This window comes from Mytilus galloprovincialis, chromosome 12, assembly GCF_965363235.1.
Source record: "Mytilus galloprovincialis chromosome 12, xbMytGall1.hap1.1, whole genome shotgun sequence".
Lineage (NCBI taxonomy): Eukaryota > Metazoa > Mollusca > Bivalvia > Mytilida > Mytilidae > Mytilus > Mytilus galloprovincialis.
In genome coordinates, this window is record NC_134849.1 from 5,419,746 (window position 1) to 5,563,924 (window position 144,179).

The following is a 144,179-nucleotide window of genomic DNA, read 5'->3' on the forward strand; positions in this document are numbered from 1 at the left end:
TTGACAATGCAATTTCCCATAGGAACTCCTTTTACGGCTTAAACTGTACCACTTTTACTATGAAGTTTTGAAAAAAAATCTTATCCTAGAATTGAAAGTTCATTTGCACCACAATTTTTTTCAAAGGTCAAAATATAGGGCTGTGTGGCATATTTTGAACGTTTATATGCCCTGAACTTCTTAGAGTTTAAACTAACACTAATTTTCTTAACTACCCCTACCTCGAATGAAAGGTTACCACAGATCTCAATGTAACAATATGCACATGTAAATGTACTGGTAACATTCCCAAGTTATGTCTCTGTGAGATGTAACACACAGAGCACAACTGGGAACCAGTATGTAAACAAAATTAATTTTCTATGAATATTCAAGATCTCCCCAAAAGAGGCGTGTTTTGAGAAACAGCTGTATTTACAAAGTGCAACCTATAGGGATGGTTTATAGATATAGGAAGATGTGGTGTGAGTTTTAGTTTATAAAATAAAGTTTACCTTAACAAAAAAGTAAATAAAAGCTGTCATTTTGTTCGATAAATTTTAATACCAATGACACTTTTTTATATCCAACAAGTACAACTCTATTCGATTTTGCAAACATGTACACTCCCACCTGAGTCAAATGTCAACAAAAACCTGTTACTCTCCTCTTGAAATCGCATTACCCAAAGATGACCATTCAATGTATTCAAGTTGTCTATTTCGGATAAAGGAATTATTCGCACGAGTTCTCCAGTAGAGGTTATCTGATGAATGTTTTTAGATTCTTGCCCAACAGCATACACATTTCCATCATAATCAATAGCCTGGATATATGTACCTATTAAACTTTCACTTTTGTAATCGAAACATTTTTCCGTGGTCGATTCTTGTCTGATAGAATTATTGCCATTTGTATAGATGTACTTAGTTGACTTGTAACAAGTAACAAATGGTGTATTTAGATCCTTATTACAACATTTACGTTTTGCACCGGTTTCAGAGTTTAACCAAGAAATTGTGTTACCTTGAGCGGTAATATATTCATCTCCTGTAAAACACAATCCCCATACATTAACACCAACGGTCAGTGTTTTCAATAATGTCATTGTTTCAACATTGATTTCAAAGATCGTGTGTGGGTACGACGACACAGCAATGGTTTTATCATTCACTTTAGTGATGTCAGTCGGTTTATCAACAATTTTTAGTTCTCTCTTCTTTTGTCCGTTGGGGTCATGGCTAACTATCGTCTTACTATTATAATGTGTTATGATAATATCATCATTAAAGAATGTTCCACTAATACACCCTCCGTTGATATCAATTTTAAATATAACTTTTATTTTTCCTTTGTGTAGATCTATGGTTTTTATTCCGGGGATAGTAGGTCTTCGTTCTTTAAGACTAAGAGTTCCAAGAGTGTCTACTTTTTCAATTATATTTCTAGCGTCGATTTTTACTGATATTACCCTTATTTTCTTCGCTTCTTTAGACATATCCTCTTCTAACTGCGGTAGTTTACTTAATATGTGTTCCATTGTAACCAAACATTGCAATTCAGATCCTTGGGATAAACACGCCTCAAAAATATTCTTCCAATTCTCAAAGGTGCTATTCAGTGTTGAAAGTACTGTTATTTCATCGTTCAGTTTTAAAACGTTAGATTTCCGTGTGTTTTTTATTTCGTCTTTTAATTGTTGTTCGATTTTATCTAAATGTCTATTCAACTTTTCCCGTAAGTTACCTATTTCTTTCTGAATATCTTCTATTTCGCTTTCAAATGTTGTTATGTTTTGTTTTCGATTTTGAATAACTTTGCATGACTTATCGCTCAAATTTTTCAACTTACTCATGAGATCACGTGCCTTTGTAGATTCTTTCACGCCAGATACAGCTTTATCTATGGTAACGACTTCTGTGCACTTTCTATGATGGACAGTGGCGCAAATAGTACAACATGGCTTTGAATGGTCTTTGCAGTATATCTTTATTCTCTCGTCTGGATGTTCGTCACAAGTGATAGCTCCAAAAAACTTTAAGGCAGAATTGTCAGAATTGATATCTTTAATAGGAAAGATCTTATGGTTTCGCGTTATTTTGTATGCTTTGTGATGTAACTCACAGCTTTCGCAATATGCCTCCTCACAAACTGTACAAAAAGACACGGCATTCTGAGATATATTTCTGAAACTGCAAACATCACAAAGCTTCTCTGATGTTTTCATTGCTTTTCTATCTATCATTGACATTATCAAATGGTTCAATGGTAACTGTTTTGCCCATGTTTCGGAGTTTTCTGCATTGTCAACAATTGAAACAATGCGTCTACATACAGGACATTTGAACCCTGTTGATTTCTCTTCATTATTAGTCGAATTAATGTATGTGTGAATACATGCCTCGCAGAATGTATGAAGACAGGGTAAATACTTGGGCTCTTTGAAAGTTTCAAGACAAATAGTGCACGTTAATAAATCATCAAAGTTGTCTTTAAAAGATTCCACCTTCACAACGTTCGAAGTCGCCATTTTGTATGTTATCAACCTTCCCTGTTCAAAGTTACACGATACGAAGATTATTTTTAGATATACCTGTAAACTATATTTAAGTTTCGGTGATCATACACTGATAATAGCCTGAATATTTTTTATTTTCAATTTGACCGCACAATTGAAAAATAGAAATAACTCAAATAAACGACAATAAAACAATGACTTTACTCGAAAAAAGCTTCATTTTAACACAATAACTGAATACCGTCAATCGCTCTCCCAAAACATGTGGAAACACATTATATTGAGTAGTGGAAGCCAAATTTCAAACATTAATGTTTTTTAATCCAGATCCCTGTAACGAGTAAATGTTAAATTAGGGTTACACATGTTACAGTAGTTTACCGATGTTCAAATCTCGCAAATCACTTAGGAAGAGACACATCAAATGATCAAGGGAGTAATAAAACCGAAAACGATGTCGCAAAAATAACAGGAAAAGTCGTATCCTGCGAAGCATTCATACCAAGTCAGCTAGGCGAATTAACGCTCAGTTAAAAAGTGTCATAATCGGGAATAGTTATCAAGGGTACCAGGATTATAATTTAGAACGCCAGACGCGCATAAGACTCATCAGTGACGCTCATATCAAAATATTTATAAAGCCAGAAAAGTACAAAGTTGAAGAGCAACATGAGCAATGAGGATTCAAAATTCCAAAAAGTTATGCCAAATACGACTAAGGTTATCTATTCCTGGAATAAGAAAATCCTTAGTTTTTCGAAAAATACAAAGACAGTCACTGAGCATAAAAATATAAATAAAAGTATCTTGAAATCTAAGACTGTTAAATGTGAGTTGAGACACCGACACGTCGCATCGGTCAACCAATTAATTCGTACTTATTTGGGGTCAATTCAAGTCGTTGACTCATAAATCTATTGGGGTAGTTTTTATATTTGAACATTGTTAATTCATTACCCCACGCCTCTTAATGACGTCCGTACAATATGAACACGAAAGAGCGTAACTTATTACTGATATGTAAACGCCATACGATGGTTTGCTACGGCTGAAAAGATGACAATGGGAAAGTTGAAATCATCACGTTTGTCATACAATTCTAGTTTAAAGTCGTCCATTCAAAAGTGTCAATATTGAGGAGCAGATCTTTTACCTTTTGTAGAACCCATAATTTCAAGTCTGTTGTGATAGATGAGATTTAAAATGTGGGTTATGAAGTGACAGAACACATCAATTTAAAAATCAAATATTGAAGTTGATTATCTTCAAAAGCGATGTGAAAGACACCACATAAATACATTTAAATAATCAGACTCGAAAGTCGAATATAAATTTACAACGCCATGGAAAATAAGAGACCAAAAACAACAATAAAAAATAAACCAAACACAACATAGAAAACTAATGACTAGGACTAACAAGCCCTCGAATTTCGTATCAAGTGGAATATCGATATAAACTCCATATACAGGCACTGCTGGAATTTTGCTATAAAGAAATAAAAAGTTCCCAATTGACAAACACGTAAATAAGTTATCAAAGGTACCAGGTTTATAATTTAATACGCCAGACGCACATTTTGGCTACAAATGAAAAGAGGGACGAAAGATACCAAATGGACAGTCAAACTCATAAATCGAAAATAAACTGACAGCGCCATGGCTCATCAGTAACGCTCAGATCAAAATAGTAATAAGGCCAAACAAGTACAAAGTTGTAGAGCATTGAGGACCAACAATTCCAAAAAAAATATGCCAAATACGGCTACGGTTATCTATGCCGGGGTTAAGAAAATCCTTAGTATTTCGAAAATTTTTGTAAAAATGAAATTTATAAATAATGGCCATATAATTGAAATTCATGTCAACACCGAAGTGCTGACTACTGGGCTGGTGATACCCTCGGGGACGAAACGTCCACCAGCAGTGTCTGTTTCGGAAATTGTGATTGTCATAATCAAAATTAATCGCTGAAATCAATTTTTAAGGTCCCATGCTAGCTTTTGTGGAACGTGCTAGTAAATTGTGCTGTAAATCCGATTGTATAAGTACAAGTATAGTTAATTATTTTCAACTGAACTTTATTTAAATTATTTCTCGAAGTTTGTACTTTTATGAGTATTGGTCTCAATAGTGTGAAAGTACTACTTACTGTTATCTATCAAAATCAATTGCAGATTAATTGATTGATTGTTGCTTAACGTCCTGTGACAAATATTTCATGCAAATTTAGGACGACTTGCAAGAATTCTATCAACTATTCTTCGGTGTGCCTCAGCATCTTTACTTGGCGTTAATGGTTAATTTTCTAGTGCAAACATAGTCTTAAAACTTTATCATCAATCCATGAAACAAGATCATGGTCACCTATAATCTGTACACCTTACAGGGGGTCTTTTCAATCAATCAATGCATTAAATGTAATATCTACGAAACAGACTAAACGTTGACCAATGAACCGTGAATTTGAAGTCAATGTCAGGTCAAATTTGCCAATAATTCAACACAAAATATAATTGACCTGGCATATACAAACTAAAATATAGACTTAGCCTTGAAACTAATCTATGAAATAAGGCCAAGGTCAGGGGAAGCCTATCTGATAGACACAGAGACCTTGCAAATATCACACATACTACAGTATGATACCAAATATAGCAATCATCTCACTCGAATGAGAAAAAATCATGTGACTAAACATAGTTTTTTTTATGTTGCCGCTGAATCATCAAATGAGGTCAAGGACAATGGACAGTCTTCATCTTTCTTAAAATTAAAATTTATTTTATACAAACAATAAACACTGATGTTGACACCATTGCATGATTAGTATCCATAGGACTGGCAGGAATGAGGTTAGAAGGACAAAAAAAGTTACAAAAGATGCCATAATATGAACCAACAATAACATTACAAGAAGGAAGTCACGTAACGTTTTATCAAGAATAAATAATTTCTCTTTTCAGAACGATAACATTATTGCTTCTTAATTGATTGCTGTTTGAAAACCTTCCACTGAACAATACCATTAGCATGAATACTGCTAACTAGCAAGAGTACATACAAGATTTTTTTGAGCTTTTGATTCTGCCATTCATAATTCATGATTTTAGTTTTTTGTTTTTTTTTTCACCTTTTTTGTAAAGTATTTTGAGACGAAACACAAAATCAAAATAAGCCTCTGAATTTACAGTATTCATAAATCACGGTCACTATAGCAATAAAGGCAAGCATTGCAAAACTCTTCCCATGAACATACTATATTTCTTTTTTTAAATCAATTTGTGAGTGAAAAATTAGTGACCAATTTCCAAGAAATACATTTGAATGCAGAATTATTAAAGAGAGAACAAAACCAGCGACACCAAGGATATGTCACTCTACCTGACACATTACTTTGACTTGGAGACAACAAGTCGTTGCTCTTACTCCTTACATTATTTGATTAGTGAAGAAGGAGAAAATACCTATTTTAAAGTCTATGGTAAAAAACGTCAAGTTTAAACCCCAAACCTCTCGCACTTACTACTAAAAGTTAAGGTGATGCATGATTATCAAATATTACAAAAAGAACAATGTTATTTTGCTATGGTTAATGTTTGTTAATATTTTTGTTTGTTTTTAGAGTGATTATGATAATAACACAATGTTGACTGATGTACCCCTTTTATTCACATTTTTAACTATTATGTCCGTTTGTTAAATTCACAAATCGTGGTCAATACAAGGTAATTCTATGTGACAGGCATACAGGTAAGAGGTTTAGCCAGCTATAAAACCAGGTTTAATCCACCATATTTACACCAGAAAATGTCTGTACCAGGTCAGTAATTTGATGTGTTTGAGCTTTTGATTTTGACATTTAAATAGGGACTTTCCTTTATGAATTTTCCTTGCGTTCAGTATTTTTTTAATTTTTTGATTTTACTTTTAATACTTCAATATTTATATAGAATGTGTGTTTAGATGGAAATATAAAAAATTCTGCTCACTTTTCCCATTTTATTTTCTTCACAATTTTATGATAACTTTCAACAAATACAACAAGCAAAAGTACAAATAATAATGTACATAACACTTTAAACATAAAAGTGTACACACAATTTTATACACATATTATGTGTACATATATTTCTGTACAATTCTGATAGTGAATGAAAATGTTACTGAATGAAATAGTTCTGTATTGAATTCTATTGTAAATAACACAAAGAATTACAATTATAAACATACAATTCTTATATTCTTACAGTACAAGCTACAGATTTTATGAAGCAAGTCAATGGGGGTAAAATGCAATAGTTGTCACATCGACGCAGACTGTTGCATTTCAAGACATGAATAAGTTTTTAATTAGATAACTTGTGTAATAAGTTATTTTGACTGATGAAAAAACAACAAAAATTAAACAAACTCACTGTGAGACTTAAGAAGGAAGTAAAAAAACAAACCAACAATACAACTGTCTAATATAAAGGCACATGAGAGTATAGATGTAAACAAAATAAGATTTAATGAGAAAAATTATTACAAATCATGAAAGTGAACATTTATTGTTTATTAATGATGGTTTGAAGGCATTTTTAAGTTAATGATTCAATAATTTATGAAATTAAAATCAGTATTGGTTGTATTTGTCCATTTGTCGCCCAAACAAACTATAAAATTCTTTCATGGTAACCAATCTCCTAACATTGCATGTCATTGCAAACTGGAACTATTGAAAAAATATTTTTTAATTTTAAACAACTTTAAAATGAGGTTTCCATTTGCTCAAAGTAAATTTCTGATATTTATTCTAAAACTGGAATCAGTCAACCGTGTTTGTTTGTATCTGATTTGCATGCTGGAAAATTGCAATTTTGAAAACTTCAGTTCATCTGAACATAAATTATAATTATAAAATAAAATAATCTAATACTACTCCATCTTCATAATTAGGCTTTTATTCTTAGAAATTTGAATACTAAACTTTACCTCCTGACAATATAAGTATACTCATTTAATGTCTTTTCTTGAATAGAAAAAGTTATGAAGCAGTTGAAATTTCAATTTAATGGTAATTTACAGTTTTGTAACAAAGAGTTTGATCTTTATTTAACAAGCATTCAGTTTAATATACTAATATGAATAATGTTTTTAGCACATTAAAGTTAATAATGTTAAAATGAAATAAAATGTCATTCAACTCACTCATAACAACCTATTTCTCATACAACAATGTAATATAGAATTCTACTTTTAAAACAAATCAATTATTCAATTATGCAAATGAAAATAGGTACAAAAATCTTGCATGTTTGTTTTCCATTCATACTTTACAATCCATACATGTTAATTTTCCTACAAAATACCTGTTATATTTCTTGTACTAAATATTGATATGTTTAATATGCCACTCACTATTAACCAGATCTCAAATCAATTTCAAAGTGAAATATTAAAATAGTACTTTTTCATTATTATGGGAAAATTATTAAACTCTGTGTTCTATCTGCATGATCTGTTCAAAGATGAGAAATATGTAAAATAGAAATTAAGCTAATAAAATATACCTGTTTCCCCTTCTACGAACAGTTTTAATATTTGACTACTCCCTTGACTTTATCAGCCAGATTTATAATAAATTTAGTGAAACTGTTTGAAAAATTATGTCTTGTGTGTGCAACTTACTGGTCATTTAATAAAATTCTGAATATGACTGAAAAAACTAATGATTTTGCTGATTATAAAATGCAGAAAATAAGTTGGAAAAGTTTTAGGGTGACAAGTTTCAGGAAGCAGACATATCTTTTTTATTTTATTTTTTCAACATGATTAGACAACATATACATTAAATGTATACATCAATATGGTGTCAAAAGTATCCTTTAACAAAACTGATTAACATAAAATCAATTAAAAACATCCAAAATATGTAACAGAATAAACAATGCATGATTTATGTGTGAAACATTTTGGGACATCACTATTTATATTAATTACATTATAACATAAAATCTCAACACATATGCCTGAGCCTCTACGAGCCTTTTTCATAGCATACATGTTTTTATTTTAAATTCTTATTTAGTTCTGCCTTGTTTTTATTAAAGATGCCTGAATTCTTTTAAGGCAAAATATGCGTTTTAAAAGATTTAACCTTTACAAATTTTCTTGCTCTCCACATAATTCTGAATATCTTCATACTTTTTTCTTACATTTTCTTTTAAATTTATTGCATCTATTTGCTATATATAACAAAATTTCATAACAATCGCCCAATCATAATACATCCCCGATGTTTGCAACAACTTCATGAAAACTACTCTTTAATTGATCAAAAAGATACCTAATATTGTATAAAATAGTATGTAATGATTTAAAGAGAATTCAAAGCCACTTCATTGACAATTTTTAACAGACAAAAATATTATATTTTAATATCACTAATCATTTGCTTCATTGTACCTCTCTTCTGTTATAATCAAGCTCACAACATGGAGAAATAATAAAAATTTTAAAAAACAGCATTGATGTGACACACTTACATGTAAATATTTCATGCAAATCAAATAGCAATGATGAGATTCAATGAAATATACACATACTTAACTAAGTTATAAGTTTTAGAGCTTTTATCTTTATGCTTGTAATTTAAAGGTTCAGTTGAGAGGCTTATTTTGTATAAATTTTTGATCAAGCATTGTATTTAAAATTAACATCTGCAAACAATAAATAGGCCACGATGAAGCCTGTATACATAGAGTTATTGGATGTTAAGTATAATGCAGAGTATATTTCATGTATAGAAGCTGAAGATTGCAGATGTCAACCTTAATTACACCAAACAAAGCCAGCAACCCCACCAAACCTTTAAACTACAAGTATAAGGAAATTAGCTCTAATTGTATTATAAAATAAACATGTATTTGTCCCTGCATTCCAGCAATACTATGACATTATTATGACTAATGATCTCTGCTAAAATTTACTTTTGTACATTGAAAAGCAATATCTTACTGTGAATTCTGAAATTTTTGTGTGCATTGATTATAGAATTGCAATATTAATTATTTCTATTTTAGGAGATGCTGCATATAGATAATTCTATGAAAACTTAGAATTCATTTTTGCAAAACCTATCCTGTCAAGATGTAAGCAATAAATAAAAACATCACAAAAATTTCTGAATTGACAGTAAATAAAACAAACAAGACAATAACACTACATCTCTATCATCAGAAAATATTGTCTTATTTAGTTCTAATTGACAATAAAAAGATATATAGGTTCATTTCTTAAAAACCAGATGTTTTACAATGGCAATATTCATACTCTAAAAAACTCACAATAACCATAAGTGTAATTAGATGTTTACAGGAATAGCGTTTAGTCACCATCTGTAGGTCAGGTTAAATATAACATCTTCCAAGTTCAAATTCTGAATAAAAATTTCACCAATCATCAATTCCTGGGGGAGGGGGTTGGACTCTTTTTGGCGGATTTACTGGAGTGGAAGGAGTGAATGGTTTGACTTCAATTCCAGGTGGCAATGGTGGTGGCTTTAGTGGAGGAACTTTTGGGGTACTTATCTCAGCTGCAGCTTTCTGTGCCAGAACTTGTGGCGGGGGAACTGGTACCTTATCTGATAATCTTGGTGCTTGTGGAACTTGCTTTTCTAATTTTGGACGCTGGTCTACATCTTCAGGCACATCTTCATCTTTATTATCTTTTCTTTGATCTTTATCCCGATGACGATGATCTCTATCATCGTGTCTTGAATGGTAACGGTCATCATCTCTTCTCCTCCTTTTGGATTTTCTATGTGAGGAGTCTTCATGTCTTCGTCTCCTACCTCGATCATGACCATCTGTCTCTCGGTCATGTGACCCCCTTCCTTGTCCACGTTTGTTCTGATTTACTCTAAAATCCTGGTCCTCAGCAGAACTAGAAAAATTGTCTTTGCCCATTTCATTTTGTGGCATATCTTTACGCCTATAGTCCTGATCTAATGGAGAGCAGAAATTTCTTAAATCACTATCTTCTGATGGGAACTGTAAATCAGAACCGAATACAGGATCTGGGGTAAAACGTCCTCCTTTTCTATGGTCAACATCCTCTGGCCATATCACTCTTGGGGGAATCACTGGGGGTTTATTTATTGTAGCCTGTCTCATATCGACATCCATGACACGTAAATCTTGATCTTGTCTTAAATCTAAGTCCTGAGGCTCATCAGCTCTCCAGTCATTATCAGCTAGATCAAGTAATTCACGATCTAATTCATTTCCAGGTTCATCTTTACGTATTTTCCCCATAATAAGACTTTTAGATGGTGTGACTTCAAGGTCAAATAAACTTGGGATTGCCTTTTGAACAATGGGTTGTTGTTGTACTGTTTGTGAAGGCTGTGGCATACCCATTGGTGGGCCTTGTGGCATCATGACTGGTGCCACAGGAGGATTTAGAAGAGGTGTTGGTAGTAATGCTGGTTTTGAACTAGGCATTGGACCCATTAAACCTTGCACTGCTGGACTCTGAAAAGGTGGACCTGCTCCAGAAATCGGGATTCCAGGTACAGTCATAGGAACCGCCTGTGGTGGTCCTACTACAGGAGACATTGGGACTGACATAGGAGGGACCATTGATTCTTGCTGCTTTTCCATTAATCGTCTGAACGAAGCATCAAGTATAGCTTTGCTTATAGGATCTTTGGCTTCAAGCATAATTTCTGGAGCAGGTTTTCCTTTTTTCCCCTTTTTCTTTTTCTTCTTTTTCTTTCTTCCTTTTTTACCTGTCTCTTCCTCCTCTTCTGAAACCTCCTCCTCCTCAGGAGCATGGTCTGGTGGAGGTGGTGGTGGCTCGTCAGGTAATGGCGGAGGAGCTTCTGGTTCAGCTGGTAAAGGAGGATATTGTAAAGGAGGAATATTGGCGGAGTCTTGTGACTCTTCACTAGATGATGACATGACAGATGACGGCCTTGTGTCGTCATCTTTTAGATCTTCACTTGGTGTTGTAGATGGAATTTCATCAGCCTCACTATCAGAGTCACCATAATCAAATTCAAGTAATGATACATTAAACATATTAGGTCCTTCTTTCAAACTATCCACTGCTGCAGCCTGTTTAGTTTTGTCAGCCATTTTTTGTTGGCGAGGATCTGTAGGTTTTAAAGTCTCGATTAATTTTCTATTTTCTTTTTCTTTTGCTGAATCTCTGATTTCTAATTGTTCCTGTTCAATTTCAATGTTATCAGCCTCTTTTTCATCATTGTCGTTCTTATCATCGATTGTGATTGGATCAGCTGCTTTAAATTTAGTCACATGACTATAACTTCCTGGAATACTTGAAAATAATGATTGCAAAGCCTCAGGCATAGATGACATTTTTTCTGATTGCGCTGCAACTTCATGTGGCAGAAGTCCAATTGTTTTTGATGCAAGTAACTGTACATCTGCCGCTCCTGCAGCAGTAGGAGCAGACATTTTGGAAGAGGTTGCTGAAGGAGAAAGTTCTGTGTCTGTCTCTATAGAAGATGTAGTACTGACTTCACTAGAAGATGCCAATGAATCAATTTTTGTAGATGAAACACCATCACTTTCAGACACTACAGTTTTTGCACTATGCTGTGAGGCTGATATTGCGACCCTTTTAGGCGCTGAGACTAGAGTTTTTGAAATCTGACTTATTGCTGTCATAGCATTTGCCACAGCAACCAATGGAAGAGCTGGATCTTGTACAGATTTCCCAGCATGCTTTAGTTCAATTAATTTCTTCTGTTCACACACTCGTTGAGTAAGTTCTAATAATATTTTTTGTTTGTCCGTGATGGTTGCCATTGGAGACAATCCACCAGTAATTGTTTCATTAGCCTCTAAGGCATTTGTTGCCAGTTTTAATTTGTCCATCATTAATGAAACAATACTGGCAGCTCCTGGCAATGTTTTTACTGATCCAGGACTCGATGACGGGGAGGAACGTTTCACTAATGGAGCTAGCGGTTTCTTGAACACAGCTTCATCACTAGATTTTGGAGGAACTGGATCCATTGTCGGCTTCTCTGGGTCATAAGGTTCTGGCTCCTCTGAAAATATAGGTCAAATTGCATATGCTGAACTATACAAATATAAAAATCTGATTTAAATATTTCAATAATATGTGATTGTAAACCTAAACATTCAGTTTGTGCATCACTGTTCCATGTTAGGAAGAGGGTTGATTGCTCATCATGATTAAACCTGCCATGTCATGTATGTGTTTGTCCTAAGTCAGGAGCTTATAATTTAGTAGCTGTCTGTCTTATTTTCTTTTATTGTGTTGTCATTTAGCTATTTTTTCTGATGATTAAGACATGAATTTGAAATCTACTTTGTACTAGACGTGTTAAGTTTTATAGCATACTATAGTCTGTTTCTCTTTGTTTGGGTTGTTGTCTCTTTGGCACATTCCCCATTTCCTTTTTCAATTCTATAGTCCACAAGACAACAGTATGCAGCCTGCCAGCATACATATTACCTGATCCCAAAAAGTATGCTGTCTCCTAAATGATAAGTGCATAAGTGAAATAGTAGCTAGTACCAAATTTTCCCGTCTTTGGCATAATCTGACAAGGTATTGAACCTATGACTACTAGCACTGATGACAACCATATTTATACAACATGCTTTCACATTTCAAACCATATATATACCATTTACACTATAATTTTGCCTAAGAGTTGTTCCAGAAATAAACACTCATGGAGTGTAGGTGGGGTGAGAATGGGGTCATTATTTTATTAAAACCCTAACCACCCATAAAATTATTTTTAACATCCAGTTCTTACAAAACTTCAAGGAAAATGCAACCACCTATATTAATATAAAATTAGTGTCTCCCAACTGATAAATTTGGAAACAGCCCTTCAGCAAAAACACATCTGAACTAGAGGCTCTAAAGAGCCTGTGTCGCTCACCTTGGTCTTGTGCATATTAAACAATGGACACGGATAAATTCATGACATAATTGTGTTTTGGTGATAGTGATGTGTTTGTAGATCTTACTTTACTGAACATTCTTGTTGCTACAATTATCTCTATCTATAATGAACTTGGCCCAGTAATTACAGTGGAAAATATTTTCTAAAAATTAACAAAAATTTATGAAAAATGTTAAAAATTAACTATAAAGGGCAATAACTCCTTAAGGGGTCAATTGACTATTTTGGTCATGTAAACTTATTTGTAGATCTTATTTTGCTGAACGTTATTGCTGTATACAGTTTATCTCTATCTATAATAATTTTCAAGATAATAACAAAAAACGGCAAAATTTCCTTAAAATTACCAATTCAGGACAGTAACCTAACAACGGGTTATCCGATCCATGTGAAAACATCAGGGCAGATAGATCTTGACCTGATAAACAATTAAACCCTGTCAGATTTTCTCTTAATGCTTCGGTTTTTGAGTTATAAGCCAAAAACTGCATTTTACCCCTATGTTCTATTATTAGCCGTGGCAGCCATTTCGGTTGATTGGCCAGGTCACGTCACACATTTTTTAAACAAGTTACCCCAATGATGACTGTGGTCAAGTTTAGTTTAATTTAGCCCAGTAGTTTCAGAGAAGAAGATTTTTGTAAAAGATTACTAAGATTTACGAAAAAATGGTTAAAAATTGACTATAAAGGGCAATAACTCCTTCAGGGGTCAACTGACCATTTTGGTCATGTTGACTTATTTGTAAATCTTACTTTGCTGAACATTATTGCTGTTTACAGTTTATCTCTATCTACAATAATATTCAAGATAACAGCAAAATGTCCTTAAAATTACCAATTCAGGGGCAGCAACCCAACAACAGGTTGTCCGATTCATCTGAAAATTTCAGGACAGATAGATCTTGACCTGATAAACACTTTTACAGCATGTCAGATTTGCTCTAAATGCTTTGGTTTTTGAGTTATAAGCCAAAAACTGCATTTTACCCCTATGTTCTATTTTTAGCCATGGCGGCCATCTTGGTTGGTTGACCGGGTCACGCCACACATTTTTTAAACTAGATATCCCAAATATGATTGTGGCCAACTTTGGATTAATTTGGCCCAGTAGTTTCAGAGGAGAAGATTTTTGTAAAAGATTACTAAGATTTAGGAAAAATGGTTAAAAATTTACTATAAAGGTCAATAACTCCTAAAGGGGTCAACTGACCATTTTGGTCATGTTGACTTATTTGTAAATCTTACTTTGCTGAACATTATTGCAGTTTACAGTTTATCTCTATCTATAATAATATTCAAGATAATAGCCAAAAACAGCAAAAATTACCTAAAATTACCAGTTCAAGGGCAGCAACCCAATAACCGGTTGTCGGATTCATCTGAAAATTTGAGGGCAGATAGATCTAGACCTGATAAACAATTTTACCCCATGTCAGATTTGCTCTAAATGCTTTGGTTTTTGAGTTATAAGCCAAAAACTGCATTTTACCCCTATGTTCTATTTTTAGCCATGGCGGCCATCTTGGTTGGTTGGCCGGGTCAAGCCACACATTTTTTAAACTAGATACCCCAATGATGATTGTGGCCAAGTTTGGTTTAATTTGGCCCAGTAGTTTCAGAGGAGAAGATTTTTGTAAAAGTTAACGACGACGGACGACAACGAAGGACGCCAAGTGATGGGAAAAGCTCACTTGGCCCTTCGGGCCAGGTGAGCTAAAAATGTTAAACCAATACAAAAAAAAATCATAAGGAAATTTAAAGGTAAATAGTGTGTTTATGCATGGAGTATCACTAGGTACCAACTTTGGACATGTTAGTGCTTACCTTCAAGTAAGTGTACGTTAAGATTGCATGCACTAATAGGTGAACTTTGATGCTCCTCACTATTCACAAATTGTTAATTGATTGTTACATATTTCTGTTTGGCTCTATAAAGTTTCTCTTTATTTTCATAATTTTCAAGATAACAGGCAAAAATATAACTAGAGGCTCTAAAGAGCCTGTGTCGCTCACCTTGGTCTATGTGAATATTAAACAATGGACACAGATGGATTCATGACAAAATTGTGTTTTGGTGATGGTGATGTGTTTGTAGATCTTACTTTACTAAACATTCTTGCTTCTTACAATTATCTCTATCTATAACAGTACTTTCTGTGGAAAATGTTATTGAAAATCTTCAAATTTTAAGAAAATTGTTAAAAATTGACTATGAAGGGCAATAACTCCTTCAGGGGTCAACTAACCATTTTGGTCATGCTGACTTATTTTTAGTTCTTACTTTGCTGTACATTATTGCTGTTTACAGTTTATCTGTATCTATAATAATATTCAAGATAATAACAAAAAAACAGCAAAATTTCCTCAAAATTACCAGTTCAGGGGCAGCAACCTAACAACCAATTATCCGATTCATCTGAAAATTCCAGGGCAGATAGATTGTGACCTGATCAACAATTTTACTTCAATCAGATTTGCTCTTAATGCTTTGGTTTTTGAGTTATAAGCCAAAAACTGCATTTTACCCCCATGTTCTATTTTTAGCCATGGCGGCCTTGGTTTGTTGGCCGAGTTATCGGACACATCTTTTTAACTAGATACCCCAATGATGATTATGGCTAAGTTTGGTTTAATTTGGCCCAGTAGTTTCAGAGGAGAAGATTTTTCTAAAAGATTACTAAGATTTACGAAAAATGGTTAAAAATTGACTATAAAGGGCAATAACTCCTAAAGTGGTCAACTGACCATTTTGGTCATGTTGACTTATTTGTATATCTTACTTTGCTGAACATTATTGCTGTTTACAGTTTATCTCTATCTATAATAATATTCAAGATAATAATCAAAAACAGCAAAATTTCCTTAAAATTACCATTTCAGGGGCAGCAACCCAACAACGGAATGTCCGATTCATCTGAAAATTTCAGGGCAGATAGATCTTGACCTGATGAACAATATTACCTCTGTCAGATTTGCTCTAAATGCTTTGGTTTTTGAGTTTTAAGCCAAAAACTGCATTTTACCCCTATGTTCTATTTTTAGCCAGTGCGGCCATCTTGGTTGGTTGGCCGGGTCACCGGACACATTTTTTAAACTAGACACCCCAATGATGATTATGGCTAAGTTTGGTTAAATTTGGCCCAGTAGTTTCAGAGGAGAAGATTTTTCTAAAAGATTACTGAGATTTACGAACTAGAGGCTCTAAAGAGCCTGTGTCGCTCACCTTGGTCTATGTGAATATTAAACAATGGAAACAGATGGATTCATGACAAAATTGTGTTTTGGTGATGGTGATGTGTTTGTAGATCTTACTATACTAAACATTCTTGCTGCTTACTATTACCTCTATCTATAATAATATTCAAGATAATAACCAAAAACAGCAAAATTTCCTTAAAATTATCAATTCAGGGGCAGCAACCCAACAACGGGTTGTTCGATTCATCTGAAAATTTCAGGGCAGATAGATCTTGACCTGATAATCAATTTTATCCCTGTCAGATTTGCTCTTAATGCTTTGGTTTTTGAGTTATAAGCCAAACACCCCATTTTACCCCTATGTTCTATTTTTAGCCATGGCGGCCATTTTGGTTGGTTGGCCGGTTCACGCCACACATTTTTTAAACGATTGTGGCCAAGTTTGGATTAATTTGTCCCAGTAGTTTCAGAGGAGAAGATTTTTGTGAAAGATAACTAAGATTTACGAAAAATGGTTAAAAATGGACTAAAAAGGGCAATAACTCCTAAAGGGGTCAACTGACCATTTCGGTCACGTTGACTGATTTGTAAATCTTACTTTGCTGAACATTATTGCTGTTTACAGTTTATCTCTATCTATAATAATATTCAAGATAATAACCAAAAACAGCAAAATTTCCTTAAAATTATCAATTCAGGGGCAGCAACCCAACAACGGGTTGTCCGATTCATCTGAAAATTTCAGGGCAGATAGATCTTGACCTGATAAACAATTTTACCCCATGTCAGATTTGCTCTAAATGCTTTGGTTTCAGAGATATGAGCCAAAATCTACATATTACCCCTATGTTCTATTTTTAGCCGTGGCGGCCATCTTGGTTGGTTGGCGGGGTCACGCCACACATTTTTTAAACTAGATACCCCAATGATGATTTTGGTCAAGTTTGGTTAAATTTGGCCCAGTAGTTTCAGAGGAGAAGATTTTTGTAAAAGTTAACGACGACGGACGACGGACGATGACGACGGACGACGGACGCAAAGTGATGGGAATAGCTCACTTGGCCCTTCGGGCCAGGTGAGCTAAAAAGTTGTCTGAATCATTCCAAACCTTTTTGCTCTTGTCATATTTTCTTTATCTATAATGGTTTTTATGATAAAAGACCAAACTTGCATTTATCCCAATGTTCTATTTTTAGCTATGTTTGCAATCTTGGTAGGCAGTCAGGGTCATCAAAGTTCATGAGTTCACAACATCAAAAAACAGTGAAATTAATGGCTCACAAAACCAAGGAACCGGAAAGATATGTAGTTCACAACACCAAGAAACAGTGAAGTTTATGGGTTCACAACTCAAAGGAAAAGTGTAATTAATGGGTTCACAACATTAATGAAAAGTAAGGTAAATTGGTTCACAACACATAGGAAAAGTAAAATTAATGGGTTCACAAAACAAAGGTACAGAGATGTTAATTAGTTCACAACACTAAGGAAAAGTGATGTTAATGGGTTCACAACACAAAGATACAGTGTAGTAAATGAGTTCACAACACTAAGGAAAATTGAAGTAAATGAGTTCACAACACCAACAACAGTGAAACCTTCCTATACCAGTTTGTCTTTCACTTTACAATATATGGTCCATAACCAAAATACATAAAATGAATACAGACTTTCTTTCATAATATTACACCATAACAATAGTTACAGTATCAAATTATAAACATATGAATATTAAGAAGCTTTTTTGGAATTTTAACTTTTTTAAATGTATTTATAATCAATTCATTAAAAATTCATAAAAAAAAAAAGAAAAAGAGAATCGTTTATAATATTGAAGCAAATCATTACTGTGTAGTAAATATATTTCATTTTAAATATCAATGATTTTTATCTTCCAAGTATTCAGTAGACAGAAGATAATTTCAAATAAAGACATCAATTGTTGTTACTTTGTTTCAATTTTTTCTATGGATTCATTATCATTCCTATGATACTAATTTGTGAGGATATATGTTAATCCCAAAGATAAATAATGAATGTAGTAAAACATTTAATGGCTGGTAAGCGGAGTTTTACAAAACCACAAAATCAAATATCCCCGAAAATGATCAATCTACAAGAATTGGTCTCCACTTAAAGAACTGAATTATCAGTATTGCATTTATCAATTCTAAATCACAAACAAAATGACAACAAACTGGTACCAAAAGATTTCCTGTTATATAATAACCCACCAACAACAGAACTATACACTTCCACAATGGGATCACTGCCACCAGAGGGCATTATAGAGGAAGTAGTAGTTGTCATGGTAACCATTGATGTCACAGTAGAACTAGATGGTATGGTACTAGATTTAGATTTGTATTTCAAACCTATACCTGGTTTGCTTATTTTAGGGATTTTTGGAAGTGGTCCATAAGATTTCTGCCCTGGTGGAGTATATGGTCGTTTCTCCTGCTGACGAACTTTGCCAACTTGACCTTGCCGATGTTTTTGTTTAGGGTCTGGTTCAGCACCATGTGGCTTTAATTTCTGCCTCACAATAACTGCTAGTAACATGTGAGGACGATTCAACTCCAAACCTAAAATAAAAAGAAATAAAAACTTTAGCATAAATGAGAAGATGTTGTATGAGTGCCAATGAAACAACTCTCCATCCAAGTCATAATGTATGAAAAGTTACCAATATTAGGTCGTCAGAGTATGACCTTCAACACAGAGTCTCAACTCACACCGAACAGCAACCTATAAAGGGCCTAAAATGACTTCATACAGGTTTTCATTCAAAAAGGAAAATCAACATCTAATTTACTTTTAATCTATATGGTAATATTTTGATGTTAGACAAGAGACATGTTTCAATCAGCTATTAAATGATGCTGCGTGTCCCTAGTGTACAAGTTTAACTAGTGTAAAACCCATTTTTTTTTCCATTTATTGCTGGGTTCCTGTTCTTTAATCTTAAGTTTTTTGTTGTTGTGTTTTTGTTAACTTGTTTGTCTTTAATTATTTTTTTTTTTTGCCAAGGCATTGTCAAGTTTATCTACGACCGAGTTTGAATGTGTCTTTTGTATCTTCACTTCTGTTTTTTGGTGTAAAGCTTTCTGAGCTGTTGTTTGAATATAGGATTTTTTTTTTATGCCATGGCATTGTCAATTTATTTTCTACAGAGTTTGGATGATCTTTTGGTATCTTTTTGCCTGTGGTTTTTGTTGTAAAGTTTTGTGAGCTGTTTTTCTTAGTTTTCCTTACATTATCATTCATCTGTTTTTCTACTAATTTTGGTTTTTGAGATTTCCCCCTTGTTACCTTCTCCCTCCTTGCCAATTTTGCCTTTTCAGAATCTAAAGGACTATGGGTAATCTCATTGTTCATACACCAAAATGAAAATAACAAATTGAATTTCAATTGTTTAGAATGTTTTTAACCAATCACAACGCTTTGTTGTACAATTTTAAAATATTACCCAAAATGCAGTAGATTCTGAATCGATCAGTTGTCTTTCACTTACCCCCTTCAACAAACGGTTTGATGACTGAAGGTATTTTACTGTGAGAAGCTAGAGGCAGGATATAGAAATCCTTTATGTATTTTGAGACACTCCCCACCACTCCACATCGTGATCGACTGTTGAGATATGAATACAAATTGATATAGGATGTCTTTTCTTCATTTGGTCCAGGGATGAATCGTAATACAATGATATCCTACAAAACACAAACTTTTATAAGCAGGGGTTGTAATTAGTGTGAGTCCAAGGTTTGGGTCCTGTCTTTTCTAGGAGAGGACTTTTCATCTTTAGATAACAAAAGTCAAGGACCTATCCATTCTTTACACTGAAGCTTTCTATGTGACCATTGGTTTCTTATAGAGGACATTTTGCTAAAAATTTCAAATGGTCCTTGACCTTTTATTAATAAAAGTAGATTGTAACCCCTATTATAAAAGTTGGTCTGAACCTCCAAACTGAATTATTCATTGGACTTCTTATCTTTTGCAAATATAACCAGAAAACTGTCAAATCACTTAGAGCCTCTTTTTCATATGTATGTGTAAGGCACAGAGACGAATAATTAATACCTATACCATCTATACAATACTTTTTCATGGAGTATCAATTTTGTAAATTTCGACAGAATTAATATTGATTAGAACAAGAATAATGATTGTGCAAGTGGTTGAAAAAAAATTATGCTATATTGCACGAAACATTCAACAAATTAAATTCTTATAATTGATCATCAGCACTGCTGTCATTCAGGAATACACCTTATCCCTATTTAGTCCAATCCGGGAAAAACAGTCATTTATACAACTTCCTGTTTGGGTCAGGCCGCCCATAATAGAGGTCATCAGTAGTGAGCTGAGGGAGGAAAAACTTTAGAAAGCGATCATTAAGAAACTTTGATACGAATATGATCTACTTTTTCGAAATTAAAATTGAAGTAAAAAAATATTTTGTTTGAAGTATTTACGGTAGTTTAAACAGGTCTCATCAAAAGTATCATGCATGGTGAATTGTTTAAACAGGGTCCCAGATAGCTTCAACTGAATGAAAAAGTTGTGTAATTTTAGATCTTATCCGGAATGGAATAAATAGCGATTAGGTGTATTCCAATTAAGTACCTACTGGAAAAACATAACTACTAGTTTATTCACATAATGAGGATCATGAAGAAGCTTGATAAACTTAAATAGGGCAGAATTACAGGCCAAGCCTCTCAGTATCTGGTAAATGATGTCGTAAAGGTGCACATAACTGATAAACTTTTCCAGTGAAGGAGATAACTTGAAAAAACTCTATTCTAATTCAATATCAGATGAGTTATATTACCTTTGTTCCAACTTTTCTCATCTTGGACAGATAATCATAAACTTGCTCTGGAGATATTCTACCACAAACATGAACAGTGTCTGGTATATTCTAAAAAAAAATACATAAATACAAAACTGTTTTTCTTTTAAATTATCCTTTTACAATAAGTGTGTCATTGTTAATGCACAAAAAAAATCATCGAAGAATTAATGTCCTTTAAACCCGGAAGAGTTTAGTAAGGAAAATTTTGTTTTAGAGAAGCTTGGTAAGCGAGTAAAATAATATCAAAGTTCAAAAGGTAAGAACATCCAGTGATACTAGCTTAGTAACAATCTGAAGATGTCTTTCTCTGTTAACAAGGGGAGATAATTGTTAACATAAGGTGGGACATGTTGCTTGTAAGGACTTTACATCTTCTGTAATTTTGTCATTTCCTTATTTTTACTTTTTTAATGTCAGACGTCTGACTACTTTCTTTTTGGGTCTATTTTAATGTTTATAAAATCAAGATCAAGATTTTGAAAATGCTCCCCTGAGTGGTTGTAATCTTTTATCAGATTATAATTTTTCTACACGTTTTCAGACCTACTAGTTTATCACATGGTCCTGAGATTCTGTATGCTGTAGTAACAAACTTAGACACATCCTGCATGGAAACAAAACCTTTCCACACTTGAGGTCCTTTGGGGGTAAAATCTGATTTTTGTTCTAAACCTGACTGCAGGGCTGAATCTGGTGACCTGGAATAAAAATAATATAGTATATATAGTTGGTGAATGATGGCAATAAAATTTGGGTAAAAAAATTACACAACTGTACACAACCTTAAAATTTATTATAAATACGTTACAGTAAAAGTAGAATTGATGACTGGTGACTGCATTATGTGGTTTGTGTTTGTTAATGCTCCCTTGCTCTCTATATCTCACCTTACAGTAGAATCAATGACAGGTGATTGTTTTTTGTTTTCACCGGTTTTGTTTTCATGACTTTTCTTATTCCTCGATCTCTATCACTCACCAAACAGTAGAATCAATGATTGATCATTGAAGACTGTATTATGTGTTTTTGCATTTCTTTTTGGTCCCTGGCTCTCTTAACACTCACCTAACAATAACAGTAGAATCAATGATTGGGGACTGTATTATGTGTTTTGGCATTTGTTTTTTATCCCTTGCTCTCAATCACTTACCTAACAATAACAGTAGAATCAGCAACAGGAGACTCTGGCATATTTTGCTCTGGTTCCTCTGGTTTTGTTGGTTTTTGTTCCTTTGCTCTCTTTGCCTCTTCCTCCATCTGTTCTTTCTTAGCTTTCTGAATTGCCTTCAATACTTCCTTCACAACGTCTTCTTCCTTCTTCTGTTCTTCTTCAGTTTTTATTTTCACTTTTTTGTCACTAGAGCTTGGTTCCTCTATCTTGACTTTTCTGGCAACACGAACCTTTTTAGGTGTTGTATCTTTTACAGCTCGAGGCGGGGCTTCTTTCCCTGTACATATCTTACAGTTCAGATCGAATAAATGATTTTTATGTTGCGGAGTTGTGTCCCCTATTAAACCTCCAACAAAATCCATGGCTTGTGTATCAGCTTTCGTCTTTTCCACTTTTTTCTGCTCCATCTTTTTTATACCATGATCCTACAAGTAAATAAAAATCAATGTTAAAAGTTTTAGAAAGCAATTTATTTACACAACTTTTCATGTTCATAAAAACAAGTATTGCCAGCTGAAATTATGAAGAAGGATGGACAGACAATGAGACAGGGGGTATTATAACTTGTCTGCAAAAAAACATGTCTAACTGATAATACAAAAAAATATAAGGATTGATCAATTATTTTGTGTAATTTGAAAGAAACTTATACATTTTCATTTCAGTAAGCGCCAATTTTTTCGGTTTTTTTTTTGAATGAGTTATGCTGGTTGATCAAAGGTCATTCTGTGTAATATGTAATCATTTAACAATATACTTTAACTATGATATAATAACATAACAGTGTGACATCATAAATTCAAAAGTTAGTGCACAAAAATTGGAAAGTTCAAAAAAGCAATTCAACTTATGGGTTTGTTTATTGCTAATTAACTACTTAATGTAACATTTATAATGTAATGAATTTATCAATTTGGTTAGTTTCTTTTGATATCTATTCAGATATCAGACTCAGACTTATCTTAAACTGAGTTTTACTGTGTATATTGTTGTGTGTTTGTTTTTTTCTACATTGGCTAGAGGTATAGGTGGAGGGTTGAGATCTCAAAAATCATTTTTAACCATGCTGCATTTTGGCACCTGTCCTAAGTCAGGAGCCTCTGGCCTTTGTTAGTCTTACATGATTTTTAATTTCAGTTTCTTGTGTATAATTCGGAGTTAGTTATGACGTCAATTATCACTGAACTAGTATACATATTTTAGGGGCCAGCTGAAGGACCCCTCCCGGTAAGGAGTTTCTCGCTGCATTGAAGACCCATGGGTGGCCTTTGACTGTTGTCTGTTCTATGATATGGTTGTTGTCTCTTTGACACATTCCCCATTTCCATCTCTTTGACACATTCCCCATTTCCATTCTTAATTTGATATACATACCTCTAATACAGTAAGATCCTCGTCCTCTGTAGCATTCACCACATCAATTTCTATTTCTCCTTTGTGAGTTTTCTTAACAAAATGTTCTCCTTCCTTCAGGAGTTCTTCCTCTTGTTGTACAATCATGTCAAGTTCCTGTAATGTAAGAAATTATCATCCATCATGGAAATCTTTAAAAAGTACACCTTAGAAAACATATTTTTGCTTCTGATATACGGCATAGACTTGTGGCTCAATTCTAAACTTAATTTAAAATATTCAAAAGAGAAATTAATGTGTTTCTCTCAATATTAGGATAATAATAGATTATCGTTGATCATCTCAACAAGATTAATTTTCTGGCTTGAGCCGGCAGCAAAAGTGGGAAAAACAATCGAGTTAATAAGACCAATTATAATCTGTTTATCGCTATTTTACCTATAACGATGGGTGTTAATTTCATTAACAATGGGTATGTGTGCACCTAGTTTCTAGCAATAATTTTTCAGAATATTCTGCTGTGCTGAGAAAGGAAAATATCAGTCAGAAAGATCAAAGTAAATTTCATAAAATAGCGATAGTAACACATTAAAAGAATTAAACTGTGCTTATTGCTTGCCATGACAGTTATTATCATATGCATGAAAATTAAAATCTATTTAGATGAATGGACGTTTAATGTTCTATGGCAAATTAAATTCAAATTCAAATTCAGAACAGGAACATGATAAATTTATTTGGAAGAAAATATGCCCAATCATTTGCATTATACCAAATAAATATTTCTTGAAATCTTGGGATTTAATGATAATTCCCTTAATGAATCAAACTGAGGGCTAATAATAAGTATGATGCCAATTTACAAGACTGATGGGGCATATTCTTTTTGTTTTTCACTACCAAGAGACCTAATATTCTCATGTAGTGTAATTTACACCTTTTCAAAAGTATTAAATCAGCTAAGTTTTGGAAGTCCAAATAATCATTGTAATGTCAGGAAAATCTGCATACAGATATATGTATCAGATATAAGAATGTTAGTTCTTATTATTGTGATACCAACTCAGTCACATTATTTGTATTAAAACCTGGGAATAATTTCTGAATTTACAGTAGATAATATTATTGAATAATACAAACATGTTTTGTTTCAAACTCTCTCCACTTTGCTAGTTCTCTAGAGGCCAGTTCATCTGGGGTCATCCGTATCAATTTATTTGGCTTCAACTCTCCATTCAAAATCTTTCTAAATAAGCCCTGCAAAAATATGTAGTCACATGTGATATCATAGAATGTTTAGGTAAATTGTGATTAGCTTGGCCATCATTTTTCTTTTTAAAAACAATTTCAGTATTGCTTGCTTTTATCCATATATCTTTTTGAGACTACTTTCTAGAACATTAAGAGCTTGGAATATTGTATAGATACATGTGGTGTTCAACTATTTTTTGCCCTCTAAATGTGTTTTAATAATTTGTCCTTTTTTAATTGTTTTTTAGGTATGCTCTATTGGTCTTAAATCAAAACGGAAAAATGTACCTTTTATCAGCTGTTCTTTTTTCTATTTTAGATTTAATGAAAATACTTGAAATGTTTTTCAGCAGTCCATATAATCAAATAACTTATATTGTCCTGATGATGCCGCATTAGCGGCGAAACATGTCGACTCAATAAAACCATCACCTTGCGGTAACCCAGATGTTGTTGTCTCTACATATTATATTATATTGTAATGGAATAATCTCACTTTTATAGAAGAGGGTTATTTATACAAGTGAGAGGTTTAGCCAGCTATAAAACTAGGTTTAATCCACCATTTTCTACATAAGGAGATGTCTGTACAAAGTCAGAAATATGACAATTGTGTTCTTTTGATGTTTGATATTTTGATTTTCACATTTGATAAAAGATTTTCTGTTTTGAGTTTTCCTTAAAGTTTAACATTTTTGTTATTTAACTTTTAAACAAACTGACTAAATACCACTAAACCTTGATGTGAGAGGTTTAGCCAGCTATAAAACTAGGTTTAACCTACCATTTTCTACATAAGGAGATGTCTGTACAAAGTCAGAAATATGACAATTGTGTTCTTTTGATGTTTGATATTTTGATTTTCACATTTGATAAAGGATTTTCTGTTTTGAGTTTTCCTTAGAGTTTAACATTTTTGTTATTTTACTTTTAAACAAACTGACTCAATACCACTAAACCTTGATGTGAGAGGTTTAGCCAGCTATAAAACTAGGTTTAATCTACCATTTTCTACATGTGAAATGCCTGTACAAGTCAGGAATATGTTTTCTGTTATTTTCTGTGTTTGATATTTTGATTTTCACATTTGATAAAGGATTTTCTGTATTGAATTTTCCTAAGAGTTTGACATTTTTGTTATCTTACTTTTGAACAAACCGACTAAATACCACTAAACTTTGATGTGGTGAACCAATAACATGAATAGGGAATTAAATTGCATACCTACCTTGTTTTTAATATCTTTAATGTTAAATATCAGACTACGATATTTATTTTTATATTTGTGACCAGTTTCTTTGAAGAAGCTGAACAGTTCATTTTCAATGTCAAGTGACAGTGACTTTATCTCACTGAGAGACAGCATTACATCGTCAGCTTTCTCTGCCCTGGAAAAAAAAACCAATAATATATTAACTTCTATATATGGAGGTTAGTTTCCAAGATTCAAATCCTTCCCTTATACATTATAAAACTTAAAAGAGCAAATACTGGAAATTCAGAAATCATTTTGTGCAGTTGTTATTGCAATTTTGTCATTTTAAGACTAAACTACGATTTAAATTTTTTGCAATATCATTGTTTCAGGTAAGGATGAAGGTGGGTACCTATTAAAACATTTAAACCCACTGCATTTGGTTGCACCTGTCCTTAGTCAGGAACCTGTTTTCTGGTCTCTAGTTTTTTTTTATATAGATTATACCGTTGGTTTTCCCATTTGAATGGTTTTACACTAGTAATTTTTTTTTACCCTTTAGCTTTCTGTTCAGTGTGTACAAAAGCTACATCTTGAAGACTGTACATTGAGCTATAATAGTTTACTTTAACAAATTGTGACTAGGATGGGGAGTTGTCTCATTGGCACTCATACCACATCTTCTTATATCTATCAACTAATATTTCAAATTTTTTTAACATATTTTTTTTTTTGAATAAAGATATATCAAACTCTATTTTATTTTTACAGCATATCAAATCAGTGTGTACCTTGTTGCTAAAGCATCTCTCAGTGACTTTCTAACGTTGAGTCTGATCGGATCTGGACCGTTATCGTCTGTCTTAGTGTCACTTTTCCCTTTGTCTGTCTTCTCATCTCTTGATTCCTTTTTACTTTTGTCTGTTTTTTCATCTTTTTTGCTTGACAGATTTTTACTGGAATGTTTGTCATCATATTTTTTATGAGAACTTTGTGATTTTTGGTCTTTGGATGAATCTGAATGGGACTTTTTTCGTTCTTTGGATGAATCACTCTTCCTATCCTTACTGCTGTCCTTTCTGTCTCTATTATGATCTTTGTTGCTATGGTGATGATGTTTACTGCCATTATGAGAGCCTTTTTCGTGCTGTTCAGAATGCTTGTGATGTGATTCTTTCTCCTGTTTACCTGCAACTATAAATAAAATCCTTTTTGAGAAGGTGGGAAAAACAACAAACTTCTTAGGTGGAAACAATTGTCAATTACCTCAATATGTTAGCAGAAAGAATATTGGGATTATATTTGAATAAGATACTTATGGACAGTAATCTTGACCTTTATAATGCTAGGAAGAAGGACAGAGTATAAAAATTTCTATCTAAATCCACTACTAATGCATATATTTTATTTGTCCAAGGGCAATAACTTCAACATATTTTTTTTCTTCATAAAAATCCTTCAAAAAATGTATACAAAAAATTGCTAACAAAGCAACAGTGGCTGATCCAGAAAGGGGGTTCCAGGGTTGGAACTCCCCCCTTTTATTGGACGATCAATGCATTTGAATAGGGACATATAATTTTACCCCCTGTTCCTTTGAAAAATGGCTGGATCCACCCCCTGAACAATTTTCATAAAAAATATATTTACAAGGGTCATATTAACTACTGTACAATTAAGTGATCAGTAACAATTAATAACATTGTCCAGACATTGTCTGATATAATCTTGATAAAATCTGAAAAGATATGGTTTTCTGATGGAGCTTACAAGTCATATTGATTGACAGATGCTTATATTTCTATGTGCCCAGCATTGCTTGTGAAGGATTTTTTTTTATAACCACACACAGAGATCAGACTATAATAGATACTTACTTTCGGAACCTTGAGCTTTTTAATACTAGGAAGGAGCACAGAGTATGAAGAATTTTTTTATAACCACACACAGAGCTCAGATACTATTTGATACTTACTTTCAGTACCCTTGAGCTTTTTAATACTCGGCAGGAGCACAGAGTATGAAGGATTTTTCTCTAGCCAGGCACACAGCTCGGCCTCCGTAGGAGCCTTGTCACCAGTGAGTATCTTGCCAGTTGTCTTTTCAATAACCACGATTCTTTTGTCACCAGTTAACTGGAAAATAAAAAAGCAAATATTTCTTAACATAAGTTGACTTAAGGATGTACTTAGGTAAGGTTTCAGAATTTGTGCCAAATGTTCGGACTTCTTGTTTTTTTTCCATACAATACAATGTAAAATATTTTGCCCCGTTTACTACTTCAAATGGAGGGTAGTGTACCTTACATAATAATGACTTGACAGTACAGCTAGCAAGCAAACTAACCAAAGAGGTTACCTTTTATACCTACCCACTCGGCTGTAAAAGTTTCAATTTTGGAATGGCTGTTGTCCTCGTTCATGGGGAATAATATAATTAATTACCATTAACGTTAATGAACTGTGATCATGCAAAATTAAGTGAATAAATCATTTTAATACATCCAAACAATCATACAGTTACTACTACTATTACCTTAAAGTCTATCATCATGATCATGATTACAAGTCACTACTACTACAGTGTATTACTTTAAGTCTATAATCATGATCATGATTACAATCTATACTCAATCATTTCCCATATTCTTTTAAGCATTTTATTGGATTACTATCAACTAGAGTACACATGTATAAATTTCATAGTCAAATAAACAGTTTTCTTCAAAAAGCATTTAAGAAGTACAGAACTCCCACGTCAAGTTGACAAACTATTTAAAGTAGATAAATTGTTTTCCCCTATCACTTAAAGAAAACTTCCACCTGCAAAAATGATGAACATGACAGTTTAAATCATTTTCCCCAGGGTAATCTATGTACATGTTGTTTAAAGGAAAATAAAGCAAAAGCTTGTCATATGAGCTCTGGTCAACCAGCAGTGTTTTTTTCATGATGAAATCAAAAATAAATTTGCCCATAGTTTCAAAGCAGAATTTAGCATCACTTTATGCACTTGCAGCCAAAATATTTTGCAAAAAATGATGGTTAAAATTGGTAATTTCCTCTTCACAACAATCCTATTGATGCTAATTGAAATTTTAATTTGTGAAAAGAGTACTGCATAATTTGAAAATAATTATATTTCATTGGTAACGCACAGTAGATATAATCCTGAAAATAATATACCAATTTCATAGTGCAACAATATTTAATACATTAAAACATACAAACTTAAACAATTATATTAAACTTATTTATTGTGATAGGGTCATTGTTTTTACTTCATAATGAAATTACAGATACATGTAAAAAAAGTTTAATGGTTAGAATGAACTTTTTCATAATACTCATTCTGTTAAAAAAAATATATTTCATGTAAGCATGGTAAGTTAGACTAAAGCAATTTAATAGACGTAACTAATTATAAACACTAAAGAACAGACGGTTCCCAAATTTTTTAAGAGAGTTAACCCAGAAAAGTAACAACATGCATGCACTCTTACCTTACTTGGCCTCTGATAGATTTAATTAAAATAAATAAAATGTGGTTAGTAATTCAAAATTGATGTATAAACCATGTTATAACACCTGAACACAGCTTTCTCCAGAAAAATAACATTTGATATTTAAAAATATAATATAAGAAATTACCAAAAGTTTGAGTGAAGAGATTTTGTAATAAATATAATACAGGAAAAATTTTTAAGTCAAGAAGTTATCATTTCCTCAAGTTTACTTGAGTGGATTCATTATAATTCATAGGAATAAAATTGAGAAAGGAAATGGGGAATGTGTCAAAGAGACAACAACCCGACCATAGAAAAAACAACAGCAGAAGGTCGCTAACAGGTCTTCAATGTAGCGAGAAATTCCCGCACCCAGAGGCGTCCTACAGCTTTTTAGTGGATTTAAAGGGTAAAGGTTAACCACTTATTTAAATGTTAATGGATGTACAAATTTAAAAAAAAAGCTTGCATAAAATTAAGAATGGAAATGGGGAATGTGCCAAAAGACAACAACCTGACAATAGAACAGACAACAGTAGAAGGCCACCCATAGGTCTTCAATGCAGCGAAAATTCCCGCACCCGGAGGCGTCCTTCAGCTGGCCCCTAAGCAAATATATACTAGTTCAGTGATAATGAACCCCATACTAAACTCCAAATTGTACACAAGAAACTAAAAGTTAAAATAATACAAGACTAACAAAGGCCAGAGGCTCCTGACTTGGGACAGGCACAAAAATGCAGCAAGGTTAAACATGTTTATGAGATCTCAACCCTCCCCTATACCTCTAGCCAATGCAGAAAAGTAAACGCATAACAATATGCAACCTTTGACAAAATAAGAATAAAATTTCTTCTCAATCCAGAAAAATTGGTACTTAGGAATATAAATGAATCCACAGTATTTGAGATGAAGCCAAAATTTTCATCCACAATTTTATACTGGCCATTTATTCATTTTCGAGGATACCAAATGTTATGGAATGCAGAATAATTTCATTTTCATGGATATTTAATTTCGTGGTTTTGTCAAAGTCTGCATTCTACATGTTCTAGCCAAAATAAAGTTTGTCATTAGTTCAACACTTAAATTTGTGGCTCACCTGGAGTCGGGTTTCACAATAAAACTTACGACTAAGATTGATCGTAAGTCATGAACAAAGCAGTAAACTTGCATTCAATCTAATTTTAATTTTTTTTGTGAAAACTGACTCCTTTATCCACGAAACCAAGAAAACTGATATCCACCGAATAATTACGAATCCACATGAATCCACAGTATTTGACAATACAGATAAACATGCAATTCCCCTACTCAGAATCTAAAGAATTATGGGTAATCTAATTGATCGTACACCAAAATGAAAATAACGTTACATCATTGATTGAATTTCAATTGTTAAAACCTTTTAAACCAATCAAAACATTTTCGTGTACGTTTTTCAAAAATATTACCCAGAATGCATTAGAATCTGAAAGGGCCTATTGAGTTACGACATTAAAGTTGTCTACCTTGACCGTTGTCTGTTCTTGCTGACTATGTATAATATTAAGTGAGTCTTGGGAATGATTGATGATACATTCGTTACTACAATACACTGAATCCCACCTCGACACTTTGCCACATTTAGGTCCGATACACCGTGGTAACTTTTCCTGTTAATTATATTCATTATCTTTATGATGATTCCACTGTATTGACAAGATCAAGACGGACTATACATAGCTAGTAATCAATTTTTAGAAAAAGAAAATTCTGATAAAATACCTTTAGTATGTGTACTAACACAGCTATATATTCATGATATTATAAGTTCTAACTTGAAAACTGTAATAGGAAAAACAATATAACCTTAGAGCTAATTTCCTAATGCATGCAGGGTAAGATTTTGGTTATCTTGCTCGCTATGTTTGTTTACTGAATGATATGAGTAAATCAGCCCTAATACCGATAAATCAGCATGTGCAATACTGAAGACGTTTCACTGTCAATATAAATCAACAGCTAATATTGCTCTTTGAAAAGGGTCAATACCGAAAAAAGCGGGAAAAAAGCCGTATTGGCCCTGTATTAGTCACCGATTTTTTAAGAAAAACAGGGCCAATACAGAAAAAGGTGGTAAAAAAGCTGTATTGGACCTGTATTGATTACGGTTTTTAATTTTCTTATAATCATTAAATAAAAGTGTTATGAACAGGCTGTTTCTGTATTGGCCCTCGGCCCTATGGGTCTCAAGGCCAATACAGCAAACCTTGAATCTATACCAGTGCCAAAACAGAAACAGCCAGTTAATAACACTATAATATTGTTCAATTGTAATTGGATTAACAATCAAATAAGATGTAATATATACAGGTTTAACTATGCCTATCTATATTGTTTGCAGATGTCAATCTTTCAGTATAATACATTAGCAAAGGTTTATACAAACAAAGCAAACAAGTCTACCAAAATCTTATTCTACAAGAATTAGGAAATTAGCTCTAACAGTTTATAATACCTGCAACTGAAAACAAAAACAATTAGTTTAAATTGGAAGTCAATAACTAACACAGAAACACAAACAAATAATTCAATCATCAACATACAAACAAACAAACAAAATCCTGCAATACATTTCCATATAATTACCTCGGATTTTTTCTGTTCTGTAGAAACTTTCTTGACAGGTGCCAATATTTTAGCTTTATCAGGAGTAAATATTTCCAGAAAATTCTCAGATTTTTCCGCTTTCTTGTCAAGTTTTCCAGGTGTAACTGAATGTTTATCAGATTTATCAGAGGTACTCGAGACCTCAAATTTTCCAGTTGTCCCACCTTTTTCAATTTTACTGGGTGTGTTTATTGTCTTCTCTGATTTTACAGTCTCCTTTTGAATTTTTCCAGGTAAGGTTGTTACCTTTACCTCTTGACCTTTCACTGTCCCTTTTTCAGTTTTTCCAGATGAGGTCACGACCTTCACCTCCTGTCCTTTAGCACCAATCACCTTTTCTACTTTTCCTCCGAGTAAGGAGACTTTTCCTACAGCTTCCTTAGAACCCTTTTTCACAATAGCAATTTCTCCAGTTTTTTGTGTTGTGACCTTTTTCTCACTCTTGGAAGATGATAATCCTGAAGCTAATTTTTGTTCCGTGACCTTTGTACCTGGCATTGTTTTCTTTTCGACTTTTCCCAAAGCTACAGGACTTTTGTCTTTATTTTCCTTTTTCTTACCTTCAAACATCTTTTTCTTGGACTGAAAAGAAGAAATACAGTCGACAACTTCCTTAATCAGTTTTGAAAAATTATTTAAGTATTGACTATTGCCCTTAATGATTGCCAATAAATGTTTTATTCTTTTGACATTATTTGCTGCTAATACAAGTCAATCAAGTCAATCTCCACCAACTGCTTAGCCCATTTCTTTTTTTTTTTTATTTCAAGTTTAGCCTTTAGGTCATTTTATTTATTATACCAATAATAATATACTTATGAATTCGTATAAAAATTTTCACTATCAATGAGAAGATATATATATATATATATATATATATATATATATATATATATATATATATATATATATATATATATATATATAAGTCTGAAAATTACACCAAACAGTGTTAGAGTTAGATTTTATACTGACAAATTTTTGTCCGTCCCTCAGCGGGATTCGAACTCACACCTTTGATACATATATATATATATACAGGGACTAAACTTAACTGTTTTTGTCTAGGGGCCAGCTGGGCCCCTAAGATATTTTTTTTCAGGGGCCCAGTTGAAATTTTAGGAGCCCAACCAATCTTTATACAAAAAGACTAAATGAAAATAAAACTGAAAATAACTTTTTATATACTTACTAACAATGTTCCAGCTTGAATCTCAGGGCAGAAGGGTGCTAGTGCTCCTAAGTAAGGAGTTTTATAAATAAAACAGGTGAGATGGGAGAAGATTATATTATTTTGATGCAACAATACATTGCATATATTGCAGAAGCTAAGAACTGTTACTTTTTTCTCCATAATTGTTAAAATTAAAAGCATTTTATAAGTGCCCCCATGTAAGGAGGATCATAAATACAAGAAGTAAAACAGGAAGTACAGTCTTGATTATGTTCAAGTACAAATTTCTCTGATTCTTCTTTAAATGTATGTTCATGGTATGAAACAAAACAGTTTTTTTAATAAAGCTGATAATATTTAAATTATTGCCACCAGAAATGTATTATAAGATTTGACAATAGTTATTTCCTGCCAAAATTGCCTCCCTTCAATTTTTTTCAACTTCCTGTTGACCTGACGATATGGCTGGTTTTTTTTAATAAATACTATTTCAATCCAAGCCATCCTCTAATAGTGTTGATCAAAATATATTTTGCAATAAGTTTAAATTGAAGATTGGATATAAACTTAATATTGGGATATTTTTTTACGAGACTTTGCGTTTCGTTTTTACATTAAGTATTTTTTGTAAATAGCGATTCAGGGACAAGTTTCCGTCTAACACAGGCTTGAAATGACTCCGAGGACAATTAGAAAACATCCCTTTTGCGATGCTTATTGAACAGTTTAGAAGAAAACACTATTCAATAATGAAATAATCGTAGAAAATTTAGCAGAGTTAAGAAAACATGCTGATTGAAGGAGGTATACGAAATATCGTCACTTCGGATTGAAAACATAGCTGTTCGACTGGGTTTAGGTTATTAGAAAGAACCTACTGGTTTTCGGAAATATTTTATATTACTATATCGCTTTGAAAAGACAAAACAGGTTTCCTTTTGGGAACAGTCTTCGTTAATATCTCGCGGGGGAAAGGGTACAAATGGGATTTACTTCAAATTTTTTACAGTCGCCAGCTGGGCGATCAGGATGACTAAATATATTCGCCCAGCCGAAAATCTGGTCGCCATGGGCGACTGGGCGAGCGTTAAGTTTATTCCCTGATATATATATATATATATATAATATATTAAATGTTGTAAATTTTGTGAAAAATCAACCACAATATAAATACTCTCAGGAAAGGAACGTTCTGCTGAAGAAATATAGATATAATTCATGAACAGACAAAGGTCGTTAGTTTTGTCTTGGTACTCTGGTTTCCCTTAACCCTTTCCTCCATAATGACGCTTTTTGACGCCACCCCCTTTTCTCCATAATGACGCCTTTTGACGCCTGTGTAGTACCTAAGTTGATATGCTTTAATTACAAAATGTCTGCATCAAACTTAAAAAAGTTTGTATCCAATATGAAAAGGATATTCATGAGAATATCTGACTTGAATTTCATTGATGAAATATTTGTTTTCACAATGCATTAATACTTTAAACCTCATGATTTATTTTGCATTGAAAAAATCCTATGTGAATCAAGTATGTGAAAGAAAAAATATCCATGGAGGAAAGGGTGAAGGTGGTACCTAACACTACAGGGAGATAACTCTGTAAAGTCAGCTAATCGTTTTAATTACGTTGTGTTGTAAAAGGAATATTAAGCCTCTCAATGATCAAAACTGGTGTTTGACAAATTGTTATATAACCAGTGTAATTTTTCTGACAAAACGGTTGGTTCAAAATTTTTAAAATTTTTATATTTTTGTTAAAGTGTCAAAGTAAATGCTTTGACAAAATTTTATGAAAATTAAACGAGCCCAATTAATTTTAGTGAAAGTGTTGGGTACCACCTTAATCAAAACTTGTCCCATTGACAAAGTTGATACTCTGACATATGGTCTACATGTTTTCAAATAAGAATTACATATACAAATATCTCTTTATCTTGAATATTCTGAAAATCTTTGCCAGCTGAAATCGTGTAAAAATATTAAATTAAATACAAAAGTCAAATTAACATTATGATCAAGTTATGTTGTTTCTTTGATCAGTTTGTTGTCTCTTTGGCACATTTCCATTCTCAATTTTATATGTGTAAACTTTATAGAAATTAATTTATTTATTGTGTGTCTTGCTTGCAAATGTATAATGTAATTGTAAATGTATAGTTGTTAATTAATTGTCTTGTCTTGTCAGAAAAGAAATGGCCATAGGGTGGGCAAATGACACTATATAAATGATTTGCCAAATTTGTGCAAAGTTTAAACTATGTCAGTACTTACTGATATTTCTATTTTACCAGTTTTAACAGGCTTATCTCCCTTTTTCAATCCAGGCATCTTAACAATCAGTGGTTTAGACCCTGTGCTGGTTTTACTGTCGTCCATTATGGATTTGCCTTTGATCTTTTCTATTTTTTCTTTCTCTATAAGATAAATGTGTAAATGTTTTACAGCAGCCTTGTCATAGGAACTCCAATAGTATGATAACTATGTATTTTTTCAAATAGTTTCAAGAACTGTAAAAGTGACGCAACCCATATTTACATTTGATCTGAATTTTTGAGGTAATAAGCATTGTGCACAAGTTTCATAACATTTGGTTGAGGCCAACTAAAGTTCGAAAATGGAAACCAAAAATTCAGCAAATTTTCCATTTGCAAAGGGGCATAACTCTAGAACGGTAAAAGTGACACCACCAAAATTCATTGGGCATGTTTCTTGACCATAATCAAAAGAGAAATAGCAACATCTACAAGACTGCAATGGTAAACAATGGATTTTTTTGGCCTGCCATCACAGAAAATATAGATTTTAAAACTGCAACAAGTGTGTTACCATATTTGTCGACTCAAGACAGATTTTAATATTTTATAAACCATGAGACTGTAAAACTGTTGGAGTGAAGAAATATCATAATAAAAGAGTTATAGTCATGATAGTGGTGAAATATGTTTCACTTATTATTTTTATCTTTCCTTTTCAAACATTTACAGAAATTTGTGTTCTTTATATGTGACGTCATCATGCATGGTTGCCCTTTTTCATTTGTACCTACCCTTACAACCATCACAGATATACTCCTCTTCCTTGTCGGCCATTTCTTTTCCTCTCTCACGAGTTATCCCGATACATTTACCATGGTACCAATTCTCACATCTATCACAGCAAATCATAAATCTGGAAATACCATGGCAACATTTAAACAGTATAAAAACAACTCTATAATAAAAACTAAAGGCAGAAAACCCACCAAAAACCAGTTGCCATTTTTAAAGTTTTGTGAAGGGTTTGCTGGATGAATCTAATTAGTTATGTTGTTTGGTTGCTGTCCCACCAACTTATACATTGTAAAAGCATATTTTTGAATTATTATTATTCATGGGATATATTTTCAGTGAATTTCTGCAATAAAGGTGAAGCATGAATTTAATGGTTCAACTAGGCACATAGGTGGCTTTCAGCTGTTGTTTGCTCTTTGGTCGGATCATTGTCTTTGACATAATCCTCATTTTCATTCTCAATTCTAAAATAAAAATATTGTATAACTTTGTATCAACGAAATCTTGAGAGCCGTGGTGTAGTGGTTAGTGCATCGGACTACTAACTCAGAGGTTCCTGGTTCGATTCCCAATCCAGGATGAAAATTTCAGGGACTGATTTTAGGCTCTCCCTTGACACCATTTGCAAGTATGGTCTTGACGAAACAATGATAGTCTGTCGGAAGGGGACAATAAATGGCTGACCCGTATTAAGAGAGAGCCATATCTCTTGTACGTAAAAGACACCCTTGTAGATTTCAAAAAAGAGTAAGTTAATGCCGCTACTGGGCAGCACTCGCACCCACAAAGTGGAAAGGGATTTAATATAAGTTACAAAACTTGTTTCCCAATCCACTATAAATAAATATGTTTAAACTAACGAAATCAGACATCCTTGAAATACAAATTTTGCTCAAACCACAATAAAGAGTATCCACAAAAACAAATAAATGGACAGTGAATTACATTGAATGTGGCTAACATTGTACGTACTTGTTACCATACGGTTTGTTACAGATACAGTATTTACGATCTGGAGGCTCATATTCTTCTTCACTGTCCATATCTTCATCATCATCCTCCTCATCCTCTGATTCTTCCGATTTTTCTTCTTCATCCTCTGAATCTTCTTTTGCTTTTTCCTTTACTTTTTCTATCACTTCTAATAGAAATAATTAACTTATCCTTTATTGTTCATACAAAAAAAAGTTAATGACAATGTAAATTAATATCATTGGTTGAATATCCAATGAGGGGGGATAGGAGGGGTCCTGTTCCCGCAATCCCGGGCTTTAAAACACGAAATCCCAAAATCCAGAGCTTAAAAAAACGAAATCCTGAGGTCCCGAAATTCAAAAAAAGAATTCCCGTATCCCGACAGGGTCAATACCGAAATCCCGAGCTTAAAAACACCCGATCCAGGAGTCCCGATAAAGGTCCTATCCCCCCTCTCCAATGTTTAGGACATTGAAAGTCAATCACAAGATTTTAGACCACATGTTGCACTTTAAATTTTTCTTTGTGTTGTAGGTTTGCTGTCTCATTGACATATACCCTGTAAAATCAATCTATTTAGGTAAAAAATTGTTTCCCCAAATTACTTTAAACCCTTGGTTGCTATCTGCCAATTTTGTTTGTTTATTTGTTTTGGTTTAAGCTGTAGGTTTTTTCTTTTGAATAGTTTCACACTTTGTTATCTCAGGATCTTTCATAGCTTACTATATGATATAGGTTTTGTTTATTGTTGAGGGCCATAAGATAAAGTGTTTTTCAGTTGTTAATATGCTAATTCCTTGGTCTCTGGTGGTCTTATTGACCATTACAAGTCATCTCCTTTTTTCAAATAGTACCCATTCAGAAGCCTCTATTAAACCTTACAATTGTCAATCACATGACAAACTTACCAGGTTCTTTTTTCTCTTTCTCTTTCACCTTTTCTTTTCCTTTTTTCTTTTTTTCCTCCACTTTTTCTACTTCTTTATCTGTACCTTCATCTTCAGACTTTGTTGTTTTCTTTCGCTGTTTTCTTGTTTCCTTTTTGAGAAATTCTTCAACAAGTGGATTTCTTACTCTTTTCCTCCGTAATACACGCCCATCGTCTTCCATTTCTGATCCAGTTATGTCAGATGTGTCTAAATCACTAGAACTCTTGACTTCAGCAACTTTTCCACGCTTTGGCACTGACTTTGGTGTTACTTTTTTCAACTGTTTTGTTTCTATCTTTGCCTTACTCACGGCAGTATCTTTTGGCAACCCTTTTTCGTCTTTATTTTTTGTTTCAATATTGTCTTTCAGAACCACATTTTCTTTCAAACTTGATAAATCTTCATCTTCTTTTTTTTTCTCTACCGGTTCACTTACTTGTACACTTAAAACATTTTCAGTACCCGGAACAATTTCAGCTTGAAACTCGACAGCCTCCTCAGGCAAAGAGACAAATTCAATATTTTCTATCGTAGCCTCAAACTGAATGGGTTCTTCTTCTTTGTCAGAATCTGACGTAACCATAGATACCGATACAATTCCAAAGTTAGAATCAACAGAAGAATTCAAATCATCTGATTTGTCAGCAACTCTTTTGTATAGTTCCTTAATTTTAATATTTTCATCGTTACCTCCCTTTGAAGGTGAAACTTTAGATTCACTTAGTTCCTTTATTTTAGTATAATCATTATTACCTCCCTTTGACGGTGAATCTTTTGATTCACTTTCTTGCAGTGGAATTTGTTTGACAGGCTTTAATTCATTAGGTTCATCAGATTCATTAGCTGAATTTTCATCAACTGCAGAACTATTTTCAATACCCTTTTCATCAGAATCAATTTTCTCTTCAACTTTTTCATCTGAATCAATTTTCTCTTCAACTTTTTCATCTGAATCAATTTTCACTTCAACTGTAACTACAACAGTTTCATCATTTAAAACATGTGTATGATCCTGATTATTTGAAACTAAGTCATTACTATGTTTATCACTCTCATCAGGTTTTGTAAGTTCCTGTTTTTGTTCATCATCTTTACGGACAACACCATCAGGTTTAAACAAATCAGTCATTGTAAGGTCTAAAAACTCTTCAGATTTTCTAAATTTCTTTTTCACAGATTTGGGAGTCTTCATTTCACCATTTTCCTCCTTTTTCTTAGAATCCTGAGAATCTTGCCGTGTTAAATGAGGGTCTTCCCCACTTTCGTGTTTTAATTTGACCATTTTCCCATCAACACTATCTGTCTCTGAATGTTTACGTTTTAAAGCACTTGATTCCATAATTTGCTTTGACAATGCCTCAAAAATATTTTTACCGGCAGACATATCTTTCTTGATTGAACTTTGAACCTTAGTAGTTTCTGATTTAATAGCACTTAAAGGCTCATCCTCTTCGTCACTACTAACTTTTTTGTCCTTTTTTGTCAGAGATTTTGTTTTTTCTTCCTTTCCCTCATTCTTTTTTGCACTTTTATTTTTCTGACGTGTATTATTTTCTTCTTCACTTGATAAATCTTCAGATTCATCCTTTTTTCCTTTTTTGCCCTTGGATGTTTTGCCTCCTTTTAGTTTTTTCCCTTTTCCTTTCTTTGGCGACTCTTCCTCGTCACTTGACTCCTCAGATTCTTCCTTCACTTTCCCTTTTTTTCCTTTCTTTTTAGGTGATTCATTTTCAAATGTTTGTTTCCCCTTACCTTTCTTCCCTTTTTTAATTTTAATATCACTTTCACTTTCAGTATCCTGTTTTTTCCCCTTGCCTTTCTTTTTCTTTTTATTATCATCATCACTTTGTTCGACTTTCTGTTTCCCTTTTCCTTTCTTTCCTTTTCCTTTCTTTGGTGATTCTTCTGCACTTTCACTTTCTGTGTATATTTCCTTCCCTTTATTTTTCTTTGGCCTACCTGGCTTTCTTTTCTCAGTTTTGGGTGAGTCCTCCTCACTTTCACTTTCAGAACTGTCTTCGTTCTTTCCTTTCTTTTTCAAATTGTCTTTTTTCTTCCCTTTTTTTGGTGATTTTTCATCACTTTCATCATCAGCATCATCCTCCTGCTTTTTATTCTTACTCAACGATCGTCCTTTTTTCCCTTTTTGCTTTGGCGTCTCTTCTTCACTATCAGAATCATCTTTCACTTTTTTACCTTTTCCTTTTTTGTCTTTTTTATTAGTCAGATTTTCAGCCTCACTTTCAGATTCTTGATCTTTGACCTTTTTAGGTCTACCCCTTTTTCTTTTAACTTGTTCCTCTTTTGTGTCAGTCTCACTCTCACTAGAATTTTCATCATTCTCATCTTCAACCTTAAAAAAGTACAAACTGACATCAGGGCAATACTTCATTTTAAAACCCCTTTTAATGCATGTTTATGCTTATTCTATTACCAGATGCTGTTCTGTAAGAAATCTTTTCACATCAAAATTCTATCTTTTTGAATGGGAATACATGTATTTTGCCTTATTTTATGTGCTTTCCACACAGAAGTTTTATAATACCTATTTTGAAAGTATTCAATAAATAAAATTTCAGAAAATAAGAGACCAATGCATTATTTTTTTTAATTTTCAGTTATATTTCAACATGTTCAACAAACCTAAGTTGAATGTAAAATTTGACCAAAATCTGCGACATACATGTAGTCCATTTAGGGTATCTCGACCTTAAAATTTAGCCTGTATACCTGTTCAATCTCTTCCTCCTCATCTTCTCCTGTTTTCTTTGGTCTTCCTCTTCCCTAATAAGAATACAGAAATTCTCTAAATTATAGACCTCAAACATTTGTCAAATTTAATAAATAATGATTGGTGTTAGAGGCTTCCCTTGAGGTAATTATATGGGGGAAGTTGTTAATCAAATAAAAAAATATATTCAAAGTTACTCCTTGTACCCCCTATTCTCCTCTTAACTTAGACAATATAAAAAGTGAGTTTTGGGGGATTTTTTATAATGAGAAAAGATGTTCAATCCATCAACAATATAAATGAAATAATAAATGATCTATTATTAGGTGGTTTTTTTTATATTCATTAAAATTGATGCAAATATTTCAGAGTTCTCGAAATTTGGTGGTTTTATTAAAAGGTTTTGACCACTAAAATTTACAAGGACCAACACAAGTTCTGATTTTGCAATAGAAATAAAAGTGAGGACCAACAGATTTTCTTCAAGGATCACCAGGGAACTCTGACTGTCTTATAACATTCGTTTTTTTTTTAATATTGTATGGTGACCTCTAGATGTCTATTGCTTAATTGCGTGGTTAGGTTGCCATTTCTTTGACATAAACATATTTTCATTTTTTTTCATAGCAAAGACTATTAATTGTAGGTCCTTCTATAGAGCATTTCATAAAAATTGAGTTTGTATTTAAAGACAACCTGTCTTATGAGACCACTGATTATCTCTCCCTTAAGTGGTCTCTTAAAAGAAGTTTCACAGTATTTCATATTTTTATACCCTTTTTGGTGTTTCATCTTGACCATCACTAAATTGTCCGGAGTTCAAAGCATCCATTGCCTCTTTTTCTTTCTGTATATTTTCTTGTCTAATTTTTTCTGCCATTTCCCGTTGTTCGTTATCACTAATTCTATTGGATCGTCTACAAAAATAATAATGAAACCACAATAAAATACTAGTGATTAATATTCAAACAAAAGTCACTACTGCAAATTCAGAAATTATTGCATAAAATTGAGAATGGAAATGGGGAATGTGTCAAAGAGACAACAACCCGACCAAAATAAAAAAACACAACAGCAGAAGGTCACCAACAGGTCTTCAATGTAGCGAGAAATTCCCGCACCCGGAGGCGTCCTTCAGCTGGCCCCTAAACAAATATATACTAGTTCAGTGATAATGAACGCCATACTAATTTCCAAATTGTACACAAGGAACTAAAATTTAAATAATACAAGACTAACAAAGGCCAGAGGCTCCTGACTTGGGACAGGCGCAAAAAATGCGGCGGGGTTAAACATGTTTGTGAGATCTCAACCCTCCCCCTATACCTCTAACCAGTGTAGAAAAGTAAAAGCATAAAATAAATGCATTTATTATTGCAATTTTTTATGAATGGACGAAAATGTGAGATTTTTTTTTGGTGATTTCAGAAAAAGCTACTACAGACATCATGGACATATGTATCAGATATTGTAATCAACTTCTTATCATTGAGATATGCATTCAGTTGCCTTATTGGCATTAATAAAATATACCTCACAATAATTTCTGAATTTACATGCATCTTGTGAAATGGATTTCCAAGAAACCACTCTTCTATGAAATTCTTTAATTTAATTAACCCTTACCATGCGGAATTGTTTTTAGAAAATGTCTAATTTTCGTTTATTTGCAAAAATATGCAAATCATATGCAAATGAGCTTAGCCCTGTTGCTGTAGCATATTGAATTCTTTAAATCTAATATAGGTGATCACGGGGTGGGGTGGTCGGGGTGAGGAGGCGGAATTTTTTTGGCGGGAATTTGCCCCAAAGAGGGTCATTAGATGCAAAAAGCGTCAATTTTGCCGATTTTTCACCCCTTCTCTTGACCCAGAAGACCCAGGGTTGCTGGTTAAGGTATCCAGCTGTAGCCTGCGTGTAGAGTGGACCCTAGTGAACAAATTGACCCCAACAGTTGTTAGATCGGAGTGAATCTGATCTTGATTCATCAGTCTACAGAAGGTCATTTGGACCCAAAATACCGAATTTCACGATTTTTACCGATTTTGGACTTCGAATGGACCCAAAACCGGAAGTAGTTGTTTCCTATGCGTATTTCAATAATAATAATGATCAGTAGTTATATGGCCGTGAGTTTGCACTATCTTTGCCAGTTTTATGCCTCTGAACTTCTTGTGTAAGATACAGATGTGAAGCCTACCCCTCCAGAAAACCGAGTTTTAGGCAATTTCAATTTTCCAAGTCCGTATTTGTGCTCAAAATGCTACTTATACATGAGAAACGTGAATATGGATAGCCTCAGGTTGACGGGACACACATAACTTTCAAAATAAGTCTCATAAAGTGGACTTCTAAAAGTATGGAACGCCATTGGAGCCAAATAACGGTTATTAGGGTCCGCCCGTCAAAAGACGGGCACCGCATGGTAAGGGTTAACAAACTTTAAAAAAAAATATATTTTTTTAAGCGTTTTTGAACTAATCATTGTATCTGGAGGCCTTACTGACCCGTTCTGACCCATTATAAGAAGAAAAAACATCAAAGTTTGAGCTAAAACTGGAAAAAAATTGGTTTCTTTTTCCAAGGTCCTTAACCCTTACCATGCGGAATTGTTTTTAGAAAATGTCTAATTTTCGTTTATTTGCAAAAATATGCAAATCATATGCAAATGAGCTTAGCCCTGTTGCTGTAGCATATTGAATTCTTTAAATCTAATATAGGTGATCACGGGGTGGGGTGGTCGGGGTGAGGAGGCGGAATTTTTTTGGCGGGAATTTGCCCCAAAGAGGGTCATTAGATGCAAAAAGCGTCAATTTTGCCGATTTTTCACCCCTTCTCTTGACCCAGAAGACCCAGGGTTGCTGGTTAAGGTATCCAGCTGTAGCCTGCGTGTAGAGTGGACCCTAGTGAACAAATTGACCCCAACAGTTGTTAGATCGGAGTGAATCTGATCTTGATTCATCAGTCTACAGAAGGTCATTTGGACCCAAAATACCGAATTTCACGATTTTTACCGATTTTGGACTTCGAATGGACCCAAAACCGGAAGTAGTTGTTTCCTATGCGTATTTCAATAATAATAATGATCAGTAGTTATATGGCCGTGAGTTTGCACTATCTTTGCCAGTTTTATGCCTCTGAACTTCTTGTGTAAGATACAGATGTGAAGCCTACCCCTCCAGAAAACCGAGTTTTAGGCAATTTCAATTTTCCAAGTCCGTATTTGTGCTCAAAATGCTACTTATACATGAGAAACGTGAATATGGATAGCTTCAGGTTGACGGGACACACATAACTTTCAAAATAAGTCTCATAAAGTGGACTTCTAAAAGTATGGAACGCCATTGGAGCCAAATAACGGTTATTAGGGTCCGCCCGTCAAAAGACGGGCACCGCATGGTAAGGGTTAATCAAAAGAGACATGTTGTGTAATGAATAAATAAATTTGGTGTATTTATTGTCGTCTGATTGGTTAAAAGTATTAGTTTTATTTTCAATGTTGTCAATTTGTATGGCAACACGCCCACTCTGACGTTGTGTGTTCATACGCCAACATGTGTATGTTGTGTAATGAATAAGCATGAGACTTTAGTCCAATGAAATACTAGCAAAATATTAAACAATCAAATTGCAGTGTTGTGGAAGGGATTAGCATGAAACCAATTGAAAACTAAACACTAGGCAACACAAACCCCACTAAAAACCTGTAAATAACAAATAATAAATCAAAAGAGCATAATTTTCATTTCTCCCTTTTGTCTTTATACTAAAGAAAAAGTGTTCACAGCATGGTTGGGATTTACCATCTAAGATCTGACAAGATATCCAGTGACTTTTAATGTATTATCTTTGATATATACCATGTGTATACGTATGGTATGTAATAATCAGACAGAAAAAAACATTTATCTCTTTAAGGTTTATATTCCTTAAAAGGGATTCTAATATGTGTTATGACCCAATGTTAAAATATATGTAATTATTTTCAGAAGCCATCATGACAGTGTGTCATACTAGATTTTGAGTCTTTTTCATATCTTTTTAAAAAGATACCACATAAAATTGCAAAGAGACTATCATATTATCTATAGTCAAGTGAATAATTCAGGTCTATGGTAAATTGGGAATAGATTTCCAAAACCTAAACAGTTCTTGTAGTTTGATATCAAACACACCTTAACATACCTTTTGTACATCTATGTGTAATGATTTTTTCAATAAAACAGTCAGTTTTCCTTTGACTACAGAAAGTTGTTACCTATTAATATTAATTCCTAAGAGATGTACATCTTCTGAATATCCATAAAATTGTTTCCTCCACATTTAAAAACATGTATTTACTTGTAAGCCACATGAGAGAGACAGGTCATTATCTAGGTCAAAGTGGGTTATTCCATTTTCATCAGAGGGTATTGCTTGGAGTCATTTATCTCCCTTGTTGAACTTCCCTTACAAGATGGAATATCAATTTGTTGTAAAAAATTTGAATACATCTATTAACATGATTATTTTTATAAAAAGTTATGATATAAAAACTTCATAACTGGCCTATTTATAGCTTTTTGGATTACAGGTTGCATTTGCAGTCATGAACATAAAATGAGTAAGCCATTTTTTTCTATTGAATGTTCACTAGGTATTTATTTTCTGTGGATTGAGAGGTTGTAGGTAAACCCGATTTAGTATTCAATAAAATAAAAAAAGTCTACAGCCTAGTGTGCAGTGTTAGAAATAAATTAAAGTATCCCAAAATACATTTTTCTTTGATCCACTTATGTTAGTACCAAAGAACAGTAATTGAATTCTAAGGAAAAAGTTTGAATGTAATACCTCTGCTATTAATGTTTTTTTTTTTCATCCATCAAGTACATATATACAGTGCAGAAGAATGCAAAAAACACAGGAAAGTTGAATCCCAAATGAGACTCATAGACTATTTTACATATTTATGCATATGGTAATCAAAGCTCTAGATCTTGACCAGTTTCTGTTTTAATACCCGTTATTAGAAGTGCCAAGAGGAATTTATCAAAAGCTTTTTCTTCCAGGACCTCTGCCTTTTCCACTTTTTGTTTCTGTTTTTACCTGTTACAACATGTATTAGAATTGACAACAGGAATTTCTCCAAAGCTTTTTCTTCCTCAACCTCTGTCTTTTCGACTTTTTGTTTCTGTCTTTACCTGTTACTAGAATTCCCCAGAGGAAATTCTCCAAAGCTTTTTCTTCCGTGACCGCTGCCTTTTTCACTTTTTGTTTCTATTTTAACCTGTTATTAGAATTCCCCAGAGGTATTTTTCCAAAGCTCTTTCTCCCACGACCTCTGCCATTCCCACCTTTTGTTTCTATTTTTACCTGTTATTAGAATTCTCTAGAAGAATTTCTCAAAAACTCTTTCTCCCACGACCTCTGCCTTTCCTATCTTTTGTTTCTATTCTTACCTGTTATTACAATTGCCAAGGGGAATTTCTCCAAAGCTTTTTCTTCCACGACCTCTGCCTTTCCCACTTTTAGTTTCTTCCTGACTGATTTCCACATCATTGCCAACATCTGACACAATCATAACTTCATCCTTTGGCCCGCCCCTTTTCCTTGGTGATGACATCTGAGGCTGGGGAGAGGTAACGGGAGGAATAGTTACACGTTTAACAGGTATGGCGTAGGCATGATCAGAAAAATGAGGGTCTAAACCTGAAGGATCCTCTGATTTATTCTGAAAAATTATAAATATAAAATAAGTACATGTGGTATGATTGCCAACCAGACAACTCTCCACCGGAGACCAAATGACATGGAAGGTTACAACCACAGGTCAACAGTGGCGGATCCAGAATATTTCCTAAGGGGGAGCCCGCTGACTGACCTAAGAAGGAGGGTCACTCCAGTCACGCTTCAATGATTCACTATATAATCAACCAAATTTTTCCCACCAAAGGGGCGCCCCCCCCCCCCCCCCCCCCTGGATCCGCCTATGGTCACTGTCAATGACTGTAAGGCCTTAAACAGTGAGCATAGTCAGCTATAAAAAGCCCTGAAATTTCAAATGCAAAACAATTCAAACATGAAAACTAACGGCCCGATTTGTGTACAAAATAATATGATATACCCCAATTAACACGTCAAGGAGATAAATAAATTGAGTCTGATTGCCAAATAAATCATACATACAATTTCTCATCATTAAAATAATGAAAGAGGATCTTGATCATGTATAATATATAAGGAATAACTAAATTAAAATTTTGATATTAGTTTTTCCCTTCTACTGGTTTATATTGAAGTTTTAAATGCACATACATGTATCTTATTTTATCGCTATTTTGTGCATTTTTCCTTTGATCTTTTTTGTGATAATTTTCATATCATGATACTGGCTTGAGATGGAAAATTATGGCTAGAAAGTAAGCATGCACGTGGCGTTGCTAATGAAATTGACAACGTAGTCATAGGTAAAACAGCGATTAAAAGATTATCATTGTTCATCTCAACTCGATTGCCTTTCTCGCTTTCACAAATATCTTATTACATGGATTTTAGTTGTAAATGAAGTAGAAACTAGTCCCTCTTGTGAACAGAAAAGTCTAGTGAAAGGGACACCATTGACACTGGAAAGATCTTAATTATTTTCAATGAGGACCTTTGCAAATTCTATTATTTCAGTTTGGCTGTCAGAATAATAATCATTATTATATTATAATAGCACAAAGTAAAATGAAAAGTGAATTGCATAAAATTTAAATAAATAAAATTATGATGATGAAAGTGTTTAACCACCTTGACTGGTCATACAGCCCTCGCAAGGTCTTAAAATGATAAGATAAATGCCTTGGTTTTATATAGACAACGTTCATACCTGCTTGAAAATGATAGGACTACGAACATGCTCTGACTGAACAAACTGACTCACGTCAAATATGTTTATCAAGTCCTCCTTTCCTATCACATCTGTGTCACTTTCAGGTGACCCTGACCTCTGACCTTGGTTGTTGTAAGGTTCAACAGTGGTCTGGAGTAGGATCTTCTGAGCCTCTTCAGTGGACAGGAAGTCATCGAGTCGACTCAGATGCTCCTCAGAAAAACTGCTGAAAGGATTCTTGTCTTGCTGAAAAAAGAAATCAAGATCCATGTTGAAGTTGGTGTGAAACAAACTGAAGACTTGCTTTATGTAAGATGTTTCTGTAAAATTTATAATACATAGAATTGATACTTCAACAAGTGGTCACAAATCACAGATAATTCCAAAATATGTAACAATGTATGACATTACAGCTTATTTCCTACAGCTTGTAGAGTGCAACTTTGATTGGTTTGCTTGCTTTGTTTGTATAAACATTTACTAAAGTTTTACTTAGAATTGACATCTTCAAACAATAAATATTGGCAAACTTAAACCTGTAAATATCATATAGTTAAATTTATTCAATTGGATGTTATCTAAATTACTATTGTACAATATACAATTAAAGCAAGCAAGCTAACCAAAGTCTTGCTCTACATGCATTAGGAAATAAGCTGTAAGATGATTATATAACTTCCAAACTCTTGCAACTACATGTACATGTATGGGTTTGGTAAGAAAGTTGTGGCATCAACACAATGCAAATTCTTATGTTTAGAACTCTCTACATATTTGATAAAACTTGCATAAAGAATATGTAGAAATATGATTTCACTTTAATGAGATACACGAAAAAATAAATAAATCCATAATAATATTTGGACATGTCAAAAACTTTCACAATGTAGACCCTCAAATTGTATTTATACCTTCATTTAGATCCTGAAATGGTATTTATACTTACTACTAGACCATGTAGACCCTTGAACAGTATTTAAACCTACATGTAGACCATGTGGACCATGAAATGGTATTTATACCTACACCTACCCTTGTGGACACTCTGATGGTATGTTTACCTACACCTAGACCTTGTAGACACTCTAATGGTATTTATACTTACACCTAGACCCTGTAGACCCTCTTAACAATGCTTAATGTATTTATACCTACACCTAGACCTTGTAGACCCTCTAAAGTTATTTATTCTTAAACCTAGACTTTGTAGACATCTAAAGGCATTTATACCTACACCTAGACCCTGTACACCATCTAAAGTTATTTATTCTTACACCTAGACCCTGTCGACCATCTAAAGGTATTTATACTTACACCTAGACCTTGTAGACACTCTATTTGTATTTATATATACCTACACCTAGACCATGTAGACGTTGTAGACCCTCTAAAGTTATTTATTCTTAAACCTAGACTTTGTAGACATCTAAAGGCATTTATACCTACACCTAGACCCTGTACACCATCTAAAGTTATTTATTCTTACACCTAGACCCTGTCGACCATCTAAAGGTATTTATACTTACACCTAGACCTTGTAGACACTCTATTTGTATTTATATATACCTACACCTAGACCATGTAGACCTTGTAGACCATCTAAAGTTAGTATACCTACACCTAGACCTTGTAGACCAATTAATGGTTCTTATACCTAAACCGTTACCATGTAGACCTTCTTATGGTATTTTATACCTACACCTAGACCTTCCAGACCATTTCATGGCATTTATACTTACACCTAAACCTTGTAAACCATCTAATGGTATTTCGCCTATGTGCTCCACATCACTAGGGTCTACATCCAAAGCTGTTGCTGAAGTTACAGGAAGTGAACTTTGAACTATAGTAATGACTCGCTCTGACGTCTGGCTGGATTCAGTAGACATCACACAATGGAATTTTTCTGAAAACAAGACATAAAAATATCATTAAAGACAACAGAATTCTGCATGTTTTACATTATCACATGATTGTATGTTCAAAAGATTTTGGAATACATACAAGATGTTAAGAACCCAGGAATCCATCTAAACCTTTTTTTAAATTAATAAATCTTATTTGTGAAACCATGCATCTCCTTCCAACAGAAAATGCTTCAACAAACAGCAGCTACACCATGTATACTTCATTGCAAGAGGAATTTAAAAGTTGCAATTTGCGACATTGGCAAAGCCCAGCCCTGTCCCTCCTCTCTCATTTTTGACACTTTATTTGTACTTCTGCAAGAATTTTGTCTTCCTTTTCTTGAGCTTCCATGTCAAACTTTCGCTTCATTTCCATTTTTCTTATAAATCAAGACCATCACTTTTAACTGAAGATATTCCTGACACTGGATGTAAAGATTTTGTCAGGAAAGGATTTCATTTATACAATTACAAGCTTCTTTGAACACTGAACAAGGTATTTGTTCAGAACCATACCCTGGACATGGTTCTTGCTTACATTTCGACAAGAAAAGGTCTCATTATGGTTAAGCCTCTGAAAATTAAACAATGTGGATAAGCCACTTACACAAAAAAATTTTGAAATCTAGATTCAAAATCCTGGCATCTGTTGAATTTTAAGACAATATTTCATGCTTGTCAAATTGACATACTACCAGCAGAACTTTTTTTCTAAAAAATTTTGTCTGCACAATTTTAAGAGTTTGAATACTGCTATAATTTAAACGTTGACAAAATTGAGCATACTGTTCAAATTCTGTATTGCCCCTCAATTGATGTTTTCTAACTACTAAGTCTTAGTGTCATGATTACATGTATTCTTGTTAAGTGTGACTTAATTTTTCAAAATTAAATTATATTTTTGAATCTGTCTGACAGCAAATTTGATTTGTAAATATTCCTTTATTGTAGAAAATTTTCCGTATTTGCTTGAAGTATTCAGGCCTGTTGGGTCATATCAAATTAGGAGACAAATAATGTATTCCATGTCTCCCAATTTAGAGACATTTCTAGATCTGGAGGACGTCTCCTGATCGGGGAATATTGACTAGCTTAGTGCATTTGAACAAAATTGACAATTATGTCATCGATTCATTCGCGACTATTAATAAAACACAACAGAACAAATTGAAAAATAATGCGTGCAAACGTTATAAATTATTTTATCATAAAAATCCACACCTTTGTGTCGCTTAGGCCACCCTTAACAAATTGTTTGTTTGGCATTGCCGACTCACACCATCAGCAGGTGGGTAGGTAGGTAGGGATTTTTTTTTTTTTTTTTACATCATTAAAAACTTTATATATCACAACCATGATGACTCTAGATCACAGCCAAAAGCAGTGCAGCATTGTTGTGTGTACAAACTTATGGTTTCTTTGATAGGGGTTAATGTCACATTCTACAACACATGGATAATTTCATGTCAAACATTCAGTTTTTTTGGAGGAGTAAACCAAAGTACCCAGCAGAAACATATCTGTGGTAGGGAACTGACATTAACCATGTAACATGTTAGACATGAAAATTGATTCTTAATTGTGGGACTGTCCATTGAATAGAGGCTTAATGTCACATCTTGAAATTGCCTTCAGTTTGGTAAACTTATCATATTTTAATCAGTTCGACCACTACAGTTCCTTGCACAAATAGATGATTTAAAGCTTTGATTGTTTGCTTGTTTGATGGGATTAAAAGTAACTTTCTACACCATATGGGCAAGTTCATTACAGTCAGTTTTATTGGTGGACGAAAGCGTAGTGCACAGAGGAACCTTATTATAAATGTCATGACAATCTAACCTTAATTTTATGAATGCATACATGCACTTATCCCTAGAGGTGATAAGACTAGCATTGATACATGCAAATTTTGCGGAACTACCAAATGGTCAAAGCCACTACAGCCCCTGATCAGCTTTGAGAATAGCAAAATATTACAAATTTAGAAGGTTGGCACAAGAACAGTCATTAATGCCTCACCCTGGCAGGGTGTTTATACTGCATTTGTAATAACCGCAGTAAAAGTATGATAATTTCAAAATATAAATATGCTGTAGGACAGACAATTTTTACAGATAATTTAAAATAAATTTTAAGGTTGTTATGATTGTTTGATTCACAGGGTTCTGGACATGTATGACATAAATACAGTTAAATTCATGAGCCCTTGGTTTGCTTAAAACAATGGAACACTACCAGTAGATATATTTATAAATATGTTGCCGTCTGATATCTTTTCTGTTTTAAGAATTATCTTATTCATGTTAAGAAGAAAGAGAGGGGTTGGGTTCATAAATTCTTGACACACAAAAGAGGCTAGTCTTTGAAATATGTATGTTTTGTACCAGGCTAACCTCTACTGGTACAAAACTACTATATAAACCTGTAAATCTGGGACCATATTGGTCTTTTAGCTTTGGTGCTTTCATGCAGGTACACCTTTCAGCCATCAAGCCAATGCATCATCATCTTGAATAGATATAAGAAGATGTGGTATGAGTGTCAACGAGACAATTCTCCATCCAAGTCACAACTTGTAAAAGTAAACAATTATAGGTCAAAGAATACATTGTTTTGGAATTTACATGGCAACATGCTTTGTTATCTGGTTCAAGGAAAATTTGTCAATGATAGATTTCACATATTCAAGAGATCTTTCAGAGGTTAAAGCCACAGATGTTTGTTCTGTCATGTCTGGGTGAAAAGCTTATATCTCCTGATGTGAGGATGCAAAGCAGACACCAACAAATTACAGTGTCACTATCTGCTTTACCAAAGACGACATTTGAGTTCTCTAAAAGGCCTTTCAGAACCTCAACCCATGTTCCATCTTAAGAATAGGTGAACATCTTATTTTTAATAAAATGTTCCTCTCCCTTGACTAGAGCATAAGTGGATGCTATCCACTGCCTGTCTTTTTGACATTTTTGGCAGACTTTTATCGAATCTATGTCATTCAAACGCTTGCTCTGAATACAGTGTACAACAAGCACTTTAAAGATCATGATTTGAAATAAGTAAAGCCCGGAAACAAACTCCGCGGATATGATCAAAATTCCGGCGGTTTTCCGATTTTTTTAATACAAAAAAAATACAAATTTTGAAACACCAATAAAATTATTCGGACGGCAAGTTTTTCAGTGGGTCGGGCGGCAAACAAATGAAATTTTATTTTAGGCCTTAGCGGGGAAAAAATCTGTGATGGAACGTTTCATCGTCAACAGTTCAACAACAAATGAAAGTTTTTAACGACCTTGACATTGCATGCCTTGCATATATACTCGATATCTCTCGGGATTTTTCTAATAAGTCTCTTTCGATGGATAACGGCCATGTGTTCCGATAGAAATACAAACCGGAACTCTCAAACGTAAATAAAACCTCTAGATAATAATAAAGTTACGACGTATAGAATAGTCGTATAAGTAAAATATGCACCTATTTATTTTTGACTGATGACGACTGAACCGGCCAAATAACTGTTTGAAACGGTCAATTTGGCCGGCGGCCGGTTCTTATGGAAAACACTGAACAATGGGGTATTTTACTTTCTAGGGAGCTAATGCTGTATCTGGAAGAAGTGTCAAGGACATTGTCTTCCAATCCAGGGCACTGACAACAATCAGCATTTGAGACTGCCAACCATGTGCCATTATGTGGGATCTGCAGATTTTATCTTTAGAAATTGATTAGTTGCATCAGACCAATTCCAATGACAAGCATGGTTTGAATAAAATAAGTGATATAGTGTTTTAGTATTAAATTGCTTCTCTCCTCTTAAAAGGTGATCTAAATATTTCCTGCAGAATAATGTTGACTTGATTGTAAACAACAAGGGAGTCAAAACACATGGCTTTTAGAAATCTCTTTTGATGGCAATTCGGGCACAACTTTCAACTTACGGTACCACACATACAAACCTTTTTCATCACAATATCAAATTTTAGAGTCCGATCAAATCCAAATGCAAACGAGAACGTGGAAACGTGTCATATTGCAAATAAAGAGTTGATTCATTTACACAACTTCCCACATTATGCAGTCGCCATTTTCGTTTGTCACGTGACCTCTATTTTCATTCTTCCAAATCTCTCTGTATCCTTTCAAATCAGGACTTATGCTTTTGAAAACAAATAATTTTTTATCAGAACATAAGTATTCTTCAATTGTTTTATATCTATAACTAACTTCTTGGTAATAAACGGATGTTTGCATCTCTTACTTAATTGTAAATATAACGTTCGATACTCTCTAGATTTTTCATATACAATTATTTTGCGGGAGTTTATGAACTTCACCACACGTGTAATTTCCCAAAATAACGACTCATTTTCAAAGGAAGAAATATGTCTAACTTCCATAGACAACTTTGCAGCCTACATATCAGAACCAAATAAGTTAGTTAAATGTTATCATTTTTGGATTTCTCAAATCTGTTTACTTACTGCATAATCAACTCTGAGAGTACTAAAATTATATACATGTATATTGTATATTTAACTGCATGTGTTGTAGTAGTCTCAGATAAGTTGTAGCTTATACACCTTATCGCTATTTGTCCGCCATTACTGGACATCACACAGGTTCCCAGAAAATTTTGACGTCATCATGGTCATGGTCATAATGCAAAATATCTTTCGCCACAATAAAAAAGGGATTGTTGAATGATGTCAATTAATAGTTTAAGTGGGACAGATTCTCAGGTCAGCAGGGAATAGCGATAAGGTGTATTTAGAAGAGTGTGGTAATGCCTTTTACTGTCGGGTGTCAAACGGTCATTTTCGGTTGCCATTACTGTCAAAATTGTTAAAATTTTACCATATTTCGTCAAAAATATCCCTATCGTGATTCGTCACATGTCTCAAATAATTATTGTCACCGTTATTTTTGGAAAAAAAAATGGTGTGATTTGTCAAATTCAGCTGATTTTTTTATCGTCTATAAGAAAGAGGGTCATGGTAAAGGGTTATTTGCGTGCAACGTGTAATGCCATTTTTATTTCACGTGCAGCAGTGAAAAAGGTTCGTTATTCACCATGTTACATGAAATCAGTAAAAAGATCAACGTTCAAGACAAGGGAGTGTAAGAATTCCCTTTATCATCAGGTGTCAAACAGTCGTTTCATCTTTCGTTAGCGTCAAATAAATAAAAAGTTTATCATGATTTGTCAGCAGTCAGAGGTCTTACATGTCTTAATTAAAAAATCTTACTGCTATTTGGAAATTTGTCCTGCTTGACCCCAGAATACACCTTATCGCTATTTGTCCACCATTACTTCACATCACAAAAGTTCCTATAAAATTTTAAATTCATAATAGAAAATATCTCACACCACAAAGGAAAAGTATGACGTCAATTGTTCAAGCGGAACAGATTTTCGTGGAGCCTGGAATAGTGATAAGGTTTATCTGTGCCTCTTGAACTTTTGAAAGTTGGTCAACAGGTGCTATTTTCTTAACCCCAAAGATCCAGGGATGCTGCTATAGGTACATGTATCCAGCTGTACTCTGCATGTAAAGTGGACCCCAGTTAACAAATTGACCCCGACAGTTATTATGGTGGGCATGAGAGCAGTCTGAAGAAGGTCATTTGGACCAAAAATCCGGAATTTCATCATTTTTTCCGATTTTTTACTTCAACTGGACCTGAAACCAGAAGTAGTCATTTTCTATGCGTATTTGAATAATAAATTTAATAATTACTATCAGTTTTAAGCCTCTGAACTTCCTGTGTAAGACATAAGACATTGAAGGGAAACCCACCCTTCCAGAAAACCCAGTTTTATCCGATTTCTTCCAAATTGGTATTTCAGCTCAAAATGCAATTTATACATGAGAAACATGTCAATAGATAGCCTCAGGTTGAGGGAACATGCATAACTTTTGAAATAAGTATCATACAATTGATTTCTAAAAGTATGGAAAGCCATTGGAACCAAATAACTGTTTGGATATTGACGGTCACTGCATGGTAAGAATTAAGAACACAAATTTGATCTATTACATAGAAGCTAATTTTATTTAACCCATTTTAACATTTTAACCAGGTTTCAAATTACCTTTCTTTTTAGTGATGGTGAAACGATTGCTGATTATGTGAAAATGGTAGTATCTAATAGTAACAGTGGTAAAACTGGTGACCATGTTAGAACAAGAGTCCCCAGGAATCAGACAAAGCCCACGTGTCACAGGGTAATTATTAAGCAGTCACAAGATGAGTCTAAACATATAACAGAACACCAAAGTGAGTTGGAGGGAGTTGCAACACAGCCAGGTAATGGAAGGCAAACCAAACAGTTAAGTGAGTTGGAGGGAGTTGTAACACAGCCAGGTAATAGACGGCAAACAGAACTGAGAGATGGAGAGCATACTTCTATACAAAATGAAGAAAATGATGTGAAAACAAATAACATGGAGGTAAATGGTATCCAATCAACTTCTTCTATTGTAAGTTTTAATAAGTCCCAAGAAACAAAAAATAAAAGGCAATCCATTTCACAGGCAGAAATGCACATTCAGAAAATGCCTGTCATTAATGAGGAGGGCAAACAAATGGCGGTGTGGACAGACATCAAGGAAATCATATTCCCATCATGTTCTGATTCTCTGTGTGACATCGTATTGACTGTTGTAAAAGAAATCCTCGACTACCCCCAAAACGAACAAAATGCCAGCCCATGCACTCCAAAACAACAGATGGCATTTTTAAGGAATTTTAGGATTGTTCCATGTGGAACACTTTTGGTCAACACCAAAACAATACAAGAAAAGATTCAGACCTTGAAAAGCATGGTTAGAACCCGTCACATCACTACTGAGGAGGTCCACAGTCGAGAATGTCATTATTCAAAGGAGCACATCAGTCATGACAGTCTGTTGACACCTGATCAGAAGGTGACCAGCGAGTTCCAGAAAATGAAATTAGAAGCAAATAATCAGTTCTGTTGGTGTGTTTTACCATGTGGACAAGAAAAAGAAATCTCCAAAGATGAAGGTAAGAAAATGATTCTAATCTAACCTCAATGTCATAGTATGATTTCACCTTCATTTAAATATATATTGAGAACCCTTGGTTTAAGTTGACAACTCCATGTCCTATGGTAAAGATCGTGTCTGATTTATATCTTGAGAACTGTTATGATTACAAAGTTTATACTTGACATGTATCTATACTATTAAACGAGAAGACCTCATTTTGTGTGTCGCTTCTCTTCCTTCCACAATAAATTAATCATCATGCCTCTGTGACCTATAGGTACCATGTATTGTCGCATTTGTCATTCATTCTTATGATTATTCAGTTTGGGTTATTTTGGGAGAAAAACGAAAAAAACTACGTCCGGATATTTTTCCGTCATTGGACGAAATTTTAAGTCAGACTAGACATCCGATTTGCGTTTTTTCTGTACTTTGTACATACCAAAGACTATGAATAACGTGTATTTGCTATCTGCTATCATTTTCATGTTTACTATCCACGGCGGTCACTGAGTTAATTAAATAGAGAGAGTCTATATATATTGAAATCAATAGAAAACAAAATTATAGGAGTTTTGGAGGAAAAAAATTAGGAGCCGGGCTAGAAAAATAATTGTCATGTCCCAATAACTTTTGATACCTTTTCTGAAATTCTTCAGTCATAAATAAAGGCAACAGTAGTAAACCGCTGTTCAAGCTCATAAATCCATGGACAAAAAACAAAATCGGGGTAACAAACTAAAACTGAGGGAAACGCATTAAATATAAGAGGAGAACAACGATACAACACTACAATAAAATCTTTTACAAAAATTCATCGGGTCACAAAGTATATTAAATAGAGAGGGGTCTATATAATATATCAATGACCGGCGTGGATTGATTAGTTAACTGAGAACTGATAGTAAAAAGCAAACACACTTTATTTATAGTAATGTATGTTAATAATTCTCCAGTCATTAATTTTTTTTACAAAAATTCATCCTACAACACTTTGCATACTTTCAACCACGCTCTAGATGCCCGCGAGTGTGTTCTAGCATTTATCATGCATCCTTGCTTAAAGTATTTCAGTTTGGGTCATTTTTGGAGGAAAGCGAAAATATAGGTGTCCATATATTGTTTCTGTCATCAGACTGACTTTTTGAGAAATATAAAAGACTTCCGCTGCCCTTCAGGCCTGTTTTGAAATTAAACATAATTTGCATAAGTACTTGGGACAGAACAATTATTTTTTGCGTTTTTCTGTATACTATGATCATACATATACTATAGATAAAGTGTATTTGCTATTTATATATATTATCAATTCCAATAGTTTTCTATCCACGTCTGTCAGTGAAATATTTCTGTGTACTACATACATACATACTATGAATAAATTGTATAAATTTGCTATAATTTACTATAAATTCCACTGAATAGTTTACTGGGGTGACTTTTAATATATCAGTGACCGTTTTATATAGTAATGTATGTTCATATGGGGACGAAGTCCCCTATAACAGTAGAAAATTCAATAAAAAAAAAAAAATTAAAAAAATCGGGAAAATTTCCCGAATTTTTCATTATACTCATATACTAATGAACTCAAAATCGTTCAATTTTTTTTTTTTGTCGTGTTTTTTAATTTCCGGATCTGCGCAGAACACATAACTCTACTTCCTTCTTCCGGTCTTGTTGTCGTGAGACTTTGATTAGTCTAGTAAAATATAGGAACTCGAGGAACACAATACCAATATTTCATTTTTAATCATTCTTTGTCTTTGGTATAAATAAACGTTAGGCCTTCCTGATGCATTGCGTTTCTTTGTTTACATTGAACATGATGTCATAACATAAATAACGTCACAAGTAAAATCCCTAACAACAGAACCAAAATCGGAAACGTTACGGTATTTCCGTATCTTTTTTTTAACAAATATTTAAAAAATACAAAAAAAATAATTTAAACAAACTTCGTCCCCATTCACAGGTAATGCCTGCCTCATATTAGTATACAGAAAAACAGAAAGAATAAACATCGGTATTTGAAAAAAAGGGGGAGGGCAAACAAAAAAGTGTGTCCAGTCCCCAAGTACCTTTGACTTTTGATACCTCTCCTGGAATTCTCCAGTTATATTTTTTTAACAGTTTACAACCGCTGTTATTTCCCGCGATTTCGAGGGTGTGTTCTAGTATATATTAAAATCAGAGGGTGTGTCAAAATGTATTTATAACTTCCTAGGTCAAAGGTCAAGGTTAAAAACTGGTTTCAGTTGACAACTTCATGTCCTATGGTAAAGATTTAAAATATTTACCACATATTATTCTCAGCAGGGTCAACAGAGATAGCTCCTATCTCAATGATATCTAGTTAATTTAAATTGAAAAAATTAAAACAAAAACCTACCATATCATTAGATTATTTAAATAAATAGCTTAGAAATAAAACACAGACCTGTATCAGAATTTGTTTATCTATTTAAGTGAAAATCTTGACCAATCATTTGCAGTCATTTCTGATCAATGGCTATAAAATACTACTGTACACAGCACTTTGTATAAATGTAATAATTAAGTCTCCCAAACAAAGTTTGGAGACTTATTGTTTTTGCTCAGTTCTTATTATTTTTATTATTCTTCTTCTTCCGCTTCTTCCTCTTCTTCTTCCGCCACTTTAAAAATGAACTTGTCCGCAGCATTTCTCCAAATTTACTTAGGGTTTCATTAAATGTTAGACTAATATGTCTAGGTGAGCCATCAATCGTTCATTTGTGCATTGGGGTCTATTAAAGCGTATTTTGGGGGGCAGAAAGAAGGGAGGGGTTTACTATAGAACCCTATGGGATTTTATTTTCTAAAATTTTCAAATGAATATAACTTGAAAACTGTAAGTGATAGATACATGCAGTCTTCAGAAATGATTAAAGGACAATAAAACAAATCACATGAAATATAGGGAAGTCCCTGGGGGGTCATCCCTACCCTCTTCAATTCGAGAATATACTTTTAACTTGTAAACGGTCCAGATCCCCACCCCTAAACCATATATATTCTTGTATGGGACAATAAAACTAATCAAATGAAATTAAATAAAAGTTCCTGGGGGTCACCCCCACCCCGTTCAATTTGAGAATGTACTATTATCTTGTAAACGGTCCAGATCCCCACCCCTAAACCATATATATTCTTGAATAGGACGATAAAACAAATCAAATGAAATTAAATGGAAGTCCCCGGGGGTCATCCCCACCCCGTTCAATTTTAGAATGTGCTATTATTTTGTAAACGGTCCAGATCCCCACCCCTAAATCATATATATTCTTGTAGGGGACAATAAAACTAATCAAATGAAATTAAATGGAAGTTCCTGGGGGTCACCCCCACTCCGTTCAATTTGAGAATGTACTATTATCTTGTAAATGGTCCAGATCCCCACCCCTAAACCATATATATTCTTGTAGGGGACAATAAAACAAATGAAATGAGATAAAAGGGAAGTCCTGAGGGGGTCATCCCACCCCCTCTTGTTTGAAAACTTGTAAACGGTCAACATCCCCACCCCTAAACCATATATATTCTTGTAGGGGACAATAAAACAAATAAAATGAAATGTAGGTAAAGTCCCTGGGGGTCACCACCACCCCCTCCTGTTTGAATACTTGTAAATGGTGGAGATCCCCACCAGTAAGCCCTATATATTCTTGTATGGGACAAAAAATCAAATCAAATGAACATTGGACCATATGAATTGCGAGTTATGGGAGCTTTGTTTGGGAGACTTCGTAACAGCATCCTGTTACAATTACTTCTTGTTTGTTATGTTTTGATGTATTACAGAATCTGATCCCATAATCTACAATGGCCGCTACTTGATTCCTGCAATGAAGCTTGGTGTCCGACCATATGTTTCTATGTCACTTGTCTACCCCTACTTTAGACAGTTCTACAATTTCTTGTTTGATCTGAGTAGAGACCATCTGATCGGAACAGGAAGTGACATTACTATTTGTCTTACTCCCCTGGAGGCCAATTGTATGTCCAGTTATATTGCTAGGCAACAAGGATGGGGTAAGCATTAGTATTTTGTCAGTATAAAGTATGTTTTCTTTCTTTTTAAAACTTTTACAAGTAAAGAAAATCTAAATCGGTTTTATTAAATGCTAATTATGGTTAGCATTTGTCTCTTGTCCTTGAATATAAAAAAAAGAAGATGTGGTATGATTGCCAATGAGACAACTCTCCACAAGAGACAAAAATGACACAGAAATTGAAGATCAGTTATACCACTAGACAGTAAGTTGAAAAAATTAAATTATATAGAGAAGACTGCATGAGGACAAATTTTGTTGAATGATTCAAACTGCAAAATGAATAATTGTATATTATTATTGCAGTGTTCTCCCCAGCATTTTTGGATAGCACCAGGGTAATGCGTGTCGAAATGATTTGTACAATATGTCGTGTCGCGTTGCATCGCTTATTTTTTCTTCTTGTTAGTTTTTGTGCCATTACCTTTTTGTCTTTTCTTTTGTTTACTGTGTTATGTAGACTTTGGGTAAAAAAATACTGGTAAAAAAAAAAGTAAATCAAACAGTTTGTATACTTTAATATCTTTTAAGAATAAATAACAGAAAGCACTTTTAGTCTTTAAACTAGTCACTTTTTATACTTTGATCAAGCCAATTTTGTCCTGATTCTGTCCTGTTACACTACACATTCCCCATTTTTGTTAGATTACACCATAACAATTTACTTTAAACAAGATTAAATTTTAATGCAGAACCTTTAATAAATTAAATACTATTTTCCATAGCTTTAGACACATCAATAAAATTATTATCAGAATCATTATTGTGTTATTTCATGATAGACATGAAAAGTATACTTATATTATCTATGTGGACACTGGTGAAAGGTTATCATGTCTAGCTGAGTTCCAATCATTGTAAAATTGTTTTTTTTCTTTTAAAAATTGAACTTCTTTATTACTATTCAGCTATATAACAAATGGAAGTTTTAAACAACCTTGTTTTTTTTTATATACAGCCCTAGCTCAGTATTTAAACAACAGACAATAAATGGAAGTTTTTAACGACCTTGACTGGCTATACAGCCATTGCATGGTCGGTTATATTATAAATGGCTACACTATCTATATAATATAATATGTCTGTGCTTTAATTAAAGTATGATTGTCAAAAATAATTTGCAATATATTTTTGTTGGTATGTTCAAAGAAAGTTTTTATCCTTGAGGTAACATCCTTATATAATTTTGCATTCAATTTGTACTTTATTTCTATTTTAAATGATGGATAATATTTTAGGGGCACATTTTTGTAATAAGCTTAATCAGGGGAAGTAACTCACGTTTATAAAATACGCAAATCATTTATGACTAAAGGCTGGAGTAATAGAGTTAATTAACAAATGTCTGGTTGTCACTCAAAAGTCTCATAAGTCTGTGATCATTAAGTTATGATCTCTTAATTAATTAAAACACAAGAATCATGTACATCGATTAAATCCAATCATCAAGGACTGAAGGTTAACCTCAAAAGGTAAATCGATCACATGGTGTAAACAATCTTCGTTGTCAGAACTGGATTGAACTGGTTTGAACTGGTCAATTTTCATCTGAAATTTGATACCCCACGGAAAGGTTTACCGATTTATGATTTTTTTTTACCGAAAATTTTAGCACCACGGTGAAAAATTATACATCGCGGCAAGAACGATACCACCACGGTAGAAAATTAAAATTATACATCGCGGGCCCGCGGTCCTTTAAGGGCCTGGGGAGAACACTGAATTAGTAGTAAAACCACTATTAGCGGGATTGTAATGGATCAGGCTTATTTGCAGGGATATGCTATCTGTTTTTGAATTAAGACAAGCAAATTCTAAAAACCATGAATAAAATAGTCATCTTTTTAAAAGAAAAATTAAAAAAAAACATTATATTAATTCAATAATTATATAACTCTATGAATAGAGGGTTAATGTTAGGTATATGTCAATGAGACATCTATACATAAATATATATATGGTTGATTTTAAAAATATGAATATTATGTAACCTCTACTCTAATATTGATATATTTGAATTGCCTATTTTAAGGAGCTAATTGGCATCACATTACATCACGTGACCTAATGATAGATTGGCAGAAACTCTGTAAACATGTGAAGAATCCTCCAAGTTTGTCAACTGAGAGTCCAGATCTGTCTCATAATGTAGCCATGGTAACACCATTACAGGTAATTGAAGCATCTCTGAAAATGTTTGTGGAAAAATATTCAGGGGAATATTGAAGAATTGTTTTGGGTTGCTGTTCAAGATACTTCAATGGAGCCATTCAGATTCATGTACTGTAATTGGCCTTGTTAAGTCTGCACTGATACATTGTCAGCACCCCCAATTTCACCAAAGGAATTCACGAAAAAAAAACTTTTTGTTACTTGTTAAAATCATCTAGTCTAGTTATTTCAAATTGATGGATTTTGTAATATTTCAGATACGAAATTAAAGATGAATTTTGGTTTGTTTTGTAGGGTTCTTGTATCATTTTAATTTTGAAATAGTTGCAGGCTGTGCATAGAATATTTTTCAACCCGAAGTAAGCAAACAGATGTTATTCATTTGCATGTATGAGGTCAATTTCTATCTGAAGCAGCTTACTTATAATTCCTGTTAGCACACTTCACAAGTTCTGTCAAAATCACCAAAAAATGATACCAATCGAAAAGGTTGTGTTTGACATGAACCAGAACTAGAAAAAACATGTGAAATCAAGTGTTAATCTTATTTTTGCTTAGTTACTTTATAATCTGCAATCTTACCTAGCAAATTTAGTTTGGAGTGGAAAAAAAAATACAACAATACCAGACTGAATTCATATGTGTTGATTTAAACAAGCATTATTGTAACTGTTAGCAATAAATATAGAAAGATGATGTGGTATGATTGCAAATGAGACAACTCTCCACAAGAGATCAGATGACACAGAAATAAACAACTATAGGCCACCTTAAGGCCTTCAGCAGTGAGCAAAGCGGAAAGTCTGTTAAGTAAATCCAGATGATATAAACAACAATACCTTAGTATGCTTTATTTTAAAAAATATTACGAGATTTTTTATTTCAGATTCTTTACGATACAGAAAGCGACCTACCTCAGTATGGAAGGATCAAAGATTCATACTATAGAGGCGATAAGTCATGGATGAATGCTGATAATACAGGGCTGCAACAACAAAGAAAACCTGCAAATCTTTCTACTCCCTCAACTGGGCATATAACACCAATGAAAAATTATGTCAAAATACTGCCGAAGTCTGAACTCAGCCCTGCACCGCTGCAGATTCAACATTCTCTTTCCAAGAACGGAAATTTAGAACCAAGTATAAATAGGTCAGCACAAGTTTCAAATAAGGATCAGAAAGTAGACAATGTTGATCCCCCTCGAAGTTCTCAGAGTGCCAATCAGCAGCAGCAGATTACACATGTGCTGGGAACCTTTCTTGGTTACGGGAAAGATGGTAAAAAGATAATACTACTCAACCAGAATACCAACGATGGAAGTACAACAAAGGGGTCTAAGTTAGTAAACAATAATAAGTTCCAGGTAATTGTAGCTAACAACAACTTGTCAAATACTGCAGCCGAAAGTACAAAACCAAAGCAGTTCATATTTGTAACTCCCCAGAAAACTACTGAGCAGATGACAGGACAGAACACAGAGCAGACGACAGAATTGAGGACAGAGCAGACAGTTTCAAATGATACTGTTGTTGGGACTATGGCCAGTGTAAAGGAAGAAAAGATTCCTGTCATACAAGATGATACAGTACAACAGCAGAACACTGAGGTGAAACAGGAAACTGTGGTTCTGAAACCTGAGCATGAGGAGTTGGTATTGAAGCAGACCAGTGAAAACACAACAAATGAAATCACAGGTGAGAGATCAGATGAAAAACATCAGTACAAAGATGAAGCTGAAAAGGGAGGCAATGATCATATTGTTGAAAGCAAAACATTAGCAGAGGAATGTAAAACTAAAGCAAAAGAGAACAAGAAAAGTAAAAGTAGTTGTCAGCAATATCCTGTTGAATCAAAAGTATTTTCTGAGACAGATGAAGGAAAACCAAGTGAGATGAAAACTCATTTTGATGACCTGAAGGTTAAGTGTGACGTGGAGCAAAGAGATGTGATTGATCAAGTGTCTGTAATAAAATCCTGGATGAAGAATGCAGGCAAAGATATGATTGATAAAGTCTCAGGCATAAAGGGTAGGGTGAAAAATACCAACAAAGATGTAAATGGAAATATTATTGTCTGTCCTCCAAGAAAAGCTAATAATTGTCAGAAAAATAACCATGACGACAGCCTGTTTAATAAAACTGATGATAGTAAAGATACACATGCGACTGACAGCATACATAATGTATCATCTGAGCAAACCAAAAGTAAGAAAACCGTTGTTAAAAATAACCTGAACTCTGACCTTCTACAGAAGTCAATAAAGGTAACTAATATCAGCAATCCTGCGAAAGATCTTGCATTTAAACATGCTGATTTGAATACAGACAAAAGAAATTTAATTCGAAACCAGAGTCAGAAATCATTCATAGATAGAAATGTAAAGACAACTAAAAGACCTGTGGTGTTACCTGTGGCTAAGGCAGGATTTACTAACCTCTCTAGAAATAGACAGTCCATAATTGGACAACGAATCATTGAGAGTAAAACTGTGGATATAGTCGGATCTATCCTTAAAGATTCAATGTCAAGTCAGAAAAGACTGGAAAAATTAACAAGAGACACATCTAAAAATAAACCAAGTAGTATAAGTAGAGAGGCGCCATACAGGGAAATATTGTTTGATAAAGACCAACTACACCAACATAATTTGATGGCATTGGCGTCAGCCAGTCCTTTTGCTCCTAATAGTCAGAGTACATGGAAATTGCTGAATTTGTACGACAGTCAGTACATTTCACATCTAAGTAAGGATAAAAATCAGATTTCATGTCCAACTAATGACAAGGAACAGGATCATGTGACAGAAACCCAGGAGAAATGTCCAGTATCGTTACCTCTGATATCTAAGAGCTGTCATCTCTTGCCATCAATCAAACGAATTAAGGGTGGAAAGAAAGAAAGCCCAAGAAAGAGTGTATCCTCACCATTATTGGCCTCTGAGAAAGCTAAATACAAAGTCAAATGTCATCATTTGAAACTGACATTTTATAAAATCAAGGAAAAGAGACAGAAATCCAAAGATGATAAAGTGAAACCAAGTGGTAAACACACCAGTGGTCAATATAGTCAGCACATTAATAAAACAGATTTGACCAAAGCTTTGAATGCAGAGGAGACAGAAGATGAAGAAAACATTAGCCAGGCAGAGGATCAGATGGGTGTTCAGGAAGAGATAGACTCAGCCCACAACAGTAAACCATGTAAGAAATCCAGTAAGGTTGTCAGGGCAAGAACATCCACTGATTTGACTGGGAAGGAAAATAATATTGACCATCAAAGCAACAGAAACATTAAGGCAAGCAAAGTGAAGAAAAAGATTTTAAAGAAAAAGAATGGTAAGATTCAACAAAACGATAATACTACTCATAAAGGTATTACCAAAGCTTCACATTGCCCCACCACTAAGACAGATGGATCTAGAGGAAAGAAAAGTGACAATATGTCCAAAGAAAATGAGAAAACAAGTTCAGAATGTCACGGCAGAGGAAGACCCAAGAAAAAGGTAGATAATGTTAATCCATTACCTGAAGATGACCTCCAGCATATTGATTGGTCATTGCAAGGATCTGTGTTTGTTCTTGATAATGACATTGGGCAAGGAAATCAGCACATTCTTCGCAGAAGCTTAAGGTCAATTCTTACTCCAAATAAAACCAAAATACAGATCAGCAGTGATGATGATAATGAAACCAATGATGATGATGAGAAACAGCCAAAGTTAACTAAGAAGGGTAAAAAGAGGAGAACAAAAACAAAATTAAAACTAACAAGACCTGTTGTTTATGATGAAAGCAGTGGAGATAGTCTGTATAATCCACAGCTGAGATCTACAGGTGAAGAAGATATTTTAGTTCCAGCATCAATGGTTAAGAACTCCTCAGATAGTTCAGAGGATGTCACGTCATCCAAGACAGATAGTAATGGAACCATTTCTGATGAACTTCCAGATCTAGGAGTATCAGAAAATGATCATGAACTTAATTCTGTTACTACTGGGAGCAGTTTAGAAAGTTTGGGTGAACCACAGGGTCTGAGTGACAGTAGTGGCAGTCCGGAAACCAGTCATGGAGCAGATAGACAAGGAGTCAGTCACAATAAAGTAGAGATGTTGGGAAAGAAACCAGGACAGAAATCCAAAGCAAAAGGGAAAAAGAAGAAAATACAAGTGAAAGCAGAATCTTGTGTAACTAATGAAAAGAAGGTCCCTGACAGGGATAGAGATATTCTCAAAGTCAATTACATGGATAAAGTTATACAGGAACAGCAGAGAATACTGGACATTATTAAAAATAAGTCTCCATTGACCAAGAGAAGAGGTGGGTTACAGAGACATCAACACAAGGATTCACAGAATGGGGATACATTAAGGGAACAGTCTGGAACCAGTACTCAAATCATGAGACTGAGGAGTAAAAACAATTTGCTTGATGAAAACAATAATGATACCAACATAGAAAGAGAACACTATAATTCAAGTCAAAATGTTATAGTCCATGAGACTAATAGCAAGAGTCCAAATAACTCTTCCTATAAAGAAATTACAAGTGGAATCCATTTGACTGATTATTTAACTGAAGCTGGTGAAAATATCTGGCATGACAGAGAAGGCTGCGATAATGAGAAAGGGAATTTGGAGGATCTGTATTCTGATGTCAGTCACACATATCATCTTTCTACAAAAAATGACGAAAGTCAGATATCTTTGACAGGTAGCAATCAAACACACCTTTCTGAATCTGTAGAAACAGGAATTTCTAATGGCAATGCAGATATTCTTATATACAGTCAGGATGAACCCATTGATCAAGATATAATATACATCATTAGTGATGAATCAGATGGGGAGTGTCCTGTGTTGCTGGTAGCCCAGGATGACAATGAAAATATCACACTTAATAATCAAGTGATTCAGGACAGAAATATATTTGATTGGGCAAATGGAGAATTGTTAGGAGGCACCCAGAATGATGTAGAAAATATCACACATAAGCAGCTGGTTCAGGACAGAAATATATTTGATTGGGCAAATGTGGAGTTGTTAGGAGGAAGTATGAAAACTGCTGATACTAATAGTTGTTTTGAAAATACAAGCAATAACTCAAGTCCAATTTATGTACATCAACACAACATTAAGCTTGAAGATGAAAGTTGGTTACCTAGTCGCTTAGTTAAAACAGAATATGAAGATATTTCTTGTCCAGAAATTGACCATGAGGTCACTCTGCCTCATACAGTAGATTATACTGACCAAACAGATGACCAAGGATATGAGGATATTTCTAACTCTGAAACAAGTATTAACCACATAGAAGAAGAAGATAAGACATTGGTGTACACAGAGAATGTTGACAATTTTTATGAGTCTTATTCAGAGGAAGATGTTACATTGACTGTGCATGTAGAAAATAATGGGAACAAGAAATCAGACATTGATACACTTAATGTTTGTCGATCTCAAAGTAGATTTACTGATGGGACAAATGTGTATGAAGGAGACTTGAAGACAATGTCAAATGTAACAATACCAGCCATTGGTACAAAAAGCAGAGTGTCAAATGAAACAGACTCTCTTACTTGTGGAATGAGTAGCACAACTACAGTAAGTGCAGATTTCAGTTTTCCAGACCTTTCATTGAGTGCTTTTGATGTTATGAGCAATACATCAAATGTAACAACATCAACAATTAATGGAAATCTAGACATACCAGACTTAACTAAAACTGAGATATTGCAGAGTGATTCAGATTTCACTGTGTCATCAGTAGACAGTGGAGAGGTTATTAATGAGAATGATAGGCAGATAACCATGGCATTAATTGACAACAACAACAAACATATTGTGGTGGATACCTATGGAATCAGGTAGGATGTCATATAAGTTTTGTCTTATATACATGAGGGGCAAAAGATACCAAAGGGACAGTCAAACTCATAGATTCAAAATAAACTCCATCGCCATGGCTAAAAAATTAAAAGACAAACACACAAACAATAGTACACAAGACACAACATAGAAAACTAAAGACTAAGCAACACGAACCCCACCAAAAACTAGGGGTGATCTCAGATGCTCCAGAAGGGTAAGCAGATCCTGCTCCACATGTGGCACTGTCATGTTGCTTATATTATTACAAATCCGGTAAATAGTCTAATTTGGTAGGTCACATTCATGAAAAGGGAAGGGTATTGTAGTTACGACACAAGGAACATATCTTTGTGACAATAACATTACTTGAAGCAAGACATAGTTTGTAAATTTGCCACTGTTGTCTTCATCTTCAAAAATCAGTATTGAGTTTGTGATAGGATCCATTTCATCTTATATCAAGTTTTTATGATACATAGTCATACCTACTGCAAACTAAGTTGGGACATAGAAATCTGGTTTATCTTTCTTTCTGTTTGCCTGCACTCAATTCCAAGATGTTTGTCTATTTTCAGGGCATACAATGCAGTAGCAATGAAAGGTAGAAATGCATCTAGATTTAACGTTGTATATTTGCAACATTGCTAATAATTAGCTTTAAAAAAAAAATAGGTTATGTGAATTTCGAAAGTATTTGCAAAGGATTTATTTTTTTGCCAAAGTCAGCATATAAGCCTATGTAAAATGTATTTTTCATGGAACATTTAAATTTGAAGTTTATGAATACCCAAAAATTGTATCCCATGAAACTCCACAATACTTATTCCCTTTTGATGATACAGTCGATTCCACTTAATTGCATACCGCTTAATAGCATAATTCGGTTAATTGCATACTTTTCTCCTGCACGAAACCATTTCCCATTCACCTAATGTTAAATTGTCCGGTTATATGCATAGCCTTACAAGTGGCATTTCGGTTTATTGCATAGAAAATAATCGCCAGCTAGATATGCTCTGTTAAAACTGACGAGATTTTTGACCGGAAACGTCAATTTGGTAAGTATATTTTACTTGAATGCATCATAATTTTCATTATTATTTCACATTTACTTGTGTGTTATTCAAATAAAGTTTTAAAACAGTATCTTTCGTGTTTATATGATTATAAAAAAGTCCTCGATGTGTACACAGGTAAAGTTTCCCATATTCTATTTTAAGCCTCGAGGTCATAAAAATGTCAATCAGCTGATTGTTGTAAAAACACAACCATTCTATGATCTTCTATCTCAAAAGGTGTTAATTATTGATTGGATTTCAAACATTGTTCATAGATTCCATTTTGGGTGAATTTTTAAAACATTAACGCCTGCTAATTATCGATCATTATCCAATGTGTAATCTCGTAATTCAGCTTGGGTGATCTACATTTATGTTAAATATTACAGGGCTTTTATATATGGTTGAAGAATTTTATACATTAATCTTTTCTTTTTAATATTTTTTAAAAGAAAATTAACTTCTGATTATTATATATTTCTCACTTTCAACACTCGTGTCCAGCAAATAACCCGTGCATGGCCCCATCACCTGTGAACTGCTTTGCATAAACGAAACTAGCGGTGTTAAAGTAACAGTGTCACATCACTGTGTAATCGGTAAATACTGAATATCAAAGGCAGTTCATTGCACAATTATTGTTTACAATGATTATAAACTGTTTAGTATTGTTAAACAGTTTATTTTAAACAAGGTGTAACAATGTAATTTGTACATCTGGGTCATAGAAACAAATCTATTTTTAGAACAATTTTATTTTCGTATCTCAGGTAAAGGAAAAATCGGTACATAAATAAACTAAACAAAATGTGTTTATAATCTTTATTGAAAGAATACACAATGAAATAAAATGTATGACACTAGACAAATAACTTTTATTAGAATAAATAAGCATTCAATATGTTGTAAGTGGACTATGGACGTTCATCTTCCTTCTTTGTTGATCTGCACTATCGATGTTATTTGACTCCGTAATTTGGCATTTCGGATATAAGCATACTCCGCTTTATTGCATAATTTCGTCTGACAAATAGGCTATGCAAATAACCGGAATGTACTGTACACATATTTATTCCCTTTTGATGATACACATAGTTATTCCCTTTTGATGATACACATAGTTATTCTCTTTTGATGATACACATACTTATTCACTTTTAATGATACACATAGTTATTCCCTTTTGATGATACACATACTTATTCCCTTTTGATGATACACATAGTAATTCCCTTTTGATGATACACATACTTATTCCCTTTTGATGATACACATAGTTATTCTCTTTTGATGATACACATACTTATTCACTTTTGATGATACACATAGTTTTTCACTTGTGATGATACACATATTTTTTCACTTGTGCTTAATTTATTACAGACATTTACCAGATTATGACAAGTCTGGTGAGACTAATAGTGGACTGATTTTCTATGACAGCTGGACCATTCCATATGTCCTTGTCAATGGATACAAGTACACCATATCAAGAGATGTCCTACCTCTGGTTAGTAAACAATGTCAACCGAAATGTCAGATCCCCAAGAATGTGATGAAGAGGTACCCAGGAATACTGAGGACTTTCTGTACCTGGGAACAGGTCAGAGCTTATGCATTAGAATAGAAATGTTTTTATATGAAATTGTGTATTTTCAAATTGTCAAAGTTGAAAAGATGAACAGATATTTGTATATATAAAATGCAAGCATTAAAAAAAGAAATGTTCATATAAATATAACACAAATATGCTTCAGAAAATCAATATATTCAAAACAGATGAAAGAATAAACTGAACATTGAAGTAAATTTTGCACTGCTAAATTGGATCTAATTGACCACAAATTCTAAAATTACCAAATAATTTGGATAAACGCTTAGTCATATAAAGTTTCAGTAAACTTTTGACAGGGCATATTAAGTAACAAGGAGATGTGAAATGATTGACTATGAAATTACTTTCCACCCAAGACCAAAGGATGTGGATTATGTCAACTATAGGTCACCTATAAAGGACAACTGTCAGCAAGGCTAACAACTATTCAAATGCATGGGAGACAACCCTGGGATGAGATTTAATTGTGAAACTTCCTGGAGTTGAAAGACCATAGTTTATCTGTTTATGGCTATTTACCTTGGCAATGACAATGACATAGGCTTATCATTGTCATTTTGTTCTCACTCAAGAAAAACAATTCTCAGTTGTACCAATTAAAAAATAACACAATAAAAGATCAAAGCAGAATTAAGAAAACAGCAATAAATGGTGAATATAATTATAAACAATTTGTCTAACGATGTAAATTTTCAATATTTAAAAAAACATGAAGTTGTGATATAATTGCAAATTAGACAGCTATCCATAACATAAAGTGGATGAAAGCAATACATGACAGCCTTCAACAATGAGCAAAACCTGTTACGAAAGGCCCTAACATGAAAAAATGTGAAACAATTCAAATTATAAGGAAAGGGACAACCTGATTCAAGGTAAAAAAGAAAAATAACAAAGAAGTACCACTACATTAGACAGCAACAAACAACAACCACTTGGGATACTTGGGATAGGCACATAAAGTGGGTTTTGCTTTGAAAAAACATAAGATTTTATTTTTTTCATTAAATTCAGGTGTTTCAGATAGATCAGCTGATTTGTAGTTCAAAAAGAGGTCCTGTACGCACTGGAGAACTGATGTTGAGGTTTGATATGTTTGTAACTAAGATAGCAGATATCAGGGCCACCATCAAAGACAAACACAGGAATACAAAGCTTAAAAATAGTCAACTTTGTATCTAAGATAGCAGATATCAGAGCCACCATCACAGACATACACAGGAATACAAAGCTTAAAAATAGTCAACTTTGTATCTAAGATAGCAGATATCAGAGCCACCATCACAGACATACACAGGAATACAAACCTTAAAAATAGCCAACTTTGTCATTACTTAACATTATGCTACACATAAGAAAAGTTTAAAGGATTCTCTAAAATGTCTGTAACTGATTTTTTTTCTTTCTTCCAAATATTAAATTTTAGAATTGTGAAGGTAATATAACTTTGAAAACCTTTGATAAACTTGAATAGAGATCTTTGTTATACTATAAAACCATATTTGTTGTTGTTTTGAATGATATGTGTATTCTACATATTGTATATTTATTTATTATTGTTAATGAAAGAGTGATTTAATTGTTATTGTTAATGAAAGAATTATTCATTTATTATTGTTAACCAAAGAGTGACTTATTTATAACTGTTAATGAAAGAGTGACTTATTTATAACTGTTAATGAAAGAATGATTTATCTTTAATTGTTGATGAAAGAGTGATTTATCTTTTATTGTTAATGAAAGAGTAACTTATTTATAACTGTTAATGAAAGAGTAATTTATTTAATATGTTAATGAAAGATTTATCCTTATTGTTAATGAAAAAATGACTTATTTATAGTTGTTATTGGAAGTCTTCTATTGAAAATTTTTTGGGATCGTATATTGTTATGATGTCGTCGTCTGCGTCGTTGTCCGAAGACACATTGGTTTCCGGATAATAACTTGAGTTTAAGTGAAGAGATCTTCATGAAATTTTTCAGAAGGTTCAATACCACAAAAGGAAGGTTGGGATTGATTTTGGGGATGATGGTCCCAACCGATTAGGAATTAGGGGCCCAAAAGGGGCCCAAAACAAGCATTTTTCTAGTTTCAGGATAATAACTTTTGTAGAAGTATTTCAATTGCTCTAAAATCATACCGCAATGTTTAAAACCATAAGTAGAAGGTTTGGATTCATTTTAGGGGATTATGGAGCCAAAGCTTAGGAATTCAGGGCCAAAAAGGGGTCAAAACAAGCTTTTTTCTAGTTTCGAGACAATAACTTATGTGTAATTGTATGGATCTCTCTGAAATTGTACCACAATGTACCATATAACAAAGGGGAGGCTGGGATTAAGTTTTGGGTTAATTGCCCAAAATATGTAGGAATTAGGGGCCAAAAAAGGGCCAAAAAGAAGCATGATTCTAGTTTCCAAACAATTATGACAATAACTTGTGTTTAAGTGTATGGATCTCTCTGAAACTGTACTACAAGGTTCAATACTGCAATGGAAAGCATGGGATTGAGTTTAAGGGTTATTGCTCCAAGGGGGGGTCAAAAAGTTGGGGGGGATTTTTTGTTTACCATTTTTTGAAGGGCTTCCTTTTTTTTCAAAGAAGTTTCAAGAAGAAATCTTCAATTGCACAGTATTGTGCAATAGATTTGTTAGATCTTTGACCACATTAATTTTGTGACAAAAACCTATATTATGTCAAAAATTTGATCACAATCCAAATTCAGACAGAATCAAGCTTGAATATTGTGACTAAATTTGCCCCAACTATTCAGGGTTCAACCACTGGGGTCGTATAAAGCTGCGCCCTGCAGAGCACCTGGTTGAAAATTGGAGTTATCTCCCATTGTCCAGAATTGTAGTTGAATCAACTACAACCAATGCTTTATTGACAATGCAATATTCAATTTTACTTCATACTGATAAATTAATGCAATCTTTACCTTTAAGTGCTTACAAGCACCTGGATTTTTATTTTGGCCCCACCTACGATAGTAAAGGGGCATTATGTTTTCTGGTCTGTAGGTTCGTTTGTCCGTCTGTCTGTTCTTTCGTCCTGCTTCAGGTTAAAGTTTTTGGTCAAGGTAGATTTTGATGAAGTTGAAGTCCAATCAACTTGAAACTTAGTACACATGCTCCTTATGATATGATCTTTCTAATTTTAATGCCAAATAAGAGTTTTGACGGTCCACTAAACATAAAAAATGATAGTGCTAGTGGGGCATCCGTGTACTGGGGACACATTCTTGTTATTTTTGTCGAGCCTGCAACTTTTGTTGCAGAAAGCTCGACATAGGGATAGTGATCCGGCGGCGGCTACGGCGGCGGCGGCGGTGTTAGCTCACTTCTTAAAAGCTATATATTTTAGAAGGTGGAAGACCTGGATGCTTCATATTTTGTATATAGATGCCTCATGTTACGAAGTTTCCGTCAGTCACATGTCCAATGTCCTTGACCTCATTTTCATGGTTCAGTGACCACTTGAAAAAAAAGTTCAGAATTTTTGTAACGTTGAATTCTCTCTTATTATAAGTAATAGAACTATATTTGGTATGTGTGTACCTTGCAAGGTCCTCATGCCCGTCAGACAGTTTTCACTTGACCTCGACCTCATTTCATGGATCAGTGAACAAGGTTAAGTTTTGGTGGTCAAGTCCATATCTCAGATACTATAAGCAATAGGGCTAGTATATTTGGTGTATGGAAGGACTGGAAGGTGTACATGTCCAACTGGCAGGTGTCATCTGACCTTGACCTCATTTTCATGGTTCAGTGGTTATAGTTAAGTTTTTGTGTTTTGGTCTGTTTTTCTCATACTTTATGCAATAGGTCTACTATATTTGTTGTATGGAATGATTGTAAGGTGTACATGTCTAGCGGGCAGATGTCATCTGACCTTGACCTCATTTTCATGGTTCAGTGGTCAAAGTTAAGTTTTTAAGTTTTGGTCTTTTTATCTAATATTATATGCCAAAGGTCAACTATATTTGGTGTATGGAAATATATTATGATCTATATGTCAGTCCCGCAGGTTTTATTTGACCATGACCTCAATTGCACGGTTCATTGGACAGTGTTAAGTTTTTGTGTTTTGGTCTATTTTTCTTAAACTATAAGTAATAGGTCAACTATATTTGTTGTATGGAAGCATTGTTAGCTGTACATGTCTGCCTGGCATGGTTCATCTGACCTTGACCTCATTTTCATGGTTCATTGGTCTTTGTTTAACTATCTTGTTTAATGTTAAGTTTATGTGACAGTTGTAATAACGCTTTATACTTAGGACTATCAACATAATATCAATGATTAGTAAAGAAGGCGAGACATTTCAGTGTGTGCACTCTTGTTCAAATGATGAATCATTTCTTTTTTCTATATACCGGGACTGATATTCCTAGGTATACAGAAAATGTTAAAAATCACATTAAATAAAAAGCATAATGTCAACCCATTAAAATTGGTTTCCTGAACTTATGAAGTTTTGTTTGTTTACTGCCTAACTGTGATATTCTTTTTATGTTGTTCTGTCATATTAACTGATTTTTATTGTATTTAACCAAAACTGTTACAAACTATTGACATAAAAAGAAAAGTTTAATTGAGTTGTAGTTTTATATTCAATTTAACAATTCAGATTTGTGTGGCTATACAATATTTATGATATGTTTATCATGCATTGACAAATCCCTAATAATTTATATGTATAAATTAATGTTTTTTGTCGAGCCTGCAACTTTTGTTGCAGAAAGCTCGACATAGGGATAGTGATCCGGCGGCGGCGGCGGCTACGGCGGCGGCGTTAGCTCACTTCTTAAAAGCTTTATATTTTAGAAGGTGGAAGACCTGGATGCTTCATACTTTGTATACAGATGCTTCATGTTACGAAGTTTCCGTCAGTCACATGTCCAATGTCCTTGACCTCATTTTCATGGTTCAGTGACCACTTGGAAAAAAAGTTCAAATTTTTTGTAATGTTGAATTCTCTCTTATTATAAGTAATAGGATAACTATATTTGATATGTGCGTACCTTGCAAGGTCCTTATGTCTGTCAGACAGTTTTCACTTGACCTCGACCTCATTTCATGGATCAGTGAACAAGGTTAAGTTTTGGTGGTCAAGTCCATATCTCAGATACTATAACCAATAGGGCTAGTATATTCGGTGTATGGAAGGACTGTAAGGTGTACATGTCCAACTGGCAGGTGTCATCTGACCTTGACCTCATTTTCATGGTTCAGTGGTTATAGTTAAATTTTTGTGTTTTGGTCTGTTTTTCTCATACTATATGCAATAGGTCTACTATATTTGTTGTATGGAATGATTGTAAGGTGTACATGTCTAGCGGGCAGATGTCATGTGACCTTGACCTCATTTTCATGGTTCAGTGGTCAAAGTTAAGTTTTTGAGTTATGGTCTTTTTATCTAATACTATATGCCATAGGTCAACTATATTTGGTGTATGGAAATATTTTATGATCTTTATGTCAGTCGCCCAGGTTTTATTTGACCTTGACCTCATTTTCACGGTTCATTGCACAGTGTTAAGTTTTTGTGTTTTGGGCTATTTTTCTTAAACTATAAGTAATGGGTCAACTATATATGTTGTATAGAAGCATTGTTAGCTGTACATGTCTGCCTGGCATGGTTCATCTGACCTTGACCTCATTTTCAAGGTTCATTGGTCTTTGTTTAGTTATCTTGGTTAATGTTAAGTTTATGTGACAGTTGTAATAAAGCTTAGCTTTATACTTAGGACTATCAACATGATATCAATGATTAGTATAGAAGGCGAGACATTTCAGCGTGTGCACTCTTGTTTCACAGGATTGGCTTGTGACATTAAAAATTCTCCTTCACACAGCAATAATGCCTGACATGCATTCTCCCTCTAAAAAAGAAACTAATTTCATGTCTGACATAAAAATTTGTATGACATATAACTAGCATTGGACGTTCATATTGTCTATACAAAAGTAATGACCTCTGACATACAAGTTTTGACTCACGAATGAGGTCTAACATGAATATACCATACTGACAGGATTATAAAGCTTTTGTTTATATGTATGCTATCCTGGAATTGTTCACACGTTATGACAAAGAAACACCTCACAAATACATGCTTAATGTCATACATTTGATACATAACCTAGGAGAACAAGTTGTGACATCTGACATACATGTTGTCTTTGTCACAGCATTGAATTTCACCTAATATTCAATACATATATAACAAATGACAACTTGCACATACCGTCTCCCTAAAAATGTTTTACATACACTTTTCCCCATGACATTGAAATGACAAACAACGCTGTGTGATACAGTATCACCATTTGACCTAGATACTCTTTGAAACTTAAGTGAACTATTACTCTGACACAGCAGAAATATTTGACCTAGATACTCTTTGAAACTTAAGTGACCTATTACTCTGACACAGTAGAAATATTTGACCTAGATACTCTTTGGAACTTAAGTGACCTATTACTCTGACACAGTATAAATATTTGACCTAGATACTCTTTGGAACTTAAGTGACCTATTACTCTGACACAGTATTAATATTTGACCTAGATACTCTTTGGAACTTAAGTGACCTATTACTCTGGCACAGTAAAAATATTTGACCTAGATAATCTTTTGAACTTAAGTGACCTATTACTCTGACACAGTAGAAATATTTGATTTAGATACTCTTTGGAACTTAAGTGACCTATTACTCTGACTCAGTAGAAATATTTGATTTAGATACTCTTTGGAAATAAAATTGCCATACAACACTGAATAACACAGATACTCTTTGGAAATAAAATTTACATACAACACTGTTTAACACAGATACTCTTTGACACTATACAAATTGATAGTAATGTTGTTTGACCAACATGTACATATTCTCCTCGACTCATCAATGTCATTATCATACATATTCTTCCTGGCATAACTTTGACAACTAATCTTGGTTAATCTGACCTTATTTACAAGAATCACTGTTTAAGTTTATGTGATACTTGTAGATGATATAAAAAAGATGTGGTATGATTGCCAATGAGACAATTCTTCACAAGGGACTGAATGACAGAATTTAACAACTATAGTTCACCATGTATGGCCTTCAACAATGAGCAAAGCCTATATTGCATAGTCTGCTATAAAAGGACCCTGAATGACAAATGTAAAACAATTCAAATCAGAAAACTTAACAGATAAAACATTAAATAAACCATGAAAAACACACTTAACAAACTCCAAACAACATGTAATGCTGTTGTTCTAGATCTTCATCTAAAGGTCATAGGTATTGATTGTAACTAAAAGTCCTCCTCAGTCTGTGTAATTAAAATGTCAATGTTCTATAGTTATTCTTTGTTCCAAAGCTTGTTTTAATACTTTAAGTGAAAGTAGCTTACACAATCTTGTTAGTTTGTTTTAACACTTGTTGTAACAATTAAACATTATATTATACACATAGTCATCAAGTAATCAATCCTTTAGAGTCAATTATAATCCTATATTTGGCATCTTTAATGATTATTTTCTAAATTTGGAGCAGTAGTTAACAGATATACCAAGACTTTTCAATGTTTGATCAGGTTTATTAACTGATACAAACTAAGATATTACATATACCTGTGTTACACTACTTTATCATACATTTAGTAGTAAATACAGTAGTTTTGAATATTTGATAAATAGCCTGCTGATTAATCCATATCACACATTTTTGATGCACACCCTTTATCATACCCTTTATCACACCCCAACTCATTTTTTTTTTCATTTTTACATAAACTCAGGTTATATTTATGCTAGCTTCTTCAGAAATATTTTTCCTCAAAATGTGTCCTAAATGACTGGTCAATTGGGCGTAACACAATTTATTGAATGATATCATTGTATGGCATGTGACGTCACAAATGTCGAGTTTTCATATTTTGACAAACGAAATTTCAGCTAAAAAAAGAACTTAATGAAATACCATACAAAACACACAAAAAAATACAATAAACAAAATATCATTAGATTACAACATGCAAATTGTAAGGTAACCCAGGTGCTGGGGATGAGTAATTCGGCAGTTCTTTTAAAGCTTCTTTAAACCAGGTGCTCTGCAGGACGCAGCTTTATACGACCGCAGAAGTCCCTGAACAGTTGGGGCAAGTATGGACACAACATTCAAGCTTGATACAGCTCTGCATTTGGATTGTGATCGAATTTTGACATAGAATGAGTTTCTGACTCAAAACAAATGTCAAGATCTTACAAAGCTATTGTGCAATTAAAGATTTTTTCTTCCAACTTTTTAAAAATTTGGAATTTGAGAAATTTGGGGAAAAAAATTGAAAACTACTACCACCCCTCCTTTTTGCAATTAGTCCAAAACCAGACATTTCTTTATACATAATTTACCAATAGTTTAAATCTGAACATACCCAACTTTGTATGTTAAATGTTTTTGAGTTACCTCCCTTACACTGCTTTTAAATTGTCTTAATTGTCCATTGACCAAAAACCTAATTTTCCCCCTTTTTTTGCCACTTATTCCAAAACATTTTGAGCCATAACCCCCAAAAATCAAAACTAACCGTTTCTTCATAGTATGGAAACTTGTGGTATAATTTCAGAGAGATTCATACATTTAATTTAAATACAAGTTATTGTTTGAAAACTGCAAAAATACTTTTTTGGGCCCCTTTTTGGCCCCTTATTCCTAAACCTTTGGTACTATAACTCCCAAAATCAATCCAAACCTTTTACCTGTGGTATTAAACATTGTGGTACAATTTCAGAGCAATTGAAATACTATTACACAAGTTGGTATCCTGAAAGTAGAAAAATACTTGTTTTGAGCCCCTTATTCCAAAGCGATTTGGACCATCATCCCCAAAATCAATCCTAACCTTCCTTTTGAGGTATTGAACCTTTTTCTAAAATTTCATAGAGATCCTTTACTTAACTAAAGTTATTGTCCAGAAACCAAATGTGTCTTTGGACGACGACGCAGAGGACGACATCATACCATTATACGAACACAAAATATTTTTGTGGTCGTATAAAAACAAGACAAAAGTAACTGAAGGTAACCCAGGTGCTAGGGATCAGAAAGCAGTCCATATATACTCTCCTGTAATCAAAGCGCGAAAGCGCTGTAAAGGCAGTTAATTACAAGTTGTGTGTATTTCTAGTCCAGTTATATCATTATCTTCCATAGAACAGAGGTGGTTTGTAGAATTTAAGATTCAGAGTTCTTTTGTACCTAGTTCACCTATATCTATAGTCTATTGTTTACAGTATATTTTCTGTGCCTCGCCATGAAATGCATTTTTAGCCATGGCCTTGTCAGTTTGCTTTAAATTTATGAGTTTGACTGTCCCTTATGTGTCTTTCGTCCCTCTTCTTTAGACATATAAGAACTTTTCCTTTTCAATATAAATAGACTATTTTTAATTATTGATTGTATACGCATATTCTATGACTCCCATAAAAAGAAGTTCACAAAGATTGACTAGTCTCTGTACTGTGTGTATAGCAAGAACATCAAGTAACATAATGGTAAATGTACATAGTAACACATCAACTTTTTTGATGACCATACCTGCCAACTGTCAGTATTTGCAGAGTATTTCCCCCATCGAGCTCGAGGCTCCCAAATGGAAATTTTGTAAGAGCAAATATTTTGTCGACTATTTTAAAGAAAACAATTAATTCAACAATGGCAATGAGCTTGTTTATGCACGAAGAAGCCAAAAACCACATTAGAATATATTTGAAGGGAATCCATGACAAATCGCCCCATTAGCAAATAGCCCCACTTTTTCACTAACTCGCCCCACTTTAAAAAAAACTGCCCCAACCTGGATAACCAAATCGCCCCACTTGTGAAATGTGTTATATCCCTTAATATTACTCCTGCCAACTTGCCCCAACTTATAGAAAACGATAATATCTAGATAAATATATTATTAACCAGGAAGAATTTACTAATGCCAACTCGCCCCACTCATGTAAAAAGATGTTATCCCGTTGTATATAAGTTAAATTCCGTTAATATTACTCCTGCTAACTGGTCCCACCTAATGGAAATCAGTGAAATCTAGATAAATATATTATTAACCAGGATGAATTTAGTAATGCCAAATAAATGCAACAGTAGTATATCGCTGTTCAAAACTCATAAATCCAGGGACAAAAAACAAAATCAGGGTAACAAACTAAAACCGAGGGAAACGCACTAAATATAAGAGGAGAACAACGACATAACACCGAAACGTAACACACACAGAAACGGACCAAGCATCAGACAAAACACCACGAGAATAACAAATATAACATGAAAACCAAATACATGAATTAGGGATAGACAAGTACCGTGCCACGTCTGATCTCAATATCTCAAAAATAAGAGAAAACACAAACAACTCAACGTTAAAATGCAACACACACAGAAACGAACAATAATATAACAATGGCCATCTTCCTGACTTGGTACAGGACACTTTTAAAGGGAATAAAAGTGGTGGGTTGAACCTGGTTTTGTGGCATGCCAAACCTCGCACTTTAATGGCAAAGTTAAATATAACATTGAAATGACAACATATTACAGGACTACAATACAAATAAATAGGAGAACAAACATGATTAATAGATAACAAAAAGCATCAGGTTTAAAATTCAATACGCCAAAAACACACAGGACTTACAAGTGACGCCCAGATATAAAAGATCGAAAGAGAAAAAAGTACATAGTTGTACAGCACTGGAGATAAAAAGTTGAAAAGGTTTCGCCAAATACGGCATTGTTTTTATGCCCGGGATAAGAACATTCTTATTATATAGAACAATTCATGCTATTGCAAACAGTAAATTTTATCAAATGAATATGAAAGAGATATACATAAAGAAACTGAAGTATTAACTAATTACAGAAAACTAAACCCGAATACATAACGCCCAGATATAAACAAGTGAAACTGCGAGCTACTGCTCACTGATGATACCCCCGCCGCAAGTGGATAATATTAATAGTGTAAAAATATGCAAGTGTTCGGTAAACAGGAAGTTGTCTAGTGATGAATCTGAAAACGCATCACACGGTATAGCTGACTTATATAAATCCTGAAACCAAATTTCAGAAATCCTTGTATTGTAGTTCCTGAGAAAAATGTGACAAAAATTTTCAACTTGGCTATCATGTGTAAAATCATACAAGTGTTCGGTAAACAGGAAGTTGTTGAGTGATGAATCTGAAAACGTATCACACGGTATAGCTGACTTATATTAATCCTGAAACCAAATTTCAGAAATCCTTGTATTGTAGTTCCTGAGAAAAATGTGACGAAAATTTTCAACTTGGCTATCATGTGTAAAATCATACAAGTGTTCGGTCAACAGGAAGTTGTCGAGTGATGAATCTGAAAACGCATCACACGGTATAGCTGACTTATATAAATCCTGAAACCAAATTACAGAAATCCTTGTATTGTAGTTCCTGAGAAAAATGTGACGAAAATTTTCAACTTGGCTATCATGTGTAAAATCATACAAGTGTTCGGTAAACAGGAAGTTGTCAAGTGATGAATCTGAAAATGCATCACACGGTATGGCTGACATATATAAATGTTGATACCAAATTACAGAAAGGGTGGATGTGTAGTTCCTGAGAAAAATGTGACGAAGTTTCGTGGGACGGACTGACTGACGGACGGACTGACAGACAGAGGTAAAACAGTATACCCCCCCTTTTTTAAAGCGGGGGTATAAAGATCGAAAGTGAAAAAGGCACAAAGCCTAACAGCACCGAAGACCAAAAGCTGAAAAGGTCTTGCCACTCTCCCCACTTATGGAAAAAGATGTTATCCTGTTGAATATAAGTTAAATTCCTTATATTGCATTATGATACAAATAACAGGTTTCTTTTCAATTGTTATGCAAATAACTAAGCTTCAAAACTTAGTTATTCTTCAACAATACATTTTTTTTTTAGAATTATAATTTCAGTATATCAATAATAGTAATTAAATAAATTTTCGGTTTGTTTGTATTCTGTGTAGATTAGTTTTCATTAAAGTGGTGCGAGTTTTTATTTTTAATTATATATATTAATCTAAATATTACCGTTTTTTTAAAAGTAGGGCGGGTTGGCAGGAGTAATATTTAACATGATTTAACCAATTTCACATGTGGGGCGATTTGATAAATCAGTTTGTGGCGGTTTTTTTAAATGTGGGCGATTAGCCAGTGGGGCGACTTGTCCTGCTTCCATTTGAAGGCCCCCTTGAAGGTTTTGTATGACTATATGAACCATCTTTCACGTAAAACCCCCATGTGCATTTTGAAAAGTTGGCAGATATGTTTCTAACTCCAGGCAAAATCTACCGGTATGAATGAAAAAGAAGTTTTCAATTAAGGCTCTGTGGCCATAACAGCTGTCTCATTAGCATTTTAACCACTTCCCATATTTGCAATTAAAACAATAGAAGAAAATTATTCAACGCAAAAACAAAACTTACTTGTAAATATGAAATTCTCTTTACGGTATGAGTTTTTCTCATTGTTTGAGATTGTACAGTAGTACCTGTAACTGCTTATACCTATTTCTTATTCACTTTTGCTTGATAAACTCACTAAATATCATGTATATATACATTGTACCACATCTCCTTATTTTTATATGCATTCCAATAACATGAACAATTTTAATTCAATTCTATATACCAAAGCAAAATGAACTGCACCACTTTCATTCACTAGTATGCATCTTTTGGCAAAATACAAGTTCTTAAATGACACAAGATATATTTATTGATAAAAAAAATAAAATTTAGTATACAATTCTTTAACAGGTATATAAAAAAAAAGCACAGCTGTGTCATAACTTGTGAAATCTGTGCTGAAAACATAGACATTGATGGTATTTGAGTAATTCCATATGTGAAGCTCAACATTAGCTCGTCAGTTGGTGGTGGACAGTTATAGTTCCTTTCTGCAGGCTAGGATGAATGACTTTTCAGGAAAACCAATTTCACAAATCAAAACTTTCCTCTAGATTTCTCCTACAATATTCATCCAGTTTAGTTCTTTTGGTTTAATTGGACACCGTCCTGATTTTTAATTTTGCAAACCATTCAGTCTCTTGCTTGCAAATGGTGCATGAAAATAGGATTGGTATGGCAGTAGACAAGTCTCTTTAAAGTGGGTTTGTGCCCTGAAAAAAAGTTTTATAACTGAAGTTTTTTTGAAACTTGTGCAACACACATACCTAAATAACTATAACATAGAAGAGAGCATCATTCGTGTCAATGTTTTGTTCCTGTTTACATTGTCATTGATATTTTTTCAGAAAGCCTGAGGCATAGCTCATGAATTCCTGTCATTACATCCTAAATTAACATAATTACTGCTAGAATAATTATCAGTATGACATACGTACACTATCATTGTACAGCCCAAGTCTTCAGTATATATCATTGTTGCATTCATTCACTCCTGTGTTCAGTCGTTCAAAAATATTTAAACTTCAACAAATGAACTTTAATCATTTGTTAATAAGGACAAGAAAACACTAGAAAAGATACGTACATACAACCCGTGTTTAAGTGTATTTGAGAGAGAAATATATCTGGTTAAACGATGTATAAAGGAGGAAAAAATTGCAGATATTGCATTACGATGCTTTCTGCCTAATAGCACGTGGATATGTTTACATATTTAGACTTGACCCAGTATGACCCGTACCTTGTAGGTCACCGCCGTCGTTTAAACACTAGACTACAGTCGTGTATAAGACAATAAAATGCTTAAGCCTGTACTATTTGTGTGAAGTAAATGTGTTTTTTCTGTACATTTAAATTGTTTTACCTGATAGCAAGGACGTATCTATCCGTTTCCTTCTCAATTCACTTTGTCAATTTCTTCGAGCTCCTTCAAAACATACGTATTACTGCGCTCGGAAGTGAAAAAAATATTAGAAATCCTCGTAAAATAATGCTATTTTCAATTTTGTGGAATCCATTTTGTTATATTTATTATATAAAGATAAAAAAGTTACGATTAATTATGAATTTGCATATCATTATACGGAACGTTTATGGACTATTTTTCCATAGCTGTAAGTCGGTCATTTTGGCGGGAAATCATGTACACATACACACGTAGATTGGCTGGTACCTGATCGTAATGTTACACATCAGATATATCAAATAGCTAATACCCGGAACGTAGTACCGGGAACCAGGATAATACGTAGACAACATACATAACTAATACCGAAATTGAAAACGCTTTACGGTTTCTCGTTTATAAACTGAATTCCGCTTTGAATTATAGAAGATGCAATATTAATCATGTTCAGTCGACTTTTCCCTCTTTTATCTTTCGTCCCTCTTTCATTGTTATATCAACGTCTGAACTAATTAAAAAATCTTTAGATCTCAGATAACACTCGAAATTGACCCGACCTCTTTCCACACGGAATACAAATAATGATAGTTTGTAGTCAGGTTGACTGCTTATAATGCAAAATACACATTAATAACAAGTTCTATAAAACGAACAATACACACTGATCGTTTCTTTAGTCCCCAATGTAAATGAAAGAAACAAAAACCATATCATACCATAAAAAGAAGAGGAGAAATTCGAACATTTCCGGATCTTTTTCTGGCCAAAAGACCCCCTGCATAGATTGCGTATGAAAAGATTAACCTCATGACTTGAAAGTCAGGCCTTAAAGCACTGCCTTTAAAAATATATAATAAAGCATAGAAAACATGGCAAAATCCGTTACCATGCTGTATCACACTCGACCAATATCATCCCTCTGGCTAATATTGGTATCTCAGGATGATACAGCATATATGATACGGATTTTGCCATGTATTATTCTCTATGTACTGAATACTGATGCGTTATACTCAAGGTATGTTTTTCTTGCATCTTTTCATGTTCTGGTTGAAATAAGGTGCATAATGGGTATGTTTTTTTGGTCTCTGATTCAACCTTGTGCCAAAGTGATCCAAAGTGACCTCAGAATCAATATAGAAATGACTCTTGTTTTATGTTTTATGTGACCGTAACAAAATTTTAACTTGTTTTTTAAATTGTTATCATATAGCTATCAAATAAATATCAAGCATGATGAAAACTAGAGGCTCTCAAGAGCCTGTGTCGCTCACCTGTTACTGTATTTACTGATGTCGGCCATCTTGGTTGGTAGGCAGGGTCATTAGAAACTTTTTTAAAATAGATACCCTAGTAATGATTGTGGCCAAGTTTTGTTAAATTTGGCCCATAGTTTTAGAAAAGAAGATTTCTGTACAAGTTACAAAAATGACGAAAAGTTGTTCAATATTGACTATAAAGGACAATAACTCCTTAAGGGGTTCTCTGACAATTTTGGTCACTTGACTTATTTGTAGATCTTACTTTGCTGAACATTATTGCTGTTTACAGTTTATCTCTATCTATAATAGTTTTCAAGATAATAACCAAAAACTGCAAAATTTCCTTAAAATTACCAATTTTAGGGCAGCAACCCAACAACGGGTTATAGGATTCATCTGAAAATTTGTGAGGGGATAGATCTTATTCTGATGGACATTTAAATCTTGAAAGATTTGCCCTTAATGTCTTAGTTTCAAAGATATAAAGCAAAAACTGCATTTTACCACTATGTTCTAATTTTAGCCATGTTGGCCATTTTGTTTGGTAGGCGGGGTCATCAGACACATTTTTTAAACTATATACCACAATAATGATTGTGGCCAAGTTAGTTTAAATTTGGCCCAGTAGTTTCAGAGAAGAAGATTTTTGTACAAGTTACAAAAAATGACAAAAAATTGTTAAAATTGACTATAAAGGGCAATAACTCCTAAAGGGGTTGACTGACAATTTTGGTCATGTTGACTTATTTGTAGGTCTTATTTGAACATTATTGCTGTTTACAGTTTATCTCTATCTATAATAGTATTCAAGATAATAACCAACCAGATGCTCTGCAGGGCTCAGCTTTATACGACCGCAGAGGTTGAACCCTGTACAGTTGGGGCAAGTATGGACACAACATTTAAGCTGGATTCAGCTCTAAATTTGGATTGTGATTAAATAGTTGACACAGCATAAGGTTTCTGACACAGAATGAATGTGGTCTAATGAACTTAAAATGTTTTTTTTGCCTTTGAGCAATTCACTATGCTGTTGAATATTAATCCTCTCAAAAAAATGTTTGAAGAAATGTTCTTTTTATTTATGAAATCTGAAATGAGAAAAATTTCTTGCTATTGCACAATATTGTGCAATTAGACATTTCTTGCTATTGCGCAATACTGTGCAATTGAAAATATTTTCTATTGCACAATGCTGTGCAATTGAAGATTTCTTGCTATTGCGCAAGGGTACTGTGCAATTGAAAATTTCTTGCTATTGCACAATACTGTGCAATTGAAGATTTCTTGCTATTGCTGAATACTGTGCAATTGAAAATTTCTTGCTGTTGCCCAATACTTAATATAATAATTTTGGATCCTGATTTGAACCAACTTGAAAACTGGGCCCATAATCAAAAATCTAAGTACATGTTTAGATTCAGCATATCAAAAAAGCCCAAGAATTCATTTTTGTTAAAATCAAACTTAGTTTAATTTTGGACCCTTTGGACTTTAATGTAGACCCCATTTGAAAACGGGACCAAAAATTAAGAATCTACATACACAGTTAGATTTGGCATATCAAAGAACCCCAATTATTCAATTTTTGATGAAATCAAACAAAGTTTAATTTTGGACCCCAATTTGGACCAACTTGAAAACTGGGCCAATAATCAAAAATCTAAGTACATTTTTAGATTCAGCATATCAAAGAACCCCAAGGATTCATTTTTTGTTAAAATCAAACTAAGTTTAATTTTGGACCCTTTGGACCTTAATGTAGACCAATTTGAAAACGGGACAAAAAATTAAGAATCTACATACACAGTTAGATTTGGCATATCAAAGAACCCCAATTATTCAATTTTTGATGAAATCAAACAAAGTTCAATTTTGGACCCTTTGGGCCCCTTATTCCTAAACTGTTGGGACCAAAACTCCCAAAATCAAACCCAACCTTCCTTTTATGGTCATAAACCTTGTGTTTAAATTTCATTGATTTCTATTTACTTATACTAAAGTTATTGTGCGAAAACCAAGAATAATGCTTATTTGGGCCCTTTTTTGGCCCCTAATTCCTAAACTGTTAGAGCCAAAACTCCCAAAATCAATCCCAACCTTCCTTTTGTGGTCATAAACCTTGTGTCAAAATTTCATAGATTTCTATTTACTTAAATTAAAATTATAGTGCGAAAACCAAGAAAATGCTTATTTGGGCCCTTTTTGGCCCCTAATTCCAAAATTGTTGGGACCAAAACTCCCAAAATCAATCCCAACCTTCCTTTTGTGGTCATAAACCTTGTGTTAAAATTTCATAGAATTCTATTTACTTATACTAAAGTTAGAGTGCGAAAACTAAGTATTCAGACAACGACGCAGACGACGACAACGCAGACGACGACGCCAACGTGATACCAATATACAACCAAAAATTTTTGAATTTTTGCGGTCGTAGAAAAACTGCAAAATTTCCTTAAAATTACCAATTCAGGTGCAGCAACCCAACAACAGGTTGTCTGATTTATCTGAAAATTTCAGGGCAGATAGATCTTGACCTGATCAACAATTTTACCCCATGTCAGATTTGCTCTAAATGCTTTGGTTTTAAAGATATAAGCCAAAATATACATTTTACCTCTGTGTTTAGCCATGGCGGCCATCTTGGTTTGATGGCCAGGTCATCGGACACATTTTTTGAACTAGATACCCCAAGGATGATTGTGGCCAAGTTTGGTTAAATTTGGCCCAGTAGTTTCAGGGGAGAAGATTTTTGTAAAATTTTACAAACGCCGGACGCCAAGTGATGAGAAAAGCTCACTTGACCTTATATTATTTGAGTCAATTTTCTAAGTCCAAGCACCATAAATTTGCATAAAATCTTCAGACCAAACCAAAATTTCAACATATTCTACAACTTGAAAAGATAAAACAATGTACCCTTCAAGCATAACGACAAAAAGTGTAGAAAAATGAATTTTGAGTGAATTTTCAAAGTTTAAGGACTATTTCTCTGCACAAAATTATCAAACCAAAACTAAATTTTAACTTGTCATGATCAATCAATATACAAAATATCAAATTCAAGCACAATAAAAAAGTGTGAAAAACTTATTTCCCGGACTGACGGATTAATAGACAGAGTGCAAACCTAAAGTTTCTTTCGTTTTTTTCAGTACAGGACTAATATTCACAAGCATACCTGCCAACTTTTGAAAGTGCCCATGGGGGTTTTAGTGTGCGACAACAATTTCAAAGGTTACAATTCTTTGCAACGACTATTTTGCGCGTGCTGTTTTGTGGTCTAGAAAAAGTGTCATATTTGTAAAATGAGCTTACATGCCTTTTTCTTAAGTTTATTTGTATGATTCTAGTTATTATATCAGCAGAAAACATGTAGCTGTAAGACCAGGAATTATTTTCATTTGTAAGGATACTAAATAGTTGTTGACTTTTCCAATTTAAAATTATACACAAAGAAGGACCTTTATCAGGTTGGGAACAACACCTAGGGATACCCCCTCAATGTTAGGACATTAAAAACCATTTTTTTTTAAGTACAAATGAGCACATATTCATATTGTTTGAAGAAACTTTTCCCAAAGAACTATAAATCTTATGATCTATCTGGTATGATATGGTCAACACATGTCCAAGAATTTTGATATGTTCTTGGCCTTATATCTTCTTTATTATTTAAAATAATTGGACCCTTCATTTAGAAAAGCTTTTCCAAATAAATGTCAGAATTTCCCATTTTTAAGTTAATAAATCTACATTTTTCTATTTTATTTTTTACAAGGGTAAAATGACCCCTTGACTAAGGGTAGTCCCTCAGTTAAGGGATTCCTCATGATGATGTGGGGTGGGGGGGGGGGTGTCCATGTGAAAAATAAAGAATAGTACATTATACTTTAAATGATTTGGTATTTTAATTGAATACATAAATAAAATTATTTTACAGCAAGTGTAATAAATTAGTGAATAAAATACTATTTATTATCCTTATGGTAGTACTGCATCATTGAAGTTTGTCAATCAGCCATGCTTTTATTCTTATTCTGTGTAAGAACCTCCTTGCAGGTGAAAAAATCATTTGCCATGTTCACGATTTTACTATTCTGACCAACAAACAGAGGAATACAACACAAGTTCAATATCAAGCATGTTAAAATAATCTTGAGAGAAAACGTTTTTGATTGGCTGATTAATTTGATCATGAGAAACATACATTTTGATTGGCTGAACACGATTTTCTTCCATTGGACACAGTTCAAAATTGGGAACAATCATATATTTTTCGTGTAGATTTTCACCAAATCGTGTTTTAGAGGGTTTTTCAGGAACACGATCGTGCAATCGTGACAAAGGGTCAAAATCGTGTAGTACACGCCTAAATCGTGAAAGTTGGCAGGTATGCACAAGTAAGGCTGTTAGTTCTCTTGTTTGAAATATTTCACACAGGTCATGTGGGGCCTTTATAGCTGACTGTAAACTATGTTCTTTTTACTGTTGCCAATAATTGCTTGCTCATTTAAACTAAATTGATTAATGGTCTCATTGGCAATCATACCACATCTCCTCAATTTTATATGGATACCATATTTGCTTTATCTTTCCCAGGTCATAAAATTACAAATTTAAAAATAACAAAGTTGATGATTTTAATGAAATACAATTGTATAATTCAATGGTGACATAAAGAAACAAACAAATAATCTGACTCAAATTTATTCAGAATTCATATTGCCCTTGTAATATATATGTACAAATTGTCAGAACAAAACTTACAGCAATTTTGATAAATATAAATATTTAAAACAAAGAATTTCATTGGCTGACTGAAACCAGTAACTTCATTGGCTGGTTTCTTACAATAAAAGCACCAATCAAACCAATCTCAATTTGAACTTTAAAATATAAAACATGATTTTATATGTGAAAATAATGAATCAGAAAAATAAATATGGAACCTTGACAGTTCAAACAGGCAGCAACTTGGGAGGGAATGTCTGGTGTGTGTCAAGGTTAATTATCAAGGACAAATTCTTAGGAACTGAGATTCATGTATTTTTTTTTTTATATTAACTACAGAATACAGTGAATTTACCATTAAGACATTTAATATATTTATAAACTGATACTTAAATACAGTGAATTTACCATTAAGACATTATATTTATGTGTTTTTAACATTTATCCATTAAATACAACATATTTTTGCCACATAAAAGACACAAACTGAATTTTCCTAAAAAAAATTTCGGGTATTTGTAAACATTTCAGAAGGCTAGGTCTACAACTTTCTAGCAAAGCTTTTTTTTAGTTTCTTGTTGAAAAATTATAAAAACATATTAAATGAGCAAAATTTGAAACTACAGAATTTTAGAAGAAAATAGAGGTACAATGTAAGGTGAATATGGCAAATATATTGGAAAATTAAAATATTTTTCCGGTTTTTTTTTTTTATTTAATTTTTTAAAACCTTTTTGTAAAATCTTCCACTTTAATATTACATTTTTTGGGGTAAGCCAATCACAGTTGTGAAATATTAAAAAGTTAATTGAAAAGCAAATTGACACAAAATATTAAATATTTGATGAACAATATTATTTAATTAAGAAATGAAATACATGTTAAAACCTAGTCCAAACAGATATTTGAAACAAGAAGTGTTTTATATGATTATCTAATCAAAGTTTAAAACAGTGTTATGAACTTCAACTGTGCTATTTGTTTTGAAACCTAGATTAAATATTTGAATCAATAATGGCTTCTCACACCTTTATATTTTGTATGAATATATTGAACTTAATCAGCCTAAAAAATAACTTCTCCTTCAAGGGGTACACACTGAGAATCAACTGATGGAACTAAAGAATTCTGAGGTACTAAATGTGAATCAACTGATGGAACTAAAGAATTCTGTATGTATTTTTTCCTCAAAAACTCATGCTTTTTTTAATTTAGTGTTAAAAATGGATGTATATAACAGTTACCTTCAGTTGTAAATTAAGCATTGACATTAAGGACAATGTTGATGCAAAATTTTTAATGCACAAAGTTACCTTTCAATTTACAACTTTTTTTTTTCATCTCAATACAGTTCTACTCAAAGTGGATATTCAATAATCTTGGATTTTATCGAATATACATTAGCAAGGTGTCCAATGAAAATGGACATGGCTTTAGTCATAATAACCTGGCATATGATCTGAACTTACATCTACATATACAATTCATCATATAAATGAAACAAAAGTTTTCTCACATGACATAGATGTAAATAATTCAAACACAATATGATATAAATAAATAGCTGATAGTTTTGCTCCACAATAAAACTGTAAATAATGGGATTAAAACCTACATAAAAACCTAACGACATTCCAATGGTAATCGGATTGAGTATGGAGTATACATGTCTCAAGGCAAGTTTTAAGGCTATGTTATAATGGAGGAGTGATTTCTAGATTTCCATTTTCTCACAACTCAGATTTATGTAGTGTCTTCTAAATCTACTTATACGTTACATTTATTACTTCCCTTGCTTATAAGACATGTACACTTTATTTTTATTACTTCCCCTGCTTATAAGACATGTACATTTTATTTTTATTACTTCCCCTGCTTATAAGACGTGTACATTTTATTTTTATTACTTCCCCTGCTTATAAGACATGTACATTTAATTTTTATTACTTCCCCTGCTTATAAGACATGTACATTTTATTTTTATTACTTCCCCTGCTTATAAGACATGTACATTTTATTTTAGAATCCAGGTGGTGTAATTTGGACACTACAATGACATGTAGATGTCTTTTCCTTATTGGTGTTGGATTGCTGTCTCATTGAAGATTATTTCTTCTTTATTCATATGTATGTACATTACATGGATGGGCCAGGTGAGCTAAAAATGTCATGCCTGGATTAATAAGGTTAAAGTACCTTGTCTAAATTCCCTATACAAATTTCAATTACAGATAATAACTTTTTCAGAAAATTGTGAGCAATGATCAAAGTAAATTTTCTATACTGTTTTTTTGTGGGGTTTTTTTTTTTTTGGGGTTAAAAAAATGCTATTTTCACATCAAATTCCGAAGAAAATATACCCGATCCTACATTAATCTGTTAGCAAACAAATAATACAAAGTTTGCAAAGGAAGTAATATATGTGAGCATTTCTTAAAAACTAGAAATCCATCAATGATAAAAATCTACTGAAATTTGTAACCCTAGCCTTATGTTGCTAAAATATGAAAAAGGTGAAATGATAAAAATAATAATTAACTGGAAAGGTAAATGGTGAAGAGATGTATGTCCCCTACGTAGCCTTGTTATTGATAGTGATGAATTCACATTTTCCAATTGTTAAATCATTGGTAGTTAATTTTTATCTTTTAATCATTTATTTCTATACATAGCACTAAAATGTGATGACCTATACAATGTATACATAATTTATCTACAACTTTAAAAAAGAAAATTTAATTTCAAATATCCCTTATTATTATTCTGCAAATTCTTTTTAGTATTTCTTTTGTCACATAATCTATTGTGAAATTTGGCCCTCGCTCCCAGAACTACAAACCTTAGACATCAAGAATTTTTATTCAGCAAAGTTATTTCCCCAGAATACAATCTGACAAACAAGTTAAAATAATATGTTCTAACAAATCCAAAACTTGGCTGGTAATATATTACGAAGACAAAATTGAGAATTTTGACCTGGTTTATTATATATCTATTGTGTTACAAAACATTTATGTCTTAGCTATTACAATCATTATCTTTTAAATAGCAGACAAAGTAACTGATCTGAATAATTGTTAGAAAAATATGAAAATGAGTTTCTCTAAGCCATAGATGTGTATTACTGTTAACCCCTTTGAGAGTACTTCTAATGAATAATAATACAATAAAAGTGTGATGATATCAAGCATATGAAAATACAATGAGCTGTTCCATAGAACATACATGGAAACAAGGGAAGGTTACCAGATTTCAAGATCTACACTTTAAACATTTTTATCAGACTTTACATTTCACACCTAGCCTAATTGCTTTTTGGGTGGTTCTGAAAAAATATATTTACTAAAAAATTTGTCAGAAAGATGGGTAAAAATTTCTTATTTTTAATATCATAGGCTTTATTGGAAAATGTGCTGGATTTTAAGGGTGTTTAACTTGCAACAAATACAAAAATGTTCATAAATATGATAGGGTAGGCTTCAAAATTTAGGACAGGAAACACAATTTTTTTGGTTTTTCTTTATTCTTAAGGTGGTACCTAACACTACATGGAGATAACTCTGTAAAATCAGCAGAATGTTTTAATAACGTTGTGTTCTGTGGGAATATCAAGCTTCTCAATGATCAAAATAAGTGTTTGTTAAACTGCTATATAACCAGTGTAATTTTTCTGATTAAACGGTTGGTTCAAATATTTTCAAATTTTTATATTTTTGTCAAAGGGTCAAGGTAAATAATTTGTCAAAATATTAACAAAATTATACTAACCAAATAAAATTTAGTTAAAGTGTTAGGTACCACCTTAAAGTGCATTCCCTTAGTAACATGTAGATTTTAATGGAACTAATCAAAACAATTTTCGGAACAAATCATCTGCACATATTTTTATAATAAAATCTAAAATGAAAGCAAAAGTGGTAGTAATAGAGAGAACCCTTGTTGCTGCTATATATATATATCTGTTCTATAAATAAAATAAACAGTATAAAAATAGTTTCACTTCCCCAATTAAATGGTGGAGGACATATACTCCACCTATATTTAATCATGTTATAAAACACTTATAATGAACAAATGAGTATGGTTGACACAGGGGCAATAATCGCTTAATTATTGAACACGTTTAAGCGGTGTGTCTGTGTTGTTAATGCTGATCACATGACACATCACATCACATCACATCACACAGCATTGCTTGTGGCCGTTCCCTTTCTGTTTGAGTCGGGATTTTGGACGGTAATGTTCCAAGAAGGCAAGTTGTTTTGCATTGATTGCTCCTCGTCTTTTTCTGAAAATAGAAATTATTTCTTTTACGTATTTAGCATATCTAGAAGTCATAGGATTAGAAACATTCATACATTTTTAAATATTAGTTCTTCCTTGTTATCTATATATCTTATAATTAAGTAAAAAAAATGTTGGAGGTGTGTGTATTCTGCTGATTAACAAATATTTGTTTTTCCTTGTCATTTATATATTTTTTGTAGTTCTAATTAAAAATCAAGTGTTGGTGATTATGGTCTGTTGTAATGCCATACATTTCTGGGCATTGCTGTTACCCTTTGTGTATTTTCAAAGCTTTAAATATGCCCTTACTTCTACATATATTCTTAAATATTACCCTTTAATATCATATGCATGTAAACTTATTGAAAACTTTCTTACAATCTCATACATTTAAATGTTATTGGTTACATAACCCATTAATTTGCAGTGTATGTTTGACTTGCACTACTTTTAGAATTATTCTTATCAAAATAAAATCTTCCAAATGTTGACAATAGGGAAGCATTGTGTAATAAATCAGTTTTTAGGGCATCTTAAATATCAGATGTAAGTCTTCTCCTTTATAATCCATTTAACTTTTCCTTGTTTCCTTATAAAACAGTTATCAAAACAAAAACTTCAATGTGTTCTTCCTTTTTCTGAGAAGTACAAATGTATTTATAGGTGATATTACTTATTTAATACAGTTCAAGCAGTATATATACATGTATAAAGGAAGACCTTCATATTCCGGTTGCAGATTTTTTGTGCCGTGTTGAAGACCCATTGGTGTCCTGTTTTCATCTCTCTGTTTCGGGTTGATGTACTTTAGAAACATTCTCTTCATTTCCATTTTCATTTTTAACATTTGCTTTTTGTTGTTTGATTAATGTCTCAATGACATATAGCCAGCTATTCTTTTTATCACTGGTTCGACAAACAAGAGGTAGTTTCTTGGCTTAAATCTTATCAAAATCCCAAGATGAGATGTAAATGAGCTTCAAGTCCTATTTTCCTGGACAATGCCAAAATAATATCTACGGGATAATTTGAGAAAATAGTGGTGATTTTATTATTATCTAGAGTATACATACTGTCTGATTAGTTCTACAGCATCTTCATATAGCATTCCACATTCAATTAATGCTAAAGCTACCAAAACAGGAGCTCTAAAATATATAAAGTAGGAATCATTTGTATAAATATGCAATTTTAAATATTCCTTCTGTTCAAAAAGGACAAAATATGCAGACTATCTGAATTCCTGTTGTAACAAACACATTTGTCCTAATTCACCGTTTCAGAATCTAATGCACTCTGGGTAATATTCTTGAAAGTGTACAACAAAACGCTATGATTGGTTTAAAATATCATAAACGTGGTGTAATTTTCATCTTGCTGTACTAACCTTTAAATAAGTTCTTTAGCTTCTGGAACAGGCAATTATAAATTGTCTTTAGTTTCTTAGATGGTGGTCATTCTTATGGTGGCCCCTCTGTGCAAATTTTTTCATTCTATTAAATGGGCAAGTTTTTGTAGACATAAAACTGGATTAACCCCATCAGCATCACATTGTGTGCCTGTACCAAGTCACTGTTTTTAAACCAGCTTTTGTCTTTTGTTGTTTGTATGTTGTGTGGTACTTTAGAATATTACTTTGAATTGTCTTTATATAGGTATTATTCATTTTATGCATACAACACCCTAAAGACATTTTGTGAATATATATAGAAATTTTTTCTCAAATGCTTTGCTTTATGATTTTCAGATTCATCCATAATAAGAAAATTTGTGCAACAATATGTACCACATAATTCTTCAAAACAACATGAGCTGAATTGCTACATGTATATTGATTGTATAATGCATTATCAAATGATTGAAACCATGAAATAATCAACTGTACATGCTGTACAATCAGGTAGATTTACCTGCCTAATCCTGCTACAAAAAGTACAGCCACACAGCATCCTGGCTCCTCTTTAAACCTTGTTTTAGTATTTACCTGCCTAATCCTGCCACACAATGTACAGCCACACAGCATCCTGGTTCCTCTTTAAACCTTGTTTTAGTATTTACCTGCCTAATCCTGCTACACAATGTACAGCCACACATCATCCTGGTTCCTCTTTAAACCTTGTTTTAGTATTTACCTGCCTAATCCTGCCACACCTGCCACACAATGTACAGTCGCACATCATCCTGGTTCCTCTTTAAACCTTGTTTTAGTATTTACCTGTCTAATCCTGCTACACAATGTACAGCCCCACAACATCCTGGCTCCTCTTTAAACCTTGTTTTAGTATTTACCTGCCTTATCCTGCCACACAATGTACAGCCACACAGCATCCTGGTTCCTCTTTAAACCTTGTTTTAATATTTACCTGCCTAATCCTGCCACACAATGTACAGCCACACAACATCCTGGTTCCTCTTTAAACCTGGTTTTTAGCAGATTAATCCATTCCTCTATGACTTCTCCTGGGGGTGGATTACCATCATCAAACTGACAATCCTGAAAACAAAATAAAGCATCAAAGACCCATAACAAACGTTTACCTTTGGCCATGCATCAAAGACTCATAACAAACGTTTACCTTTGGCCATGCATCATAAACATAAAAATCCTGTTCCTAAGCGATTGTTTGATTAGACTGATCATGCTGAATGACATTAGAATGATTAGATTACCGTTAATATCTAAACATTATATTACCTCCCTTACATGTCTTTTTTTTTAATCTTGTTATATCATATTTAAATATTATCTACTAGTTAATACTAAAAGCCTTTTCACCTTTCACGAAATCTACACCATAGAATTTTTAGATAAAATATGAGAAGATGGCTGCAATATTATTCTTTCATATAAGAAAAAGAAAAATGGGGGTCACCGAACTCGTTTTCTTGCTACATAATAAAATGGGTAAATTCCTAACACATTCTATTGTAAAAATAACACAATCTGAATTATCTCCCCTTATTTGGCAAAGTTGGAAAAAAATGAATCAAACAAAAGTAATCGGTTAATGGTAAAATACAACCATAAATATGATAAAACATTGCATTTTCTATATTATAATGAAAAATCTTACACATGAATTACCTACTTGTCTCAAAATTTGCACATTTTATCAAAGATATAGACCTTGTTTTCTGGTATTTCAAAATCCAAGATGGAGGAAGACACCCTATCTACCTTAATTTCACTAAAATGTTCTTCAGTGGGGAAAGGTTCTGAAACCTCATCAATGCTCAATTTTATTTTCTGTCCCACTTCTATCCCACAGCTTGTAAAAGTTCTCTCCAATATAAATATTCATCCCATTAAACCCAGTACTAATCAATAATTTCAATTATCCATATTGTCTTAATCCCTCCACTATATACATCAATACATTCACCAAGTTTAATCAATGTTCAATTTTAGTTTGTTTACATTACAACATATTTACGTGCAGACAGCCTGCGACATTCTATGGACAAAATAGAATTTTAAATATGTCATCAAAATAATTCTTTTCAACGAACGCATTTTATTTTTTTTTACTAAATCACCATCAAATGTTTAATTCAGACTTTGTGGAATGTTTAGTAGTCACTGTATTCCCGGAACCCGAAAGGGTCAATCCTGAAATACTGAGGTTAAACACACCTGATCCCGAAGTCCCGATAATGGTCCTATCTCCCCTCAGTTAACTGTCCGTTGACACTTCTGTTTGTCCATTCTACTTTTGTAACATTCACAATCATTTTCATGATAATAAAAGGTTTGGCATCAAATAAATTCATATAAATTATATTTATATTACAGCTTATTTTCTACTGCATGTAGAGCTAGACTTTGGTTAGCTTGCTTGCTTTATTGTATAATGTACAATAGTAAGTTTTGAATAATATGGATCCTGCCAGGCTGACCTTTTCATTGCAGAAAATGTCAAAATGCATGAAAATTGTTATTAAACTTAAAGTGCAACTAATTTTAGATTTTAGATCCCATGCCCCACCCGCCCCCATCCCCCTCCCAATGCTTTACATCATAGTGTACAAACTCATGATACACATAGATATTATAAATACAGAAAAATGTCTTCTGTATTTATTAATATAGACATAACAGATGACAAAACCAGACCACACACACAATTCTTCCAGTTTCAGAATTCACTATTATATAAGCTGAATAGATTTAAGATAATTATCAATCAATATCAATATATTAAGGTCAGAAACACAAACTGGAATAGTCAACTTTATTTGACAGGACAAATAAAATCTGGAAATTCTAACAAATAATGTACTGGTCTTAGTTTTCTGATAAACTTTTTAAGAGACAGATACCTTAAGATGATCTAGAACAAAGAAAGAAGGTCATCATGTACAGGTATATTGGTTTGTAGATTGGTAAACAAAATAAAAGACATAAATTATCATAATCCATTTTCTGTACAAATTTTTAACAATTATCACCAAATTATCTCCATAGTTATTTCAGAACTGTTCAAAATCATGACCTTAAAATAGTTTCAATATTATATGCTCTATAATCTGACAATGGTCATCACCAAGGGACATATACTGTTGGAGTGTTTCAAATGTAAATATATATAGATATCAACAAGATATACAGGCCTTTTCTGTTTGATATTAACAAATCTAGAATTTCCACAAAAGGTTTTATCCACTTGAGATAGTTGAATTAAGGTGGTACCTAACACTACAGGGAGATAACTCTGTAAAATCAGCTTAACGTTTTTTTATCACACTGTGTTGTAAAGGGAATAGCTTCTGAATGATCAAAATTAGTGTTTGTCAAACTGCTATATAACCAGTGTAATTTTCCTGATAAAACGGTTGGTTCAAATTTTTTGAAATTTTTATATTTTTGTCAAAGGGTCAAAATAAATACTTTGTCAAAAGTATGTTAAAATCTAAAATTTAACTGTTGCACTCATGAGCAAAGAGGTCAAATTTTTATGAGAAAGGAAAACAGACACTGTGCAGACTCTGGACTAAGCTTAAGATCCCATGATTTCATGTATTTGGGTTTTAATCATTGTTGAAGGTTCAATGGTGACCTAAAATTGTTAATTTCTGTACATTTCGTCTCTTGTGAAGAATTTCTTATTGGCAATCAGACCACATCTTCTAATTTTAATATTTGAGTGTACTTTTTCACTAAAATGGCAAAATATCAAGTAAAATTATACTGTTTGATCTCACAAAGCTTGAAAAAAAAAAGGTTTGTCATTTCATGTACTAAAAGATTAAGTCATTTGAGATAGGTGTGTCTAGTCTAGTAAGATTTCCTCAAATTAACACCTCTAATATTACTTTGTATTCTCTTAATGGGGTCAGAGAGAAGACAAACGATGGTTTAGTGCATTGCATTTAAAGAAAATAATATTGGAGTATTTCTATAAAACCTTATGCTTTGAAGTTCTTCAAATCATATTAATATTAATCTTTAAAGAGGGAATTTACCACAGATATCCTGTATGCATTATTATTGTAATAAATTAAATCATGTGTAAAATTGGAACAAAATTTCGAAATATTGAGATTGATTGTTGGTTGCTTAATGTCCAGTGGCAACTATTTCATGCATGTTCAGGACAAAGAAACATTTAGAAGTGTAGTAAATCTATTGAAATATTTTTTTAAATATCTTGTTCAGTTCAAGAAAAATGAAATAACAATTTCTTATTTTCATCTGCTAGATAGCACAGTAATTCTGTTTGAATAATAGACAAGGGACATATCTGAATGTAAACGAGAAAGCTAACCAACAAGTTACAAAAAAATTTTGATTTTACAGTAGACAACAGCATACATGAATTCTTCAATAACAGGTATCTATACAATAGTTCAAATTCCAGACTGTCCTGAGTTTATCAAACTGTCAATAAATAGAACAGAAACTATCAAAGATTTGTCATCAAAAGAAATTCAAAATAACTAAATATAAACTGCTTCGCTAAGACTAGCTGGATACGCCAGCAGGTCAAACCCTGAACAGTTGGGCAAAAATGGACACCATACTTAAGCTAATAAATTCAGAAATTATTGCAATTTAGAGAAAAATCCTGTTTCAATTATATAAAATATTTCAAAATGCGAGTTTAAATTATTGTGTTAACAACTCTGTTGCATTTGAGATATTTTGTTTGTTGTGTATTGCCCTTTAACTACTGTTTACTGACTTTAGACAATAGTACATCCTAATTGAAAGAAGCAGACCTGTTGATGAAAGCAATGTGTTGATTAACTACAATAACATTTTGTTTATTTACATCACTGTTTATCTATGTTGTTTACTTAACAGCTACAAACTGGAGGAGACAAACTACCTACACTTCTATAATATACACCGTGTAAATAGGGTGGCAACTTTTACATCTACTCACAGTTTAAATCAACATGCAAAATGTTCACAAACAATTCAAATTGATCATTCAAAGTTTATATTCCATTGCATTGTAACAAAAGTTTTAATTTGCATTGGTATTTAAATATCTCATCAGAAAATAAAACCAGACTCATTAGAAAATAAAATTATCATAATATACAATATTGTTTTCAGAGGTGAATATAGAATTTTTCAAGTGGGGGATCCACTGACTGCCTAAGAGAAGGCCCAGCCTGGTCATCCTTCAGTGATTTTCTATATAAGCAACTTAATTTTTCCAAGTAAAAGCGGGGTCTGGGCCTCCTACCCCCTATCCTATCTAAATCCATATCTGGTCTTAGCCTAGATCATAGATGGTGGCATTTTTGCCTATAACCAAGAACATTTTTGCATTTGGCCTTATATTACATTGATCATGAACTACCTTACTAATTTTAAACATATTAGAATGTAACAAATCATTACAAAGTTCTGTTATAATACGTTTGTTCTAAACTAAAGTTATTTGCACCAAGTACATATACAAACAAATGATTTAATGAATGTGTCATGTTTATTGGTCTATCATTATTCTAAATAACAACAGCACTTAACCAACATATCTACAGTAACTACTCAGACTTGTCACTATTGTTACTTCCCATCTCAAATCTTCATTCAAGAAAACTAGAAACAATTCCTCTTATTTGCTCTAACTTAGTAACTATAGAATTAATCTACATAGTACATTTTCCTTTTTGGTTTAACCAGATGCTCTGCAGGGTGCAGCTTTCAGTCTTTACGCTGAACTGCTAAATCTACAGGCCCGCAGCTCAATTTTTGAAAATTTTTAGTTAGATTCTGTTGGCCTGTAGGTCTGATTTTTACAGGCCCGAGAGCAATTTTACCAGCCTGGGCTGCCACTTGTCGTGAAGACTGAGCTTTATACAACCGCAGAGGTCGCACCCTGAACATTTGGGGCAAGTATGGACACAACATTTAAGCTTGATACAGCTCTGAATTTGGATTGTGATAAAATAGTTGATACAGAATGAATGTGGTCTAAGAACTTAAACTTAAAAACTTTAAAATTTTAAATTGGACATTTACCTATTATGATCCAATATCCAAAATCTTAATACATGGTTAGATTCAGCATATCATTAAGAACCCCAAGAATTCAATTTTTGATGAAATCAAATAATGTTCAATTTTAGACCCTTTAGACCTCAATGTGGACCAATTTGATAACCGGGCCCAAATATTAAAAATCTAAATACATGGTTAGATTCAGCATATTGAAGAACCCCATATATTCAATTTTTGTTGAAATCAAACAAAGTTTAATTTTTGACCCTTTGGACCTTAATGTAGACCAATTTGAAAACCGGACCAAAAATTAAGAATCTGAATACACGGTTAGATTTGTCATATCAAAGAACCCCAATAATTCATTTTTTGATGAAATCAAACAAAGTTTAATTTTGGACCCTTTTGGCCCCTAATTCATTGGGACCAAAACTCCCAAAATCAATCCAAACCTTTCTTTTGTGGTCATAAACCTTGTGTTAAAATTTCATAGATTTCTATTTACTTATACTAAAGTTATAGTGCGAAAACCAAGAAAACGCTAATTTGGGACCTGTTTTTGACCCCTAATTCTTAAACTGTTGGGACTAAAACTCCCAAAATCAATCCCAACCTTCCTTTTGAGGCCATAGACCTTATTTAAAATTTTATAGATTTCTGTTACTTATACTTACATTAATGTGTGAAAACCAAGAAAGATGCTTATTTGAGCCCTTTTTGGCCCTTAATTCCTAAACTGTTGAGACCAAAACACCCAAAATCAATCCCAACCTTCCCTTTATGGTCATAAACCTTGTGTTTAAATTTCATAGATTTCTATTTACTTTTACTAAAGTAAGAGTGCGAAAACCAAATGTCTTCGGACGACGACTACGACGACGCCAATGTGATACCAATATAAGACCAAAAAATTTTCAATTTTTGCAGTCATATAAAAACAAGAAAGAGTCGATAATCCAGGGATGCCACACATGCACTATCATTTTCTATGTCCCACATGTTTAATGGACCGTGAAATTGGAGTCAAAACTCTAATTTTAATTCTAGAAGGATCATATCATAGGGAAAATGTGTACTAAGTTTCAAGTTGATTGGACATCAGCTTGATCAAAAACTGACTTGACCAAAAACTTTAACCTGAAGCTGGACAGGTAGACAAACAGACGAAGGGATGCACAGACAGTAAAACATGAACCCGCAAGGTGGCACATTAAAAAAGACCATATTAGTGAATTACAACCTATGCTCTACATAACTGTTAATAAAATATTCTGAATTGTACTTTGAAAGACTTGAACCAGGCTGAGACAATGGACACTCAAAGACAGATAGGCAGACAGGACAAAAATGCTTCAAAATAATTACAACCAAAGAGAGAGAGTTTTCAGTGCAAATTAAGTATAAATTGGAAGACATATTACCAACCGATTTCCTTCCCTTAATTAGCTTCTATATTATATGAACATAATTGTATAAATTAATTATGTAAGAGTATATAATGTTAATGTAAACAAACTGATGTCCTCTCCATGTCCGATAGAAACCCAAGCCAAAAATATATAGGTAACAATGTCAATATATATATATCTATATGTATGTGTAGGTGGGCTGAATAACATTTGGCAAAACACACAGACAGTAAACATTTACATCACCAGCTTTAACTAATGTTGTGTACATAGTAACTGATGGTTTCAATAATCTAGCTGTTCAAAATCTCCCTGTGATCAAAATAACACTTGTCTTCAAAATAACAATATCAATTTCTGGACAAGGATGTTTCCGCAAGTACTAAAAGAGATAACAGCTAACCTTAATTCAAGTCATTGGGACAAAAAAAAAACAAACTGTTCATACAAAGTTATGTGTACAAATATTTAAATTAGTATGACAAAATTTCAACATACTAGTAGGCAAAAGTGTCGAAGTCAATAGCCCAAAACCTACAGGGTGGGGCAATTCATCTTCATCATACCAATGTTAACATAACTGTATGCCAAATATCATTGACTTTCAATTAGGGTTCCCCTTAAAATGACATAATTACAAACATGAACCAAGTATTGATGCCAAAGACAATGGAAACTCTGGGACTTCCTCAAGACCGGACACAAATCATTAGAAGTAAAACATTATCTCAAAGTTCAAAACCTTACAGTTTATTTTTACCTGCGAAGTAATATTGATCCAAATGTAGAAATCACAACCAGTACATAAGCACTGGCTATTTATCTGTTAAAAGCAACACAAAATTAGCGTGTTAAAAGTTTTATTCTCAATAATAAGTCACAACAGTCAAATTATGTTTATGAATTAATAGCAATTCGTCACATGGAACAATTTTAGATCACAACATTGCAATTTGGATCAACATAAGAAAAATCTAGACAAAAACATTATCATGTATCCTTGTTTCTAATGAAGTTTACCAAGATAAGAAATCAAACATTCCCTAATAAAATTACACTATACAGGTACCTGCCATCAAGCCTGCCATAGATTCAGGAGAAATTTGTAGCCATAATGATTCAAAACCTGACCCCCACCCCCCTTTCTGTTTTAATCAACAAGAACTAAACGTCATGCTTACTGATACATTAATTTGTGTATAAATTATCATGATATTCAATGAATGAAAGATGATAGTGCTCCTCACTCAGTCAATGACTTTGTATGGTAACCTCTTGATTAATAATATATATGACATATTACATGTATAATATGTGCCCCTCATTACTTTTAAAATATGCAAAATATTCAGACTAAATTTAAATTAAAGTTTGATCAAAAGACTTATATTTAAATAATTATGACAGATTTGCTTTTGTATGGTAATCAGTATGTCCTTAAATACTTGTACCAGGTAAATATAGGTCAAACGACCCATGGTAGTACCTGGCGAGTAATACCTGGCGACAGGTGTAATATACGGAAGCATTTATTAGAAATTCATGACAAAGGTTTATATATAAAATCACATTTCATTTACATGTTTATGCAAGTGATATTGTTCATAAAAATAACATGTATATTTATTTCAACAGTCATGCCCATTTTATTTTGGGCTCACATCTAATATTTATTAGTCTCTTTCATATTTATAAGTAAAAGGTTATAACCCATTACTAAAAGTAAAAATAAAGTATGCCAAGAATTTAAATATTCATTATCCTGCTAGAGCAAACAAATGTTGTTATTTATTCATTTTGAATACAGATAAATATCAAAAGTTTTACCAGAACTAAATGAAAGTCCTAACTAAGATTTATATAACCTAATTATTTAATTTTCATTTTTCATATTCATATAAACTGGAACAGTTTTTTTTTAATTCTAAATATATGTGCAGCTTTTGTCTATATATATTTTTTATTTTAATCTCTTTAATTATAAAATTTCTAAAAAATTACTCTTTTGCTCTTACATTCTTAATACGAGTTGAAAAAGGCAAATCATATATTTTTCCCTTTGAAACTAAATTTAGAACCCTTCTTCAAATGCAGTATAATTTCAAATTTTAAACTGAACTGACACATTTTTATTCCCGGCATAAATTTGGGACTCCACTTCCAACAAATTTTTGGAAGGAATTATCCCTTTCAATGAGATAATTCTAGCATATTTTTATACATGTATATACAGGTCTGAGTTTCCAATAAAAACACAACTGTTGTATGGTTAACCAACACCTTTCCAAGAACATTTAGTTTGTCAATAACTTAAGAATTTCCAGGAAATATATTGTTAATATAACCATAATTTGTACATGTATGAGTGCCTATCATTCTTTACCTACAAGTTTTGTTAACTAATGAAAATATTGTCAAATCATGCTTTTTCAAGATACAGAAATTATGTAGCAGTACATCTAATTATATACATGTAGCAGTATATCTAATGATATACACGTAGCAGTACATCTAATTATATACATGTAGCGGTACATCTAATTATATACACGTAGTAGTACATCTAATTATATACATGTAGCAGTATATCTAATGATATACACGTAGTAGTACATCTAATTATATACATGTAGCGGTACATCTCATGGTATATATGTAGCGGTACATCTCATGCTATACATGTAGCAGTACATCCCATGCTATACATGTAGCAGTACATCTCATGATATACATGTAGCAGTACATCTCATTATACACATGTAGCAGTACATCTCATTATACACATGTAGCAGTACATCTCATGCTATACATGTAGCAGTACATCTCATTATACACATGTAGAAGTACATCTAATTATATACATGCAGCAGTATATATCTAATAGGCATCAGACACAAATGTCCTCAGGTATATATCATGTTTATATTTCACATAACTGAAACCTTCAGGAAATGTATACTGGTTCCCAATATTTCTGGTTCTTAACATATCTGGACATGTAGCCTAGCATTGGTCTTGGCCATAGCCATAGTGCATGCATATTAAATTCACTCTAAATTGTTAATCTCCCAATCTTACTAGAAACATATTAAACCTAACATTTGAGAAGCACATTAGTAAATATTTCAATTAAACTAAAAGGTCCTTTACAACAATTACATAACATGGTCATTGAATGACCAGTCAATATTTCCTGACCTGAATACAAGGTCATTGGATAATAAGATAGGATTAGGTGTCCTTGTGTGTCCTAAAAATAGTCAGAGGTACCAGAAGGGGATTTATATTGTTGATTGTCCAGTAACATGGTACTGAGTGATACAAATTTTATATGTATATTACTTCCTTGATGAAGTATCAAAAATACTACCAATGCAATTTCCTCATTTTGTTTTTTGGCAACTGCCATTTTAATCATTTCTTGGAAATGTATATTAAATCATTTATTTTTTAAATGTGTGTCCTGTTTTAAATTGATAATGAAACAATTTTGACTCTATCAATCAAAATATATAAAATTTATAAATACTTGAAAATACATAGTATATAAATTTTGCAGAATTTTTCTTTTTAAAATAATATGAACATTTAGCAATACGCTTTGATCCATTTGACATTTTGACTAGCGTTGTACCTTACGACCAACAGCATGGATGATACTACCGACCAATACCGACCAATACCAAAATTCCCGATCTTTTCTTGAAATAGATCAAGATTCTGCACTGTCTAAGAAGAGAAGGAGCAAGAGAAGAAGAAACCGCTACAACCACTGATAACACTAATAAGAAATCATGACCACCTAGCTGAATTTATGACACTACGCAAAATTAACATCAAGATTTAACAGAGTCTCAACCATTACAATACTTTACCACTGGTTTAGAAAGAAGAAACCTGCTGGAAGCTCTTACAGATTCAACACCAAACCACAGCAAAAGCTTTAATCATTAACACAACTCATAACAAGAAGTAATTGTAACAGGATGCTGTTACGAAGTCTCCCAAACAAAGCTCCCATAACTCCCCATTCATATGGTCCCATGTTCATTTGATTTGATTTTTTGTCCCATACAAGAATATATATGCCTTACAAGTAGGGATCTCCACTATTTACAAGTTTTGAAACAGGAGGGGGTGGTGGTGACCCCCAAGGACTTGACCAACATTTCATTTGAGTTGTTTTATTGTCCCCTACGAGAATATATATGATTTAGGGGTGGGGATGTAGACCGTTTACAAGTTTTCAAACAAGAGGGGGTGGGGTGACCCCCTCTGAACTTCCCTTTTATTTCATTTCATTTGTTTTATTGTCCCCTACAAGAATATATATGGTTTAGGGGTGGGGATCTTGACCGTTTACAATATAATAGTACATTCTCAAATTGAACGGGATGGGGGTGACCCCCAGGAACTTTCATTTAATTTAATGTGATTTGTTTTATCGTCCCATACAAGAATATATATGGTTTAGGGGTGGGGATATTGACCGTTTACAAGTTTTCAAACAAGAGGGATCGGAGTGACCCCCTAGGGACTTCCCATTAATTTCATTTCATTTGTTTTATTGTCCCCTACAAGAATATATATGGTTTAGGGGTGGGGATCTGGACCGTTTACAAGATAATAGCACATTCTCATATTGAAAGGGGTGGGGATGACCCCTCGGGGACCTCCCTTTAATTTCATTTGATTTGTTTTATCGTTCCATTCAAGAATATATATGGTTTAGGGGTGGGGATCTGGACCGTTTACAAGTTTTCAAACAAGAGGGGTTGGGGTGACCCCCTAGGGACTTCCCTTTAATTTCATTTCATTTGTTTTATTGTCCCCTACAAGAATATATATGGTTTAGGGGTGGGGATCTGGACCGTTTACAAGATAATAGCATATTCTCATATTGAACGGGGTGGGGATGACCCCCAGGGACCTCCCTTTAATTTCATTTGATTTGTTTTATCGTTCCATTCAAGAATATATATGGTTTAGGGGTGGGGATCTGGACCGTTTACAAGATAAAAGCATATTCTCAAATTGAAGGGGGTGGGGATGACCCCCCAGGGACTCCCCCTGTATATCATGTGATTTGTTCTATTGTCCTATAATCATTTCTGAAGACTGCATGTATCTATCACTAACAGTTTTCAAGTTATATTCATTTGAAAATTTTAGAAAATAAAATCCCATAGGGTTCTATAGTAAACCCCTTCCTCCTTTCTACCCCCCCCCCCCCAAAATACCCCTTAATAGACCCCAATGCACAAACGAAAGATTGATGGCTCACCTAGACATATTAGTCTACCATATTATGAAATCCTAAGTCAATCTGACAAGCGGTTTTGGAGAAACGCTGCGGACAAGTTCATTTTTTAAAGTGGCGGAAGAGGAAGTGGAAGAAGAAGAATAATAAAAATAATAAGAACTGAGCAAAAACAATAAGTCTCCAAACTTTGTTTGGGAGACTTAATTAAATATTTACGGATCTTCCACTATTTTAATTTCCAAAATGTGCGACGATCATACACTTCACACCATTACCTACGCTATTGGAAGCAGTAACTCGAGGGTCCCAGAGCGAAGCCAGTTGACTGTACGGAATGAACAGTGAGGTGTTGTCCAATTTGGAATTCACTGACATGATTATTAGATAACAACATACAATACCACCAAAGACCTCCCATGAGATTAACTACACAGAACGGGATAGATGTCAACCACACGAGATGCTGTTACCATTCAAGAAAACACTAACATTTCTATTTATATATTTTCTATTTTAATTTACTTTCACTTTCACTTTCTATTTATATAACGTAACCATAACTACTATTATGTAACTTACACTTCCGGTTAAACCGCTAAACCGAAATATTCATACTTCACTGTCATATTTCTTTGTATAATTGTCCTGATGATGCCTATCTACTAGGCGAAACATGTAGACCCAATAAACAGATACTATGCGGTAAAAACATGAGTGTTGTTGTCTTTATTGTCGACATATTCATTTTTTTCAAGATGACTGTGAATACCTAGCGGTATCCACTCGTTTTTACCCTACCCCACAATCACCACTTCAGGTGTTGGGTCACTCATATTTTTATTTTGACAAAATGTTTGATATCATTCAATATTTAAATTTAATTTCAAATTTTTGTGAACATTTATTCTAGAGCATATATATAGAGAGAGACTGGATAACAAAATTTCCTACTTTAGGGTTTAGTTGCAATGATTCATATGTTCAGGGGGAATATTTCTGAAGAAACTTAATTGTTGAAATTTCCTGACTTATCAATAAACCAATGTACATTTTTTGTAAACAAGATCAATACATTGAATTTTATTTTTGAACTCATTATCACTATTTCAAAACTTACATATCATATGACAGTTACAACAATGGTTTAATCTAGACCAAAACATGAGTGTAGTGTACCTAGGTAGGAATTTTTTGATTTTCTACAATAAAATTGAGAATGAAAATGGGGAAATTATGTGTCAAAGAAACCATAACCAGACCCAAGAGCGGCAAACAACAGAAGGCCACCAATGGGTCTTCAATACTGCAAGAAAATCTGGCACCTGGAGGCATGCTTCAGCTGGCCCCTTACCAAAAATGTGTACTACTTTAGTGATAATGTCTACTTGTGATAATCACACTTACTATGGAAAAGCATTTTGAGGCGTAATTATTTAGGTAGGTACAGGAATCCTAAACCCCAAATATTTTTATTTTGGCGTACCACCAAATAAATGGGCGTCCCAGACAGACGTAACTGACCGAGAGTTGTTAATGGTTTGAGTTAAGGTGATTATTACCTATACATGTATTTTATTCTACATGTTCATACCTTAGATACAGACTGTGTCATTGGGTACTTAACAAACATACTAATCTATTCCCCTGCACAGACACAAAAATACATAATCAAACGACATTAAATGTTCTCTTTCTAATAAGATTAAACTGTGAAAATTCACAGGGCAATCTCCTACTAAATATACAAACAGTTAGTAATCTGACTACGTTTAAGTATACATGGTATAAAAGGTATTGTTATGAACATCAGGAAACTCTGTGTTAAGATACATACATGTACATTAAAACTACTCAGGTGAAAATTTCTCATGGCTTCTGTAAGGTTTTTATTTCTAGGTTCATTTCCTTGTATATAATGTCTATATATAATGTCTATTCATAAATCTGAATAAAAGGAAGAAGTCTTCACGATTAACCACAAGTGCTACGCCCAAGGCTAGCAAGAATGTTGTTGGGTCAGCCAAATTTACCTAAAGAGGCCTCAGAAACCATATAAATTTTATGAAATTGAAAGAATGAATTTCTGACTTGCTGAACAAAAGTTTTTTATAACGATGGAAGAGCTTCAGTTTTATAAAGACAGAAGAGCTTCAGTTTTATATGTCAAGCAAACAGCAACCTATCAACCAAAACAAATTTACATCTATCAAGTTATGGTTGAAAAACAAAAGAAAAAGAAATGTGTTTGCACAGCATGTACTTAATCAAAAGACCTATCACGAACATATTTTTTCTTTTCAAATCACAAAAAAGTTAAACCAGCACCAACATGTTTATATATCCTGCATCGCCAAAAGGACACCCATCTTTCGCAGAAGTTAAAAGAATGACCATACAGTATGTCTATACCCGAGTCATCCCCTGAGATTACAAGGTCAATGATTACAAAACATGTCCATCTTGTTCAACAATTCAAGGTTATTTGTTACATATTAAACTTACTTATATGACATCCACAGAAACTAATACACATACATGTACTTCTGAACAGAGGAGGTTATAAAAGAAGAAAAAATACTTACGATTACCCGTATTCCCTGGGCATCAAGTTTCTCTGTTTTATAAGTCGGCTCACATACACGTACAACATCTTTAGCTCCTTTCTTATGCAGTTCCTGAAAATGTTCTATAATTTTTAACCGTTTAAATATTACTCAAGGAGGCTTCTATTCCATATATATGCTATCGTAATGTATTTATAAGGGTTTTGCGGTACATGTATATATATGGCTGAGTGGTCTAGCGTGTAGGATATAGTGCAAGGTAATTTGGTTTCACAATATCTTAGTAGCATGAGTTCGAATTCCGGCGAGGGAAGAACAAAATATATGCGAAAGCTTATTTACAGATCTAACATTGTTAGGCTGATGTTTAGACAAATTTTATATGTATATAATATATATAATATATATACAGTTCCCAGAAATGTAACTTGTAACTTGTAAGATTTTGACTTTCTAATTCAAGGCCACAGAAACGTGGAATACATTGACATTGTATCTTTGCATTTCAATATGCAATTTCAGAAAAAAGAATACATGCAAGAGACATTAACCCACGATCAAAGACAGAATGTTGTCAGAGCTCAGACATAAACAAGTCAATTTTTGTTTTTGACTTAAAGAAGTCAAAACATGTACTTATTATAAAAATGTGGTTTCAATTTTAGATTTATCTAAGTCAGAAAATGACAGACTTGTATAGGTCTATTTATGTTGATGAAAAAACTTAATTTTACTTTGTGGCCAAAGTACACCACCTATGACAGCAAAAACCTGTCTGAGAGTTCACAAGGACTTGAGCTATCTATATTTATTATCTAATTGAACATCCTTACTAAACACAGATGTTTTTCCTCATTAAGTGTGGTTCCAGGTGGTTGCATTGTAAGGTTAATTAACATTATCTCCGATTTTGTAGACCATCATTCATATTTTTCTTTAGAAGACAAGGCATTGTCTTTCAATGTTGTCATTATTTGATTTAGATGCATGGCCTTTTTATAAATATGCGTGGGTCTTGAAGTTAACCAATTTTGATAACTTATCGCGCGATCAACTTGTAGTAGTTGATCTTTGCAACTTTTTGATTCTGGTCAATTATTTCTTGCTTAACAATATTTGACTTATTAAAGTCGTATTTATCTTGCATTAAAGGGAGACAAATCCTAAAACTTACAAATTTAGACCTCTATGAGTCAAAAGCAGATTCAGACTTATTTATGTGTGTATGATGTTTACAGCAATTGACCTGTACAATATAAATATGTATATGTCTATCTCTATATCATACAAAGTCTAGACTAAATGTGCATCAATCAACACAAAATTCTTTAATCTGTTATTCTGCAATATTAACCACAATAAGGACATTAACAACTGACACTAGCTATGTAGAGAGGAGTAAATAGTTTCAAGGGAGACAACTGACCCTAGCTATGTAGAGAGGAGTAAATAGTTTCAAGGGAGACAACAGACACTAGCTATGTAGAGAGGAGTAAATAGTTTGAAGGGAGACAACTGACCCTAGCTATGTAGAGAGGGGTAAATAGTTTCAAGGAAGACAACTGACCCTAGCTATGTAGAGAGGAGTAAATAGTTTCAAGGGAGACAACTAACCCTAGTTATGTAGAGAGGAGCAAATAGTTTCAAGGGAGACAACTGACCCTAGCTATGTAGAGAGGAGTAAATAGTTTCAAGGGAGACAACTGACCCTAGCTATGTAGAGAGGAGTAAATAGTTTCAAGGGAGACAACTGACCCTCGCTATGTAGAGAGGAGTAAATAGTTTCAAGGGAGACAACTGACACTAGCTATGTAGAGATGAGTAAATAGTTTCAAGAGAGACAACTGACACTAGCTATGTAGAGAGGAGTAAATAGTTTCAAGGGAGACAACTGACCCTAGCTATGTAGAGAGGAGTAAATAGTTTGAAGGGAGACAACTGACCCTAGCTATGTAGAGAGGAGTAAATAGTTTCAAGGGAGACAACTGACCCTCGCTATGTAGAGGAGTAAATAGTTTCAAAGGAGACAACTGACACTAGCTATGTAGAGAGGAGTAAATAGTTTCAAGGGAGACAACTGACAATAGCTATGTAGAGAAGAGTAAATAGTTTCAAGGGAGACAACTGACCCTAGCTATGTAGAGGAGTTAATAGTTTGAACGGAGACAACTGACCCTAGCTATGTAGAGAGGAGTAAATAGTTTCATGGGAGACAACTGGCCCTAGCTATGTAGAGAGGAGTAAATAGTTTCAAGGGAGACAACTGACCCTAGCTATGTAGAGAGGAGTAAATAGTTTCAAGGGAGACAACTGACCCTAGCTATGTAGAGAGGAGTAAATAGTTTCAAGGGAGACAACTGACCCTAACTATTGATAGTAATTTCAAATGTTGTTATTAATATATTAAATAAGGAAAAGTAGTATCAATGCCAAAGAGACAACTTTCTACCAATTACCAAACAACAAGGATGTATAAAAAGATAGGGGAGAATCCCTGGAGATATCCATATAGCAATCTATCAATATCATATACGACAATGATGTAAAAGATAGGGGAGAATCCCTTAAGATATCCATATGGCAATCTATCAATATCATATACGACAAGGATGTAAAAGATAGGGGAGAATCCCTTGAGATATCCATATAGCAATCTATCAATATAATATACATTTGTACGACAAGGATGTAAAAGATAGTGGAGAATCCCTGGAGATATCCATATGGCAATCTATCAATATCATAATACGACAAGGATGTAAAAGATAGGGGAGAATCCCTGTAGATATCCATACAGCAATCTATCAATATCATATACGACAAGGATGTAAAAGATAGGGGAGAATCCCTCTAGATATCCATATAGCAATCTATCAATATCATATACGACAAGGATGTAAAAGATGGGGTAGAATCCCTGAAGATATCCATATGGTAATCTATCAATATCATATTCGACAAGAATGTAAAAGATAGGGGAGAATCCCTGGAGATATCCATATGGCAATCTATCAATATCATATACGACAAGGATGTAAAAGATAGGGGAGAATCCCTGTAGATATCAATATAGCAATCTATCAATATCATATACGACAAGGATGTAAAAGATAGGGGAGAATCCCTCTAGATATCCATATAGCAATCTATCAATATCATATACAACAAGGATGTAAAAGATAGTGGAGAATCCCTGGAGATATCCATATGGTAATCTATCAATATCATATACAACAAGGATGTAAAAGAAAGAGAAGATACCTAAGTGGCAATCAAAAACTAAATATAGTACATCTCAAATAAAGTCAAATTAAAAAAATGACATGTATACATTTGTATATGGTATATATATATACACATTGCCTAACAATGTAATTTTAATACACTATTCAGTATGTAAATATAAGAATGTTTAAAATATTTACAAAATGATGAAAATAAATGCAATATTTCACTAGACCAATAAGCTTTATCAAGCGTGCATCTATCGAGGTGAAATTGGAAAGAAACTTTTGCAGCTCAATGTATATGTTGCACTTGAATTCAGCTGCCTTGAAAATATATAATTGGCAGTTGAAGTTAGCAACGTCCATTGGCCAATATTACGGGATAAAAAGATTATGCTTTGTATTAAATTATTCTTTATATATATACCATATATACTGTTGACCTGTATTGACTGCCAACTTAAAAGACATATGTTTACAATACTTGGCCAGTATTGTCATCATAAGTCTGGGTGTCTTATAACTTCATGTTGTTAAAATATAACAATTTCTATTCTAAAACCTAAAGCATATTATAAGATAAAGATTTTTTCTGATAAAATTATTACACTACACCATTGAATATCTATTTACACTCATCCTATTCTTTATCTGATAGTCATGTGATCAGCCATCAGGAAGGTAACAGAGATATCTTGTCTGTGATGAAGGTTTGGCTCCTGGTTTTTTTTTTTTTTGGTTATGTATTTACATGTCTACACATGATTTTTATGTAGTCATCCTAGTTAATTTATATGTTTTGGAGTTTAGTGTGACCTCCATTTTCACTTAACAAATACACAATTGTATTTAGGAGCAAGCTGAGGAACAACTCATCAGCATGAGGGATTTTCTGGCTGCGTTGAAGACCCATTGGTTGCCTTCGGCTGTTGTCTGTTCTTTGATCTGGTTGTTGTCTCTTTGACTTATTCCCCCATTTCTATTCTCAATTTTATACACATGATTTTTTTTTTATCTTTTTCACTTTTCCTGAACAGATTTTCATTGGCATAGACAAATGATATCGGAAACAAGGAATGCACACTATAAACACATGTACATGTAGATATTGATTAAACAAACCTCTATAAATTTATCCATAGTTGAATCTGTTGGTCGATCCATTATTAGGAACCGCATGTTCTTATACTCAATCTCCGCAGGTTCTGGTCTTCGTGACTTCATGTTTGTCATAGATATTGTTTACGTAATGAGATTGCGTCACCTTAGAATTCTACGTCAACAAATGTACAACGAAATAAACTCTTTAAAATCGGAACAAAATAAATAAATTCACATAAAACAAAGTGAGAACAAAATGTACCCAACGATGATCTATTTATCCAACGATCTATACAAGGAAAAGCAGAAATGAAAGACTTCGGCAGAATTTCCCTGTCGAGGAATTTATCCGTCAAATTAACCCATCCAACGTAGTGTGTTGATACTGCCACAGAACATATGATTAAAGCACCACAGTAAATGACTGTTTAGTTTACACGTGCTGTGCCTGGCAATAGTCCCCGCTGTTTGTAACGAACTCCATAAATGTATGACCATGTACTCCAAAAAACTGAAAAGAGAGAAAATATATCAGAATTAATGCATATTTTAAGCTACATATCAAACTCAATATAAGTAACTGAAACTTACAAACTAGAAAACTATTTTTTTTTATGTATGAAAATAACAAGTGTTGACTACTGATGTACTACCTTTCATGGTTCTAAACAGAATAAATTTACATTCATGCATGAAGAGTGTACATGTAGTAGGGGTGTTTTTTATTAGCTGTAATGTTCTTAATGTTTACATTACAAACTGACACTGAAGTTGATTCAAGAAGAAGATGACCTTGGTATATAAGTTAAGCTTTTATTTACATCACCATTGCCTATAAAAAGACTAGGTAAACATTTTTTTTAAGTCCAGACTAAAAATCTAAGTCTTCCTAATTAGATTTTCTATCTCAATAAGACTGTATTAATTGTCATGATATTATCAAACTATCTTCAGAATGTATATTTATAGAATATCTCTGGATATTGTGAAAGTGGGCTGTACTGATGGAAAATAAGCCAACATACTATGACCTCATTAAGAAAACAAAACACAATGAGAGGATATCTACTAATTACTACATTGTGTGCAGTGTATGTACTAGATTATTACATGTCGATAGCTTTCCCAATAATCCAATACAAAAGTAAGATAACATTCCCAATTATCTGATACACAAGGTAGAAAGCTTTCCCAATGATAAAATACCCATGGTTCATAGCTTTCCCAATAATCCAATACACAAAGTAGATAACTTTCCAAATAATACAATACACAAGGTAGATAGCTTTCCGAATTATAGAATAAACAAGGTAGATAACTTTCCAAATAATACAATATACAAGGTAGATAGCTTTTCCAATTATAGAATACACAAGGTAGATATCTTTCCCAATACAATACACAAAGTAGATAGCTTTCCCAATACAATACACAAGGTAGATATCTTTCCCAATACCAATACACAAGGTAGATATCTTTCCCAATACAATACACAAAGTAGATAGCTTTCCCAATACAATACACAAGGTACATGTAGATAGCTTTCCAATTACAATAAACAAGGTAGATAGCTTTCCCAATACAATTTACACAAGGTAGATAGCTTTCCCAATACAATACACAAGGTAGATATCTTTCCCAATACAATACACAACATGCACAAGGTAGATAGCTTTCCCAATACAATACACAAGGTAGAGATAGCTTTCAAAATACAATAAACAAGGTAGATAGTTTTCCCAATACAATACACAAGGTAGATAGCTTTCCTAATACAATACATAAGGTAAAAAACAAAAGTAGATTGGTTTTACAATATTCTAGTACACAAGGTGTTCCTTCTGCAAAATCACTTTTGATAAAGACATTATTCTTGAACAAAAGCATTCCTTTCCAGAATTTCTATCTTATATAATATTCAATTTTCAATGCAGTGACAGTTTTATATATTATGTATATATTTTTCAATCCATACAGAGTTACAGCATGCATATATAGATTATAAGATTTTCTGTGACCCAATATATTGTTGTTAATAATGACATAATTTGATTTTTTACTGACATGATTTTGATCTAAATATACATTAATATATTATATATGTTTTCTTTTGCAAGCAGGCTTAGTCAGATTATAAAACAGGATCTTTGTACAATGTATGTTGCAGTAAAAAGTTTAATATACATAAATATATCTAATTGAAAAAGAAACGAAGTTTTTAATGCAGTTCGTAATGTTTTTATTGCAATCCATCTTACTGCTCAAACTTTTTAATTACATGTACCAACAGTCAGTCTTTACGCTTAACCACAAGTCCTACGGCCCAGGCTTGTAAAATTCTTCTCTACAAGCCAACAGAATCCACCTTAAATTGAGCTTTGGCCTTGTAGACTCAAAAATTTACCAAGAAGGCTGCAACACTTGATTACATAAATATCTTCTAAATGTATCTAAGTCTAAGTACTTTGGAACATCTCCTTACAAGTTACATTAATAAGACTTCCTGGTAGTACTTCCTTATTTGTTTAAACTACCGTGTACCCTACTTCTACAGTAAAACCAGGATATTGTAGATCTATGTCTTGGTATAAAGACAGGTAATTTAAATGCAGGTAAATGACACCAGACATCTTCTGAAAGTCCTGTCTGATGCAAGAGTAATGATCTTATCAAACATAGATAAATTATCCTATAAAACCATCCCCATGTAAAGTATGGGCTTTTATCATATATATAAAACCATCCCCACGGCCCATGTAAAGTATGAGCTTTTATCATAGATATAAAGCCATCCCCATCAGTAAGATCAGACAAGATTAGAATAAAGTTCTTAGTCTTTAAAACACATGAGCAGCAGTGAATTAAGAAACCTTTTAAAGGCTGATGGATTCAATGGGAGATCTATTGCTGACCCTTCTGGAGCAACATGTTTCACCCCGGATTTATAATTTGGAAAATAAAATTTATCTTATCTTTTCTTATCTTATAATGTTACTAAAAATTCTAGTTTTAAGTGGTGTTTGCTGGTTTTGTTAGTTCTTTTTTCTTTTTGTTCATTCCTGGTAATATTGTTTTTCTTTTTGTTCATTCCTGGTAATATTGTTTTTCTTTTTGATCACATGGTACCATTTGATCTACTTTCACATAAACGTTTTTTTCTTGCCTCCAATTTTTGTAAATTGTATGAACATTTATTTTTCAAAAATAAATTATCCAGCACTCTTCAGAATAACTTAAAATCTACATGTGTTTAAGTGTGTATACTATGTGTGACCCTTAGTCCAATGTGTACATGAAAGTACATGTACAAAAAGTAGGACAATGAAGTACATCAATAATATTGCCTTTTGAAAAAGTTGGAAATGATGTAAAAATATAAATAACACTTACCAAACTAAACAATATTAATTTCCAAATTTGCATATATATATTTACAAAGTTGAATTAAAATTGTTGAAGTTTACAAAGTAAAACACATTTTGTTTTAACGTACCACTTTAACCCATGTTAAGCTTTAAAAGTTTAAAGCTGTACATATTGACGTATTGTGTGAATATGAAACAACAGGAAAAAGGTAAAAGTCATAATATCATGTCTATGTATATTTGTGATCGGAGGTGGTCATTATAAAATGTCAATGATTGGTAACTAGTTCACATACATAATAAATATTTCGCACGTCAGACTTTCCCTTAATAAACAACTTCTGACCAATAATCAACCCTTACTTACAAAAACAAGAGAAATACAAATATTTTATCAACTTACATTTACAGGATATAGACAATTTCATTATCCACAGCCCCAAACTTTACACTCACATTTTTCCATTGTGAGAAAATCAGAAAGAAATGAAATAGGTCATGAATGAAGACAAAGATTTAAATCCCATTGATACATTTTCCAGGTACAATTTCTGTACAGGTAACAGGCCACCTACTAACATTCTTAACAATCATTTTGAAACCTTCAAACACGTTTATCTGTAGTTGAGGTTTTTTCTGACGATTTATCCTCCTTCCTTTACAGACCTATATTAACATCAATCAAATGTAAACTTATGTCACTATTCCATGCAGGTTACTGTAATTTGGTCTACTCATGGGTTTTCTTATGAATTAAATTTTATGTGCATGCTGTGTATTTGTTTTTTGAAGATCGTGATGCCACAACCCATATAAAATTTAAAATAAGATGTGGTTTGACTATATAGATTTATATACAAGTACCAACCACAAAAGGTACAGAATGTTGACTTGTTTTTATGTCATAGGTTTTTTGTCTCATTGATATAATAATGATGTATATCTTATAACATTTTCTTATATGTCAGTAACATCACAGTATACATGTATAACTGCAAAATATCACTGCAAATTACTACAAGATGAGCAAATGTATAAATGCACTCTAGTGTAAATATTGTTACTTAATCCACAATATATTTGTCTATCCTGGTTATTCCATCACTTGACATGTTACCTAAGAAATGTTGAGGTTTTTTTTGACAGTCTTTTGATGTAGTCAGTATTATTTTTTTTACTAAACATGTACCTTTTCAGACATGTAACAATACTAATATGTAGATGGAATGTTTGTTAATCTATTATTTGTATTGGCTCTTTGCAAATCCTAAATAAGGTATCTTCTATCAGTCTTCACGACGAGTGGCAGCCTAGGCTGGTAAAATTGCCTGTAAAAATCAAACATACAGGCCAACAGAATCTAACTAAAAATTTTCAAAAATTGAGCTGCGGGACTGTAGATTTAGCAGTTCAGCGTGAAGACTGTTCTATACTGTCCAGTTTTGCTACTTTCATGACAAAGGAATACATTGTAGCTCATACATGTACATGTAGGTAATTAGACATGTGTCTTCACTTTTAACCAGATTACCTCTTATACACATGATATATGTGTACACACTGTAAATAACCAACATGTAAATTTTATACAGTTTGATAATAATCCATTTCATTCTACTTTTTTTCTCACAAGACAGATATATATATTTATATTTCAAAGTCTAACATTTTTCTTCAAATTTAAACAAAACAACTTGCTTCAAATCCTTTTTAAAACCCTCACATTCAAACACACAATATAAATAAGATTTTATAGTCTGATTTAATACATTTACATTTTACATTAAATTTGCAATACATCATGGATGTCCTTTTAACTAGGTCAAACCTGAATTTCTTTGATGTACAGATAATATCATTCTGTACCAAGCAGTAAGATCACATGATTAGTCACGTCACATGTTCTGCATTAGAAAGTTGACATAAACTTAAGATATATGGGTGCTGCACAATATTGTATTTTGTTTCAGTGACAGATCCAGGGGATCCCCCCTTTTTTTTAAGATCAATGCATTGGGGGTTCACAGCGTTGGAACCCCATTTTTCTACCATCAATGCATTTGAATGGGGACATATAGTTGGATCCCCCCCCACTTTATCCTGGGTTGGGATTCTTGGGAACCCCCCTTTTAAAATGGCTCAACCGCTAGATCCGCCCCTATGTTTATTATCCATTAATAAAAAAAAAACACCAGATACTGTATACACACAATTGTAATATATCTAGTATTCATCATTTAAATTTACATATTAATACTAAATATTTTTAAACGTTAAATCTTCCGACATCCTAATAATAAGTTATTCATATTTAAAAGTTTAATTTACAGCCATTCTAACATTTTAACATTTTCACAATAAATGCCCATAAAAGGAAAACAACAATTACATGACAGCCCGATACTGCAGATAGTGAGACAGTGCACTGCCATACAATGCAGTGAATACAATCAAGGTTTATCTGTAGACCAATCAATACAACATGAACAACTACACACCACTTTAATCCACCTGTACTGCTGATGAAGGGGTGAATGTCCTCTCTCCTATATTGAAGTGAAGGAATGTCACTTTTAAGCACGACTGGTTATTAAACTATTTGATGTATTTGTGAACATCATATTTATTGTTGATGTATATGTGGTTATACATGTACAATATGTCAACTGAAAATTCCAGTAGCACATTATAATTTCCTCATATTTATGAAATGTGGTGAAGTCCTATTTCATAAATTCTGTACACATGAAAGAAGATTAAAATGTGGGTTTTTTTTCTGAGGCTTAATGTGAAAGTAAATCTATAGGTCATACATGTACATGTAGACATAGTTTTGGGAAATTATATAATTACAATTTTTGAAGTCTTCTTCCACCAAAAATACTATGCAAATCAAGTATGCAAAAAGAAAACTCCATTGAGGAAAGGACAACTTCATTCTATCCCCAATTATTTGATGTTATCCGTCACTGATATCATAACAGAGGTATCTATATTATGTCTCTGCCATCTCTTAGCAGCATTATAATGAAAAAGCACGATAATCATGTATCTTCCCCACTTCACAAAAAGACATCTGCTGCATTTAATTGATCTCTATTTAAAACATATCACATACCTGGAGAAAATATTTCATTCACAAAATGATAACATGTTTACATAGACTTTCAGGTAAACAAGCCACACCTGTATGTAACCTAATGACCTTTATCAAAACAAACAAAATGTCCCCTCATATATCAGATATTTATTCAAACATTTAACCAAATTTTCTCTGCAGTGGTCCTTCGAAAAATTAAAATAAAAATATGTAAGAAAAATAAACAATATTGAGGGTATTTACCTGTAAATATGTGTATCCTTGGAGGAAATATGAAAAACTCAGTTATCATTGGAAGATTTTGTGGCTTACTACTAACAATAGCACTATCACGACTATAGCAGTCTGTAACATCCAAATCGTTTAGACTTATACTACTATAGACTAATGACATTCATGGTGTATCATGTAGATAAACACACTGATATTACAACCATTGTTTACAACTCAGCTCTTCAGTCTTAACCCCCTAAATAATTATATTAATTATCACCTAAATGCATGTGAGCTTTTCAGTATTTCTTTAAATATCCGATTCTAGCAGAAATAATAATTGTCCATTGAGGAAAGAGTATACATGTACAAAATACAAAGAGTATTCAATAGATAGTCAGTAAATGTAAATAATGCCAAAACATATTAAATATTAAACAAGTAATAAATCACAGCCTTGTTTTAGGATAAGCTTGGCTTTGGACAGAGTGCAGTCCAGATAGAAAATATAGAAAGAACATACCCAGACTTGAAGCAGCAATTTTCAGTCTTAAAATCCATGAACTACAAATTCAACACATACAGAGGACAATGTTCTAATAAATAAGTTAACTTGTCTGGCACTTATTAATAAAGTTGTTATGTACATGTAGGATAATAAATTGAGAAGGTATTAAGGTAGTGATATTGATCCAAAAACTCAAAAGTTCAACAATATTTGTTTATACATTGTACATGTAGCTAAAATGTTTTACACAATTTTAATACATTTACAATACATCACTAATCAATAAACTGATAAATTCACCTTATAATAGATTTGTTTAATTATACAGCATTACAATTATCACACTGTTTATCTCTAAAGGCGTAGGTGACCTGTCCCCTAAAGGCTGTTTATTTAGCTATGTGATTATACATGTTTAATCATTGTTAATGGAGGTTACATTTAACAAATTTGTTAATACCCCGAATTAATACAATACACTGTACACAAAAATCCAAAATCTTAATTGATTCAAACAAAGCTGAGAAATAAACAAGGTATCCAAAATCTTCTGCCTACATAGAATTACAAGGGGAAAAGAAAGTAAAAAAAGTAAACAAAAAAAGTAAAATCACAAAAATACTGAACTCTGAAAGAAAAAAATAGTGAATTGTGAACTACTGAAATCTTTTTTTCTTTTCTTCATTTTATTCTCAGAAAATGAATCTTAACGTCTCCATTTTATCTATGTTAAATGTATGCATTTAGTAATATAACTATGAAACTGAAAATACAATTATGACAATGGGACTTAAATATTTGTTGTGTAAATGAGCTTAGCACTTGAAGAACATGTGCCTATGTTCAGCGAACTGTGAAATTGGGGACAAAATTGTAATTTGTCATTGAAAGTTCACCTGATGTAATAATTTCCTTATATATCACATTTCTATGGTCATTGGGTCAAAACCTTTATTTGACATTAGTTTTCAGAGTTCACATCATAATTACTATGATGACCATGTGTATTAAGTTTCAAGTTTATCTAACCATGCTTTCATGCTAAACTGTTGAAACAATTTTTTTTTACCTAATACAATGTACAAATAGACAGACCAGAAAACAAACATAATATCACTTCTCTACTACAGGTGGGCATGATAAATCTTAGTTTTTGGGCTATTTTACCCCCAGGGTAATATGATGCCCACCTAGTATAAATTCCTCTATATTAATTAATTATGGGTTATCTCCCATTGTAAAAAAATCTGTCTGCATTTTAAAATCAGTTGCAGTAGTAAGATAAAAAAGTTACTTCATTTACATAAAAAAAAAGAGTACATTACTGCCTCAAACTTGTTTCTTTCATTAAAAATTATGATTCTTGACAGTGATATTGTTTGCCTTAAATTAGTGGAGAATAAAGGCTTTTTCCCCTGGAGAAGAATCCCAATTTGAAAAAAAAATGGCTTAAAATTTTCCCAAACGGTGCAGTCTCAGTAGTAATTGTGCATGAATACAAACTGAAAAACACTCATTTACACAATTTTCTTGCCTAAAATGACTATATGTGCACATTTGAAGGTCTATTTATGTATCATCACTGACAAAATTGGGTCTTATTTGAAAGCAGGGTTTGACTCTTGAAAATGGGTCTGTAAATTGAAGTTTCAGTCAAATTCATGGTTTATTTTAAATTTCCCAATTTGATGAAAATGACGCATATTTTCCCAATAAAAAAGGGTAGAGGTAGTTTTGAAAATAGCCAACAATATCACTGCTTGATTAAATGACGAATGATTATTTTCTGTTGTTTGAAACCCAAGATGGCAAAAGACCCGCAACTATCTTAACATAACTCGGTTAGTTAATGTTGTGTTTTTAAAAAAAAAGCATGATTGACTATTGAATCATATAAGTCCATTTGAAAATATTATAAAGTTCAATTTTACTTTTGCACATGTTATTGACTCATGTATCACAGGCACTTGTTACTGTCAATGGAGCGGGGATACTATCCACACCCTTAAGAAAAATCACACTTGTTTCTGTCAATGTGGTTTTTTGTATGGGTGTGGGTAGCAAACCCAACATTGACAGAAACAAGTACCACGAGTACCTTTGTTGTGTATGTATTAATTACAATGAAAAGGGGATATTACTTTTATCTTTTAAAATAGCAGTGCTTACCTGATGAATGCCAAATGATCAGGCTATATCAAACAAGTACAGATTTTGAAATAAAACATTTTCTTGTTAAACTTCAAATATTTGGCACAGCATTTATAAACATTTGATTTCACATTAATTTATGACATACAAGGATTATATTGTGCAATCATAAAAACTTAAGGTCAATTATGTAATGAAAGAGAAGTCCCAAAATGTGAAATTCTTTATCAATGAATCCAGTGGAGTAAAATCAGAATTGGTCATTGTTGTTTACAAATGTATCTTCGACGCAGATTTGGGACTTTTTCCCTACTTCACTAAACAAATAATAAAACACCAAGAAAATGGAATCAAACACCAATCTTTTCAGTTTTAGTTTGGGAGCATATTTCTGCAATATTCATCAGGTATTGTGTAATTTATAAAAATATGAATTTTAACTTTCAATTTCGCTTCCTACGCATGAAACACGCACCAGATGAATGAATGGGCAATACACAAATTTCCCATCTGGGATCCGTTTCTCGTGATTGTGAAATAATTTTCAATGAAAGACAAGTTGACAATTCAACTTACCAGTATATTCCTGCACATTGATCGCACTCAACGCTTTTACCTCGCTCTTACAGCGAGACGGTACAGAAAAATGGGAAATCTAAATGTTTTCACCTCTACACAACCGCTCAAGCAAGTATGGCTGTCAGACGTGTGACGTCACGAGTACATTGGGGCACAAGGGGGGTAATATTGATTTACAGATGTGACTAAGAACCAGTGAGTCACTTGTTGATGAACAGGGACCTAATTATTACGAAGCTATGACAAGTCACCAATTTAAATTAACGTTAAATTAATGCAAACTTACAAGCAAATATGCTAATAGAGGAAGCTCATACGAAGAAAATAGAATAAAAGCATTTTATAAATTTGTATTTGCAGATTGTATTAAGGTCTATCATTACCATTGATTTCCTATTTTCTTATACTTTGTTAAAATAGATATTAATTAGCCATGCATTCTGGTAAAATTCATCAAAATTTTAGGTCACCGAGCTATTGTTTAGCTATGAGTAGTGCAAAATTACCAAATTTGACTTAGATTATTCACTTTTTTTTAAATAAAAAGAAACCTATAGAACTTTTGATCACTTTTAAATAAAATATGAGAAGATAAGTTTTATAATATTGCTTTAAAAAAATAAAAAATAAAAGTGATGTCACCAAACTTGTTTTCTTGCATCAAGTAAAAATATAAATATTATGTCTAGCATTACAATCAATTAAAAAAATTACTATAAGAGTTACCTCCTCTTACATGGCCTTATCGAGAGAAAAAAAACACATGGGTATCTGTTAAAACAGCATATAAAATACAATAAATCACATATAAAATACAACAAATCACTTATGTTTCTGGTTATCTAAACGAACTGTCTTACACATAAATTGCTAATCTGACTAAATATTTGCAGATTAAAGCAAAGCACTAGACCGGTTATGTACTGCTATTTTTTTTTATTCCAAAATGGCGGTGTACAGATAATCTACCTTAATACTCGTACTTACCCGACTGTGCGAGGGTTGTTTAGCCGGTAACGGTCGTTAGAAACTTCCCGATCATCTAGCTCGTGCTTGGCTTAAAAATTAAATAAAATCTGTTATAGTATAGGACGGGTCCACAACTGAATCGAAGAGCTATAAAGCTTTCAATTGTTTTCAAGTTTAGATCGGACTTTATTTTTACTGAATACTCACACAGAATGAACTCGAAACTAAATTCTATATATATCATTGGTTACTGTTTAGCTGGAGTAAGTTTCATTGGTGCATTTTTAAATGAAAATAAACTTTTAATATCATAGATGAAATGGTGCACGACAGACGCGTTTTGTCTAGAACATTTTTGGGAGACTGTCAAGTTCTAACCATATTATACAGCACAGGGACTCGGTTAGCAGATTAAAATTTTGTAAATCAATGTTTTTAATTTATTTTTTATTATTTCCTGTCTATTTGCATTACTATATTAACGTATTTAACGTTGCCATCACTATTTCTTTGTTTTCTGGCAATGTGCAGTTTACTATCCATATCCATATACTGAAAAAACCTAAAGGGATCTAAGTCGCCATCTTGAATTGCCTTCCCTACTTTAGATAAAAAATAATTAAAAATATTAATAAATTACTATATACCTTACAACAACCCTCATTTTCTTCCGAAATTATTCTTCTATCACATGCATATTTTGATTTGTGGATTAACAGAACCCTTACGCAGTTTCAGTTGCATTCGTGTCAGAATATTCAAATTTCCCGGCGAAAGCAACGTATCATTCGGAAACTTCCGGGTTGATGCGTTTACTACAACGATAAATCCTAATAAACAGACGAGTGCTGTCCCCTGATTTATTATTACATATCGAGCGCTAAATTATTAACCATGTTAACGAATAGAACCTTTCTTCAAACGGGGTAACATAAATCATTGACTTTTTCGTAGACACATCAATAAAATGAAGAAGTTACTTAAAATATTGACACGTTCAATGGGATTTATAGGGTTTACTAGCAGTACCAGGATATAAAAAAGGGGGAGGGCCGGTTGGTAGGTCAACTTGAAGTAATACTTTGAAAAAGTATATTAACTTATCATACATGCATGTATGAAGTTCAATCAGTAGGCCCCTTTTCCATATACATACATACTCCTCTGATTATATAAGTGTTGTACTGCATAAATCCATGATTTGAAAAATATCAGGACGATGTCAGAAGATCTCAGAAATACAACCCGATTGTTTGGGACAATCATTTGATATTTTTAATGGGCGGAAGGATAGGAGGATAATCTGATATTGAAACAATACATGCTCTAACTGTTCAAAGACATTTTTGTTTGATATTTAATTTATATGAAAGATATCTTGGTGTGGCGTAGGTATGAAGTTAGGGGACAGCACTCGTCTGTTTATAAGGATTTATCGTTGTAGTAAACGCATCAACCCGGAAGTTTCCGAATGATACGTTGCTTTCGCCGGGAAATTTGAATATTCTGACACGAATGCAACTGAAACTGCGTAAGGGTTCTGTTAATCCACAAATCAAAATATGCATGTGATAGAAGAATATTTTCGGAAGAAAATGAGGGCTGTTGTAAGGTTTATAGTAATTTATTAATATTTTTAATTATTTTTTATCTAAAGTAGGGAAGGCAATTCAAGATGGCGACTTAGATCCCTTTAGGTTTTTTTCAGTATATTGATATGGATAGTAAACTGCACATTGCCAGAAAACAAAGAAATAGTGATGGCAACGTCAAATACGTTAATATAGTAATGCAAATAGACAGGAAATAATAAAAAATAAATTAAAAACATTGATTTACAAAATTTTAATCTGCTAACCGAGTCCCTGTGGGCTAGCTGTGTGTAGGCTATAGACTGTGCATGTCTAACGATTCGGAATGTTTTAGATTATATATCTCTCTGAAAATGGTTGAAGAAACAATATGTATTGATTTGTAAAAATAGATATGATGAAATTGTGGGAATAACTTATCGTAGTCGCCATAAGTAAAGATAAACTAAAAGGTAATATATCAGTCAGTGTACTGTATAACACAGGGACTCGGTTAGCAGATTAAAATTTTGTAAATCAATGTTTTTAATTTATTTTTTATTATTTCCTGTCTATTTGCATTACTATATTAACGTATTTGACGTTGCCATCACTATTTCTTTGTTTTCTGGCAATGTGCAGTTTACTATCCATATCAATATACTGAAAAAAACCTAAAGGGATCTAAGTCGCCATCTTGAATTGCCTTCCCTACTTTAGATAAAAAATAATTAAAAATATTAATAAATTACTATAAACCTTACAACAGCCCTCATTTTCTTCCGAAAATATTCTTCTATCACATGCATATTTTGATTTGTGGATTAACAGAACCCTTACGCAGTTTCAGTTGCATTCGTGTCAGAATATTCAAATTTCCCGGCGAAAGCAACGTATCATTCGGAAACTTCCGGGTTGATGCGTTTACTACAACGATAAATCCTTATAAACAGACGAGTGCTGTCCCCTAACTTCATACCTACGCCACACCAAGATATCTTTCATATAAATTAAATATCAAACAAAAATGTCTTTGAACAGTTAGAGCATGTATTGTTTCAATATCAGATTATCCTCCTATCCTTCCGCCCATTAAAAATATCAAATGATTGTCCCAAACAATCGGGTTGTATTTCTGAGATCTTCTGACATCGTCCTGATATTTTTCAAATCATGGATTTATGCAGTACAACACTTATATAATCAGAGGAGTATGTATGTATATGGAAAAGGGGCCTACTGATTGAACTTCATACATGCATGTATGATAAGTTAATATACTTTTTCAAAGTATTACTTCAAGTTGACCTACCAACCGGCCCTCCCCCTTTTTTATATCCTGGTACTGCTAGTAAACCCTATAAATCCCATTGAACGTGTCAATATTTTAAGTAACTTCTTCATTTTATTGATGTGTCTACGAAAAAGTCAATGATTTATGTTACCCCGTTTGAAGAAAGGTTCTATTCGTTAACATGGTTAATAATAGTTAGCGCTCGATATGTAATAATAAATCAGGGGACAGCACTCGTCTGTTTATTAGGATTTATCGTTGTAGTAAACGCATCAACCCGGAAGTTTCCGAATGATACGTTGCTTTCGCCGGGAAATTTGAATATTCTGACACGAATGCAACTGAAACTGCGTAAGGGTTCTGTTAATCCACAAATCAAAATATGCATGTGATAGAAGAATAATTTCGGAAGAAAATGAGGGTTGTTGTAAGGTATATAGTAATTTATTAATATTTTTAATTATTTTTTATCTAAAGTAGGGAAGGCAATTCAAGATGGCGACTTAGATCCCTTTAGGTTTTTTCAGTATATGGATATGGATAGTAAACTGCACATTGCCAGAAAACAAAGAAATAGTGATGGCAACGTTAAATACGTTAATATAGTAATGCAAATAGACAGGAAATAATAAAAAATAAATTAAAAACATTGATTTACAAAATTTTAATCTGCTAACCGAGTCCCTGTGAGCTAGCCTACCAATATACTAGTAAATTGAATCATAAACACAAATATACACCAGCTGAAATGTCTCGCCTGCTTTACTGATCATGATCAAATATCCATGCCGAAAGTTCTAAAGAAAAGGCTAGGATAAACTTCAATTAAGTATCACAAAAAAAAGCATTTTCTCTCAACTGATACACCATGCAACTGAGTGAGGTCCAGTTTAGATTCACTGTGACCTTGCCAAATGGTATGTCACGTACCACGTCGTTACAATCATCATTGAAAACACCAAATATACAGAGCAACCGATTTCTTTTAAATATGGTATATAAAAAAAAAGACTTACTAAAGAAAACTTTAGTTTTGACTGCAAGGACATATGAACCACGAAAATGAGGGACTGGTCAGATCATTAACCCTGCCGTAAGATGGATATGATCATACAATATCATTCCATAAACTATTGCTTTAAGTATCTGACAGATCTAACAATGAAGATGAAACATACTCTGACCTTTGTACCGCGAATTAAACTGAGATCAAGGTCAAGCCCACATAAATACCATACAATCATTCCATCAAATATAGTTGACACACATATAGATATAGGAAGATGTGGTGTGAGTGCCAATGAGACAACTCTCCATCCAAATAACAATTAATAAAAGTAAACCATTATAGGTCAATGTACGGACTTCAACACGGAGCCTTGGCTCACGCCGAACAAAAAGCTATAAAGGGCCCCAAAATAACTAGTGTAAAACCATTCAAACGGAAAAACCAACGGTCTAATCTATATAAAGAACGAGAAACCAGAAATACGTATAAATAACATAAACAAACGACAACTATTGTACATCAGATTCCTGACTTAGGACAGGTGCAAACATTTGCAGCGGGATTAAACGTTTTAATGGTACCAAACCTTCTCCTTTTTTCTGAAACAATAGCATAACATCACAACATAGAAAACCACACGATAGAATATCAATTGGGAGGCTAAACTCAATCAAAAAACGTAAATCAAGAATGTATTATAGTACGCGAGAAACTCGACTTAACCATGATAGGTCGGATGAACCATGTTAAACAGACAAGTTCTTATGTACTGACCACCCCTGTCCCAGCAGGGGCGGATCCAGGAATTTGTCGGGGTGGTCACCTTTTGAAATCTAAAATTAGAATTCATTTTTTTTTTATATCATGAAACTATAGAATGCCCAAGTTACACATAATTTATAAAATTGATTCTAATTTTATTTCTCTTGGACGCCTGCGTACAAATAAAACAGAACAGAACAGAACAGAACATATTTAATTTCCAATTAAGGGCCCATAAGGGGCATACAGAGCATACACGAATAAGGAAAAAGAATATTGATTTGCATAGATACATAGATACAAACATTTTTTTTACATACAGTTACAATACAATTACTAACTCATATTCACTTTAATAAATTTACCAACAGCATTAAGGACCTGATTGTCTTCACAGTTTAATAAATAAATAAATTTATGCTGATTATCAAGTATACAAAAATTTGGAATTCTTTGGCAAACAAAGTCAAAGAGAGCATCTCTATCTGATTTAAAATTTTCACAGCTAGTTAAAAAATGGATTTCATCTTCAACACAGCCAGAGGAGCATTTTTTGCAAATTCTTTCATTTCGTGGAATCTTTGAAAAACGACCAACTTCAATTTGAAGCTTATGAGCAGAAATACGTAATTTGCATACAGATCTTCTAAAATCAAAGTTCTTAATTAAAGAAAGATAATTTTCATAACCAAAATTCTGCTTAAATTTCACCTAATTAAACAGTTTTCCATCAGAAGCTTTATTTTGGCTAGCATACCAATTGCTATAAATATATTTAGTGTGAATTAATTTGCTAGATATATTCAAAAATTTATATTGTCCGAAATGTTTTACTTCTTGTTTAATTTCAAAAACTTCTAATAATTTTTTAACAAATGAGAACCAAGAAGTTATGTTAAATTTGTGAAGCTCTTGGCTGCATTTATAAGCATCTTTCAATAGACTGAATTCAGTTGTAAGATTTTCAAATCTATACCAGTATTTTACAATTGACTTTACAATATCATAATGTAAGGGGAAACGCCCCAGTTCTGATAATACAGCAAAATTGACACTCTTAATATGTTAGACGCCAGGTAAAGGGGGTCGAGGGTTCGAATCCTGCTAATATCTTTAACCCCACCACATTCTGTATGTATGTGCCTGTCCCAAGTCAGGAGCCTGTAATTCATGCAGTGGTTGTCGTTTGTTTATGTGTTACATATTTGTTTTTCATTCATTTTTTGTACATAAATAAGGCCGTTAGTTTTCTCGTTCGAAATGTTTTACATTGTCAGTTCGGGGCCTTTAATAGATGACTATGTGGTATGGGATTAGCTCATTGTTGAAGGCCGTATGTTGACCTATATGGTATGGGATTTGCTCATTGTTGAAGGCCGTACGGTGACCTATAGTTGTTAATTTCTGTGTCATTTGGTCTGTTGTGGAGAGTTGTCTCATTGGCAATCATACCACCTCTTCTTTTTTATATAGAAATGTTCACATTACACTAGACTCCTCACTCCTTCCAAATATTTCCTCATTTATCCTGCATACTGCTACTCAGCCTACGAGATCTCATCGTAGACGAGACACATATACTCGTACCAGACAGACAATAAAAGTGAATATAATCAACACATTTAAGGATTCGTGTTCGTGTTGTTTATTCTTTAGTTTTCTATGTTGTGTCATGTGTACTATTGTTTTTCTGTTTGTCTTTTTCATTTTTAGCCATGGCGTTGTCAGTTTGTTTTAGATTTATGAGTTTGACTGTCCCTTTGGTATCTTTCGTCCCTCTTTTTTTAAACTATCTTCTAAAGATGTCTACATGTCATATAAAAAAGAAAATGTAGTATGATTGCCAAAGAGAAAAAACTCTCAACAAGAGAGCAAATGATACAGAAATTAACAACTATAGGTCACTGCACGGCCTAAAACATTAAGCAAAGCCCATACCGCATGAATTCACCTCTAAAAATTCATCCCATAAAATTTAAATATGTTAGCGGCCGCCCAAACTCTTCCTAACCTGGAACAGTGGTGTAACAGGGCAACTTAAGAACGAACTATAAAAATCAGTTGAAAAAAGGCTTAACTCATTAGAAATGCATCGAACAAAAACACCGAGAAGACGTGGCCGGGTATTTGTACATCTCAACCGTGAACAAAAAGACATTTAGACTAAGTATACAGATCTGAGAGTATACTTGCTGTTACTGATAGCCGCTAGAAGAAAGCAAATAACAACTAATTAACACAAAAAAAGCATGCATCTATGACTATTTTATCAATCAGTTCACACCCAACATCCAATGGATTTAGTGCAAACTGAAGGCGCGTCAGAAACAGTCAGAGAAAACATGACCTTGTGCAATGCAATGAAAGATAAAGGTATCGGAAGATTGCATGCATGTACAGTCATGAATCTGCATATGTATATGACAATAATATTTAGTTTGCTTTTAATTTACTGATAATAAAATCAATATTAATACACATAAAATATAGTTTTGAATTGAAAACCTTTTAGAATAGGTTTATCTAAAGGATCGATATTTTTACCCGGATCGTTTCTAAATATCCGGGCACATAATTAACTAGATCTCCATAAAAGTCCTGTGTGAAATATGTTTTCCACAGCTACAAACAAACTTCAAATCCAAACCTTTATATCTATGGAAGAATTTAGTGAAGGTTTTAAGAAATTTGTGGTTACGAAATCCGAAACTTAAAATAATATACCACAAAAACATAGATTACACACATCTACAAAAGTAGGAAAACAACAAAAGTTATCCAAACTTCACAAAAAGCCTTTAATATAAAGGAGAGTCAAATTTCGTTGTGTCATGATAAATTTCTAGTAAGTGTTCTACAACTGATATGTCAGGCTTGTATAACAACTAGTATTAAAAAGAAAATACAGAACTCTTTTTAAAACTTTGTAATAAAGCATATGAAAAATATCATTTTAAATAGTTGACGTGCTTTGGATGGTATTCTCAATTTCGGTTGACAGTTATGACGTGGTATATACGATTGTATCAAAAAGAGAAGTGAAGAGACGATAAGTCATAACTGAAAATACAATCAAAAGCACGTCCCATGCACCAAAAATAAACGACTCCATTTGTTATGCCCAACCTACGATAGTAGAGGGGCATTATGTTTACTGGTATGTGCGTTCGTCCGTACGTCCGTCTGTCACGCTTCGGGTTGAAGTTTTTGGTCAAGGTAGTTTTTGATGAAGCTGAAATCCAATCAACTTGAAACTTAGTACACTTGTTGCTTATGATATGATCTTTCTAATTTTACAGCCAAATTAGACTTTTGACCCCAATATTACGGTCGACCGAACATAGAAAATGAAAGTGGGAGTTTCAGGTTAAAGTTTTTGGTCAAGGTAGTTTTTGATGAAGTTGAAGTCCAATCAACTTGAAACTTTGTACACATGTTCCATATGGTATGATCTTTCTAATTTTAATGCCAAAGTAGATTTTTTACCCAATTTCACGGTCCATTGAACATGGAAAAAGTAAAATCACAAAAATACTGAACTTAGAGGAAAATCAATTGGGAAAGTCCATAATCACATGGCAAAATCAAATGGCAAAATCAAATGGCAAAATCAAATAACAAAACGCATCAAAAACGAATGGACAAGAACTGTCATATTCCTGAATTGGTACAGGCAGGAAAATGATAGTGCGAGTGGGGAATCCGTGTACTTTGGACACATTCTTGTTTTATATGCTTTACCACAAAGGTTTATAAAGAAATTTTCCTTAAATACTAGTAGTATTTATGTAATTAAATGGTCTCTTGAAAAAAATGTGCAAGCAGTGTTCTACAACCTGTGACACCCGTCATGTTGCTCATGTTAGTACAAAAGTGGCCATATGTTGGTTCTTAATGGATCTATTACAAAAGCCTATAACTTCTTTGTAAAAATAAATCTCTTCATATAAAAGAACATTTTTGGCTTCTAAATCACCACATTTCAGATATATTGTCAAATAACTATGATTTTGTGCATTTTTCAGACCTAAAAGATCCAAAAGCTTGAGGAAACCTTTGGTTGCAACCTAGGATCCAAAATGTTCTGTGACCAAAAGTTGCAAATGATGACATTGAATCCCTAGACACAAATGGTTTCTGAACTGTGGATGGCCCTGACCTTTACTTTATTGATCCCAAAGTCAATAAGCTTCTTTCCTTTCCCCACATTTAAAGTTTCATTCTAACCAACAAGTGAATTTCTAATAAAAATCACTGAAACTATTTCTCTTAAATTTTCTATTTTAACTTGTAACAGTGACCTTGACCTTTTCTAAGTTGACCCCAAAATCAATGGGCTTCTTTCCCCTTCACTATTTATTAAGTTACATATCAAACAAGCAAATATTTCATATACACTTTTCATTCAAAATTTCACCAAAATTTATCATTTAAAGAAAGGTGTTTGATACCATAGGTGTAGTCAAATTCATAGTCGAAAATAAATTGACAATACCATGGAAAAAACAATGAAACCTCTCAAAAGTAAAAAATAGTCCGCAATACACAACATAGGAAAGTAAAATCTGAGAAACACAACCACACTTTATACACTAAGTGTGTTCTCAAGTGCTCTGAGAAACACAACCACACTTTATACACTAAGTGTGTTCTCAAGTGCTCGGAAAGTAACCACACTTTATACACTAAGTGTGTTCTCAAGTGCTCTGAGAAACACAACCACACTTTATACACCAAGTGTGTTCTCAAGTGCTCTGAAAGTAACCACACTTTATACACTAATTGTGTTCTCAAGTGCTCTGAGAAGCACAACCACACTTTATACACTAAGTGTGTTCTCAAGTGCTCTGAGAAACACAACCACACTTTATACACCAAGTGTGTTCTCAAGTGCTCTGAGAAACACAACCACACTTTATACACCAAGTGTGTTCTCAAGTGCTCGGAAAGTAACCACACTTTATACACTAATTGTGTTCTCAAGTGCTCTGAGAAGCACAACCACACTTTATACACTTAGTGTGTTCTCAAGTGCTCTGAGAAGCACAACCACACTTTATACACTAAGTGTGTTCTCAAGTGCTCTGAGAAACACAACCACACTTTATACACTAAGTGTGTTCTCAAGTGCTCTGAGAAACACAACCACACTTTATACACCAAGTGTGTTCTCAAGTGCTCGGAAAGTAACCACACTTTATACACTAATTGTGTTCTCAAGTGCTCTGAGAAGCACAACCACACTTTATACACTAAGTGTGTTCTCAAGTGCTCTGAGAAGCACAACCACACTTTATACACTAAGTGTGTTCTCAAGTGCTCTGAGAAACACAACCACACTTTATACACTAAGTGTGTTCTCAAGTGCTCTGAGAAACACAACCACACTTTATACACTAAGTGTGTTCTCAAGTGCTCGGAAAGTAACCACACTTTATACACTAATTGTGTTCTCAAGTGCTCTGAGAAGCACAACCACACTTTATACACTTAGTGTGTTCTCAAGTGCTCTGAGAAGCACAACCACACTTTATACACTAAGTGTGTTCTCAAGTGCTCTGAGAAACACAACCACACTTTATACACTAAGTGTGTTCTCAAGTGCTCTGAGAAACACAACCACACTTTATACACCAAGTGTGTTCTCAAGTGCTCGGAAAGTAACCACACTTTATACACTAATTGTGTTCTCAAGTGCTCTGAGAAGCACAACCACACTTTATACACTAATTGTGTTCTCAAGTGCTCTGAGAAACACAACCACACTTTATACACTAAGTGTGTTCTCAAGTGCTCTGAGAAGCACAACCACACTTTATACACTAAGTGTGTTCTCAAGTGCTCTGAGAAACACAACCACACTTTATACACTAAGTGTATTCTCAAGTGCTCTGAGAAACACAACCACACTTTATACACTTAGTGTGTTCTCAAGTGCTCTGAGAAACACAACCACACTTTATACACTAAGTGTGTTCTCAAGTGCTCTGAGAAACACAACCACACTTTATACACTAAGTGTGTTCTCAAGTGCTCGGAAAGTAACCACACTTTATACACTAAGTGTGTTCTCAAGTGCTCTGAGAAACACAACCACACTTTATACACCAAGTGTGTTCTCAAGTGCTCTGAAAGTAACCACACTTTATACACTAATTGTGTTCTCAAGTGCTCTGAGAAGCACAACCACACTTTATACACTAAGTGTGTTCTCAAGTGCTCTGAGAAACACAACCACACTTTATACACCAAGTGTGTTCTCAAGTGCTCTGAGAAACACAACCACACTTTATACACCAAGTGTGTTCTCAAGTGCTCGGAAAGTAACCACACTTTATACACTAATTGTGTTCTCAAGTGCTCTGAGAAGCACAACCACACTTTATACACTTAGTGTGTTCTCAAGTGCTCTGAGAAGCACAACCACACTTTATACACTAAGTGTGTTCTCAAGTGCTCTGAGAAACACAACCACACTTTATACACTAAGTGTGTTCTCAAGTGCTCTGAGAAACACAACCACACTTTATACACCAAGTGTGTTCTCAAGTGCTCGGAAAGTAACCACACTTTATACACTAATTGTGTTCTCAAGTGCTCTGAGAAGCACAACCACACTTTATACACTAAGTGTGTTCTCAAGTGCTCTGAGAAGCACAACCACACTTTATACACTAAGTGTGTTCTCAAGTGCTCTGAGAAACACAACCACACTTTATACACTAAGTGTGTTCTCAAGTGCTCTGAGAAACACAACCACACTTTATACACTAAGTGTGTTCTCAAGTGCTCGGAAAGTAACCACACTTTATACACTAATTGTGTTCTCAAGTGCTCTGAGAAGCACAACCACACTTTATACACTTAGTGTGTTCTCAAGTGCTCTGAGAAGCACAACCACACTTTATACACTAAGTGTGTTCTCAAGTGCTCTGAGAAACACAACCACACTTTATACACTAAGTGTGTTCTCAAGTGCTCTGAGAAACACAACCACACTTTATACACCAAGTGTGTTCTCAAGTGCTCGGAAAGTAACCACACTTTATACACTAATTGTGTTCTCAAGTGCTCTGAGAAGCACAACCACACTTTATACACTAATTGTGTTCTCAAGTGCTCTGAGAAACACAACCACACTTTATACACTAAGTGTGTTCTCAAGTGCTCTGAGAAGCACAACCACACTTTATACACTAAGTGTGTTCTCAAGTGCTCTGAGAAACACAACCACACTTTATACACTAAGTGTATTCTCAAGTGCTCTGAGAAACACAACCACACTTTATACACTTAGTGTGTTCTCAAGTGCTCTGAGAAACACAACCACACTTTATACACTAAGTGTGTTCTCAAGTGCTCTGAGAAACACAACCACACTTTATACACTAAGTGTGTTCTCAAGTGCTCGGAAAGTAACCACACTTTATACACTAAGTGTGTTCTCAAGTGCTCGGAAAGTGTAAGCAAATTCTGCTCCACACATGGCAAACTTTTTTTTTTCATTTTTAAAATTCCTTTATTTCCATCAGTTGCTTGTTACATTGTCTTCAACAAGTCCAAGCTCCTTGTGAAGAATACATATAAATTTCAATTCTATTATATTAATAAATAAAACATCAATCTAATAAATGTTTCTTAACATTAACTAAAAAATTATCTTCTTTTAACTTCTTTGAATAATACATTCGTTTTGTAAATTCTCTAATGAATAGACAAAAAACATCAAGTCTTTTCATTTTCTGATCAGATACATAGTAGGATTTATAAATTGAAAACCCAATAATAGTTATAAGAAAATTAAAGCCAAAGTAATATTTATCAGATATTTTATAGCCAAAAACAATATCTCTCAATGTGAAATCTTTTTCTATATTTACTTTTTGCAATAAATTATGAATTTTTCTCCAATAATCGTGTAAAAAAGAACATGTCATAAAGTAATGTTGATAATCTTCTTCAGTAAAGCATTTGTTACATAAATCATTGTCTGTTACCTTCCATCTAAATAATAACTTTTTAGTAGGTAAAATGCTTTGTAAAAGTTTCCATCGATACATCTTCAATTTATTTTCTTCTAAATAGTAAAAAATAAAGTTGTACAATGGTTTCAAATGAAATTCTGTCTGTAATGGTAATACATTTAACCATACATTTATACCAATAGGTTTCACAATTATTTTCTTTACTAATTTGTTATATAATAACTTATTTGACAAAAGAGAAATGTCAATATATTTACCATTTATTGACAAACATTGTCTTTTTACATTGACTATACTTTTTGTTGAATTCTCTGATCTAAGATATTGTAACCAATCTTTTGGAATTGCTTTTTTTAGGGATGTCAACTCCGCTATCCAGTTGGATTTATTTTCAATTTTTTGCAAAATTACGTCTTGTGAAATTTCACCATTTTCATTTAAAATATCATTTACATAAATTAAGTTACCTTTTATCCAATTTTTGAAAAAAAGACATTTGTTATTAAATTTAATGTATTTATTCCCCCAAATAATTTGTTTTCTGATTTCGTAAAAGGTTTTTGGTATATCTGTCTGTCCTCCTCCTAATTTCATCCAGCTTTTTAATACATTTTTATAAAATATTGGAATATTAGGTAGATATTGATCAACTTTATTATAATCCATATTCATATAAACTGCTAGGCAATTTTTCCCTGAGCATTGTAAATAATTTAAAGGTATAAGTTGCCATCTGGCCCTATCTGTATTTAAGATTCTACCTATCCATGATGCTTTTAGTGATTCAAAGTGACTTTCAATGTCAATCATATTCAAACCCCCGTTTTCATAACTACCAATCATCGTATTTCTTTTAACTTTATCTGGTTTGTCATTCCAGATAAATTTGAAACATTTTCTTTCTATTTCTTTTTTATATTTTTCTGGACATACTCATGAGCTAGCTAAAAAGGTAAAGAGTGGTATAATCAAAGATTTGATGATCAAGATTTTACCTAAAATAGTAAGATTTCGCTTTTTCCAAAGTGTAAATAATTTATCTATTTTATCTATTTTATTTTCAAAATTTAATTTCTCACATTCTTCATTATTATGTCCAAAATAAATCCCTAAAGCTTTTACAGGTTTATCTGTCCAGTTAATATTTGCTATTTTGTCTTTACTATTTTTGAGTTTTCCTATCCATATCCCTTCTGTTTTATTTTTATTTATAATTAATCCGGAATAAGATCCGAAGATTTCAATTTCATTCAATGCTAGTTCGATATCATTTTTATCATTAAAAAATAAAGTTGTGTCATCAGCTAATTGGCTTATTTTAATACAATGTGTTTTTCTATCAAATTTTATCTGAAATCCTTTTATATCTTCGTTATTTCGAAGTCTCAGTGCCAATATTTCAACAGATATGACAAAAAGTAGAGCAGATAAAGGACACCCTTGTCTAATCCCTCTTGAATTCTTAAACATTTCTGAAATCCACCCATTATTAATTATACATGTTTGAATATCAGTATACAAAGTTTTAACCCAATTTTTGAATGATTCATTGAATCCAAAGTGATCTAAAGTATCTAACATAAATTTCCATTCAAGAGTGTCAAAGGCTTTTTTAAAATCGACAAAAACAATAGCCCCTTCTATATTATATATATCTGCATAATCTATAATGTCCTGTATTTGCCTTAAATTAAATCCAATGAATCTATTTTTTATGTATCCAGACTGATCTGTGTTTATGAGTTTTGGTAAAACTTTTTTTAAATGGCAAACTACTACTGTGGTAAGTACAAACGAAGTGATGAGTTGGTCATCCGAGGAAAAGAGGACAGTAGTTATTACAATTTTAACATACATGTCCTCAGCTGCCAAACAGATACTCCATAGTGGTCAAACAACTTGTGATGGGTTCCTTAAAATTTTCAAAGAATTGACTCCAACTTCACCACTTGGAACTCTTGGATTAAAAGCTTTTAAATAGTTGTGGAAATGCTAGAACATACCAAGGACAAATATAAAAGTAAGGATATGTGGTATGAGTACCACTCAGTTAACTACAGTATCTATAATAGAATAAAGGACACAAAGGTCAACAAATACAAGAAAATGTATGGGCTTCAACAATGAGCACACATATCTTATAGTATGCTATTAAGGTGGTACCCAACACCTTCACTAAAATTAATTTGGCTCGTTTAATTTTCATAAAATTTTGACAAAGTATTTACTTTGACACTTTAACAAAAATATAAAAATTTAAAAAAATTTGAACCAACGGTTTTATCAGGAAAATTACACTGGTTATATAGCAGATTGAGACACACTTTTTTTGATCATTGAGAAGCTTAATATTCCCTTACCATCACAACGTAATTAAAACGTTTAGCTGATTTTACAGAGTTATCTCCCTGTAGTGTTAGGTACCACCTTAAAGACCATAATACAAAAAAATGAGATAAAAATCATAAGAGAAAACACCCCAATAAATGAGTAGCAATTATTACTGACAGCATCCATTGCCTACCAATAGACCACAAGCTGTAAACCTGAGTAACAATTATTACTGACAGCATCCATTGTCTACCAATAGACCACAAGCTGTAAACCTGAGTAACAATTATTACTGACATCATCCATTGTCTACCAATAGACAACAAGCTGTAAACCTGAGTAACAATTATTACAGCATCCATTGCCTACCAATAGACCACAAGCTGTAAACCTGAGTAACAATTATTACAGCATCCATTGCCTACCAATAGACCACAAGCTGTAAACCTGAGTAACAATTATTACTGACAGTATCCATTGTCTACCAATAGACCACAAGCTGTAAACCTGAGTAACAATTATTACTGACAGCATCCATTGTCTCCCAATAGGCCGCAAGCTGTAAACCTAACTAAAAATTATTACAGCATCCATTGCCTACCAATAGACCACAAGCTGTAAACCGGAGTAACAATTATTACTGACAGCATCCATTGTCTACCAATAGACAACAAGCTGTAAACCTGAGTAACAATTATTACTGACAGCATCCATTGCCTACCAATAGACCACAAGATGTAAACCTGAGTAACAATTATTACTGACAGCATCCATTGTCTACCAATAGACCACAAGCTGTAAACCTGAGTAACAATTATTACAGCATCCATTGCCTACCAATAGACCACAAGCTGTAAACCTGAGTAACAATTATTACTGACAGCATCCATTGTCTACCAATAGACCACAAGCTGTAAACCTGAGTAACAATTATTACTGACAGCATCCATTGCCTACCAATAGGCCACAAGCTGTAAACCTGAGTAACAATTATTACAGCATCCATTGCCTACCAATAGACCACAAGCTGTAAACCGGAGTAACAATTATTACTGACAGCATCCATT

General features: G+C 33.2%; 4 protein-coding genes and 1 long non-coding RNA gene across 15 annotated transcripts; 1 reads left to right on the top strand and 4 right to left on the bottom strand.

Annotated features, from left to right (window-relative positions):
* Window positions 1-523: 523 nt before the first annotated feature.
* Window positions 524-2,599, bottom strand: LOC143053641 (E3 ubiquitin-protein ligase TRIM45-like). The gene has a single exon (XM_076226428.1). The coding sequence runs from the start codon at window positions 2,507-2,509 to the stop codon at window positions 581-583; it is 1,929 nt and encodes a 642-aa protein (XP_076082543.1). The 5' UTR covers window positions 2,510-2,599; the 3' UTR covers window positions 524-580.
* A 3,885-nt stretch (window positions 2,600-6,484) lies between these two features.
* On the bottom strand, window positions 6,485-54,454 carry LOC143054323 (uncharacterized). 8 transcript variants are annotated; one of them, XM_076227293.1, is made up of 24 exons: window positions 54,230-54,454; window positions 50,100-50,266; window positions 48,358-48,606; window positions 46,946-47,217; window positions 42,283-42,424; window positions 41,507-41,560; window positions 38,756-41,129; window positions 37,845-38,010; window positions 36,869-36,990; window positions 36,094-36,236; window positions 32,624-33,226; window positions 31,504-31,647; window positions 29,990-30,001; window positions 28,463-28,622; window positions 27,279-27,681; window positions 26,521-26,680; window positions 25,182-25,298; window positions 24,063-24,197; window positions 22,668-23,113; window positions 22,065-22,215; window positions 21,494-21,583; window positions 20,171-20,366; window positions 18,891-19,241; window positions 6,485-12,562 (listed from the first exon to the last, which is right to left on the bottom strand). In XM_076227293.1, exons 2-24 carry the CDS (start codon window positions 50,247-50,249, stop codon window positions 9,933-9,935), a joined length of 9,270 nt encoding a protein of 3,089 aa, XP_076083408.1. In that variant the 5' UTR covers window positions 50,250-50,266; window positions 54,230-54,454; the 3' UTR covers window positions 6,485-9,932. The 8 variants fall into 8 exon arrangements, with proteins under 8 accessions (XP_076083408.1, XP_076083407.1, XP_076083410.1 ...); XM_076227292.1 differs by having other exon boundaries at window positions 37,845-38,013; window positions 54,230-54,453; XM_076227295.1 differs by having other exon boundaries at window positions 37,845-38,013; window positions 48,412-48,606; window positions 54,230-54,452.
* A 114-nt stretch (window positions 54,455-54,568) lies between these two features.
* Window positions 54,569-76,666, top strand: LOC143054325 (uncharacterized). The gene is made up of 7 exons (XM_076227301.1): window positions 54,569-54,706; window positions 56,380-57,302; window positions 61,109-61,339; window positions 63,392-63,531; window positions 64,418-69,396; window positions 71,842-72,061; window positions 73,088-76,666. Exons 1-7 carry the CDS (start codon window positions 54,597-54,599, stop codon window positions 73,253-73,255), a joined length of 6,771 nt encoding a protein of 2,256 aa, XP_076083416.1. The 5' UTR covers window positions 54,569-54,596; the 3' UTR covers window positions 73,256-76,666.
* An 8,190-nt stretch (window positions 76,667-84,856) lies between these two features.
* On the bottom strand, window positions 84,857-86,824 carry LOC143053532 (uncharacterized). The gene is made up of 2 exons (XR_012971391.1): window positions 85,931-86,824; window positions 84,857-85,277 (listed from the first exon to the last, which is right to left on the bottom strand). It is a non-coding gene; the product is annotated as an uncharacterized LOC143053532 (long non-coding RNA).
* A 5,104-nt stretch (window positions 86,825-91,928) lies between these two features.
* On the bottom strand, window positions 91,929-127,345 carry LOC143053816 (protein tyrosine phosphatase type IVA 2-like). 4 transcript variants are annotated; one of them, XM_076226606.1, is made up of 7 exons: window positions 127,189-127,345; window positions 117,297-117,786; window positions 112,966-113,058; window positions 98,676-98,749; window positions 98,240-98,296; window positions 97,329-97,403; window positions 91,929-96,256 (listed from the first exon to the last, which is right to left on the bottom strand). In XM_076226606.1, the coding sequence occupies exons 2-7, from the start codon at window positions 117,405-117,407 to the stop codon at window positions 96,145-96,147; spliced, it is 522 nt and encodes a 173-aa protein (XP_076082721.1). In that variant the 5' UTR covers window positions 117,408-117,786; window positions 127,189-127,345; the 3' UTR covers window positions 91,929-96,144. The 4 variants fall into 4 exon arrangements, with proteins under 4 accessions (XP_076082721.1, XP_076082720.1, XP_076082722.1 ...); XM_076226605.1 differs by lacking the exon at window positions 98,240-98,296 and having other exon boundaries at window positions 98,619-98,749; XM_076226607.1 differs by lacking the exons at window positions 98,240-98,296; window positions 127,189-127,345 and adding an exon at window positions 121,044-121,175 and having other exon boundaries at window positions 98,619-98,749.
* Window positions 127,346-144,179: the final 16,834 nt, after the last annotated feature.

Bases quoted from the DNA above. Each gene is read 5' to 3' on its own strand.
- LOC143053816 (XM_076226606.1), bottom strand. From the start codon at position 117,407: ATGACAAACATGAAGTCACGAAGACCAGAACCTGCGGAGATTGAGTAT. The intron at 98,750-112,965 runs GTAAGTATTTTT...TTTTGTTTTCAG, and splicing joins CCCAGGGAATACGGGTAATC to GATTGTCAGTTTGATGATGG. The intron at 97,404-98,239 runs GTAAATACTAAA...TATATATTTTAG, and splicing joins TGTGTGGCAGGATTAGGCAG to AGCTCCTGTTTTGGTAGCTT.
- LOC143054323 (XM_076227292.1), bottom strand. From the start codon at position 50,249: ATGTCTACTGAATCCAGCCAGACGTCAGAGCGAGTCATTACTATAGTT. The intron at 47,218-48,357 runs GTATGAACGTTG...ATAATTTTTCAG, and splicing joins GTCCTATCATTTTCAAGCAG to AATAAATCAGAGGATCCTTC. The intron at 41,561-42,282 runs GTATAAAAATAT...TATTCTTATTAG, and splicing joins AAGATGAAACACCAAAAAGG to GGAAGAGGAAGACCAAAGAA.
- LOC143053641 (XM_076226428.1), bottom strand. From the start codon at position 2,509: ATGGCGACTTCGAACGTTGTGAAGGTGGAATCTTTTAAAGACAACTTT.
- LOC143054325 (XM_076227301.1), top strand. From the start codon at position 54,597: ATGAACTTCACCACACGTGTAATTTCCCAAAATAACGACTCATTTTCA. The intron at 61,340-63,391 runs GTAAGCATTAGT...GCCTATTTTAAG, and splicing joins TGCTAGGCAACAAGGATGGG to GAGCTAATTGGCATCACATT. The intron at 63,532-64,417 runs GTAATTGAAGCA...TTTTTATTTCAG, and splicing joins CCATGGTAACACCATTACAG to ATTCTTTACGATACAGAAAG.